Source organism: Mercenaria mercenaria, chromosome 15 (genome assembly GCF_021730395.1).
Source record: "Mercenaria mercenaria strain notata chromosome 15, MADL_Memer_1, whole genome shotgun sequence".
Lineage (NCBI taxonomy): Eukaryota > Metazoa > Mollusca > Bivalvia > Venerida > Veneridae > Mercenaria > Mercenaria mercenaria.
The window spans coordinates 17,303,338-17,447,516 of record NC_069375.1 but is presented as its reverse complement, the minus strand read 5'-3'; the positions used below and the strand labels follow the sequence as shown (position 1 = coordinate 17,447,516).

The following is a 144,179-nucleotide window of genomic DNA, read 5'->3' as shown; positions in this document are numbered from 1 at the left end:
TGGTTTATTTTTAGAAAAATTTTGAAAATTTTCCTATAGATGTAAAATCAAGTGACCCCTGGGGCGGGGTCAATTTTAACCCCAGGGTCATGATTTGAACAACTTTAGTAGAGGTCCACTAGGCAATGCTACATGTCAAATATCTAAGCTCTAGGCCTTCTGGTTTATTTTTAGAAAAATTTTGAAAATTTTCCTATAGATGTAAAATCAAGTGACACCTGGGGCGGGGTCAATTTTAACCCCAGGGTCATGATTTGAACAACTTTAGTAGAGGTCCACTAGGCAATGCTACATGTCAAATATCTAAGATCTAGGCCTTCTGGTTTATTTTTAGAAGAGTTTTTAAGATTTTCCTATGTAAAATCAAGTGACCCCTGGGGCGGGGTCAATTTTGACCCCGGGGTCATGATTTGAACAAACTTGGTAGAGGTCCACTAGGCAATGCATCACACCAAACATCTAAGCTCTAGGGCTTCTAGTTTTTGAGAAGAAGATTTTTAAAGTTTTTCCTTTCGGTTGCCATGGCAACCAGAGTTCTGCATGGAATTCAATTCTTTGAAAAAATTTTAAAGAAGACCATCCAAGGAACATCCCTGTGAAGTTTCATCAAAATTGGCCTGCTGGTTTAGGAGGAGATGTTGTTTAAAGGAAAGTGTGGACGGCCCGACGGACGGACGCCGGACGGTGAGCGATCACAATAGCTCACCCCGAGCACTTTGTGCTCAGGTGAGCTAAAAATACATTATTTTTATAGCTCTTTGAGCCTAGGTAGGTCCATGGAGGTAATATAGGGATGGAGTGCAGACGAAGGCACTTCAAAGGTACACTGTGCGGCACCGCGGCTTTGTTATCCTCTGATAAGTATCTGTCAATCAGTAGCACCTAGGTGTTATCGCATATCATGTTGTTCCTTACGGAGTTTATCGAGTGAGACCCGATGAACAGCCGGAATAGTCTGATAATGGGATCGGGATATTCCGATATTTTCCATTTAGTAACTACCTGACACTTTCAAGTCGTTTTGGAAATATTGACATCTTGGCAATTAAAGTTGACGAAATACACACATTTTCATGTCATCCACGGTCATGCAATTATAACTGATTTACATGGAATTTGTTCTTTTTGGAGGACTTTATTGTAAGTGTTACTTATGGCAAATAATGATTACGAAAACTAAGATTTTGAAAGGATTTTCTTTTCCAATGAATTAATTCAAGTAACAGGGCTGTGGAGTGATTCTGACAATGACTGGCCATATTGTAGAGAATGATGATACCTAAAAAATCAAACTGCATCTGATATTTCTTTCTGTTGAAAACTTAATACCGGAGTACCTCAATTATATAATGGTTTCACTTTCATACTTCATTTTTCATGCTGAAAGGCAATATTTAATCCAAAAAATTTGGTCCTACTTGGAAAAGTGAAACCAGTGACAGATAACTTTTCTAGGACTATTTAGTTATGTGAACAAAGTATGCATAGTTTCGGATGTGTTTCCCAAAAATATAGTTTACTTCAAGATCTATGAACAATCATTCAAACAGAAAAATTGAGCGTTATCTTTCATTTTCAAACGAATTTATTCAAAGACAATTTATTTTATTTATTACTGCCGATAATTTATAGGTGTGGTATGATCATATGAAAGAAAACATTATTCGTGAGAAAAAATATAAACAGACTATATGAATTTTATGACATCGAATCCCTCAACATTTTACAAAATTTGTTTGCCAAGAATAATCAAGGCCTTAAAATGTACGAGTTAAAACAGAGCGATATAAAAATGTATATTCTATCTGATGGTCACACCAAAACCATACCAAAAACTGTGCCAAAAAAGTTATTTCACTTTTTATGACACGCACCTTGTGTTTACAAATGTACCTAATTTGCATATTGACCGAGGCGTGCAGAACAGCATTTACCTTGCGGAATCTACCGTTACAGAAACTTCTGTTAATATAATGCACACGTTCTTTAGTATAAATAAAATGGTTGTGTTAGTTAAAAAGAAATGACAATAACCTTTCTTTAGCCAATCCACAAAAACAACGAAGCCGATGTCGCTGTCAAAAGTTCCCGCATTTACTGTGCGGTGCTATGTTAAAATATTGCTAGTGTGAGAAAAGCGATATGCGTTTCAGTTTTGCACTTGATTTGTTGTTGCTGTCATTGAATACGTAGCCTTAGGTACCATCTCCACGTGAACACCCGAATGATAGAGGGAAATGATTAATTGCGAACATGTAAAATGCGAATTTGAATGGTGGCACTATTCGTTTGCCAATATGAAAGCTGAAACTTTACCGGAGGGTCCCTGGATATGTCCAGAATGTAAAGACAAGAAAGATATGAATACGAACTTTCACTTTATAATAAAAGAGATTATAACATAATTTTACTGACCTACAAATCCAATTTTAGCTGTACTGAGCGTATATGGATGTTAAAACATGTCTTGTCAATATGCTTGTACATTCTAGGCGAATAAATGAAATGCAAGGCACATATTTACAAAAAAAAAAAAAATCATGTGCATCTTTACAGGCACTGACCTCCAGATCATGCGACAAAATTGTAGAAAAATGTTCCACTTTAACAGTGAGATTTTACACCAGCTTCAAATCTGCGAAATAAATTAAATAATCGAATAAATAAACAAGAGATCACAGAGTGATCTTGGTGCCCACCAATGTGCCATTTTTGAGTGTTCCAAATTTTAAGACTTACTGACTACCTCAAGGTCAAATTTCATTTCCATACACAACACTGTGCATGTGGTCCAAATTCGAAAGCTGTAGCTTGAGAAATGTGAAAGTAGGTCACTAGATCAATTTCAAAGACAAAGTTCTTTGTACACAAAACTATGCATGTGCATCAAGTTTGAAGGCTGTAGTTTGAGAAATTTGAAAGTAGGTCACTAGGTCAATCTTTAGGTCAAAGTTTTTTTTGGTACACAAAACTACGCAAGTGGTCCAAATTTGAAGGCTGTAGCTTGAGAAATGTGAAAGTAGGTCACTAGGTCAAAATAAGGTCAAATTACACTTCAGAACACAAATCTATGCATGTGGTCCAAATTTAAAGCATGTACCTTCAAAAATGTGAAAGTAGGTCACTTGTTGTTATACTCAAGGTGAAAGTTTGTTTCGGTACACAATCCTATGCATGTGGTCTAAATTTGAAGCCTGTAGCTACAGAAATGTGAAAGTAGGTCACTAGGTTAATCTTAAGGTCGAAGTTCATTTCGGTATGTACACAAAACTATGCAAGTGGTCCAAATTTGAAGGCTGTAGCTCGAGAAATGTGAAAGTAGGTCACTAGGTCAAAATCAAGGTCAAATTTTATTTTGGAACACAGAACTATGCATGTGGTCCAAATCTGAAGCCTGTACCTTCAAAAATGTGAAAGTAGGTCAATGTAAAGGTCAAAGTTTGTTTCGGTACACAAAACTATGCATGTGTCCAAATTTGAAGGCTGTAGCTTGAGAAATGTGAATGTAGGTCACTAGGTCAAAATCAAGGTCAAATTTCATTTCGGAACACGAAACTATGCATGTGGTCCAAATTTGAAGCCTGTACCTTCAAAAATGTAAAAGCAGGTCACTAGGTCAATGTCAAGGTTAAAGTTTTTTTCAGTGCACAAAACTATGCATGTGGTCCAAATTTGAAGGCTGTGGCTACAGAAATGTGAAAGTAGGTCACTAGGTCAAAATCAAGGTCAACTCATGTCAAGGTTCATCTTGCCACTCAAAACCATACATGTGGTCCAAATTTGAATGTTGTAGGTTATTGACAAGAAGATTTTAAAAGCTTTTCCCTATATAAGTCTATATGAACCATGTGACCACCAGGGCGGGGCCATATTTTACCCTAGGGGGATAATTTGAACAAACTTGGTAGAGAACCACTAGATGATGCTACATCACAAATGCCAAAGCCCTAGGCTTTGTGGTTTGGACAAGAAGATTTTCAAAGTTTTTCCCTATATAAGCAGTCAGGGGTGTAACTGTTTTAAGTTATGTAACCTATTCCAGTTACTTTTTCAAGCATTTTATAACCTGTAATAGTTATAAAATATAAGTTAACTCTGGTAAGTTATTCAAAAAAAGTCTTTTTGCTGTTCTCACAAAGTGACCTATACAGTGAAATAAGTAGCAATCTGTGGTTAATCAAATTCTCTTTTAGTCTGATCATGACCTGATAAGCATAATGGGATGCTAAGAGTTTTATAGCTTTAAAGCTTTGCGTAAAACTTTATCAGCCTTGCGTAATTTTTTTTACTGCACAGCTGGAAAGATAAGAGTTCAAGGATTCAGGAAATAATTACATTAGTCACATTCAAAATAAGGAATTGGCACAGGAGGGCTTTATAATATTTCATGATAACTGAAACAAGTTATGAGAATATAAGCAATAACTCAAATGGGTTATAAACTACGATAACTTGAAACAGTTACACCCCTGACTGATAAGTCTATGTAAACCATGTGACCCCCCGGGACGGGGCCATATTTGACCATAGGGGGGATAATTTGAACAATCTTAATAGAAGACCACTAGATGATGTCACATACAAAATATCAAAGCCCTAGGCCCTGTGGTTTTGAACAAGAGGTTTTTAAAAGTTTTTCCCTATATAAGTCTATATAAACCATGTGACCCCTGGGGTGGGGCCATATTAGACCCCAGGGAAATAATTTGAATCATCTTGGTAGAGGACCACTAGATGATGCTTCATACCAAATAACAAAGCCCTAGGCTCTGTGGTTTTGGACAAGAAGATTTTCAAACTTTTTCCCTATATAAATCTATGTAAATTATAGAAATAAACAAAGGGCCATTATAACTCACTAAAAAATTGTTGAACCAGTCTGGTTTTCAGGGGGACACAACTAGGGTATCAATACATCATTCTGACAAAGTTTGGTCAAAATCCCCCTGGTAGTTTCTGAGGAGATGCGATAACGAGAAATTGTTAACGGACGGACGGACGGACCACGGACGCAGAGTGATTTGAATAGCCCACCATCTGATGATGGTGGGCTAATAAATATATCGATAAATACACGAAGAAGGCGTTTGGTAACTGAATAACTACTTAAATAAATAAAATTTAAGTTATATGAACGACTTACATAACTTGTAATCAAGACCAATTATATAAAATATGCAGTCTAAAACATGGTCATTATTTAAAAAAGCTTACAACTGCTCACGTTTTTAATACCCAATAAATGAAAATTTGATACCTTAACTTTAATTTAGCATATCTACATTTTTTAGGAAATTTTAGGAAATCTTAAAGAATTTAGTTTAAAATGACTACATAGAAAACTGTAAATGCTTATAATGAGTCACTGTTATCTGAAGAGTTACAATATCACAGAAATGCATGCTTTAACTTAAGAAGTAGTACATTTACTCTACAGATGATAAAGTGTATCAAAACACTATTTAGGTATAGTTCTACACAAAAAGGGGACATAATTCAGGAAATATTAGTGTAAGAGTTATGAATCTTGTGTCACATGATGTGGGTGATGATGTGGAACAACTACTTTAAGTTTGAAACAAATGCATTTCGTAACAACTGAGATATAGTGAAAATGCATCAAAATTAACCTTGAATTCTAAGTAAAAGGGGGCATAATTCATGAAAAATTGGTGTAAGAGTTAGGCACCTTGTGTCACATGATGTGGGTGATAAGGTGGAACATCTATTTTAAGTTTGAATCAAATCCATTTGGTAATGTCTAAGATATAGATTTTGTGACGGGATGGGATGGGACAAAACTGACTCCTATATAGCCCCCCTCCCCAAAACATGTTTGGTGAGGGTATAATAAATGCTTCTGTTATGAACAATGTGAATTAAACATATTATTTTCTGTTTAATCCTTCATTACACCCCCCTAGCTGATTCAGACTAAGTTATGAATGTGTCTATTGCATACTTACATTATCTATCCAAGACTGACGTTTCATACGATTTCTTCGTTGCAGAGTTTTATTTGCAGAGTCGACGTCTGGAAACTTTGCCGTGGCTTCCTGTCAATGTATCAAATTTTATTATATACCTTCATAAATTCTGTAAAAAAGATCAGCTTATATTTCACAATTAAATATGAACACACAGAAAAAAAATTCTGTATTGTACCTTTTAAATTCCATATTGAACCTATTAATTTTGTATGCTGCCAAACTACTTTCATTAATATACATAACCTGACACAGTTCTAAACAGTGCATATAAAAACTTCGCTTAGTTTCATTTTAATATCGATAAATATTGAAGATTTCATTCAATTTTTTAAAGCTTTTTTTCAAAGTTTTTAACAAAACAACAAGCAAAATTGTAGAGGTATATAATAAAAGGGTTATTATAACAGTAGCTAGATCTGTGATTTTGTATTCTGCTCTCATTTATTATTTTGCAAGGTCAGATCACACTCTGTGCTTGCACACCTTGTGAGAGCCGATCTGGCAAAAATCCAATCGAGCCAAATACATCATCCTTATTGAGCTACTGTTATAATAGCCCAATTATAAATACAGTCTTAAAGGTGTATGCTAGAATTCAGGCGAAATTTTTCCCAATAATAGAATTTCTTCAAACTTTGGATATTGAAGAACAATCATCTAAGAAGTAAAAATATGCAATAAAAATCAGAAGTCAACGGTACTGTGAAAGAGTTATCTGCCTTTCAAAACCGGAGTTTGGGGAAAATGCTTTCAGCATTCTGAACAACGCTCATAAAAGGAAATATCAAAGGCATAAATGTGGTAGCAAATCTAAAATAATATAAAAACAGAATGGTACATATCTGACTATTCTTATTTATCCTCAAATATGAAAGGACTTGTTTTTAGGCCAGTATTAGAGAGCACAGAAAATAGATTCACTTCCAACAGAGACTAGGTATTCCAACGACACTATGAAATATTTAATCTGAATAAGTGTGGCTACAGAATTAGTGTATAATATTTGTGCAAGCATTTCCATAAAGTGTAGAAATGAAATCAACATGTGCAATATTACTAATGGCACATCTCGAAGTTTTGAGTATGGAATATGGAAAATGATATTCAAAAATATCACTGTCCAAGTAATTAGTGTTTATAGACGACCTCAAGCTTTATATACCAGTGGTCAAGTTGTTACAGACATCTCAGACTTTCTCCAGTGAAAACTTCCATAAAAGTCTAATCTTATGTTTATAGGGCACTTCAATTTACATATCCGAGACAACACCAATGCAATATCACATTTTAAGAATTGTCTCTATGTCATGGATTTGGAGCAACATCTTAATTTCAGCACACACATTAGGAAAAACAGTTCAGATTTAATTATAACAAAGGTAATCAATAACACAGGTCCATGTGTCTCTGATCATAACATTGTTGAAATACACTGTAGTTCTAAATGTGAAAAAAAAATCATTAGTACAGGGGTGTTCAAAAATAATTGGAAAAGTGCTCTTACATCTTTATTTCTGGTGTTAATTTTGCTAAAATTTGAACATATGATGGATATGAACATATTAAATGTGTACACATTTAAATCACAGATTTCAGAACATACATATTATATTTCTATCCTCTCTAAATCAACTTCACTTCATCTAAAGTGGGTGGTTATATGACACTGCCATATTATACACAATCAACACAACTTGTGATTACCCGTGGTGCAATGTTTCTGGCCATAAAATGCATTTCTACACTAAGTCTTTCCTACAAACAAATAAATACTGTTCATATGATATTCCTGTCGTACTGATGACATGGGGCACTGAACTGCGATACTGTATCATGGGACCATTTAATTTTTAAAACGTGTCTGAATGTTTTTGTTTTCGGAAATATGAACCACGAGTCGTTAGCAATATTCTCCTGGCCACACTAAAACCTCCCATACCACTTACAAAATGTTGTTTCCTACAGATTGTTTTATTCAAAACACTAAATGTTATCTCATGTCTGTTCAACACTGATTTTCAAGTGATGACCAACACAATATGCCTGCAAATCATTTCAGTGTTGCCACATTTACAATTTCACGTTATTGACGTAACGCTTACATTTCACATTGATATTCATACTTTAAGAAAAAGGCAGCTGAAAAATAAGTGAGTGGCAAGTAATGTTTGAGAGCATGCAAAAAAAGAAAACTATATAAAATTTGGTCGGACAAAGTTACAAGACATTGCCATGGGAATTAACATGATGTTGCCATAGGGACTAGTATTTTGTTCAAAGAAAATATAGTTTTTGACACATCAACTTAGTATTTCCTAATCCACAGTATGTAACAGTTTCACTGATTTTTGATGATACATGAAGAAATGAGAGCACTTTTCTAGTTATTAATAGAAAACACCCCTTGTAAAACATTGACCTAAGGCTAAGTGATTAGTCCTTACCACAGCAAAGTGACAGTAGCTAAGTGATTAATCCACACAAGATCACAATGAGAGAAGCCAAGTGATTAACTGATATAAAATCAGTGAGATAGGATAGATGATAAATCAATACAAGACTGCAACGAGAGCTGCTAAGTGATTAATAAATACCTTCATAAGGAGATTCCTGGAAGCAAGCTGATTGTTTTCATTGGAGAATATCTCAGACAGTTCTTCAAACACAGCCAAACTCTCTCTGTAACAAATAATTATAATACTTTTTTCACTCCTACTGTAATGCCTTCTTAACAATCAAACTGTCTTTGTAAAATGTTATTATAAACTATTTCATACTTCATTTCAAGATGAAATCAATGAGCTCAGAAAGTTAAAAATGGAAGATGCAATGTACTAGACATAACATCTCATTTTTTCTTCTTCCGTGCATGGAAAGATAGCTGTAGATACATAAATATTAAAAATATACTAATGTTGCCTGGCATGAGTTTTCAACTATCTTAAGCATAAAATGACAACCATAAATAATTCTAAATCCTAATCACAGGATGTCAATTTTTCTTTGACGATGTATAAGACACTTACTTCGGTAAAGCTCCCCATGTTTTCCGTAATCTATACACAGAGTTGGTCTGCAGACCCGAAATAATGGCCTTTAATGACGAAAAATTCTTCAAATGTCGCATTTCCTGTAAGAAAGTAAAATTCATAATAACTAGATCTATTTCACATACTGTTTTCATTCTCTTAAAAATTTGTGATGATTTGATATCAATACTCTTTCACGAAAATTTCTAAAAAATTCTTCTGTAACACAAGTACATTGTCAAGACAGAACTAAATTTAAAGAACAAAACCTCTTTGACAAACATATTACTTAGAGTAAAGGAATTCTTAAGAAAAGACACACTTAAAAGTTTACTGAAATTTGGAAGAAAAAAGTTTAAAGGAGGATATCATCTTCAAATCAATCATTCACTTCTTCAAAACAAATAAACATGAGACTTTTAATAGCTAAGGAAAAGCTGTAGATAAAATAACAGCTGCTAATTGATGCTATCTTGCTGAAAACAAACCTGAGCAATTTCTATCCATTTCTGCAGTATTTTTACTCGCTGGGAAGTTTTGAGATCTGCATTCTTCAGTATAGTTGCTATCACCCTCAGTGAGACTCTGTTAAACTGGTCTATGGTTGCTAGGACACTACCCGCCACAGTACCGCCCTTGCCTTGTTTCCGGGCTCTCCGCGCCCATACTGCTCCCAAACACTGGTGTGGCACAACTCGCTTAAATAACTCCTGTAAACAGTGCCGAATAATTTTATCAGAAAAACAAAATATACAGATTGTAAGACAGAGTAGTTTTATGGGTGTTTAAACAGTCTTAAAGTTTTCTAAGAGTTTGAGAACTACAACAGCACTATCAATCATGTTTCTTTACATTATACTGTTAACTACTGATAACGGAAAGTTTTCACTGTTTACATTTAATGTAGGTTAATTTAAAACATATATTTTATCTCTTTTCTCAACCATTACCCACTGGCATGAATAACAAATACATGTGAGTATAATTGCATAGGAGTCTCACTGAGGGTGATAGCAACTATACTGAAGAATTGCATGGTACACTTGAACAAAAACCTCCATTATATTAATTTTGACAATGTATCCCAACATTTTTAACCTCTTTTTCTGTCTAAGAACTTAATGTAGATTGTCGGGGTCTCCGTTACCAAAGTGGTTAAGTGGTTAAGATACTTGGAAACATTTTCCCCACACTGCAATTGTTTCCAAACCTCACTAGAGATGAAGAATTCCCTCATGTGATGATGATGAGCCGGATTACAGAAGGCTGGCCACAGTCAGAGGAACATACTGGATCATTCTCCACACAGAAAGTTGTGAAGATACCATAGGATCAACCTATTCTGTGCTAGCATCACTTAAAACCCTTCAATAAATAATTAAAACATACTACAGTGGTGTATTCATTTTACAGAAAGTGCCCCTACTTTAACAAAGATTTTCAAACAGATCAAGTATAAGAAGACACATATAGTGAGTACATACAGCATCCCTGAAGGTGAGTTGTTCAGCCACAGTTTGGTTTGGTATATCACAGAAATTCAATGGTTTGTGGTACTCCGCCACAATAAGGTGATCAACCTCCTCAACAAGGTTAAAATGAAACTCGATACTCGAATCTGAAACACAAAACACAATAATATAAAGAAAAAAAAATTTGGATCTTAGTGGGGTTTGAACTGTAACCCATCTGTTCCACAGCAAGATAGAACCTAATGCTCAATTCAAATCTATTTTTCATAGACTGATACATACTAGAATAAATCGAAGGCTCGACGCGAAACTAGTCTAAGTGTATATAGAAATAGAAGCAGATAAGACTAGTTTCGCATTGAGTCATCGAGATGTGTAGCACTAACAACTTTCCCCTTTTCACAATAATATTATCCTGACTTCTGTGCCAAACTGTAAGTCAAGATCTAAGTAAGAAAAGAAAGTAGAGAAAATGCTACAGGATAATTGATATATCTTGCAACAAAAAACATTTTGCAAACAACTGAATATTGATATAGTGCAGAAAAGCACATGCTGATTTGAAAATTTTAAGAAATTACAAGAAAACTATTGACTTTCTGATCCGAAAACTGCAAAAGTGACAGCTTGCATTTGATGTGCAATTATCCTTACCAGATTTGTTATTGTCTTCCTTTTTAAATTTGTCAATTTTATGTTTCACCCGTATGCAGAGGTCTGATTCTGGTATATGTTGTCGAGCAAATTTCTCCAGTTTATTAAGGCAGGGATAGGTCGGTGGGTCTCGAAAATCTTCTGGGTAGGTATCTATCCACACGGACAGTACAGACTTGATAGTTCTGAAATAAAGAGTTCATGAATTTTACCTTCTTCAAAGTTTACTACCAGTGGTAAATGACCGAAATAGTTTCAATTCAAACTGATGTCTTTTCATAAATACTCAATCTTGTCTAGGGGTTGCTAAATCAACTGTCTGACTTGCCCAGCTTGTCTCAGAGCCCATATGTACAAATAGAATTTCACCATATTTAACTAAATAACCATTATATGGACAAGTAGAAAATAGCTATTGGCCAAATGGACAAGAAAGTCAAAATCAGATTTCCCCACCCTTGTTGTCCAACAAATGCATCACTATAACCAGGGCATTCGGTTGACCCGAGTACCCGGGTTTTGACCCGTTAAAACTGAGAAAAACTCGTATTTGACCAACACAGAATATGCCCCGTGTGTCGGTTTGACCCGCACAAATTTACCTTGATGCGTCTCATGTTCGAAAGTTCTGCCCCTTGTCAAGCAAAATCCCAGTGAATTTCAATACTGTTCACCAGCACAAGTGGAAGTATGGCAGTAGGCAGAGCATTGTATGTTAATTAGTTACTGACAGATGTGTTTATTGTGATCAATGTGTAAAAGTTGATTGATAAACAATGTTTAGATTATCGTGTTTGTACCACTTGTTAATTATTTTGTGTGTTTGATACGATTATATGAGCTGGTCGGCTGTTACGGTCTATAAGCAAATTTATTATCATTGCCTAGGCTTTGTTTGTAATTACTAATGTACTTGTTTTAGATAAAGTATGTGGGAGTTTCATTAATACCAATACAGCTTGACCCCTGAAAAGCTGGTTTTGACTCTTGAAAATCTGATTTTGACCCTTGAAAATTTAGACAAGAGTCAATGACTCTTGAGTTTCAGAGCCTACTGAACGCCTTGTATAACCTTCCCTGAATTTAAACAAAGTAATCTAACAATCCTTTCAGGAGTAAAAGATACTGACTGAACAAGAAATGCTACTTATTTAACCTTTTATCTTTCCACAAGCCCTTGATCTTGAATATACAGGACTGAAAATTCTGCACATCACCTCACTATGGAGAACATTTAGGAAAATTTACCTGAAAATCCATAAGACGGTTAAAAGACACAAAGGCTGCAATTTTGTGACAGACGTCTGTTTCTGCTGCTCAGAACAATATAGGGGTCCTATTAAAAGCACTGAAAGTTGCAAAGGGCCATTGGAAAGGGGCACATGGCCCACTACCTATTATTTTAAATGTCTCATGAGGCTCAAGGGAGGTTACAAAACATTTCAGGCTCAGGATTCAGTCCAAAACAAAAAGCCTTAAAATCTACATCCTCAAGCCTGAAATCTCCTTTTTCAAAGCAAAAAAAAGAATACATGAAAATTTTGACATACAAAAGCCTGAAATCAGGACCTGTCTGAGGCCTGTCAATGTTGCAAATGGCCCTCTGAACTTGCCTGTTTGAATGGAATGGACCAAGTAAGAGCCTAAATGTACCTGGAGGGGCTCTCCAAATCCCTTATTTTTTTCACCTAGAAGACAAATCAAAAATGAATCATTACATTTAAAGAAGGTCCACTTACTTCAGCTGAATATCTTGAAGTTCATTTTTTGTTTCCTTGTTGGCTTTGATGTTGATGTATCGTTCAACAAGTATGTCAATCACTTCCTCTGTAGTACTGAATGTTCTGTAGGTGGCTAGGAAGACGTTTGTGTATGTCGAGTCCATCTCTCCCTTGATGTACAGGTATTCCACCAGTTTTTCAAGGGTACCTGCTTTGATGACACGGAATTTCTGTGTCTCCCACATGAGGTGCGAAAACTCATTACTCCCCTTGTGCTCATTCTGAAGAAAAAAATGATTAAATTTTTTTTAAATTTTACAAGAAAAGAATACTGGTAAATAATGTTTGGCAAGAGAAGCCTTTTAAAACTCTACATATTTCAAAATTTTACTATTATTTTCTATCCTGCAAGCAGGGCTTCAATGGCCATGTTGTTAATCTTCCTAGCTACCATTCATTTGCAATCAAAGTGAGACTGAAACCTTTATTAAGCTGCAGAAATCTTTTTGGCAGAATAACATCCAGCTAGCTTACAGAAGGCCTGTGGCTCTAACCAGGTACCAGCCAATGCCAAAATTTATGCAAGGACAGGCATCTAGGGTATTTCTCCACCATCAGAAGCTGGGAAGTTACCTATAGCCTTTGATGTTAGTGCGACTAAAAATCCAACAAAACACTTTAACTTCAAGAATAAGGCCAAACTATCTATGTTCAATATTAAGGATACCTCCTTATATAGTCACAACTTGTTTGGACAGCAGTGCTGACAAAGTTACAAGTATTAACAATATTTTCTAAAAAAATACTGCCTCCAAGAAGCTTGTAAGCCTGTAATAGATACCTTTTAAAAGAAATATATGGTACTGAGTTCCTTTATTATATCTAAAGGTTAAATAGTTTACCTCTGAGAGAGTATGATATGTGACTTTCTTCAAGTAGGCAAGATAGATGGCGCCTTCTTCCCGTTCTTCACGCCAAAATCGTGTCACATCATCCTGAAAATATACATTTACATAAATTAACAAGTTGAAAGGTATAAGAACCAAAGGCTATAATAAAGCAGGCTGGTTCCTAATATTTTGTTTGTAAGTGGATAGACAGAGCTAGAAATTAAGGTCAAGATTTTTACTTGTTCTCAATTATCTGATCCTAGTGATCTTGATATTTAAGGGTACCTGTACCTTTACCAAAAGATGTTTGTCCCTTACCCAGATGAATCTGTATGTGAAATTAGAAGATAATAGGGGTAGCAGTTAAGAAAATACAGTGAAATAATTATTGAGAACCATCACTTTTCAAACAAGTGTGCAAAATGGCGACTTTCTGTTTACCAGAAAAGAGACATATGATATTGTTAACTGGCAGTAAACACTTGTTTCATTCAGTTTTAAGAACAGAGATAGAGTCTGATGATTGGAAGGGTTATTGTTTAGTTCAACCGGGTAGAAATTTTGTAAACGTTTACCAGTCAAACACAACACAGACTCGTTTAAACGTGTAAACGTGCAATTATACACACTTCATAAAGGATGAAGAGACAATTTCAGTGAAGATCTGTATCTGAAACTGTTTGAAGTAATTAACTGCACATCAAGTTTAGTGATGGGACATTAACACTTAAAACAAACTGCCTTAATATCTCTGCTTTTTTTTATTTTCCAGCTTAAAAGGGAGTAGCTTGTTGTAACATGATACTGCATTAAAATATCATTTACAACGAAATGGTATAAAATATAACTTTGAAAAACTGCAAAAGTAAATGAAAGTCTTTTTGCAAAAACCTGCAGAGAAATTCTAAGAATGTTGTTTTTGTTTATCATTTCAAAAGCATCTAAGATGTTTATTCACTTTGATGTTTTGTGATACCCACAAATTTGGAAGAACTTCAATTTTACACATAAAATGTGTTAACAAACTGAAAACCAAACTTATTTTAACTGCTGAACAAAAACCATATCAGATTTATTTCCAAGCTTTTTCCATTGCTTCTCATACTGGCATGTTCATTAAGTGCAAACCAATCGTTTGTATATATAATTGATTGAAGGGTTTGATAAACAGCATGTATATAGTGCTGGTGGTTTAATAGCCTGTAATTAAGCAGCATGGTAAGTAAGTATGAGCCACACCATGAGAAAACCAACATAGTGCCTTTGTGACCAGCATGGATCCAGACCAGTCTGCGCATCTGTGCAGTCTGGTCTGGATCAACGCTGTTTGCTAATGGTTTCTCTAATTGCAATAGGCTTTCAAAGCGAACAGTATGGATCCTGACTAGACTGTGCAGATGTGCAGGCTGGTCTGGATCCATGCTGGTTGCAAAGGCACTATGTTGGTTTTCCCATGGTGCGGCTCATATCACAAATTAAAAGACTGATGCTGTGAATGCTACAGTTCCAAGCTATCATACTAATGTTTATGTAATGATCTGCGGATTTCAAATTTACTGGGTTGAACACTATCATTTAATTGAAATTTTGCTTTAAGTTATGGCTAATCACAAACATCTGGCTAGGTGAGCAGCTCTGGACTCTGTGAAACATCTTATCCATCATTCTTTTCATTAAAATCATACTATGTATAGAGCTTTAATACAAGCATCGAGATTAATCAGTATAGGACAACATTTGAAATACCGGTATGTCAAAATATACCATCAAAGCATTAGTAAGTAAATAACTATGTGATATCAAACCCTTTTCCACTTGCCAATATTTGACATTGTGTAGCTAATTACCAGTCAAAAATGCAAGAAAACAATTAAGATACTAAGGTGAACACATATTTGAAATAATTCATTTCATATTATTTGAATCTGCCAGTCAAAATTCAACCAGACAAAAGTCAATGATTTTTATGTGATTAGTTACCTCCCCTGAGGGGTTAGGGATAACAGCATTTTGGAGTTCCAATATGTGACTAGTTACCTCCCCTTAAGGGTAAGGGATAACAGCATTTTAGAGTTCAATGACTAGTTACATGATGTACCTCCCCTGAACAGTTACTTGCATACTAGTAACAAAGGGGAGTAACTCAGACTATCAGAACCTCGTCAGTTCTGTCACAACAATGTCTTTAGGCTAAATGTCACTGTCAGGGATGAAACCAGTGTGCTCTTGTTGTCCATGTCATGCAGCTAGTGATTTAAGACTTAAAGACTTGTAGGAATTTTAGCATGCACTTACAATGGATCCTATGTAGTAGATCTAGTATGAAATCTTTCTACCCTTATTATTATTTATGCTTTCCATAACCTTGTACCAATTCCAGAAAAAAATCCTATTGACCGCCCTTCCCTTGTACTCTCCTAACTGTAGACTTTAGAGCAAAATATAAATCTATTAAAGCTTACATAAGTTTGAACCATCCTATCTTTATGGTTTCTTCTCATTAACACTTTTGTAACTAAATATTTTAAGTCCATTATACCCACATTGTCACTTTCCTTCATCAATGCCACATTTTTATTTAAAATATCAATATTTTAAAACAAAACAAAAAATATTCCAAATATACACAATGAACAAAAATAATCCAGAACATATAGTAAGCACTGTCTGACTAATCTATATTTGATTCTACATATTCCAGAATATTTCATTCAATCTGTTATTTATGATGCAGTAATAAATATAAAAAGGAGTGCATGATTCAGTATGTTTAGCCAAACAGCCAGCAGCAACTTGTACAGTATATATACTGATCACTCCCCTCCTACATCTCTTACTTATGCATTCACCTTTCAATCTTACAACTGAGGCAAAATTTAATTCATAAATCTTAACATTTAAGGCAAAGTAAACAAAAACAACCAACAGTCTTGATTTATTTACCTGTGAAATATGAGTTACCTCATACGCATAGTATTACTTAGTGAAAGGCTTGCTGGTCAATAGTCTAAACTATCTGCCTGAGGTCTCAACTGGACAACAAATGTTTTATTACATGACATTAGAAATAAATTTTCATATTTTTTTAAAAGTTTTGACATTAGCCAAGCAAACATACTGGTCATATAGCATAAAAATATAGACTATACAAGTATTTTTATCAAACTATATTCAACACCATCATTTCAGATTGCTGGTCTTGTCAAACTTGAAAAGAAAACTCTGGAAATTGTTTTTTTTTTTTAATTTATTTCTAATGTTCTGTAATAAAACATATGCTCAATACATTTCTATTTTAAAACGCTGAAAATTTAAACACAAGAAAAAAATTCAAAGGACTATTCTGATGAAAAATACTGCACCAACATTACCTAAACTCAAAACCCACTAAATACATGAAGTGTCTCAGGAACTACCTAATTAGCCATACAGTAATACATGCACCAGAAAAATAAGTGAGAGAACTTACAGAGCCGAAAAACAAACTAGTAAACAATTTTAATATTACTTTTGGCCTCTGCGGCTTCAGTAACTTTCAAGTATCAAATTATGCAAAAACACTTCATTATACTGCATTTATCTTTTGGGCTATGAAATTAATAGCCCTTTAATGATTAATATCTGCCTACACACTCATTTCACAATAGCTTTATTCTACACCATCAACATTAACAAATTGCAGAAGCCCATTAACATCAGGGTATTTAGTATATAAACACATTTTCTCCTTCATACACATTTTCATTGGGCTTGGCTATTCAGCTTCTAACTAAACCGTCTGTTTGAGACTGGCTAATTGTTATTTAACTTGTACATTTAAATTCTATATTTAAATACATTGCAATTATATGTTGAAAATTTTGGACAAAAGATTCATAAGAAATCTTCTGAGTTGCTTGAATTTCGTTTCTAGACCTAAACACTTCCACAAAATTTAGCTTTTTTTTCTTTATAGGAAATAATCATTCTATTTAATATCCAACCTGAGATTATGATGTGGGTATGACAAGTTTTAAGGAGGATATAAAAATGAAGTTTCAATTATATTTGCACAATAACTATACAGAAATATGCATATATTTGGAAGGGCTTGCAAAATTTGTGGTGTAGTCTTTATATGAAATGTTCAATTTTTTTCTTAATGCATTTCATTAAAAAAGTTTATAACACTATCCTGCTATATGGAAACCACAAAATTAACAAAATATCAATCACTATGAGATTTTAGGAAGATGAAAAATGAACCAAAGGTTTGTAGACTTAAGTAGATAACTCCTGCTGCTAATGATTTTTTCATAGTCGTGTCCCTTCAACCTTTTCCAGGGGCTTAACAGCTTTAAATATAAGGTTTTATGAAAATGTTTTTAAAAATCAGAAGAGATAATCATTCCAGCGGATAGCCAGACTAATTAAAGGTTAGAGATTCAGATACTAACTGACCTAGATTTGAACTTGACTTAAAGATCATCAAGATTGACATTCTGACCAAGTTTCATTGAGATACTACCATAACTGTGGCCTCTGGAGTGTTAACAAGTTTTACATTTGATTTGACCTGATGACCTAGCCTTTGACCCCCACCTGACTCAGATTTAATCTTGAACTAAAGAAAGATCATCAAGGTTAACATTCTGACAAAGTTTCATTACGGTATGGTCATAAATGTGGCCTCTAAAGTGTTAACTAGCTTTTCCTCTGATTTGACCTAGTGACCCAGGTTTGACCTTGACATAAAGATCATCAAGGTTAACATTCTGACCAAGTTTCATTAAGATATAGTCATAAATGTGGCCTCTAGAGTGTTAACAAGCCTTACCTTTGATTTGACCTGGTGACCTAGTTTCTGATTCCACTTGACCTAGATTTGAACTTGACCTGAAGATCATCAAGATTAACATTCTGACCATGTTTTATGAAGATACAGTCATAAATGTGGCCTCTAGAGTGTTAACAAGCTTTTCCTTTGATTTGACCTGGTGACCTAGTTTTTGACCCCAGATGACCCAATATCGAACTCATCCAAGATTTTATTGAGAGTAACATTCTGACCAAGTTTCATTAAGATTGGGCCAAAATTGTGACCTGTAGAGTGTTAACAGCCAAATTGTTGACGACCCCAACAATGACAATGGACGAACGACAGCGGACACTGGGCGATCACAAAAGCTCACCTTTGAGCACTTTGTAGTCAGGTGAGCTAACAAAAAAAATCACAATTTTTTTTCTCTATATCAAAGAACTTTTAGAAGGCCTTATCAGGCTCCTCTGATTAAACTAAATGCTGAAATCTTCTTGCCTTTGGAGTTAATACAAATCCCACATGGGTGATTTATTATGTTTTAAGATTAATTGATAAGAAAACGCTCCGGGAACAACCTTGAAACTAAGAAACATGTACACCTGTATAACAATTTATTTTGCATTTATAGTCAAGATTCTGTTGCAAACTTTGGAGATTACTGTATACTCATTCATTCTTCAATATATAATAATATTAATAAATGCTTGCAGGTCAGTAGACAGAACTATTACCCAAGATCCAAAGAAACCATGTAACTCACTCAAGATAGTATTAATTTCTAGTCATTATTCTTAGTGGTGACTGGTCTTCATTTTTTAAACAGAACAATCATATCTGTGGCATGCAAGCATATATTCAATGATGCATAATCTTGTAACTATTTATTCATAGGCATACACCATTAACATTAAACACGTAAGAATAATTTAAGAAAAACAAACATACTTCAACGCATTTCTCGTTGTTATAGGACCAACATAAACATGCCTATATTCTAGCAAGCAACATATAACAACACAGAAAAACTTCTGCACATTCAACAGCATCAGATTCTATACACATGAAAATTTCAGAAATAACAAGAGCTGTCAATATTAGTGACAAAAGTCCACGAAGCATGCCAAAACGCAATGCTAAAGTTGTCTGTGCAAAATATGCCAAAATAGTTTTAGATTTTTTAATCAGACAAAAAAAAGCTTTCCAAAAATAATCTTGACCTTAGAGCTAGGGGACTGGGTCATGCGCATGACACAAATTCAACTCATTACAGGGAACATTTGCGCCAAGTAATTTTAAAATCCCTTGATGAATGGCAGAGTTATTGACCGGACAAGAAACCTTGACCTTGGAGCAAGGGGTCTGGGTATTGGGCATGACATGTCATCTCAATATAGGGAACATTTATGCCAAGTAATTTTAAAATCCTTTCATCAATGGCAGTTATGGACCAGACAAGAAACAGACCTGTTAACCTTTAACCTCTTACTGTGACCTTGACCTTAGAGTTAGGGGTCTGGGTCTTGTGCATGACACATCTCATTATGGAGAACATTTATGCAAAGTTATTTCAAAATCCATTAATGGACGGCAGAGTTACAGCCTGGACAAGAATTTGCATGGATGCACGCATGCAGGATGGAGGGACAGCGCGATTTTAATATGCCAATCTCCAGGAGCATAAAAACTTCAATGCAATGGGACAAAGTCTGTATTTCTTCTCTCATAATTATCTTATATTCACCATCTTAATAAGTTTATATTAAAACATTTTCTTGTACAAAGTATTCATATCTGTGATGCTGAATATATCATAGATTGTAAGGCTAATAATATAATGTTATTAACTAAATGATTTCATATTGGCCATGTTATGTGTCTGAGGTTGGTCGTATTGGCCCTAGGCTAGATCAGTAGGAATGGACTGAAACTTCATAAACTTATTTTCTTTGTGATAATCTGAAATGCACTGCAACAACTGCGTAATTCTATTTGCTTCTTGATGAAGATATACCCCTTTTTTACTTTTCCTATTCATATATTACTTTATTTTAGTGATGAGACTTTTGAACCGCCAAGTCTTGTTGTTCTCAGACAGTTCTTGGGTTAAACACTGCACTGGCCCCCTCAATTTCACCAATCAAAATGCTTGAATTCAGTGTAAGCCCTGTTTTTCTTTTCATACTGGCCATGTTTTTTATAATTGGCTCTGATTTTCTCATATTGGCTCAATCTAGTGTCATATGATAGACACATTTTACTAGCTTACATTGTATTTCATATGACTGAGCTGATTATTAAAGTAATAAATTATAATGCTGATTAACAAATTTTACATAATGATAGCAACCATTAACAGACAAATATCTCCATATATCCATTTACAATGCCAATACCATCCCCACACCTCCCACCCCACAAAGTCCCTAACACACATACACACAGATTCAAACATCTTGCTCTGTTCCCATCTTAACATTCAACATATAAAGATCATTAATCATTCCCTCACACATTCTGTAAATATATCTATTTCAAATTGTCCAAATAAATGAAGAAATATAGTTACTATATATACTGACCATCTGCACCTTCATTTCAAGACCGGTCACATCTTAAAGTACCATGTCACACTGTATTACAGTCAATTCCACATTTAAGTTAGCAACCATACCACAATGTATTACTGTCAATCCAAGAATGTTCATGTAATTACACATATAAAAACTCTTCAAACAAGTGTTATCTTTATTTATTCTTCATAAAATTTAACATTCATAGAAACTTTGCTACTCTATATAAATTGTACTATTCCCCTGTACACAATATTATATATTGAATATTTCCGCTTTAACTTTTCACAAAATGTTTAATCACACTGAACTCTGTTAACCTCCATTACTTTATACACCATTAAATCTGCTGGTGAAAGAGCAAAATGCACCAAATATCCAAATAAATATCACCTTAATCTATACTTTGAAGAAAAAAATTGTGAATGATAAATTTCACTCCTATTTTTATATCAAATAAATACTTTTTTATCTGGCACCACCACAGGAAACGAGAATTTTTATGCCAGTGTTAAAATCTAAAAACAGGAGTTATTTCTCAATCCTCACTGCCAGTTATATCCAGGCTCAGGTATCTACTGATATATCCCAAATTTATCTCAGTCTTATCTCTTTCAGAATACTAAAATATCCTCAATTTATTTTTTTTTCAGTCTACAGACTGTGTTTAAAATTACTCCAAAACTACTGAAATTTTGACTGGTTCATTAAACTGTATAAATTGAAAAAAAAAAAAGATAAAAATATTCACAATAAGATGTTTCTCTTAATCTAATCTTAGATAACTGCATTGTTTAAATGCACTCACTTATCCCCTGGTCAAGAATTTTAATAAAGCAATTTATTATCTCTGTTTGTGAGATAAATATTAACATTTCAACAATGATAATAAGCATGATTATTTTCATTTGCAAAAAAAAGATCTTTTTTTTTCAGTAACAAAGGAAAAGAGAATTTTGTTTAAAGACTTGACCATGATGAGCGTAATGAGTACTGACATCTCTATTTCCTTCAAGATTATATCATATGTAATCATGATATTGACAGGTGATCAACCCTGTACCCTGTACCTGTCAAACAGCTGTTTGGATATATACTGGGATGGTACTTCAAATTTAAAGAGGCTTTCCCAAAGATGTATTTTAAAAGAATTTTTCAAAATGAATTATGTTTAATATGACTGAAGTGAGTGTGTGAATCAGCTTCATGCAAAACTATTTCTGGACATATTCCTATAGAACTACATTTTGTATTATTTGATCCACCAAAATGGGTAACAAGGATTTCCAGGAATTTCGGTTTGAATAATTGTAAAGCTCTCTAATGAGCCAAGTTGGGGATAGTGTTATTCAAGAACACTTTTGAATTATTAATTTTTAAGATATCTTCAATGGTGTCAATTTTAGGGCCAAAAAAAGGTAGAAGTTCCCAAAAGACGTTAAATTCAGTCTAAAATACGTATGTACCCCTAAATACCAAAGAACAACATCAGAAGAATGTATTATTCTTCGCTTTAAAATCAAAACATTTTCAATTTTTTTTCTACCAAAGAATGAAACCCTAAAAACAATCTATACATAGCACTGCCACTTTTTTTTATTCTTTAGATGCATTATGATAATAAATATTCAATACACAGGAAGAGAGATGTGTATCTCAATAAAATCATGTATATTACAGGTAAATAATACATGCTGTATCTTTGTTAGAGCTTCACCAGATGTTTATTAATATTCTTGTTAAGTGCACCATTACTTTCCCTTCTTCATTTCGAATCAAGAAGCATCTCAACACATTTACAATTTTGAGTTTGATATAAAATGCATGCAAAACATAACATTTAATTTTATTCAGGATGAGCTTACTGGTTGTCAATGATCTGTGAAGATAGTGAAGAAAAGCAACATTATACCCCACTCCTCAATTCTAGGGTACATGTATTAAACCCCCACCCTCCAACTTGGGGAAAAAAGTCGCCTTAGGAGTAGGACTTCCCATTTTTTGCTCAAATTTCACAATTTTTATGCATCTGTGATAATTTCTATGGTTGGTTATCATAACGCTCTATATCATAATATTTGAATCTGTACTGCAGTACATACTGCGATATTTTTTCGATCTTGGCGGACACTGCATCTTACTATAATAACCTTCTTTCCAAGTTGTTACCAGGTGAAAGTATAGTGTGGTTTTTAAATTGCTCTTTTTCTCTTATACTTATATTCTGACTTCATCAGTCTTGGCTCTGATTATCTAATGTCTTGAGAAGAAAGGAGTTATAATTATACAAAATTTGATAACAAAACGTAGGGTCTGAACACAGACTAGCGAAAGTTATCTTGCTACTTTTCAATAATGTTAGAAAAAGAAACATAAAATCAGCAAATTATCATTATCCAGCTATTATAGAATGATGTCAACATTTCTATATTTTGTTGAAATAACATACTTCTTAATTTTATCATATTCTCACAATAATGTCCAAAATAAAGAGGCAAAGATGACTAGCATAATGTTATGTACTGGAATCAATCTATACTGGTAAAAAATACCATGCATTACTGCTACCATTAATTACATATGAGCCGTGCCATGGGAAAACCAACATAGTGGCTTTGCGACCAGCATGGATCCAGACCAGCCTGCGCATCCGCGCAGTCTGGTCAGGATCCATGCTGTTCGCTAACAGTTTCTCCAATTCCAATAGGCTTTAAAAGCGAACAGCATGGAGCCTGACCAGACTGCACGGATGCGCAGGCTGGTCTGGATCCATGCTGGTCGCAAAACCATTATGTTGGTTTTCTCATGGCACGGCTCATATGTGTATGTATAATCAGACTGCTGATGCATAACTAGAACAATTTTTAATGCTTGTAAAGAAATGCTTAAAAAGAGAGTACAAATGGGTTTATACTAGTGCACTTATTATGGTCAGTACATTAGAAGAGAGCAAGGTCAGTGATCGTTGAAACACTCATCAGCAATCTTATCTGGCATTTTCAACAATGATACAAATATATTCCATGAATGAAAATAAATTTATATCAAAACAATGTCAGATATCATCCAGTAGGGCGTTCACATCAGTGCAACTATTCTATACAGGTACTGGACAATCAATAACAAACTATAATAATTCTTATCCTTTCAAGTTTGTACTTTTCATTTAATTCACATATGACCAGTTTTTTATGAATATAACAAGGATTTCATTTATACCTTTGAAAACTATGTACATAAACAAAATTTTGAACTGGCCATTTTTACTGCAGCTATGGTCTTTTTTTATGTTTTTCACAATGAGCTTAGTACTGTGCATGAAATCTAGACTAACTCCTTGACTAAATGATATATTTTTCAGTTAAAATATAATCATTCACCTGAATGGAGGCAGTCTATATACATTTCCATATGAATTCTCTGAACAGACTGGTTTCTAACTCCTATGAAATTACATTCAAGAATTTTTTTGGCAAAATGTTTTTATTATCAGCCTAGTGGCTAGTCTACTATCATGAAGTCTTCACATTCCCATTCTACTATTCAGACTTTTACTGCAGTTATGGCCTTTTCTATTATCTTCATAATTATACTGTATTAGGTTAGCGCCTAATACAGTGCCTAAATAATTAAGATAAGTTTATACAGTATTCAAAATAATGAAGCTACGGGTACTGTCCACCTTTTAATTGCCTAACAACATGTCGTCTGCTTGGCGCAAAAAGTAGTCTAACTGACATTTTGAAAAACGTTCAGGAGAAGCAAAAAACTGATTTTTTCTTTTGTCGATAATCTTTTAAATATCTACCTATTTAATTAAAAAAGGGTATAATATGCTCATACTTTTAATATTTTTTGGCAATTGTCATAACATAGAGCATAAATAATAAATTAAAGTATAATGCAGTTACACTCGTTATGTGCTGAAATTTTTTAACGCAAAAACTCAGTTAAGTGCACTTAACCAAGTTTATGCATTCAACATTTTTGATTTGGGAGCAATATTCTGTATTAAGTTCTGGAAATACAATTTTTAATATTTTCCTGATGGCATTGTTATAATTTAATTTTGACAATTTTTAAAGTTCAAACCTTACTTTTGTACTTGTTTCTTTTGCAATGTTTGCTTGAATGTGTACTAGAATAGCAATACTATTGCAATAATTTAATTTAAGTTTTATTTACAATACAACAGCAATGAAAATGTAGTGAAAATGATATTTTATACATGTGAATAAACAATTTTTAATAACAAATTTTATATTAATTTGTAAGCAGTTTCAGAATTAATAAATATTAAAACACAAGAAAAAAGTTAAGACAGTCACACAATAATACAGACTGTCCTTTTTACACATGATTGTTTTCATTCTCTTAACTAATTACGGTGATTAATTCATTACCAACTTTAACAACTTATTCCATTGTTGAATTCTATGTCATATGAAGCAGAATTAAGTGAAGCAAGTCAGCAAATTCACATATTCCTTTTTATTTACCCATCACCAAGTAAATCTGATCAACCAAGACCGCCTGCACTCACATAAGCGCAAACAACTTTAGTGTGAAATCGACATGGTCATAGAACAACCAAATGTGATTCTCGAAAATGTAGTACAGTATAGTTTATTCATGGGGTAACATTTTGCAGAAGCCCTGGTAGGGCGGTGAATAATATTCCTCTTACAGAGCCCCAACAAATCTTTATACTTGTCGGGTAATAACTTTGGGTGAAATTCTTCATTACACAAGTACTTCGGTTTAGGCAGTTTAGCTTTTGTTTGTGGTTTAACGCCGTTTTTCAACAGTATTTCAGTTATGTAATGGCGGGCAGTTAACCTAACCAGTATTCCTGGATTCTGTACCAGTACAAACCTGTTCTCTGCAAGTAACTGCCAACTCCCCCACATGAAAAATCAGAGGTGGAAGACGAATGTTTCCAGACAAAATGTCTTTTATCAAATCGACACGGAGAACATACGCCCCCGCAAGGATCGAACTTGCAACCCCGCGATCCTTAGACCAACGCCATCCCTACTGAGCTAAGCAGGCGGGCTGTTTAGCTTTTGTACTTGGATACGACTTGACCACATGTTCATCACCATCAAAGTCATATTTTATTACACAACACTGTCTGGCTTTCCAAAATCTAGGTCTATCAATGTATATGCATCCATTTTATTTTTTCCTCATTTGTGTCTATATCAAGATTTTTAATTTTGGAAGCAATCTGTTTAAAGTCCAGGAAATCATTTAATGTCATTGCAGTAACATATAGTATGTTTTCCTTCTACGAGCCATTTGAACAGTGGTTGCAAATTGAGAAGTAGTGTATAGAGAAATAGTTTTGTTGAATGAACTGAGTCATTCAGTTTTGGATGTGGCCACGTTCTAAAATTTTGTGTGTAAGCTTTAGAAATCTAACATGTTTCAGACTGTACCACAACATAGCAAATAAAATCTGTTTCAGCTCTGGCCAGTGCATATCACCTATACTGTAAACAGTCAAATTGTAATTGTTTAATTTTCTTGACTGAAATGATTTCAGAAGGGGAACTACCTGTTGTAGGTCAAAGCAAGCTGTAATATGTTCAGTATTAGATTCCGACAGTAATTTTGTCACAATTTTTATGTTCTCTGGCTAAAACGTTATTTTTTTAAATGAAGTTCATACTGCTCTTTATCCCTACCTCTTTTCTGTGAAAAACAAATGTCACACTGGTCTTTAAAGGTTTTTTTAAAATGATATATTAAATTTTGTATTAAAGATATACCTGTATGTACAGATAGACTTGGGAACAAGGTTCTTATCCTGGCATTTTTTAGCATAAACATACATTTTTGTGAGGTTTAAATTAGTCTCAAGATATTCTTTTGTTGATGTTTTTAATCAGTAATGTGACTAAACCCTAGGAAAACTGTTTATACCCTCGAATATCAGTTAAAATTACTCGGGGCATTTTATTTGGCCATTTTGCATGCTTGCCACATGAATCTGCCCTGATAATTCCACCAGTACATTTTTTTTCTAATGCTGAGGATATTACGACTCATGTAATATCAGGTGTATCTAAGTAAAATTGTTTGCAATCTTGCTCTTATATTTTCTTTTGTACTGAAAATATACCCCCTTGAATGTTTTCACTTACTATATATTACTTTTATTAATAATCTTTTTTCTATGGATTTTATTGAGTGTGTGCAATGAATTCTTTCTGTTTCTCATAACTCCACGTTCCACAAAAAATTTGAAAATTGTTTTCTCTTTCTGTGTGGGAAATGTTTGTGTGGCATATGGGTTTTACACCCAGCTCCACAACCCCTCTTCAAAATTTTACTTCATTTCATTTTCCCAATTGTGGTAAAATAGTTTTTATCAGAGTTTTCTTTCAACTTAATTTTATTGCTTTTAATGACAATTTGTTTCCATGAATTTTCATCACATTTGTGCTTATGTGATTTTCGAGGTTTATCATTTTTGTCCTGTTCATTATGATTAGGGGAAGAATATGAATTTGCTGGACTGTTTTCAATGTCACTAAATTGTTCCTAAATAATTATTGTAAATGTATTTTCTGCATATAGTACACTTATTACACCAACTATTTAAAAAAAGAATATTTATTTAAATGCAAAAAGTAGACTATGACATTGTGCACTTAGTCTATTTTTTGCATTAACAACTTTCAATAACTATATCAAGAAATAAAAGCAAAAACTATACTATGTACAGTATAGTTTTTGCACTTATCAAAATGGTATATGTAGTTAGCGATCTTTCTTATTTTTCAAAAAGAATACTTTAAGACGTGAAATTTACGACAAAACTTATTCAGAATAATGAAATGGGATATTTATTAGTCAAAATTGCCAAAAAGTCAATTTCGATAAAAATGTCAGTTAGGTGACTTTTTGCGCCAAGCAGACGATGTGTTTGCCTAACCAACACTATTTGTCACTGAATTATTTAACAATGATTCTCTTACTGATTCCAACAAGAGTCCAATATGGGCATAAGTTGCTCATCTGAGGTGGGCATTGACATTTAATCTTGCTTCTGACCAAGTCTGGTGAACACACTTTAAGCAGTTAAATAAAAATTATTAAAAGGTTTTTATTTGCCATGAGAGCCCCACAATGCATAACCTTTAAAACAAACTTGAGAGATGGTCCAAAAGCAGATCCATTTGAATAAATGTGTGCAATGATCCTTTGTAATCATGCAGTTCAGGTTTTCCCTTGCAATCCCTACTATTCTTGTTTAACAAACATGCATTCAAACACTGAGATACCTAAATCCTCTGCAACAATGTAACTATGCTCAGATACCTGATATCTCTATCAGCAAGTCTGATGTTGTAAAACTTCCAACAAAGCTGCAGGGCCAGATCAGATCTTACCTTGCGTGCTAAAGGAGATACAGCATGAAACTGCAGACAACACAATAGACATGGGTATTGGCATACGGATCATAATTTTTGGCGTATTTTACGCTGGGATGCCACTTAATGGAAGCCCTGGAGCTAATTATATATATATATAAAGTATTTACAAGAAAACGTAATATAACCAGGGGTTCCACTAGACCTGTAAACCCAAGAGTCCCAGGACCCTTGGGTCCAAAATACAGGTGTCCTGCCCCATATGTTGATATTATTGTCTAAATTTTTTTATATAGTAATACACAGCTGGTTATACAATAATATTAACCAAAAGTTGTTTTTATTAATATTTATTTCATAATAAACATTATAGGGCTTTTCCAGTTTTAAGTAATAAACTATTACAAGAATGGTGGGTGGGGTTTGATGTCTTTGCAAGTTTTATTATCAAAAATGCTTCAAAATATAAGCTGCTTTTGCAACAGTTGTCATATTTTTCTTAACTGCAAACTATTTATTGACTATTTATTAAGATTGCACAAGAAAATATCGCTTGAAAGGACAGATATGTCCGAATACCACGGTCGCAAAAACAGGTGATAAATATGGAAAACGAAAGTTAAGACTTAAATTCCTGATAAAATATGTGTTTTAATTTATTTTCTTTCATCGTAACTATTCAAAACTTAAAATATCTACTTTTTAAAGCATTTTCACCTCAAAACTAAGACTCGTAACAATAAAAAAATGCTATATATCATAACGGCCGACTGCGTTTATAAAATCGTATCAAGCACAAAAATAATGATTATAATTATCCAGTTTGTTACTGAGTAATCTAATTACTGTCAATTGACTGCCTAAATTGTTGCAAATTGGCTCCCCTCCTTTCAAAAACAGACGTTGTTTATATTTACACAGATTATCGATATTTCACAACTTTTTGTCCAAAGACATAGCTTTGGGTCATTTTCGCCAATTAGAAACTGGAAAGTTACTGCTGTCAATAGACAAATCCTGCCTTGCGATCGCCTTAACTCCGCCTTCCATTACCTTATTGCTTACGTAACGCATATCATTATTAGTATATGTGTGCTTTCAGTGACTGCGAGTGTTTTTTTAGAATACACAAGTTAATTGCGGACAAAGTTTTATTGTAGGAAATGAATGACAAGAAAAAAAGGATTATCAAAGGAAATGCCCCCAGGTCCCGAGAGACTTGGTTACCTGCCCCTAGTGACTTCTATATTAATATAAATCATACCAGCTTTACAAAGCACCCTTTTCATGATAAACATGTTCAAAGTGCTTTACATAGCGCAAAGGCTGCCATTCAGGGCACCAAATTTATTGGCTTCAAAATATTGGCCTGGGCATACTATTTCAGTGCTTCAGCTTTGGGTTTCTTTTATAAAAAGTTGTGCAAGATTGAAGTATTGTATTGAAACTCTCGGGTCCGCGACTTTGTGATATTTACCTTACTTTTTATAAGTTGCTTTTTGTCAAACTTCAATTCTTAATAACTTTTTTATTTTTAAAGATATTTTGAAAACTTAAACAGTGAAAATTGAAAAAACAGCTGTGGTTGCTATTTTATTTGTTCTGCAATTGGTAATTTACGACCCTTTTTCCACTTTTACCGGAAGCGGTACCATCCCTCAAGTCAGAAAAATATCCCTGACTGGAAAATGGTTTTGTTAATTGATACCAAACACAGGGGGAAAAATGCCAGCCCTGCTTGTACTCAATATAGTCAAAATAATTTGACAAAACTTCAAAGAACCAAAATAATGGAGGATAAATCACAGTAGCCTAAATGTACATGATTGTACAGTTATTGGTTTGATCACTAACGCATACTGGCTTGTAGACCTAGTAAACTGAATTTATGGCTAATTCGTGACATAATCGACATCTAAACCTATAGTCATGTAAAAGCATCAGCAGCAATGAAAATCATCAGAAATTTCCTCCACTATTTTGGTCTTTCAAGTGTTTGACTCAAGCGAGGATATTGCCCATATAATGAAAAAATTATCTTAATAATACTTAGGATTGTGCCAAATTTGTTGGACTAAGATGAAATATAAAACAGACTCTTTAACTACTGATGGAAAACATTTCAGGTTTCCCTGAATAGAGAAAACTTAAATGTATGTTATGCACTGAAGAATATATATGAAATACAGGGCTGTGGAAATCCCAATATTTTTCACTTGACTTAAGTATCAAGATATAAAAATCCACTTGCCAGCACTCAAAATTCACCTGTCTGGATTTTCAACATTAAAACCTGCATCAAACTGCCAATAATTCTTCATTTCGGACAAGTGTTTTTATGATCTACAGGTAGAAACAAAAGTAAACTTAATAACAGTGTATAATTTACTGTAACTGTGACAAAAACAACACTTCTTTTGCCTAAATACAAGGCTGAAGTCGCATCCGTGAGGCCTGGGAGCCTTCAACAGATTCAGTTTAACAAAAACGCCATGCCCAGACATTGTCCTTATGAAGTCAGCTTTATTCCGAAAATCAAGACTCTTGAAACGATCCAACTCGTTTTGAATTGTACTCGCAATCTCTGTGGTTTTGATTTTTGTTTTTACCTGACTACTGACTCCCGTTTTTATCGGCAACCAAAGTTCTAACAATGTATTTGTCCAAAAGTTTGCGAGAATTGTTAACTAGTGTTTTATCTAGCACTATTGAGCCTGGCGTGTTAAGCCCCACCCACTTGCCATAAATGTGCCATAACCACCACCCGAAACCCTAAAAATGCCATTTTTTCTCTCCGCCCACCGGTTAATTGCCGACATTAGCATTATTATACTGATAAAATTGTTATTGAAAGATGTTGTGAAAATGGTCCAAAATGTAGGAAATCGCGCGATCGATTTTAAAATTTTCTGGTGGAGCATGCCCACATACGCCCCCGGCCAGGGTTTTCCTTGACGCATATTTTTGTGCATTTTTCCACACTGATTTTCAAAATGACCCTCAAAATAATTATGAACGCGTCATTGGTGGCGTAACTCAACTACCGGCTGAAATTACGACGATGCGAATTTTCGTACCAAATAATGTCGGTAAGTACCGATTCGCGCGGAAGTACGAAATAAAAAAGGTAGACTGCGTTCTAGGTTTAATTTTCGACTAGACATTGACATCTCTGTATACGGTAAACCATTCAACAAAAATGGCGCATCAACAAACGATGACGTTTTTCTTATCATCTGCACACGAGGAAAACCCTGTTGAAACTGCCTGGTATCAACACATGTCAAAACGATCCTTTCGTACTGGGCTGCGAAAATTTTCGCAACACTACTTACTCGTCATCAAAGTTCCCTCAGTCACAATGCACTCAGAGTTGAAATTAAAACAGTGTGAAAAGTTTAATTTGTAGATGTACATGTATTTTTTTTTGTTCTCAACAGTGCACTGCAAGTTAACTTACAAAAACACAGTGTCTTCTATTGGATTTTTGTATACAGATTTCACTACCATTTTATTCATTTTTTTGTAACTTAAAAAAATGACCTCTTGAAATTGAAAATGACCCCCAAAGTCAAACATGAAGGGTCATAATGACCCCCTATCAAAATTTCCAAGGGAAAACCGTGCCTAGCCCAGGCCCTCAATCTTCAGCATCCAGCCCTTTTTCAAGTCTAGATACAACACTAGTTAACGTTTCCGATTTCTATTGGTAGAGTTACCATGTGCAAAAGCACGCAAGACCAAGTGCCAATTAGATCGGGGAAAAAGATGCTAAATCAGATATGATTATTTTATCACCTTCGTAAACTTAAGGCAACAGCGTTACTATTATTCTCCCATTGCTGCCGGCGACTAAAGTTCTAACAACATATTTGTGCAAAAGTTTGCGAGAATTGTTAACGTTTCTGATTTCTATCTGTAGAGATACTGTGTGCAAAAGCACGTACGCAAGATCAAGACCAAGAGCCAATCAGAACACATAGGAATTCCACACCCCTAAAATACATTTAGATTTGCATAGTATAAACATAAAAATTTTACTGGAAAATAATTTTTATGGCATATTGATCACCGAACTGTTTATCCAAGAAACTAAAAGGTTTGGCAAGTACCTGGCTCTCTTGTCTGTTTAGTTCCATAATTTCAACATTATTTAAAATGTTGGTTTGTCTAACAGACAAAACTCAACGAAACTGAGCGAAATTTGCATCTTTTCATGAAAAATAAGTATTCAGCCTACTTCCGGTTAGCCATTTTTTATTCGTCTAACTCCGTTTCTGTCCGTGATTTTCCGTACAAGGTCAGAAGCAACTAAAACAACCGAGGATCTCTGTGTGATTAGTGCTATTGACCGATATAATAGTTTAACACTAAATTTTGCCATACTAAAGTCAAACGTTCAAGAAACAATCTAGTGTCAAGAAAAAATAGAGGATACAACATGAGTATCTTGTTAAATATGACGTTAAACAAAGATTATATTGTGTATTAAACGACTTGAATAAAGTAATAATTTCGAGGCTCTGAATACACTGCTATGATAAAGTTTATTTATTGCATTAGCCGTACACATGAAATCAGGCATGTGCTTTCAACTGATGAGATACAGAAGTCGAGAAATGTATTTCAGACTGTGAGAGAGTCAATCCGAACATTTGTTTTAATTTCTGCATGGCTCCTCCCACTAATTTAAATAACTAAAATTCGGATAAGAGTCCCGTGTATGGTCAATTAAGATAAGCTATCAGAGAACCTTCTGGAATTGAACCGTCTTCTGCACCTAAAATTAGTAACAGTCTTCCCCATAAACTTTCATAAAATACGTGATATTGTTTTATTTTGTTTTTGTTTTCGTTTTGTTGTTTTTTTAACAAGGAGACTGTATATATACACTCCTTTGGATTATGGTTTACGACAGTACCCCTTTCTGCATTGTCAATGGAGTCGATGTGCCTTCCAAGATGAGATCCCCCACATTTTAACCAACAACGGTGTAATCGTCAAATGTATCGTCTGACATAGAAGAAAGACGTCTTGCAGCGAGAAATATTTTATAAGCTTATATTACATAGACTTATATAGGAAAAACTTCTTTTCTGAAATAATACTGCCCTGAACTAAGATATTTTGTATTTAGAATAGTGTTCCTCCACCAAGTATGTTCAAGTCATGCCCGCAGGGTCAAAATTGGCACCGCCGTGGAGTTCACTTGTTTTACATTATTACAAGACTTATGTAGAAGTATGTTTTTAAACTCTTCTTTTCTAAAACCATAATGCCCAGCGTTTAGACCCTTGACGTGTAGCATTGTGTAGTCGTCCTCTACCAATTTTGTTTAAACTTTGTCCCTGTGGTCAAAACTGGCCAGTCATGGGGTTGACTTATTTTACATAGACTTATTGAAAATCTTTTCTAAAACCGTAGTGTTCTGAGCTTAGATATTTGGCATGTATCATTATATGGTTAATCTGGGTTTTGGCTAAGATATGTTTTGAATTTTGTGACTATTTCCAAAAGATAACAGGTAAGGGTAGATTTCTCGGAAGCACAGAGCACCACAAACAGAGTCTCAGAGCCACGCATTTGGAAAGTAAGCCCACAACAAAAAGGAGTTGTAACGGAAAAATATTACAGACGGGTTGCTTCAAAACTCCAACAAGTACATTTCAATGCAAAGTATAGACAGAGGGGAAGGAAGGGGTAAGGGGTGGAAAGGGGGAGAGGATTGAAGGGGAAAGTAGAATAAGGATGAATATACAAAGGGAATGCTACGTTCCTTAATCACAGTTACACTAGAACGTAAACCACAGTAGCGCAGACATTCATGTACCAAAAACAAACACACACACATACACGCACGCTCAACTAACTAACACAGATTAACAGACAAGTAAGATATAACAACACTGTAGGGCACCGCCTAAGACACACAGACGCACAGGTACTCAAAAGCACACATATAAGCAGGAAAAAAAACAACAATCGGGCACCGCCTTAGGATTCCGGCAGCCAAAATTAAGGTGGGCACGAGAACTTACTCATAGTAAAGGGGCATGTTTTCTTTTTGTCTTTTTTTTCTCTATTCTCCAAAACATGTTTGCCTAATAGGTAGTCGTACACTAAACATCGCAAGACAAACTTTCAAGGAGCTGTATTAATATAAGCCTCTATAGGCTTGTTATCAGGGCTGTTATCAGGCTGTTATATCAGGGCTGTTATATTTCGATCTTCTTAGATCGTTCAGCACGACTTTTATGTCGTGTTATTGGTACTATTTGGTTTCTCAGCATGAACATTTCGGCCTGGGTGGTTCCAATACCCCCGCTTTCATAGCCTTGGGTACTGTATAATCACCCCTTGGATATGGTGCCTGCTTTTTAATTTTGTCTTTTGACAGTTCCTGTGATATGCAGGTTCCATAACCTCAGATCTCCTTTCTAAATTCCAATCTGTTTAGTTCTCCCCATTGTTTTCTCGTTTGGGGCAAACCCATTATTTTATCTGGGGACCAAACGCCGCTTTTCATGGAACTACACGCCGCAACACGTGTATAATTGAAGGTTCCATGTGCACCGCCGTTTCAAAACATCTGCGGATGTTTTTAAATTGCTTTTTGTACTTTTAGCATGTGTAAATGTTGAGTTCTGCTCAACCGGCGGCTAGAGGGCGTGGACGGTAGCGTGCATTTCCACTACCGTCCAAGAACAGGCTCAATCAATCCGAGCCTGCAACATTTTCGTTTTTATCGTGTTGAGCGATCTGTGAAGTTTCCATGTTTTCTATTTTGTTTACATATCCTTAAGACTAGAAACCTATGTTCATGGTATTATTTATTGCTATACAAAACTGTTTGACTTTGTGTATAATTTATAATGAAAATAAATATTGTTTAAACTAAAGGGGGAGGAGATGCCAAAACAAGGGAGCGAAATTGCAAGGTGAAAGGATGGGGGCGATAGGGGGAGTGAGGAGTAAGAGGAAAGAAATGCTAACAACAAACTAGACAACATACGTAACACAGAATATAAAACAGACAAAAAACAAATTGAAAATAGTAGCACCGCCTTGGAACGGTCAGTAACCTATAAAAGAAACTGGGGGTTTAAACGCGTTTAAGGCATGCCAACCTCGCACTTACCCTATTTTCAACAAGTTAGACAACACAATGTACATAAAATCCCTACTGAGAAAGGCTCTAATAGTAGCGAAAAAAATACCAGATTATATTAAGTAAAACATAAAGTTAAGGTAAATCTAAGGTATAATTTCACCAATGTACTCAACAACTTGTCTGAAGTCAGAGCACCAAGAGCCTAACTTTTAAGTCTTAACTGTTTTGCACTGTTTTGAGGACAGCGGATAAGAGGTCACCTTATTACGCAACCTTTTGTGTAAGTTTCAAGTTGACTGGATTGACATTGATGTGCAAAAACATATTACATATTTTCCCCCGACTCAGAACATTGTCGTAATATTTTTAACTTCAGTATGTTGTAAATATATATACAGTTTGAGCATATGACATAGGGTAGTTTTAGAGTACTCTTGAAAAATGTCTATTTGTTAACTAGATCTGAACAATGGAAATGATTAATTCAAAAAGATTTTCAGATATTTTTTCAGGATAGAAATTTCACAGTCATGCCAAGGATATGTTTTTACTTCTATTGAATTTTGTACATGTTTAGAAGTCTTTTTCTCTTGTAATCCTTTAAAATAGCACTTAGACGACCTGATTTTGTCGGCGATATTTGATTGTTTTGGTAGATATTGTATCATTTCTTTGTCAATTCTTTGATACTTTAAATTTGAAATATACTGATGTAGTTTTTCCTCTAGTTTTTGTTAATGTAATTGGTTTTTATGACATTTTTGCATTTGTTGAGAAAAGTCTTGCGTATTTGGGAAAATGTCAAAATGACTAAACAGATTACAGCATTTTTGTGCTTTTCTATAAATATGGGCTTATCAGTTGTTTATTTATTTATAATATTTGTTTTTTGCTTTTCTAGGTTACACTTTGGACTTTTTTTCTAGTTTACACCTTGGACTTAACACGTGTTTGTGGAATGAAAATTATGTTCTAAACTTTGGACGTGTGTGCGTGTGTGTGTATGTGCGTGCGTGCGTGCGTGCGTACGTGTGTTTGTGTGTGTGTGTGTTTTTTATGCTAAACTTTAATTGGAAGAGTCATATGCAGATTGTGGAATTTACTGACAAATACTGACACATATTTTTAGGTAAAGGAAATTTCATTATTTATTTTTTATTGTAGTTTATTGATACATATTAGGACTTAGTATATATAAAAGCGTGTATATGAGTGAACTTTAGATTTTAATATATTTCTAAAACTGGACTTATTCTTGTGTCTTAACTTAACATGTGTTGACTTTTCTTATAATGAAAGTGGTGTGGTACTAATTAAATTTATTATTGCAGCACTTAGCATGATAAGAACTTTGAAATAACCCAGAAAGTGGTTTTGTGTGGAATCCTGTACTTTTTTCTTTGAAATGAAAAGCCAATGGTGTCGGTCATCCTGAGCATTTAACACAGGCACCAGAGCGAATAAGATACTTGCGAGAGAAAAAAACAAAAGACAAATATCAAACAGGGAATGCCACGCACCAAAATCGCAGCCTCCTCAAAACGAAACCCACAGCACGCAGACGCGTGCACCACACACACACACACACACACACACACACAGCCAACACATTAGGACAAAACGAACAAACAAAGGAACACACACACACACACACACACACACACACACACACACACACACAAAGCCAACACATCAGGACAAAACGAACAAACAAAGGAACACAGTGGGGCACCGCCTTGGAACGGTCAGTGGCAAAAACACCACTGGGGAGCTTAAACCGGTTTATGGTGCGCACCCAACCTCACTCTTACCCCCACCATGTTCCAAAGACACGAGACAGTGTAAATAAAAGTAATCCCCTCCAGGTGAATCTCTTACACACGTAATGGAAACAAAAAGGCATGGCATGTAAAACACAAAAATGCTCGTGTATAAATATATAAAAAGCAAACCTTAAGAACCAAAAACGTATGTACTCAATGCCTTTTCAGAAGACAGAGCAACAAGAGAAACACCCTTAAGGGCCCGACGAAACAGGCCAGAAGACAAATATCAAAACAGTTCAGTCAAAGTTTCATGAAGATACAGTCATAAATGTGGCCTCAAAAGTGTTAACAAGCTTTTCATTTGATTTGATCTAGTGACCTAGTTTTTGACCCCATCTGACCCAGATTTTAATGTGACTATAGATCACCAAGATTAACATTCTGACGAAATTTCATTAAGATATGGTCATAAATGTGGCCTCTACAGTGTTAACTAGCTTTTCTTTTGATTTGACCTGGTGAACTAGTTTTTAATCCTACATGACCCAGATTCAAACTAGATCTTGAAATTATCAAGATTAATATTCTGACCATGATACAGTCATAAATGTGGCCTCTACAGTGTTAACAAGCTTTTCCTCTATTTTGACCTGGTGACCTAGTTTTTGACCCCGGATGAACCAATATCGAACTCGTCCAAGATTTTATCGAGGGTAACATTCTGACCAAGTTTCATGAAGATTGGGCCAAACTTGTGACCTGTAGAGTGTTAACAAGCATTTCCTTTGATTTGACCTGGTGACCTAGTTTTTGATCCTACATGACCCAGATTCAAACTAGACCTTGAAATTATCAAGATTAATATTCTGACCACGTTTCATGAAGATACATTATAAATGTGGCCTCTACTGTGTTAACAAGCTTTTCCTCTGATTTGACCTGGTGACCTAGTTTTTCACCCCAGATGACCCAATATCGAACTCATCCAAGATTTTATTGAGAGTAACATTCTGACTAAATTATATTTAAGCTACTCGTTGACACGTTTTTCTGTTAAGCCCGCGGTAAACTGAATTCTTCCAATGAGACTTGAGAGCAGCTGGGTTTACGGCATTCGAATAGTGGTGGTATTTGTGGCAACAGTTGATTAAAATATGAACATTGTGTAGTGTTCCTCTACCAAGTTTATTCATGCCCGTAGGGTCAGAATTGCACTCCATCCTCTAGGATTGACTTGTTTTACAAAGTCCTATATAGAAACTGTTTTATAAATCTTCTTTTCTAAACCCGTAATACCATGAGCTTAGATATTTGACATGTAGCATAGTACAGTGGTCCTCTACCAAGGTTAACCGGAAATACAGGCTTGTTTGCTTGGTAATTGATAAAGAAACAAGTCGTTTATATGTTTTTGTTTTCAATACGACTTACTATTAACACTCTAAGTACATGTTTAATGTATTGCTTTCAGAGTGAACTTTGAACACAGTTACTTCGATTTATCGGATTCAAACAATTAACATATACATGTACTCATTTGCAATGGCTTTTTATCCACGGTCATGAGTATCAGATGATCTGGAAAGAAAAATGATATGGTCAGATTAATACAACAAAACCGTCTCATCAAAATCAAACAAAAAAGAAAACAAGAGAGCCCTGAAGGCCCTGTATCGCTCACTTGACCTAGTTCATACCCCAGATAACCTAGAAAATCATTTGCACTTTTTTACCAAGTTTTTCGATACATGACATAGTGGCCTATCTTTTTACCCAAGCGACACTGATACAAATTTATATTTTTATTTTAAATCAACATTAGGACAATTTATGAAGATTATGTTGAAAATATGACTTCTAGAATGTTAACAAGGCTTTTCTTTGATTTGACCTCGTGATCTTGTTTTAAACACCATGTAACCAAGTTTTGAAGCTGAATACGAAAATATGGCCTCTGCATTGTTCACAATTTTTAAAATGATTTGACCTGGTGACATAACATAAGCCTCAAATAACCCAGGTTCAAACTTAACCTAGATAGTATAAAAGATAAAAGATAAGAATAGATTTCCTCCAAAAAAAAACATAACCATAGAGCCATATGCATCGCAAAGAAGACCTACAACAAAAGAAGCTGTAACGGAAAAATATTATCGACGGGTTGCGTCAAAAATCCAACAAGTACATTATAAATATATGCAAAATACAGAAAATAGGTGTTATGTGGTAGAGGTAGATAAAAGGGTCGGATGTTGGGGGAAGGTGGAGCAAGGATGAATATTAAACAGGAAAAGCCACGTTCCTTAAACGTAGTATTCCTAAATCTTTACAGACACGCACGTACAAAGAACAAACACACACACACATACAACTAACAGACAAGTAAGAAAAACACCACTGTGGGCACCGCATAGGAACACACACACACACACACACACACAAACACGCGCGCGCGCGCGCACACACACACACACACACACAAGCAGGGGAAAAAAAGTCGGGCACCGCGGCCGGCGGAGAAAATTATGGTGGGCACGATAACTTACTCATGGTAAAAGGAGAGAGGAAGCAAATGCAAAGAAGCGTAAATGCAAGGGAAAGGGATTTGATTGGGCGATGGGGGTAAAAGGGGTAGTGAGGGGAAAGCGGAAGGAACCGCAAACGCCAAACCTACACAACACAAAGTGCGAGACGGACAGAAAACAAGTTGAAAGTAGGGGAACCGCCTTGGAACGGTCAGTAATCTACAGAGGAAACTGGGAGTTTAAATGCGTTTAGGGCATGTCAACCTCGTCCTTACCCTATTTTTAACAAGTTAGACACGGTGTAAATAAAATCACTCCCCGCTTAGAAAGGCTCTAACATTAATGACAAAATACTGTGTCACACACTTTATAGCTCCTCTCTGATTTAGCTCCTAGGGGAGATATATTCGGGGCATCTTTTCGTATATAGATCCTGCGGAGCTATATTCGCCGTATATACCGTATATAGCTCCCTTGCTAAAACTGGAGCTATAAACGGAACACCTGTAGCTTTGTTCCGTATATAGCTTTTCGGTGTTTTATGCAACATGGACCACGTGGCTTATTTAGGACATTTCGTTATGTCGCGTTTTTAAAGACCAGATAGTGTAAAAATATTTCACATATTATGCCTTAATTCTAATGCAAGGGCCATAACTAGTACTTAACCAACATTTCTGGACAGTTTTGGGACTTTGGGGCAACTTCCTTATTTCGTCAAGTCCGACAAAATACTATATTCTTCTGATACACCTTATTAACTACCATGTAATTTCTTATACACCAACCAGATGATGTGTCCAGCATACGCTGTAAATCATTTTCATTTGATGCTAATAAAACAATCATCAGCATAAATAAGTATATAGAGACAACCTCGAATACAGCGTGTCAAACTTTGCTAAATTATATATGTATGTTATTATTATTGTATGTTTGCTATTGTTATTCAATGTCGTGTCATTCATATTCTAAAATTTGCTCTTGTTATAGTATATGTCGTAAATCTTATTGTATGTTAGATCTTCTTATGGTAAACGTCATTATTGTTATTCTATATTTCGTCATTTTTATTGTATCTCTGATAACCATGTAACCATTTCGTTTATCAACCAGTTTTTCATTACTTCTAACTCTTTGGTTTAACACTGAACAATATAATTTATACATTGTAGATGCCAAGTAAATACCACGATAGCATGCATTTCTAGGGTCAGTTGTAGAGGATTAAAGGAATCGGGTTTATAATACCTTTACCCCAATCAGCTGGGACTTTGCCGGTAGTAAAACAAACATTAAAAAGAATATGTAAAACTGAAATTGCGGCACCATTCTTAAAAACTTCATATGACAGCTCATCGATTCCACTAGCTTTGTTTCTCCCTGAATTTGAGGCAGTTTTCTTCACTTCGAGAATACAGATTGTGTCATTAAATTCTGGAACAAAAATAAGCTTTCATTTATTATGTATTTAATACTATATCTGTGTCAGATACAGTTAAGCCCTCCTCAAAAACTACTTCTATTGGTATTTGTTTTGTCATTAACTCTCACTTTCCCAATTGTTTTCCAGAACTTAGTTTGATCTTTTTCAACATAATCTTCCAGCATTTCTGATTGCATGTGATCTCAGTATTTTCTTTTAGATTTTCTTTATCAAAAAATTACGTCACTGCACAAACTTTGACTTCAAATATTGTTTCAGATTTCTTTTTTGACATTTCAACCATTCTTTCTCAGCTATATACACATCATTCCATAAAGTTGTTAAAGTTAAGGCACGGGCGGTACCTGGATAGAACAACCGGCATGCCATAAGTCACTCCAGTAAACCTTACCGACGTCAGGTTTTGAACCCACATTGGCGAGGAGCAAGTTATTAGTAGTCGGCAACTCGGCCATGAATGCTTGGTTCTCTTTTTATATATCATTTGGAAGAGACTTATGCATGTGACTTTAACTGCAGTATGTTTGTGTCAAAAAGATTAAATAAACACATCAGAACATTGTTTTATAAATAGGCCTGATCAAACATAAATTCTCAATTTAGATGTGTATTAAAGCATAATCATAATATACTGAGATATGTCTCAGAATGGTCTGACTGAATGAAGACTTACGACTAGAAACCGATCCTTTAATCCATGAATAAAGTGTAGTTTTTTTAGCTACAATTTATTCGTAGATTAAAAGGATCGTGTTTTTTTTTGTCGAATTTATTTGGAATATTTCAAAATTAGCTGTGTTTTAAATGCAGTTAATCAATGTCTCTAATCAGAAAACGCAAATTATTGTATATATTTACATAACATATCAACAAAATTCTATTATGACAAGTGGAAAAAATACAACATACTGAATACGGTAAGTTACGGTCTCTGAGCTGCATTTGTCTGTTAGCTGTGACAATTAAAAGAAATTGATTAATTGTACACATGACAGAACAGAGAGATAAAATCGTTATAGACACCGACATGCCCAACTAACTTAGCATAGCTCTTTGCGAATAGACAGTCTGGTTCTTAAAAGTGCCCGGTGTATAGCACTGATACACGCGAAGACGTCTTTCCTTGGAACAACAAGTAATGGCCTCTTGGGCATGACGGTAGTAATGCGCCGGTATTCCTCCGTGGTCCACTCGAATGTAGTCCCTGACACTATGTAGTTCAAAATTATTTTTGGGGTAAAAAGGGCATTTTCATGCTAGGTATTGCTTTTATTTTCAATTTAATCAGTAATAATATCCTTCTAGAGTATTTTAGAAGAGGTCAGATATATGGAAGATGGTTATTATAGTTTTGTGATGTTGCTTGGTGACAGCTGAGGATGCTGGGCAAGTTTGCGGAAGAATGCATTGTTTATAATAGTGATGTCATTCGACGTTAGCCGGTGCTCTTGCATTATGGTCGACATACTGTTTTATTCTGTGTTTTCAATGGGATTTGAATTATTTTATACAAGGAACAAGGTCTGGTAACAAGTGAAAGAAAGGAAAAGTAAAATAAAACACTGTAGACTTTGACAATTTAATATGACTCAAAGAAGAAATGTTTTTAATACCGTCATACCTCTTAGTTAGATATGAGGCATTCAAGAGCATCTCAGAATTCACCAAAGCTTGGACCGGGATTCGATTTCCGGACCTCAAAATTGACAATCAAGCGTGTTACCACTAGACCACAAGTTCACTTATATAACTACAGCTGTATAATAAATGCGGGTTAGTTACATAGACCTATTTTCCCTGTATCGACAGATAATTACATACTCTTAGTGCTTAAGAGGATACAACAATCATTTTATTGTACACTTTGAAGAATGTTTTCTGTCATCATTGATTCAAAAATGTTGTAGTTATAAAAATATCTGTTGTCCCTAGACTTTACATATTTCCATAATTACGTGCATAACCCATACCTTAACTAATTTTCACACAGCTACAGCCATTTTCAGGTGGAGAGGGGCGAGGACGTGAAATGATTGCACTCTTACTTTAAGTGAGCAAAATGGTTGAAACTTACAAAATGGCGAATATTTGCTAAAATATCGCACGTTCGCTGTTTTTATCATCGGGCAAATGGGTGTCTATGGTATTTTGAGCTCTACGGATAATCATCGTACTTTGGCCCCAAAATATTGTTTGGAAAGAAGTAAATAACAGTGAAGATGTCTATTTGCAAAACTTTCTTACGCCATTATTTTGGCGGTCATCTTTATTTCAAAATGGCCGCCCCAAATTATGCTAATTTTCCATTTCTTATCTATTGAATTGCTCTAAAACGTAATATATGCATTATGTAGGTCGCATAAATGCTAAGATTTGTTAGACAAGTTCAAATGGAACATTAAATTTTATCTTGTGTTTTTGAGACGGAATTATTTGTGCTCAAAGAGAGACAGATTTCTTGTAGTAATTTACAAATTATGTACAAATTTGCTAGGTCTTATAAAAACGTAGACATGGCATGAACAAAATACAATCATTCAAATAAGATATGTCTGAATTAACCATTCTGTATGTCTTGTCAGGTATCATTAATATTAAGTGATAAAGACAAAATAAAGGGAAGTAAAAAAAAAAAAAAAAAACGAAAATATGCCTTTGCTTCTTGGAGTCATATACTATTACAATTGTGAATTGATTGAATATGTCATATAAAATAAGTTGAGGTAACCTTTGTGAGGTATTATCAGTATTTATATTTTAAATTTGATTAAAGGGAAAAAATTATACAATGTATGAAAGATTTTCAGATATTTCAGAATGAACTTCACACAGCACCCTTTTTCTCCATTGTTGTGCTAAATAAACCAACTGCAGTTGTGTCATACACAATTCTTAAACTTTATCTTGAGTAAGAAAGAAAAGTAATTTAAGATAGTTAAACAGTTGTAACCGTTGTCAAATTATTGTGCATTTGGTGATGTTATACTATTATTCGAAGGAGACAGTCTAACTGCAATACCCGTACATGACTGAGTGACTTTCGAATCAGTTTCCCTTCACTTTGTTGGGTTTAAAGCCTTGAAGTGACATAGAACACTTTATGTGAAGACAATGTAGCTGGTTTTCCGAATATTATTTTTTCCGCCATGGCACCTGCCCATGTCTATAGCAATGACCGGAGGGGCATTTTGGGCCTTCCTTTATCATTTTAAAACTGGAAAGCGATATTTTAAAATTGTTTCGGTCAACAAAACAGAACTTCATAGCCCAGTTCTTGAAGACAGTCTAATATTGCACATATATGTTTAAAATTTCACTTCACATCGACACAGTTCAGGACATATGGCAAACGTTCTAGCTTTAATTGTTGAGGAAGACTCAATATATCCCTCCTGGAATTATTTCAGGCATGGGTGGGCGCCTGGTAGAATACTGATCTGATCTGATGCCAACAACCTTATAAACCACTTGGCCGCGGACGTACCTTGTAAAGTGTGCAAGAAGTATTACGTTCGCTCATAATCTATAAATATATTGTATAAATATATAAATAGTTGATACGATATTCTGTAAAAGATGAATGTCTTAAGCATGTTTTCAAATAAATGTACCACTTCTTTTAAAGAATGGCTGCATTTTGGCTGTATATAGAAAAAAGATTTTCTACCTAAACTTGCATTTGACAATGATGTTTTTCATGTTTTAAAATCAATACTTAACTAAAACGTCATGTACATATTATAAATACAAGCGTATATTGTCCGTAAGTATTGACCTTGCACTCATTAATCTTCGCCAACATTTTCGGGTGTTTTCGTTAATTTACGCAATATTTGTATCCTGATATAATCTATATAACTAAAGTAACATATGTAGAGTTAACCAATGACACGGTGGCGTAGAGGTAAGCTGTCTGACTTCCACGCACGTTACCAGGGGTTCGAAATCACTTATATCATATTTTTTTTTTTAATTTAATGTATTGTAATGTTTTAGATACCAGCTTTATTTTTACATTATTTTATGTGTCATATTTCATGAATTTTAATTGTTTTGTCTGATAGTATTTTTTTTCTGGAATGCTGGTGACAGGTAATTTGTCTTTTATCTCAGATTGAACAATTTTATTACACTTTTTTACAACGGGTAAATATGATTACTGTTAATAAATGAACCATAAATATCACGATACCATTGCTCAAATAAGTAGTAAGTCTGCTTATAAAATTTGGGGACAAAAAAAAGATATGGTTAGACGTAGGACTCGAACCCACAACACTGGTATTGGCAGATAAACGCTTTGTCCACACAGCTACCTGCACATGCGACAGTATATCAATTAAGAATTGTATATGTAATAGTTATATCGCTATTTATGTTCGGAAACCGAAAATTAATTTACGGAAATATACGGAATGTTCAAGAGTGCCAGGTCAATACTTACGGACAATACCTTTTAGCAATATAAATTTGTGTGTTCTAGTAAGAAATATATGTATATTTGAAGGTTAGATTGAATATACATGTATAACGGTAAACATATTGAAATTCGGCAGCTATTTCGAAATTCAAGATGGCCACCATGCTGATGACTGTAAAAATGTTACCAATGGAATTCTCAATAGTAAACATATACGTTTTCATAAAAACATAACTTTCAAAATATAGGACAAAAATCCACAGGATTACAATTCTACACAGACAATATAGCAGTACTGATACGTTTTCTAAAATCACATGCAAATGAATTTGGTCAATGTACATATACAATTCTTAGATGGAAACTGTTTAGTCATTCAACACAATAACAAAGCGGCCTTAGTTTATCATCATTTACACAATGAGATTGGTTATTGTACCTATTTATCCGTTCTATATTATCTAGCACATATCGTTTTCCGTCAGAATCTGTTTTCGATGTCGCAAAAAATTTGGCATTTCCTGGAAGTGTCTCGATAACAATTTTATAATCAGCATAATCGTTTTCTGAAACAACTTTACTGAACTTGTTAAACAACCCTTGCTGTCTCTGCTCCGTTTGCTTTCCCTGTACCAAAACATGAGCTTCTAGCATGTTTTTCACGCGGAGATGAGCACAGCCCTTTTCATTCGACAACATCTGGTTCAGTTTGTCTACTACATATTGAGCAATTTCTTGTATCACTTGATTGTTTGTTATGTTTAACTTCTGAGATCTATAACACATACAATATTGTTCAGGTATACTTGATTCTGAAAATATAGAAACGAAAGAATAAGTGTTTAATGCCGATTTGAAAAATACATTTATTTACTAGTCAATAGTTGAAGATACTGAACTTAATAAACCTTATACAGCCTGCCACATTTTAACATGATGTCACATACCTAAAATAAAATGGAAATATGACTTTTCCTCTCTCAATGTAAAACGATAGAGACAGTATACTTTCAAATATATTTCTATAACATCAATGGTTGATGACATCTAAGATATCAACAAGCATATTCCGTCAACTACTCTTTATACAATTACTTTAAAACACTGTGTCCCAGATAAATCTAATGTACATGAATTTACATGTTATTCTTATACGGACATCCACCAAAGTGTCACTTGAAATTAGTGCATTACATAATTTACCATGAGCTCAATATAAAGTTCGTGCAAGTAACTCCTACTGTCATATTGTCTTCTAATTATGGCAATAAATGGCACACGATTCCTTCAATATTGTGACATCCCATTAGCACCCAATATGATTATGAGAAACGCGCATTTAATGGTTTTATGTAACAAAACACTTGTCTTGGAAACATGCATAAGTTCGTATTGAATATTACCTGAACAAGATCTCTGTTTGTGAATATACCGGAAGAGACTGATCCCGCGTGGCTTCTTATGGACATTGACCACAGAGGGCGCTTTAAATTGTCGATGCAGAATGTCTCCTAAAGTGGCAAACAAATCAAAATGTGTTGTCAAAACATTGGCGTTTTTCTTCATATTATTTATAACATCTGGATATGTCTTCCGAAAATGGTAAGGTGGCACGATGCTAAGAAAAGGTAAATTCGTTTCCAGTAACGACTGATGGGTTTGACTTTGACCACGTGGTCCATGGTCACTGTAAACAACAAGAAATGTGTTGTTGAGATGTCCGCCTCGTTTGAACCATTTAAAAAATTCTATGAGATCGTCTTCAGCAAGATGAAGGTCATTCACATTTTGATGTGATAATTCATTCAAATGTGAAATTCCAAATTTTCTTACATCTTTATATGTATTTATGAACTGTTTGAGATAATTCATTTGCACGAGATATTTTGGGATGTTGCCTAAACATTTACGCTTATTATAACTGCTTATGTTTTCCTTCCAGAACAAAAGTTTCGTCGGCCGTGATTCATAATCTGCGATCCAAAATGGTCGCATGTAATGGTCTGTTGGCTGAACTTTAAAACCTTCTTTTTTAAAGTTGAATGTGTGAAATTGTAAATTGTCTTCTGCGTAAAAAGTTGCATAGTGATTTCTAGAAAAGTTTTTCCAGATCAATGGGAACATCTCAAAGCGAGTTCCAACATTGTCTAAATATGGAATATCTTTGACATTGGCTAGAAGACCAGTAAGCATTGGAATGATGTTATCAAAGGTATGTCCTCCAATCCTGTTATACATCATCATATCGATAGATGAAAGTTCCTCTTGCAAATACCGAACTACTCTTGGAATTTGTCTAACTGCATCATTTCTCGACACCGAATCCATTCCAAATAGTATTACACTGTAATGTTCCTCTGTATGTCTTTTGAATGCTCTTTCTGATCGAAATATGTTTGTGAGCAGTGTATTGATAAGTTCTGCCTCACCAGAAACACAGCGTATCTTAAAAAAGTCAGACTGTATATTGTAAGGAGGGGTACATAAGAATGTATCAGAATATACCACTTTATCATCAGTATTAACCTCTCTTTGAATAATTTGGCAGGTACATGCTATAGAATCGGGATTTATGTGCAAAAGTTCCACAGCAGTTTGGTTGAATTGTAGCAAGTTTTCGCCGTCAACATAAACCGGTGAATGCAATAAGTCACATTTAAATGGTTTCGATATTTTCATATTTTTCATTTGATTAGAGTCGTATGGATCCAGTACAGGCATTTCGCACGGTAGAGAATATGTATCCACTTTGTACAAATATCGCTGGTGTTTTATTCTGAAGAAATAGATCATTTGACAAATCATTCCAATAAGTAGAACGACTACACATTTTCTTCTCCAACTTAAAGATAGCCATTTATTACACGTGTCGAATTGTAGGCATAAGGACAGACGGAATGGTTTAAATTCGCTGCTGTGAGAATCTCTGCAATCAATGATCGCCAAGTGTCTGCTTTCATCGTTTGGCATACCACTATCTGTGCCAGCCTGAAAATATATGCAAACGCTAGACTATAATCCACAAGATTTGGAATTATCGCACTTAGGAGTGTTCATTTTGAGACCATTCGTGAAAACCAGCAACAATAATAATACATTACGGATGTCAACCATGAACTTGAAATTGACATATTTTTTTTTACACAGATGCGGAAGTTCAAAAGACATAATTAAAATTATAGAAATGATGCTGAACATCATCCAATAATTTTATCCTAGTGGTATTGAAACGGGCGTATTTGCGGTATTTTGACGTCATAATGTTGTCTTACCAGTCCGCATGTCACCTCTTGCTTATAACAGTCTGAGTACAACGGTTCAGATTTCAGAATGTCGTAAGCCCGAGTGGTTTCATTGCCAAGTATCTAAATATTGAACCGTGGTAAATTAGATGATAGACCACAATAATGCCTTGATTTTTACATCTTTACATTATTTTTGTCATGATATTCTAAATAAGATGTCCGGTTTATTTAAAATCTTAAAGGCCTAGATTCACTACTATATAAGTGTCCCCCCCCCCCCCGCCCCCAAATCCAATATACAACTCCCATCTTATCTGCTGCTTATCAGCGATTATGTAACCGTAACTGATTAGAGGGCAATTAGCACAGCAGGGACCCCAACTAGACCATGAAGATGTGTGCAGTGGAGTTGAAAGAAATTAATTTTTCTTCAGTGAATGTGGAATGATAATAATATTAATTATTATTTTGATATTATATAGATGATAATAACTATTACTTTGATGTTATAATAATGATAATAATAATAATAAAAATAATCATAATTATTATTATTATTGTTATTATTATTATTATTATTATTATTATTATTGTTATTATTATTATATTACATAAAGGATGATTAAAGATACAGTAATAATACTGAAAATAATAATGATAATAAAACACAAGTATAGTGAAAACTTCATGAGTTCTTTGTGCTGACAAACAATGTTTTTCTAATTGGAAACTGGGTTTCTTGTATTCATGTAATCAACATTATTTGAACTTAAAATTATTGTGTTCCATCTATACCGAATTTTCATTTTCAGTATGTTGCCAAAAGTGACTTTTTACATGCTTTGCTTTGTAACTTTGAAACGCACATACTGTTTTCAATTTTTAGACAAATGTTATTTACAGTATTCTGCAAGCTTTAGATGAGTGAAAGTCATATTTTTCTGAAATATCATAATTCTCCAGACAGACTTTGAAAAAATAAAAACTTGCATATTTCTTTAAGTAAGTTTATCATTATTTCATTATTGTGAAAATAAGTTTCTGATTATCTTATTATTGTGTTTGATCAATAAATATTTTTCTTTACATAGAAATGCCAAAAAAAATCTAGTATAACTTTAAAAGTTATCAGTTATATATCAATTTAAAATAAATTACATTGTTTCCCCTTCTCACTAATTGATACACTTGTAAGGTAGACTGACTCTCCAATAAACATTGACCCTTGTTTATTGGAACCATACTGTGATGGTCATTAGCCCCCAACTGTGCTGGTGAATCCCTTGGCCCACTGCCAAAATCTAGGCCTTTAATCTATACTGCTACTGGTACAGTTACATTTCATAAACATTCAATTAAAATAATAAAATTTGAACTATGTAAAGCGCCTTTGAACGTGAAATTGATCATGAAAAGGGCGCTATATAAATCTGGTATAATAATAATAATAAATTACCATTACCATTTACATGGATTTTTTCAATGTAATAAATGAAAATTCCATTGCATTCGGAATGTTATTAATTAAATTGCAAATTACATCAAAATCCTAATTCTATTTTCAACACTATGTACAGCATGTTGGTAGAGTGTTGGAAAAAAAAACTTTTTTTTAATAAGGCTTATTTTCAATTATCCCATGGTCAGCTGCTGCTGCAGCAGCTTCTGTTAATGATGATGATGATGATGATGATGAATAGCATCATCGGAAGCATCAGTATTATAATGACAGCTAATGTTTGAGTATGTTGCTGTTGTTCCAGACTTTGTTGCTGTATAAATTGCTGTTGTTGTTGTTCCGGCCGCTTACCAGTTTTAGCGATCGTCTGAGACAAATACGTGATTGATTACACGAAAATGTAACTTTTATCGATGCAGACAATAATAAAGAGAACTGGGAAATACAACAAATTCACAGTTTTAGCAGACCGATTTGTTTTCTTCTGTGGAGATAAATATATAAACGGCAAAATATTTTGATTAAATACAGCAGTACAAAACCAAATGGTAATCGATTAAAGGATTTAAAATGCAGTTGCTGCATTTAATAAATGCATGAGTTGGCTCAAAAACTGGGATCAAATTACTTTCAATCATCAAAAAAAAAAAAAAAAAAAAAAAAAAAAAAAAAAGAATGAGAGAGAGAAAGCAGATGAGCCTTAATAAGCTGCCGTCAAAAGTACAAAGATGTTTAGACAAATAGCAACATTTTCATGAAGCCAATATCTGAGTATGTCTTTTTACATAGGACTTCGTTATATACTAGCGCGCTAATCGATAATTTCTGGCACTTTCTGGAGCGGAAGGTCGTACATATGCTTCTTTGCTGTGTAAATGAACAAGCTGTGTAGAGCTTTTAAATATGTGTTTGTTTATAACATATAATCATATAATCATTATCTCACACTAAGCGCATGTGTTATGTATTGCCTTGAGCTTCACAACTTTCGAATTATCGAACGTTTGCACATCTCAAAACAAAATAAGACAAATAAAAATCTATCGAATTCCTATCGCTCTACCTTTTAACAGTTTTATCTATAGGCATGAGTATCTGCCCTGGGAAAGATAATATATAATCGAATTGATAGAAAACCCCTCTTTAACCCCAAAATAAATAAATAAATATATATAATATAAATTGCAATACCAGTTTATTTAAAATGATAGATAGGGGTATTTTTGGTAGAATTCGTATTTCATCTTATCATATAAGCTCTCAAAGTGGATTTTGTCTTAGTAAAAGTTGATTCATTCAACAAATTACAAAAATACACCATTTCATATCATCTGGAACAACTGATACGTATTAGACCTTCCTGATATCATCGACATTGTACATGATTTAAAGTTACTTAACTGTCAAAACGTTAACGCAAAACAGATATAGTGCTAGCTGACACACTTTTAAGACGGTTCAAATTAATTATATGAATGCTGCAGACTTGTTTTATGTCTGTGATGAAAGTTAGCCAAATTTCTTCAATAACATAGCGGTATATTAATGACCTCTCTTGATTTTTTCCCCAAAACATAATATCCAACTGGCATCTTCGTGAAACATTCACCTAAGGACAGCAACAGTCTATTGACTTATTCGTGACATAAAGTTATTTGCTGATGTTGTTTGATAAACACAGCTACTGCTGTATACTTCATGTGGGATAGTTACACAGACCCATTTTGTTTCTGTTTCTACACATAATAACTATTATAATATACAGATGCTCAGTGATACGCCGGTCCGCATAGTGGGCTTGACATAAAAGATCAGTTTATGTATTTCAACTTATAAATTAACACTTAGAACTGTAATTATCATTTACTTAAAACGTAATAAGTTTAGTTATAAATAAAAACTATTTTCTTACGTGCGCATTTCGTTCTAACAGACGTTTTAGATTCTAAATATTACTCTAAAACTAAACACAAAATAATTTAGGGATGGCAACGAATAGCAATTTTGGTATTCGAATATTCGGTCAACCTTCCGAACGAATATTCGAATATTCGGTCATCAAATGATCAACAAATAAACTCAAAATCTTATGAATTTATCGTACCCTAATTAGCAGCGATCTGCATTAATTCTACTTTCGTTTACACCGGAAGTAAGTCAGACATTGGCGAATTAAGACTGACTAATCGTTCTCATCTCTTGTTCATCTTTTTTAATATAAAATATTTGTTAATTTACTTCATTTAATATAATTTATATAGGTTTTACTTATTTTTACATGGATGTAGCCCTCCTGTAAGTAAGGTTCTCTCCACAGATATTACACGTAGCCGACTTCCTATCGGATGATCGCGTGATATATTAAAAAGACAGGCATTGCATGCATTTTGACAGTAGATTCACGTAATAGCATGAACAATATTTTCAATTAAACGAAGGGTAAAATTAAGACTGTGGGGGTGTCTAATAAAAGATATATTTTGCTTAACTTTACCCTTTGTCTGAATATTGAGTAGATTCTACTATTTGTTTTTCCATACGAAATGCATTTATTTATATCAAGAGGATGATCCGTTTTCATTAAAATAATAAAAACGTTTCAAAAGCTTAAACTTTTTTTATTAAAATAATATTCATCACATTTGACTTGTTTTCAACACTTTTCGGCACTTTTCTTTACTCAAATACATCTTAAATTGACTTTGATTGAAAACCGAGTCATTAGTTCAAGTGCTTTCTAATGATTTTTAATTATATGCGGTTTGCACCTACCGAAAACAAGGCGATTTGTAACGGATTTACATCAATTAGGGACCAGTAAAATTTCTAAAGGTAAGCAATTAGCTGTACTTACTGCAGGTTACAATGTCATCACCATAGCGATGTACAATCTCGGCACGCTAATATACAAAGTGACACGTCTGACAGCAACAGAAGCCATTTTCGCGCGTATCTACTATGAAAGCGAAGATTGGTAAATTAGATAAACGAACATATTGGTTCTTTCATTTGGTTTTTATTTATTTCTTCTGATCTTATATTTTTTCCGAATATTCGAATAGTGAAACAGTATTCGAATATTCGTGTCATGAACGAATATTAGTTGCCATCCCTACAAAATATGTGCTGATAAAATACGTTTCACTGTAAGATGGATCATTGTGGATGGAATATCAAAGTCTTGTTCAACAGTAAAGCTATTGATAGATTGATAACATGAAACATACAGTTCTGATTATTCTTTCTAACTTGACGGATAGTGGGAAAACAACATCGTTACCATTTAACTATCCTGGGAAATTACATGATTACCGCAAAGATAATGATATTATACTAATACATAGAAAATGCCAGACGATGTACTTTTATACTCTGCAAAATCAAGTAAATGATAGACAAGTATTCGTTTTAGAAAAATAGATTTGTATAATAATTGCTCCAGCTTAGCTGTAAGTGTCATTCAAATATGTACCATGGGTTAGATGGGTGACTAGTTTTATTTTATTCCATCTTTCTGTAGTCATAACCTTTCTGATGAGTTTGTTTTATCAGTTTAGAAATATTAAATGGCAGTAAATTATTTCGATCCTGTCATATTTTAAAGTTACTTAACTAAAATGAATAACTCCTGAAAGCCAATGATAATATTTGCAAAAGGAGAAAATGTTCAAAATTTAATACTGCATTATTCTAATATCAGTATATGAGCCGCGCCATGAGAAAATCAACATAGCGGCTTTGCGACCAGCATGGATCCAGACCAGCCTGCGCATCCGCGCAGTCTGGTCAGGATCCGTGCTGTTCGCTTTCAAAGTCTATGAAAATTACAGATACTGTTAGCGAACAGCATGGACCCTAACCAGACTGCGCGGATGCGCAGGCTGGTCTGGATCCATGCTGGTCGCAAAGCCACTCTGTTGGTTTTCTCATGGCGCGGCTCATATTTTAAACATATTTCATATCTGCCTTACTTTGCCAACGTTCTCGACAACACAGCAACATCTCACTTGTGTATTCGTTAATATCTTCCAAAAATTTATGATTAATTTTTGCATTGGCATATTATTGGCCTATTATTCACTGAAATTGAATTTTCTGGAATGTAAACAACGTTTTATTGGCCTATTCGTGAAAGCGTTCTCAAAACATAACAATTTTATTTCCCTTGTACATGTGTTAGCCTATTAGTGAATAATCTCTGTGTAATTTGATCATGCGCTTTTTTGATACTGATAGGCATATGGTACACATTCTACATGCGGGATAATTACATAGACCAAAACCACACTTTAAAGTATGCATGTAGCATGTTAATTGGATCGAGTAAAAAAAATTCGTCGTGATATAACATACAATATCTTGAATAAATTAACACCAATCTTCTAAAACGATAAGATAAACGTGATTGGCATTAAATTATACAAAAGTAGGTGTATTGTACATGTATATATAGTATCATATACACCTTGATGCAGTTGTTAGCTCAAATAACTTACAGAACAGAAATATATCTTGAACTGTAAGAGTAGTGAGGAACTAGTCATCATGCATGCTTGACATAAAAAGGTCATAATAACTCCCCTCTTCATACAAGCACACCGGAAAGTTCATGTGAGTTCATATAAATAAGAAAAAATAGCATGTAAGTAGAGAACAATTTTCTTACCGTGTGCATTTCGTTCAGCTAGAAGACCTAGATGCTAAGAACTATGTACATAATCCGTCACTAGATACCATTTCACATGTACAAATCTTATTTTATCCCAAAGCATTCACAGACGCTATCAAAATATATCTCTCTACAAAGAATATTTCGGGAAGATGTTTTTTCTCACTAGGTCGCGCGCATAAGAAGCGCTCAGCAGCCGACATTCTGATATAAAGTCAATATCACTTGCAGCCTAAATTACGTTGTTAAATCATTGGGGACGGGAGAAAGGATGCCAAATTCTTGTGTAGCAGTTCTCTCTTGTCTGTGACAGATCAATAACTTAAAAACGTATAGTCCGTTATTTAGAAATATTTTCTAACATGGAATGGATGATAGCGGGAACAATTTAATAGCCGTTGGAAAAGTAATTGCTGTTTGGGTGGTCGGTGTAGATTTCTGCCGCAGGTTTACTAGTATCATGCATTGGAAATGTGAGGAAATAGACAAAAAATTGTATATAATTACCCTGCTTTAAATTACATTTATGTAGCACAGAAATAAATATTGATGTACTACATGAGTCTACTGTGTTAAATATTTTTACTATATGAATGTAATACTTCAGATGCTGTTAATAGGCTCACTTCTTTACTATAATAAACTTCTCTGTAAATCACTATTATTTTATGTAATATCAAATGCTTTGTTTATGAGCATATTGAGACTAATAAATAAAATACTGTTTCTTGTTCAGTAGGCATAATAATGTTGTTATTATTATTGTTACTGCTGTCTATAATCTATCTTTGTGATGATATGTCAAGTATAGATTCACTGTCTTGTTTTTCTTAAAATTTCAAACACTGTATATTATATGATCAGTATACCGTCTTGGCATATAAGGAAAGCTATATTAACAGAAATTCAATTAATTGAAGCTCGCTTACTTTGGAATAATTAATGCTCACTCAGCATGAATTTTTGCGCACATTAATTGATTTTGCACATCTCTGCTAATGAAATCATGTGTGCGTTCATTTATATCTTTATATCATTTGCATCATGCATTAAAATATTGAAAGACTGAAAGACAAAAAAAAAAAAAAAAAAAAAAACAGGTAAAGATATGAAGAGAGAATTTTCGCGCGGATTGATTGATTTGCACTTATTTCATTTGTACCAAACATTAAAACTTGAAGAGAGATTTTAACCATTTGCAGGTTACTCTTATTGCACTATTTTCTATCTTACATGTAAACAAACATATTTTGTTTTTATTTCACGTTTTGACTAAATTTACCCATTTTTAGTTTTTTTACCAGTAAATTTATAAAATAATTGATACTTTTCACTGTGAAAATTCTAGATATATTTCACTCTAACATTTCGATAATTCACTGAAAAGCATGTAATGAATTGAAATCGAACAGATGTATACATAACACCTTCAATCTGAGTTTAATAATTTGCTTATTAATAAGCGAACTACGCCGTATGTATATTTGTTGGGTTATAGGTTATTACATTTGTGTCGTGAAATATGCACAAGTTATTGCGCTACTTTAAGAGTGCAACATTACTCCACGAAAGAACAAGTGCATATTTTTCGATGCAAATCTAATAATCTTTTTATTATATACTTGTATTACACTTATAGTTATTAAATAAATGATTTAGATTTGTTATTTAGTCTGAATAAAACTGAAAAAATCGGCGTTAAAGAACATCTAAACGCGACGACACGCATGGAACTGACGTCACAAGTGACATTACGCACCGGAAATGAAAGTTGAACGTCAACAAGGAAAATTACATCATACTCGTTTAAAAACTCCGTTACGTTTCAATGGAACCTGAAACGTCAATATTTTTTCATATTGAGCCGGGTGAGTGACGTCATTTGTGACGTCAGTTTCATGTATGTCGTCGCGTTTAAAATTTCTTTAAATTAGATTTGCATCGAGAAATATGCACTCGTTCTTTCGCGGAATAGTATTGCGCTCATAAAGTCGCGCAGTATTTCAGCTGCAGAGCTCATGCATATTTCACAGTACAAATCTAATAACCTATAAATATTGACGTTTCAGGTTCCATTGTAACTTAACGGAGTTTAAAATTAGCCTAAGTATGTAATAAAAGCTATTACAGCTTTTTTTTTTTTTTTTTTTTTTTGGGGGGGGGGGGGGGGGGGGTTTAATTACACTTAGCCGTTCCGTATGGACGGACTTAACAAAAAACGAAAGTACAAGCCAGAATACAATGGAATGGCTAGCAAGAGTCTAACAATATGCACTGATCTTGAGGCACATTTAACCAGTTAAATAATGCATCATATAGAAGTCTGTGTAGAAAAATTTACGTAATTAATCAACACTATTCAATTATGTCTTGTGTCAACATGGAATAAACTGAATAATTTACGAAGACCAAGATTATATATCTTTTTTTTTCTTTATTAGCAGTAAATAATTAATTCCACAAATGAAAAATGGCAATAGAATATTCCATGCCATAATTAAAGTTACTTAAAAAACGAATAATTCTCAAAAGTCAATATCAATATTGAATTGAAACGGATATTCAATTTGTTAGCAGTGCAAAACAACATATCAGGGAGACAAAATGCTCAAAACGGAATACTTAATTTGCTAAATATTATTAAACATACTTCATACATGTCTTATTTCTGCCAAGAAAGTTTTGCAAAATTCATGTACTGAACATTTAGTTATTATTGTACGTCTTGGCTGTATGGGTAGGAGAAAAGTAACCAGAAAGGGGACCTCCCTCGACATCGAGAATCGTAGAAAAACATGATCCCCTAGTCAAAATCATACTCTAGACAAGTTGTTGAGTACATTGGTGTAATTATACATTAGATTTACCTTAATTTTATGTTTTACTTTATTAATTTGTTATTTTTGCGCTAATGTTAGAGCCTTTCTCAGCGGGGATTTTATATAAATTGTGTTGTCCAACTGTTTGAATTTAGGGCAAGTGCGAGGTTGGCATGCCCTAAACGCGTTTTTTCTTTATATAGGTTACTGACCGTTCCAAGGCGGTACCCCTATTTTCAACTGGGTTTCTGTCTTTCTTGTATTGTCTGTTGCGTATATTTGTTGTATGCGTTTTTTCCTCCTCCTTACTCCCCCTATTGCCCCCCCCCCCCCCACCTCCTTTCCCCTTGCATTTGCGCTACTGTTTGCACCCCTTCCCCTTTGCTTTGAGTTAGTTTTCGTGGCTCCTCTTTATTCGGGCTGACGGAATCCTAAGGGGGTACACAATTGTTTTTTCCTGCTTATATGGGTGCGTTTGTGTGATTGGGAGTCTAAGACGGTGCCCTACTGTTTTCTATGTTATTTAGTTGGGTATGATTGTGTGTTTGATTGTGGTACACGTGTGTCTGCGCTGACGTTGTAGTGTGATTGTTATTAAGGAACGTAGCATTTCCTTTGTATTTTCATCCTTGTTTTTCTTTCATCTTTAAATCCCACACCCTCCACACCCACAATTTTACCAGTTCCTCACCCTCTATCTATATTTCACATAAAGTAATATGTACTTGTTAGATGTTTGAAGTAACCCGTCTGTAATATTTTTCCATTTAATACAGCTTCTTTTTGTTGTGAGCCTACCTTTCTAATGCGTGGCTCTGAGGCTGTGTTTTAGGTGCTCTGTGCTTCCGAGAAAACTACCCTTACCTATTATCTTTTATTAGTCAAACAATAGTTGAAAATATCGAACCTAATAAACATTTAACTGTCTGCCACGTTTAAACATAATGTCACATACCTATAATAAACACTGGAAATAAGACGTTTCCTCTCTCATTGTAAATTGATAGTGACTGAATTTCAAATTTATTTCTATAAAATCAATGGTTGATTACATTTAAGAAAAATAAGTTGTAATTTGCTTTTCATTACTAGGTCTTGCTGCCAATAAAGGTACTTAGTAGAATTTGAACTGAGTTGATTGTAGACATTTGCCTTTCATTTTGCCACATTCTATTGCTTTCATTTTACCACATACGGTTTGCCTATGAACGAAAAGGTTTGTATGGAGTAAGGAGTATTTTCAGTAATAAGAATGAAAATAATCAGGTTAGAGTAACAAACTGTAAAAGAATTTCACAAACAGTTGTAGATTATTTAAAGACTTCAAAAGACATCAAAACTGGTCTGTAGAATCAGGTCCTCTCTCAAATTTGTTCGAATGAGGACACACGTCCATTATAGTGGCCTCTTAAGTTAAAATAAGAGAAGCCATTAAACTGCTTCTAATGAACCACTTTTTGATTTTCATGAAACTTGTTATGATGCATTATTGTAAGATCTTCTTCCATGTTTTAAATGTGGGCACTCGGTCCTTTTTAGGGTCCGCTATAGCTCAGGTTAGAAATCTTTTCAACAACTTCTTCTTATGAATGTCTTGATAGATTTACATCAAACATAGTCTGTAGCGTCATTGTAAGGTTCTTTCTTAAATGTATTCAATATATAACCATAATAATATGGAGGTGTTTGACACCCTGTAGGGACCACTAGAGCTGAAAATAGGAATTACATGTATATATTAAAAAATTCTTATCACGAGCAGATTTATCGATCTTTATCGAACTGCCTGAAACAATTGTCAGCATTTTTACTAAAACATATTCTCCTCTGAAACCACTGGTCAGATTTACACCAAACTTGGTCATTAGCATTCTAGCATAGATTTTTATCAAACGCATTTTTATGGTTAGCACTGGCCCCTTATAATGGGCTACCAGAGCTAGAAATAGAAAGACCTTTAATAAAACTTGTTCGTATGACCACCTTGATGAATCGTTATCAAAAATTGGACCCTTTTAGGCGCCGCTAAGGCTCAAAATAAAAATTATTATACCCACAAAAACGAAGTTTTGGGATATATAGGAGTGAACTTGTCGGTCGGTCGATCGGTCTGTCGGCCCGTTGGTTTTCATGGTTTCCGGACAATAACTCATGAAAGGCTTGACAGATTTAAATAATTTTTGGTATACAGGTCAAGTTCGACTTTTGCTACAAACCACATTTTTGACGTAATTATGGCCCCTTTTCAACTTCAAATTTGCCAAACCTATGGTTTCAGGACAATAACGCATGAAAGGCTTAACAGATTCAATATCAATTAATGTTCCTTACATACTTCCTACATATCAGGAGTAATTATTCCATGAGAGCACAGCCGGAGTTGATTGCTATTCATTGTGTGTAACCTATTAAGAATGTTTATTAGTCCCCTACTGGTTGAAAATCACTTTCGGGGACTATATGATTGCACTTTTCCGTCCGTCCGTCATTCCGTCCGTCCGACCGTTCGTCCACAGTTTAGTGTCAGGACCATAACTCTGTCATTCATCAAGGGATTTTAATATTACTTGGCAAATATGTTACTCATGATGGGACAACGCGTCAAGCGCAAAATTCGGACCCCTATATAAAAGATCAAGGTCACACTCGGAGTTCAAAAGTCAACAGGGCTTTTTTCCTGTCTGGTCTGTAACTCAAAAATCCATGAAGAGACTAGGCATTAATATATCCCTTAAAAGACGATGCGTCATGCACACCTTTCAGACAGCTAGCTAAAAGGTCATTGCATGGCATGATCAGAGTCTGTTTCGTGTCCAGTTCGACACTAACGCCCGAACCCTAGTTCAAATGTCATGGTCACACTTGGAGATTAAATGTTAATAGGGCTTTTTCTTGTCCGATCCATGACTTATAGATAAGATGTCATGCGCACGAGATAAGATGTCGAGCGCTCGAGATAAGATGTCGTGCGCTCGAGATAAGATGTCGTGCGCACGAGATAATTTAATCTTAAAAAATAATTGCATGTCCTAAAAATACCACCGTACATAAATTGTCTATATTGAGCAATGACAGACATCAGATCATTATGCTATACTACAGTAAAGCATGGCGACGCTTCCTTCACTTGTTTGTTAAATGAGTTGATTCATATGTGTAACAGAAACCACTAACATGATTGTAATTACTATAGTGCTTTATGTAAAAAATTGTTATTATGTGAAGTAGCCGCCCATTACTTGTTTAACGATTAAGAATGTTTATTAGTCCCCTACTGGTTGAAAATCACTTTCGGGGACTATATGATTGCGGTTTTCCGTCCGTCCGTCATTCCGTCTGTCCGACCGTTCGTCCACAGTTTAGTGTCGGGACCATAACTCTGTCATTCATCAAGGGATTTTAATATTACTTGGCAAATATGTTACTCATGACGGGGCAACGCGTCAAGCGCAAAATTCGGACCCCTATATTAAAGATCAAGGTCACACTCAGAGTTCAAAAGTCAACATGGCTTTTTTCCTGTCTGGTCTGTAACTCAACAATCCATGAAGAGACTAGGCATTAATATATCCCTTAAAAGACGATGCGTCATGCACAACTTTCAGACAGCTAGCTTAAAGGTCATTGCATGGCATGATCAGAGTCTGTTTCGTGTCCGGTTCGACTCTAACGCCCGAACCCTAGTTCAAATGTCATGGTCACACTTGGAGATTAAATGTTAATAGGGTTTTTTCTTGTCCGATCCATGACTTATAGATAAGATGTCATGCGCACGAGATAAGATGTCGAGCGCTCGAGATAAGATGTCGTGCGCACGAGATAATTTAATTTTAAAAAATAATTGCATGTCCTAAAAATACCACCGTACATAAATTGTCTATATTGAGCAATGACAGACATCAGATCATTATGCTATACTACAGTAAAGCATGGCGACGCTTCCTTCACTTGTTTGTTAAATGAGTTGATTCATATGTGTAACAGAAACCACTAACATGATTGTAATTACTATAGTGCTTTATGTAAAAAATTGTTATTATGTGAAGTAGCCGCCCATTACTTGTTTAACGATAGAGTTGCTGAATGATGATAGCTAAAATATTCAAACCTTGCATTGAGAGTTACGTAATTGCTAAAAATATAAAAGCCTATGCCGTCCTTTGAAGTTGAAATGAAACAATTTTGGTCTATTCTGTTAAATTACTTGAGAACGTGTTGCCTACATTGGTCAGACTTCATAGGATGAATGCATGTGGTCATCAGTTATACCATATAATTTTGGGGTCAGTAGGTTGAAGATCAAGTCTACATTAACACTGAGACTGACGTGGTTTATGATAAAAACAAATGGTGCGGCCAGCCAAAATTGAACAAACAAACCAAACAAGTTTTTTCTAACCTGTAGTAGCCCCGTGGTGTCTTTCAAATGGTCTTTCTAAGCTAACCATCGACCCTAAAAGGCTCAGAATTATTGGCTTAGACTCGGCGGTGCACCTTTCTGGAATCCTCTGCTTGATAAATCCTTGTGGTCCGTGGTATTTTTGTTTCGTATTTGCAGGTGCAAGCTGTATTTTAAGACATTGGGAGTAACATACGTGTAACCCGCGGGTATCACTTTCACGGTTAGATAATTCCTTTTGCACACAGATTGATGGAAACAGGCTGGAACGACTGTCAGCTTGGCATTTTTAATGGACATGTACCCGAAACTAATGCCATGTCGCGGGCTCAATGTGCATCTCGTGGCCGTCTACTACTTTGGATTCATTCCAGGAACAATATCATTAGGAGGTTTGTTTTGAACTACATAGCAAAAGATATTTTTAAATTGTACAAATCAGTTTTATCAACGAAATTTAGGTTACTTAATCATCATATGACACGCGCATTATCGTTTGTTTTAAGGAATTGTTAGGCTGAAATATCTGCCAAAGATGTTTATTGCAAAATTACAGTAATATTTTTACTGTGAAATAAATAAAAAATGCACTTTTCTCAAATTATTCACAATAAACAATATAGTAACAGTATGTCAAATATCTTTAAAACAAGCAAACGGCCATATGATAATGATCGAAAACACAACTTACTACAATTCTGTGAAGTTTCTTTAAAATCAACAGTGTGCAAAAAATATAATAAAGTAATAAGTAAATGCATATATATAGGAAAATCTATTTTCCCCTAGACCCCCATTGCAAAGACATGATTTTTTCAAATAAGTATAGCAAAAAATTAAGTAAACGGACCTATCATTTTTTGCGCTTATTTTTTTATATCATATGTACTTGTACGGAAAAAAGGTCTTAAAAGTTCAAATAGTATATTTTTTGTTCAAACATGCATAACTACCATAAAGAATTAACTTTGAATAGACGTTCATAAGACAACCGAGGTCAATGGTCATGAATACACAACGTCTGCACAGGTAAGCTCTTGACAAGTATTCAGCAAGCAGTAGTCTCGTTTCCGGCGTGTACTAATAGTACTGTTTAGCAGATAGGGGCAGACTAATCTAAACTAATGTAGCGACCGGTACTTTCTAGTCTTAAGGTTATAACACACTAGATAGTTGTTGTTCTTTATCCTATATAAAACTGACCTATTTCCAATGACTGCAGCACACATCAGGACCCATTTTAAATGTCTGTAACTTACATTTTCTTGAAGAATATTGTCAGTGCTAACTAAAAATCAAAAGAAAAGTGGGGGTCATGTTTGATGCAAAAAAAAATAATTTCAGTCAAACACACAAACTGCAAAATCAGCTAAAAAATGAGACCCCAAATTATACTGGTGGTGTATGATCTACGTTTCCACGAAATATTTTGTCATGTTGTTATTTCATTATGCAAATGCTACCTACATGTCAAGCATAGATCTGTCATGTGATTTTAGCAAAAAAAATTGCAAAGAAAATAAGGAAAATAGCTCTACAGAGCAAAAAAATCTGAGAACTATTTGTATCCGCCATTTTGCGACTACCATTTGTTTTCGCGCCATTTTTCTATTTAGTGTGTGTATGCCTTAAGGGGCAGATACCAGTTTCTTATTGCGGACAGGGTACGTTTTTTTATATGAAATAGATTTATTTTAAAGGCATTTAAGTTAAACTGGTTATTTATGGCGTTTATAGAACTAAGGATTCCTGCGGACGAGCAAAAAAAAAAAAAAAAAAAAAATAAAAAATAAATAAAATGAATGCTTGAATCGATTTTCCTAGCTCCGTGTAGACGACCGGGTCTTAAATCTTACCGGAGGTAACGGAAGTCGGACGAAATGGAAACGGTCATTCATCTCAAATTTGCGGAAGATCTGAATTATCTGATCCATGCTTTAAAAAAATTATACGTTTTCTGTCAGTCATTTGCAGATAATACGGTACAGTTCGTGTAAGGTGTGCATTTTTGCCTCAAAATTTTGTTTCCTGAGTTATAACCGTTTTTTATGATAAAACACGTTGAAAATGTCACATGATAAGTTGCAATGTATATGCAATACGTCCGCTCTATACTTCCCTGGAATTTCTCAAAATTGGATTTTTATGACTTTTTTTGCAGTGGTATCAACCCAGATTTGTGGAATTTTCAAATTTACTGTCCCTTTTCCCCATAAGATGCGGATTGGCAAGGTAAATTACCACACCTAAATTGACCAAGTACTGACCTTTCGTGTTTTGTCAGATTGATTGTTACAGATAGATAGACAGATAGATAGATAACTTTATTACTTTCATATAGGCTACAAAATCCATGATGACTTACAATTTACATAATACAAGATATAGCGAAACAGTGGTGAACATTTTACAATGTAAAATATCTTTTTAGAATGGAATTAAACATACTGTTACGGAAAAGGTCAGAAGTAACTATGAGAAAATTCTGTCCTCTGACATTTTCACTAATGATAATATGCGTGACTCTATTTAAATATCAAAATGTTGCAAACGTTGTTGTTGTTATGGTTTTCACTAAATACTAGACTAGTTTCCAGCATGTACTGCAAAATAGTAATGCATAAATTTACTCGATTGTAACTTGTTAAAAATGATTTGACACTCGTGGCAATAAACACTCCCAGATATTTCTGACATTATCAAAGTTCTGTAATACTTTCTTGAGAAATAGAAATTTGTTATCGGTATATAATGTACACATTTACATGGAAAACAAAACTACCACATATTACACCTGTCTATACCGTTATATCTGTGACACATATCAATATATATTACATTCTAACATGGCTCGATTTGATTTCCAGTTAAGCAAAGAAGAAAATCAAGCTCTATATATTCTGCGATAAACAACGGTTGACGCACGAACCGGTAAGAGAGCATTATGACGTCAATTATGACGTCATATTGCAACATGACGTTCGATACATTACTCCTCGCGTAAACGAAGTCCAGTATAATATCTATTAAAATATATCAATGAGCATGTCAGAATGAAAACAATCAAGGCCTTCTTGTTATTTATCGTCTAATTTACCACGGTTCATCGGTCAGATGCTTCAGTATTTCAATTCCTACGAACCGTGGTAAATCAGACGATAAACAACTCGAAGGCCTTGATTATTTGTTAAGTATATAATTAAAAATAATATGTAGAAAATAACATTCAAAATTCTACATATGTCTATACATATAATTATGTCACATATATAATATAATAAAATATGTTATGCAACTAGAAACAGAACGGAACGAAACAAAACAGAAAATTTAACCTTGCACGAAAGCAGACAAAAGACGAAGGTTAACTGAGTGAGTTTCATTCCTACGAGATAGTACAATTCCAAGTGTGTGTTGTTTTTGTTTTTTTCAGAATTTTTGGTAACTCTTACTGCAAACCGAAAACGTAAGAGTTTCCTTATTATATAACAAAAATAGATACTTAAAACAAAAGTCATTTTAGATGCTTCTTTGAAGATGAAAGCAAAAATGTTTTAATTAAAAGTTCTATGAATTTGAAGATATTCGGTCTGTGCCAGTATTTTTTGGTATGAATTGTTTTCTTAAGTCCTTATATATTTGACACTCTATTATAAAATGGTATTCGTCTTCAATTGTTTGACATACAAAACATTTTCTCTCATGTATAGATGTCTAGACCATCTTCCGGCCTCAATCTGTAGCCTATGAGAAGAAACTCGTAATCGCGTAATTGACTGACAAAATTTGTAAGTATTGAAACAACTAATACATAATCCTCACATCTTAGCACTTGTTTAAATGTTATATACGTTCTTATTTTTGGTACTGTTATATTGCACTTTGAATTGTGTGCTTAAAAAGATTGAATTCAAATAGCGTGCTCCATTAGTTGATCGTATAGTGTATTTTCATAACATAAAGCAGAAGGTACATTGTTCTCTAAACGTAATTTATTCATTTCAAAGCCTGAAAGAATCAGGAATCAATTAATTCCTAAAATCTCTCTGTAGATGCACAGTTTAGAAGAATAGTTCATTTTTCTTAAATTAATTCATTTCTCAATTCTGCTCCATGCTTCAAAGCTAGTCTTTAAAGATCAAAAATAAAACAGCATAAAACATGGAGTATGAATGTGTCATCATGTGTCAACTGCTTACCATTCCTCATGTCATTACATGAGTGGTATCAGTATAGTAATTGTCTTCTAATAATGTCGAATTTCGTAAATCAAAGTAAAGATCCAGTAATATTTTATAATTGTGGTCGGTAGTACATATACCCTTTTCAAATAACTTTCTTGACTTTCCAATTTTTAGCAAGCTTCAATATATAATATAGCCAATCTCAATTATACAAATTCTCAACGAAATCACTATATCGATGATTTACTGTAGATACTAACAGGTAACTAGATTATATCGATAAATATGCACGGGTTCTGCAGTTGATATTTTGTGAGACAAATTTGTATTTTGTGTATTTCTTGATATATTTTTTTCTTACATACGAATCTGAACTTATCATAAAAGTGATACAAATGTGTTCTATAGACAAAGTAAAATAACTAAAACATTACCATTAACAATTTTAATTTTAAGACGACAACATACATTAAAGTTACGTCACAAGTGACGTTATGCACCGAAATGAAATATGCACGTAAATTAATATTGAAAATAGCTGCTTCTTAAAAATAGGTATCTTCTAAATATAACTAAAGCTGGTGTGTTCTATCACGACAGTCAACATCCTTGTCACACTAGTATGCTGGTATTGAAATACACTGGTTCCCACTTATACACTGGAACTCAACTCCACCAGGCATCTGAAATATCAACACTACTTATTAAGGATAAATGAATGTGTTTTCATCAAACGAGTTAAAGAAGTTTAAGAAAGATAAAATGTAAGAGTAAGAAGTTCAATGTACAAGGACACACTATAATATTCTTTTTATCACATCTATGCTTTTCCTGCTGAAATATCACATTTTTTCATTCTTTACCTATTAAGGTGGAATGCGCCCCAAATTTTTTTTCCGAATTTCGTCCTGAAATTTATACTGTAAAAAAATCAGGATATATGCGATTGAGTACCGATTTTATTTTGATGCCATTTTGTACGAGGTTTTTCCTATTGTGTCACAAACATGGCCCCTGACGTCGCTTTTCGTGCAACGCCCAGCTCCGGGTGCTCACGGCATTTTTCCTTTCCTGTGCTCTGATTGTCACTTAAATGAAAAATACAAAATAGTTGTCACTTTGCATGCAGAAAATGCCACTCAATGGTATAAAATTTAGCGAAAAAAGATTGACGCTTACGACGTCAGAGACGAAATGGTCACGTCAAAACGGAAAAACTCGCATCGAGTTTTGCTGCAAATTTTGCCTTAAAATCCAATTTGTGAAAAATTGGCTCGATAAAAAAAACGTATAACTTTGGTATGTTGTTTAACGGTATTTGTACTTTTAGCCGACACAAAGATAATTAGGGGTCACCGACTTACATTTTTCAATATTTTGCGTTATTTTACCCCTACCCCTACATGGTTTGAGGCTATGCGACGTTAGCGTTTAAAATTATGTTTTCAGCTTACACAAGTCACGTTCGTTAATCTTAGAGACAGTATTTTTAGTTAAGACTGTGACTCAATGCAGACTTGGAGCACCGGTATAAACTACAGACTCCGGTATATACCGGATTAACTAAATTTAACGAAAAATATCTTAAATGTATATATTTTGTAACCATGGTGATACTAACCCTAACCTTTAGTCAGTATTTTATGGTTATTATACACTAAATGCGTGCGGACATGCAAAAATATGCATAATTTTGCCGTGCGCTACAATTGATGATCACTTTCGGGCATGCGCAGAAGACCGCTCCAACTCTGCAATGAGTTATACATCGTTTAGTTAAAAACAATATGTTTTTATTATTAGAAATTTTCACGATACAGTCGATCTGAACTGCAGATACCATTAATGGTGAAAGGAAAACACTTTTGACACAATATATGTTTTGTATTACCCACTATTTATTTCCTATTGATGTTTTCAAAATGCAGATTCAAAGCTCGAATAATAGTTGTCTTTTCGGTTACTCTCGCTTTACCGTTAACCTTTTCTCCTAATACATACCGCAAGCCATTCACACAGTCCCTTGCAAATGCTAGCTGTAAATGATCATAGGAAAGTCCGGTGACAGCTATTTTCCTTGCTAAATACTTGGAAATTATTTTGTTCTCCACACAGAGTTTACGCTCAATTTGGTTGCGATTTCTTTTAACAACACTTACATTTTTTAAATATTTCAAAGCAAGATCAAATTTTATGAAAGAAGATGATGCTCTTTGTTCGAGATTTTTGTGATAGAACAAATGCATAAGTGCTTGTGTATCTTCACATGAGTCATGTGCGTTGTATTTACAGCCGAACTCCCTCTGATATATATTTACTAGCGATGCTGAAACTCCCTTTTCTGTTATAGATCTAAACAGTGGTAAAGTGTCAACAAATCCATAAATCTGTTCAGATAGCTCGTCCAGACATCCGGCTTTAATACAACTTTTTACCAAGATTCTCATGTCGAATTGTTTTCCATTATGGGCAACTAAAATGTTATGTTTTTCATCCAACAACCGAATCCATTCAATAAAACTTTTCAACACATCACAAATGGTGCGCCCGGGGAGCGGTTTTCCTTCTTTGTATAAAACCTTTTTATCGTTTATTACAGAAATCGTAATTCCGGTAACTGCCGACGCTTGTTTAGTGATGTACCCGTCGGGAACGACATACTGGTTGAATTTTGTGCCGATCCTGGACATCGCAGAAAGTTGCACAATTTCAGCTTCGTTCCCTAGTGACGTAGTTTCAATGTCGTAAAATATGAAATTTCCGCCAATGTTTCCTGCATTTTCGTTTGCTTGGCAAAAGTCTGTGGCATCCGGGATTCTTACAGTATCGATATCTTCCGTTTCGAATGTACACTCTGATGCATATGTTGTGCCTTCCTTAATTTCGGAAGAGGTATTCACAAACAATCTTTTCTTCTTCAATTCGTAACGCCTTTGCTTGACTTTTTTTTCGGTTTTATAAGATTTAAAATAATTCCTCTGTCTGTCTTTTGAACAAGTGTATTTACTAGTAATTTTTTGTGGAGAAAGACCTGAATTTTCTATAACTTTGTTCACATATCCAATTCCATCATTAAACTGCGCGACTCCAGCCGAACACCGAATGTCAAAACTTTCGCTGGCATTGTAGTTTCGTATTTTAGGAGCTTTGCTCCAAGCAACATTATTCAGTGATTCATTTGACTGGGTTGTACCAGATGTCATGAGTTTTCCCGGGTTAGAAATAAAAGGCGCCAACAAATTCTCCATTTCGAGTCTCAATGACTGGTCAGTCAGATCTTTGCCTTTAGGTAAATTAGCATGTTTTTCATTTTTGCCAGTCGTGATGGAACACCAATGACCACACATACTGTGATTTCCATACATATGAGGTACTATTGCCATTATAGACTTGCTCATGTCATCCTCTGTCCCTGTTCTGTTTTGTTTGACAGCATATGAGAAGTTTTTTAGGAAGCTGTCTGTAACTTTCCTGGTGAGACTTTTATTTTCTTTCTGTAGTGTCTCAAGTTTCCGTCTCAAATTTCTTTTTATATGTCCGAAATCTGAAAATTTCTTGATATTTGGATTCACTTTCTCTCGTATGTGTTTTATAGCTGATGAATCTTCGTCACCAATTACACCTACAAATTTCATACCAGAATCCATCGCTTTTTCGTGCAGACTCGTTACGATATCCGGTTCCATACTTTTAGCACTTCCGGTCCAGTTTTTACGACAATCATGCTGCTGTACCTTTTTTCCCGTTTTGCTGTTAAAGTTACACTTTGCGCAGTTCTTGACTCGTGTAGAATAGTTCAAACACTTTTTAGTCTTCACTCCTATAACATGTCCCCAACCTGCCGAAGAGTGAATTCCTCAATCAGTTAAATGGTTAAAAGTAGGCGAGAAAAAAGTGTGTTCTATCTTACAAATCTTACAAGGGACAAAATAAACAATAGCAGATGATGACTAAAAAGAAATATTTCTAATTTCAAGTCATTACCTTTTAAAATACCAAAGATATGTCTTTAAACGAAGCTTTCAAAAACAAAATCAACATGAAAATAATTCCAAGTATAACAAATTTGTGACCTTGACCTTGGGTATAATGGTTCAGCCCCTACACATACTTTGTTTGTATGCTGGACAATATATATGTAAAGTTACAGTAAGATATAAGTAATATTAACAAAGATATGACAGAAAAACAAAGGTTGCCGAAAAACTTTAACCTTAGAAATAACCTAAGTGAAACACCTTGGTGACCTTGATCTTAGGTATAATGGGCTCACCCCCTACACATACTTTGTTTGTATACTGGACAATGTTTACAGAAGTTACAGTAAGATATAAGCAACATTTACGACAGTTACTGTAAAACTTTAACCAAGAAAGGTCACGCCGACGCCGACACCGACGCCGACTCCGGGGCGAGTAGAATAACCCCTCTATTCTCCGAATAGGCTAGTGGAGCTAAAAAGGAAAGTACTGCATTGAAAGTTGAAGTTCAAGCGTATCAGCAACCTTGATTTTTCCATCAGTGCATTGTCAGGGAAATATAATGATACACAAACTTCAACAATACATTAAAGTGGAATAATTTATCAATTCATTCATCTTGATAATCGTTCTTGTACTAACCTGATAAACTGTTCATTCCGCGGCCACGTTTTGACCATGCTGCGTCTTGGCTAACAACAACTTCAACTTGGTCTGTAACAAAATTATACAGGATAAAACCAATAAACTAGTAATATAGAATTACGATAATAAGAAAGGGTATATACTAATAGATTTGCTGTTTCTTCTTGGAGACATCAGTCAAGAAGAAATTATAGAAATTCTGTGTTTTTTTCTGTTTTTCTTCCTTTTTCATGCAGTCTTGTTGTCAATATTGTACAAATGTAACAAGAAATTATAGCTAAACTCCTCAATTAACCCTTATCATGCTGGACACGACTGATTCTGCCTTTGGGACCAGTGCAGATCATGATCAGCCAGCACATCTATGCAGTCTGATCAAGATCTGCACTGTTTGCTGTTCAGTCAGTATCATTTTGGTAAGCCACCCTTTTAACAGTTAATGGTACTGTCCAAATTGAAAGATGGACACGTTCATTATAGAAATTTAGCAGGATAAGGGTTAAAGTGATTCTAATAAAATAAAGATCAGCGCAAAACCTTGAATAAACACTGTATGATAATACCTTTCTGCAAAGTCTCCATTTCTACCATATTTTGTGATGTATCTTCGTTTAATGCAGAGATGTGAAAGGATGACTGTCCCTCTGCTTGGTCTGTAGTCTGAATCTCATTTGATGCGCTAGCTCTGTCTAAAAGAAAGATAGATGAAAATTTCGTTTTAGCCTGCACATTCTGATTATATCTTAAGAAAACATTTTAATCTAATTATTAAATCATTATCCCGTTTGTCGAAACAGATGTTTAACCAAAGCTTGCTGGCGGCAAGTGGTTCTACCTTTGCGACCAGTGCAGTCTGATCATGACCTGCACTGTTCGCTATTTAGTGCGTAATTTTCAATGAACACCCCTCAAATAATAAATGGTCCTGCCCAAATTGAATGAAAGACCGATCCATTTAAGAAATTTAGCAAGGTAAGGGATAAACAGGAGACAGGGAAGTTTCCGCACGTACGCGCTATAACTCGCTTAACTAGTGCACGTGATTATAGCACGTGGTCGATAACCATACAGCTGATATATTGATTTCGGTGATGCTTTAAGTTAAACTATTGTTTGCGTGTTTTCATTTTTAATCTTAAGCATTTGCATAGCATCTGGTATATTAGGAACAAGGTCAGTAATTCGGTCAAAAATGTGCTTCCTCGATGTAGTCGAAAGAAGTCAATAATAAATAAATCCTAGTTTTCCCAACGTTTGCGCAAAGTCGTGTAGAATGAGTGCTTTAATCACACTTTCCAGTACTAGAATACATTCTGCATGAAATGAGACGGTGTAGGCGAATCGTACACTAGCTCCTAGACTATGATGTACTTTTTTACACTTTTTATGATTGAATGAATTGGACAGAGCCAGTCTATATCACATGTCTAATATCATAGTCTGAAATTTTAACATCACGGTGAAAATATCTAACATAGACTGGCTCTTGTCTCTATGAAATGGAATAAGAAAAATAAAAAGGAGAAAATGTAGGAAATATGTTAACTGTCAGTCTAGGGGCTAGTGTAGGCAATTCGTAGACATTCGTCTCATATAACAGAGATAATAATGATTTATTACCATATTCTTCTAACATAGCCATTGCCTCATCAAAAGTTATTTGATCAGTGTCGGTGTCATCTGCTGCGTACATCTCTTTGTCGTCTGCTGCAACCCGATCAGTATTTGGTTCATGCAGGAACGTGTCTCTTATGTTATCGCCATCACCTCGTTCTGTGACAGTCGCTGGTAACATACAAGCTCGTGATGCCGTCTTTTCCTCTTCGCACGCACGGGCACATGAATCTCGTGCATTTTCCTCCATAACTTTTCCAACTTTCCGTTCATGTTTTTTCAATGTTTTATGGTGTATTGGTGGTATCCCTAATGTCACAAGAAAGCCATTCATGTGTGTTTCTCCTATACCAGCGTGGATCATCCCTGTTCAAATTAATTACAATAATTTTGAATTAACGTACTCTTTGTGTACCTACGGAAAGATCGGGAACTGTCAATTTCAATAAATACTATTTTTAATTTTCTTAATTTCATATGTTTAACATAATCAAATTTGCTCCAAAAATCATGAATTTAACTAAAACTTCCTACACAAAAATCTAAAACATTTTGGGAGGCGCAGTGGTGTAGAGATAGAGCTTCTGACTCCTAAATCGAAGGTTGCGGATTTATATCCTGTCAGCGGAATTTGACCGTAATTTCCACATTTCCTTCTCTCGGTGCGAATCCTGGTCAGTATGTCATTATTGGTTATTCAGGGTTTACTTCATGGTAAGTCAGGGTTTTCTTTATAGCCATACGATTCAAAGTAGTCAACTATCAGAGCCCTTGGGTGAGACAGGAAGTACAATTACAAAGATGTACAAATTATAGGTAAATAACTATTAATGAAGTCATAAATATTAGAAAAGATGTTATAAAACTCTCACCAATTGCAGCTTTCAGATTAACTGAGTACGGAGATTTTGTCAAAGTCTTATCAGTTTCTCCGGAAGCCCTCGATGTAGAAATTGTAGTTTCCTGTCGACATTTTGAACACTTAAATTTCACTAATGAACAAAGTCCATAAATGTTTTCTGCGATGATATCCTTGAATAAGAAATGTCGTTTACATGATTTACACCCTTTATCAAATATCTCGCCAAAATATTTCATGTCTACAATTCTTCTTTCCGGAACATGTCCGTAATCACCTGAATGCTTCAGTTTATTACTTGTTTTTAAAAAATCTGACTTTTTCTTCAACACTTTCTTAACAAATCTCCCCTTATGTCTCTCAATACTTCCATGTGGATCCATTTTATTAATCCGTTAAATGTTTACGTGTGAAGGAACTTTGACGTCAAATGACGTAAGATGGAGAAAATGACGACATATGCAGTTTCGCGGATTTTTTTAGATTAATTTGTCAGATAAAACAAGATTTAGCGCGTCATTTCTTAATGGGGGTAGGGGTAAAACATTGTCAAATATTGAAAAATGTAAGTCGGTGACCCCTAATTATCTTTGTGTCGGCTAAAAGTACAAATACTGTTAAACAACATACCAAAGTTATACGTTTTTTTATCGAGCCAATTTTTCACAAATTGGATTTTAAGGCAAAATTTGCAGCAAAACTCGATGCGAGTTTTTCCGTTTTGACGTGACCATTTCGTCTCTGACGTCTTAAGCGTCAATCTTTTTTCGCTAAATTTTATACCATCGAGTGGCATTTTCTGCATGCAAAGTGACAACTATTTTGTATTTTTCATTTAAGTGACAATCAGAGCACAGGAAAGGAAAAATGCCGTGAGCACCCGGAGCTGGGCGTTGCACGAAAAGCGACGTCAGGGGCCATGTTTGTGACACAATAGGAAAAACCTCGTACAAAATGGCATCAAAATAAAATCGGTACTCAATCGCATATATCCTGAATTTTTTACAGTATAAATTTCAGGACGAAATTCGCAAAAAAAATTTGGGGCGCATTCCACCTTAAAGATCAAATCAATTCGATCAACGTTTCCTATACTTAAAACGACGTCAACGTCAAAGCTTTATTACATTTAGTGTATAACCAAAATTATGTAATACCAAGACGTCAAGCATGTCATAAATGACTAATTTCAATTTCGGTTTTACCGTTTGCTTATATCATGTGGACTTTTAGTGAAAATGTTTTAAGTCTTAACCGCATAATGCAAAAAACAACAACAACACAAACTGCAAGTAGCAAACGATAGTGTTGAAGATTTCTATCAGCTTCGGAAGTAGCAACATCAAAATACCAAGAAGTATACTCTTTTGTGGCTTCCTGGTTTTATTCGTTTTAACAGTATTTCAGTTATATGTGGCCTTAATGTTGCGATCTTTTCAAATAACTGATCACATTCTGCGCTTGAATATAATGTCAATAACACATACCATATACCTAATTATATATCTTTATTTCAATTTTAGCTTTCAGAGGAAAAACGCTTTAAAAATCTTAACTACCTGGTGCAGAAAACACAAACTGCAAGTGGGAAAAGATAATGTTGAAGATTTTTTCATCAGCCTCAGAAGTAGCAATATCAAAGAACCATGTTGTATAAAATTTCGTGCATTGACTGTTTTATTCATTTCATCAGTATTTCAGTTACATGTGACCTAAATTCTTATTAAGGGGACAGAAACGAGAAAGGGGTGGATTTTAAAGAAATTGTTGTTGGGTTGGTGAAATATTTATTCCTAAATTTATTCCTAATCATGAAAACCTGTAATATTCAGTAGTTTGTGGATTAGGATGTGGTACCATGAATGTAATAAGAAAACAGAAGTCTTCATGTAGGTATATCAACGTAAAATATTCAGCTTTTGCCTGAATGATAAAATGTGTTTTGTACAATACTAGTATAACCAAATATGTCGAACTGTCGAGTTTTTCTTTTTTTAGTAGGTTTGCATAAACATGCTTTCATTTGTGAGGCACTTATATCATTGTTTTGGACAATAATAAAAATACATATTGAATTAATAAATTAAAAGTATAAAGTGATTGCTACACAGTCAGAGTAAGTGTTGTTGTTGTACATACAACATTCTACTTGTTTGTTACATTTCCTTGAACTGCATTATCAATAAAGTACGTTTTGATGTTATTGCATTTACAACTTGTCTGACAACGATTTTTACATGAATGACAATAGTCTCGTGCAACACATGGAAACAAATTAATGAAAAGTACGGTGAAAAATTCAGATGGCATACAGCTGAGGATAAGCGTGTATTTACTTGAGTTTTGATCCTTGATGTTTCTCTTGTGTATTCATTAGTACGTTTTATGACATAAGATAGGAAAGTGCAAAGCAACAATAGAATTCTTTTCGGAAATACAGGATGAAATAACACAAGTGAATATTTAAATGCGTCAGTAAGCAGCAAGGTGGGCTCGTAACAATTGTTATTGAATATTTAGCGTAAACCAACCTAGAATAAATATCAATTACTTTATACGTACTCACATTGATTTGACACTTTAACCTAGTTCATTTACCCTATGCTAAGATTTTTAACAGATTACGTATTCTGAAGTTTGTTTTATGTGTTTTGATATTTAAATGTGTTGTCTTTCATAAATGTAAGGGTTCAAAATTGATATTTGATTATTTACAGGCTCTTATTGCAAGCAACCCAACCGCTGTAACCATTAACGTTTAATGTATTAAGGAGAATTTCATTTACTTTTTTTAACATTACCTATCTTGACCGCCATGTCTTTTCATATACATTTCTTTAAAAACAAACGAAATACTTTGTTTTAGTTTACAGTACGCAAAGTGAAAATAAAAAAAAACATGACTTTATTTCACTTTTTCTTTAAATTAGCATTTGAAGGATATTGATAAATGTTTTGCCAAGTGCATATTATTTAAACAAGAGGGCCAAGATGGCCCTATATCGCTCACCTGAGTGAAAATTTGTGTCAGTGGAAGTATATCATATTACATACATATAAACAAACGGACTGGGAATAGATATGCCTTTGTACTGCATTTTTACCATTTGCAGAGTGGGGAAATCCCAGTACTCATTAAATATGAAGGCAGTGGTGTCGAGTTCAAAATTATCTTCTACTTTCCATCTTTGGTGTCTATGTTGTTCATAAGAACTGTGTGATAAATTTTGGCAAGATGAAAAGTATGTGTCACAGTTTGAATTTTAAGTCTTTTTTCTGGGCTGTGCAGCACAGTCACAATAAAGAGTAAAGCGTTCAGTGCCAATGTCAAAGATCTTTTTATGTATTGCGGTCATTGCTAATGTCAAAGACATATCTGCATTGTCAAATTGTCTTTTAATTTACCATATTATGCCTAAATACAGTGAATTTCAGGAATGTCTGAAAATACATGTTTATTAGCTATTTTTAATATAGCATACTGGTTTCCAAGTCTATAATTTTTGTTAAGAGTTATGTTTGTTGGAGTATAGACGTGCACATGCATTTTTCAAGTAGGAAAACAAATAACTGAAACAAGTGAATGCCATTTGTAATTTTATATAAAATGTGTACAACACAAGTGATATTTCAAATAGCTCCAATAGCTGCTGTCAAAACATAAAACGGGGACCTTTTTAGGAAAATGCTTGACAAAGTTATAGGTCTTGTTGTAGTGACACTGTTTATTTACCCCGAAGACCATGTGTGATGTTTCAATCCAATACCTGCTACTGTATTGGAGATATAAACTCGCAAACAAAAATTTCTTAGTAAAAAAGGGGTGTAAATCTGTCAAAAATGAAAAAATAGTTATGAGGATTGACGTCCTTGGTGTAGGTGTTGATAGTAATGAAGTATTCCAAGTTTCAAGCCAATACCTTTGATAGTATCCGAAATATTGTACTTTAAATAAAATTTCAAACAAAATTTTTAAGTTAAAAATGTGATCTATGGTGAATATGGTGTTATCAAGGTTTTACAACAGTCATGAGCTAAAAACAAGAGGGCCAAGATGGCCCTAGGCCGCTCACCTGAGAAACACACCATAACAGTGTAAACGTGTTTGACCTAGTGATTTCATGAAAAAAAATATTCTGACCAATTATCATTAAAATTGGAGAAACATCTAGAGTATAAACAAGTATATTTTTTGATTTGACCTAGTGACCTATTTTTTGACCCCAGATGACCCATATTCGGACATGAACTAGATTCCATCAAGGCTATCATTCTGACCAAATTTCATGAAGATCAACTGAAAAATACGGCTTCCATCGCATACACAAGGCATTTCTTGATTTGACCTAGTGACCTAGTTTTTAACCCCACACTACCCATTTTCGAACTTGACCTAGATTTCATCAAGGCAACCATTCTGACCAAATTTATGAAAATCCAGCGTAAAATGCAGCCCATATTGCATACTCAAGGTATTTCCTTGATTTGACCTAGTGACCTAGTTTTTGATCCCAGATGACCCATACTCGAACTTGACCTAGATTTCATCAGACTATCATTTTGACAAAATTTCATGAAGATCAGTTGAAAAATACAACCTTTATCGCATACAGGAGGTTTTTCTTTGATTTAATCTAGTGGCCTACTTTTTGACCCTAGATGACCCATATCCAAATTCGACCTAGATTTCATCAAGGCAATCATTCTGACTTAATGTCAGGAAGATCAATTGAAAAATACAGTCTCTATCGCATGCACAAAATTTTCCTTTAATTTTACCTAGTGACCTACTTTTTGACCCAAGACGATCCATATTCGAACTTGACTTAGATTTTATCAAGGCAATCATTCTGACAAAATTTCATGAAGATCAATTGCACACACAAGGTCTTTCTTTAATTTGACCTAGTGACCCAAGATAACCCATATTCAAACTTAACATAGGTTTCATCGAGGCAATCATTCTGACTTAATTTCAGAAAGATCAATTGAAAAATATAGCTTCTTCCGCATACACAATGTTTTTTCTTTGATTTAACCTAGTGACCTAGTTTTTGATCCCAGATGACCCATATTCAAATTCGACCTACATTTCATCAAGGCAATCATTCTGACTTAATGTCAGGAAGATCAATTGAAAAATACAGCCTCTATCGCATGCACAAGATTTTCCTTTAATTTGACCTAGTGACCTACTTTTGACCCAAGACGATCCATATTCGAACTTGACTTAGATTTTATCAAGGCAATCATTCTGACAAAATTTCATGAAGATCAATTGCACACACAAGGTCTTTCTTTAATTTGACCTAGTGACCCAAGATAACCCATATTCAAACTTAACATAGGTTTCATCAAGGCAATCATTCTGACTTAATTTCAGAAAGATCAATTGAAAAATATAGCTTCTACCGCATACACAATGTTTTTTCTTTGATTTAACCTAGTGACCTAGTTTTTGATCCCAGATGACCCATATTCAAACTTAACCAAGATTTTATCAATGCAATTATTCTGACCAGATTTCATGGAGATCAATTGAAGAATACAGCTTCTATCGCATACAAAAGGTTTTGATTTGATTTGACCTAGTGACCTACTTGTTGTCCGCAGATGACCCATTTTCAAACTCAGCCTAGATTTCATTAAGGTTATCATTCTGACTTAATTTTAGTGAGATAAATTGAAAAATTTGACCTAGTGACCTACTTTTTGACCCCAGATAACCCATTTTCAGGCTTGACCTAGGTTTTATCAAGGCAATTATTCTGACCAAAATTCATGCAGATTAATTGAAAAATACAGTCTCTATCGCATACATAAGGTGTTTTTTTTTTTATTTTACTTAGTGACTTACTTTTTGATCCCAGACAACCCATTTTCAAACTGGGCCTAGATTTCATCAAGGTAATCATTTTGACCAAAATTCATGAAGACTAATTGAAAAATACAGCCTCTATCGCATACACAAGGTTTTCCTTTGATTTGACCTAGTGACCTAGTTTTTGACCCAGATAACCCATTTTCGAACTCGGCCTAGATTTCATTAAGGTTATCATTCTGACCAAAATTCATGAAGATTAATTGAAAAATACAGCCTCTATCGCATACACAAGGTTTTATTTGATTTGACCCCAGATAACCCATTTTCGAACTCGGCCTATATTTGATCAAGGTTATTATTCTGACCAAACTGCATGAAAATCAGTTGAAAAATACAGCCTCTATCGCATACACAAGCTAAATGTTGACAGACGACAGACGACGGACGCCGGACATCGAGCGATCAGAAAAACTCACCTGAGCATATCTGACATAAATCAGTCCAGAGGTTTCTAACTTGATCATCTGAGTACCCTGCCGACACTGATGAAATTTCAAATCAGTCTTGTCAGAAGTTACTGAGAAATATCCATTCAAATTAAAATAGAGGGATGTTATTTGTCGAAAATTCAATCCGCAGTTGTCTGCCCTGATTGCCTGGGTCCACTTGACCACATAAAAGAAAATTTGGAACCAATCATGCAAGTAGTTACCAAACAAGGAATCGGTAAAACCGAATGATGCTGCCCGATGCATGTGCTTGTCCCAATATGGGAAATAACGTATTAGAAACCAAAAAAGAAATGGAGATGATAAAAAGAAGAAAATTGAATAAAGGGAGATAATTCAAAAACTAGGTATGGTAGAGTTATGTTTTTTTGACACTGCACTTTCCGCCAATGGCTTCTATCATTTTGTGAAGTTTTAATGAAATGACGTTAACACTTTTCAAGTAACGCTCCGGACAAACCTTATTTTGTATATTAAAGGGGGATAATTCAAAACCTAGGTAAAACAGACTTATGGTTCTTTGACACTGCACTTTCCGTTAATGGCCTCTATCATTTTGTGAAGTTTCAATGAAATGCCATTAATACTCTTCAAGTAATGTTCCTGACAAGCCTTATTTTGTATAAGAAAAGGAGATAATTCAAAACCTAGGTAAGGTAGAGTCAAGATTCTTTGACACAGCACTTTGTCACAATGGCCTTTATGAATATGTGAAATTTCAATCAATTAATATTTCATTATTGCCATTGCCATTAATACTTTTCAACTTATACTCTTGACAAAAGTGTGACGGACGGACAGCCGGACGAACGGAAGGACGGACAAAGCGGCAACTATATGCTCGCCTTTCGGGGAGCATAAATATGTTCATTTTAATTACAGACAAAGGGAGGTAATTTGAAGTCCTGAGTTATCTACCCTTATAATCTGAGAAAATCTGAGAAAATCTGAAGACATACTTTTAAATCAATCACATAATTTACATGTTAAGGACTGGTGAAGAGAGAAAAATGCGAAACAATGTGAAATATAGCATTTTTTAATCAAGAGCGCATAGCTCTTGGAACTCATCTAAGATCTTTTAATCATATACATTCTGTGTAAATATTATTTGGATTGGTGAAGTTGCTTGAGTGTAAACAAGGGAAAATATAGAACTTTCTGTAAAATCAAGAGCGAGTAATTCTAGTTCTAATGGTCAGATTTCACTCATAATCGAACTCATCTGAGATCTTATGCTCATACACATTCCTTATAAATATGAGTTGGATTGCTGAAGGAATGAAGGTGTTATAGTGTAAACAAGGTAAAATATAGGGATTTTTTGCAAAATCAAGGGCCAATAACTCTAGTTCTACTTGTCTGATTTTTGTTCAAAACTGAGCTCATCCAAGACCTTATGGCAATACATATACTTTGTAAATAGGTTATGGATTGGTGAAATGAAGGTGCTAGAGTGTAAACAACGTAAATGATAGAAATTTTTGTAAATCAAGGGCACATAACTCTAGTTCTACTGGTCGGATTTTGCTAATAACCAAACTCATTCAAGATCTCGAGGTCATACACATTCTATATAAATATGATTAGGATTGGTGAAAAAATGAATATGCTAGTGTGTATAATGTGAAATAGGGCAAATTTTGCCAATCAAGGGCACATAACTCTTGTCCTACTTGCCATATATGATCTTGAAGTCGTACACATGCTTTGTAGATATGATTAGGATTGGTGAAGAAATAAAGATGCTAGAGTGTAAACAATGTGAAGTATAGCAAATTTTGTCAATCAAGGGCACATAACTCTATTCACACTGATCCGATCTAGCCCATAATCAAACTCATCCGAGGTTTTGTAACCAAAAACACTGTGACCAAGTTTGATTAAGATTGCTTTAAAATTGTGGATGCTAGAGTGTAAACAAACTGAATGTGAACGGACGGACGGACGGACGGACGACGGACATTCATCGATCCTAAAAGCTCACCATGAGCCTTCGGCTCAGGTGAGCTTAAAAGATAGTTAGTCATTGTTGAATTTAGATGTTCGCAACTAGTCATATTAACATCAACAATACAACAACAACTTTCTATTTGAGCCTTCTAACATTTCTTTAGGTGAGCATTCCTTTGTCAACTAATTAGAGTTAAAATGGTATCCATTTCATTTACTGAAACCTTGTACTCTTTTTAAGTTAGACTGAAATCAGGCCTCAGACCCACTATTTTTCTAAGTACAAAGTCCCCTTAAATTACTCTTTGCAAATAACTGACCACTTTCCCTCATTTGATTATCATGTGGACGACAGTGACTTTAGACATATTACTGTAAAGACATCAAACAAAATCATTTTCATCTTGCACAAAGATCAACCTCTGGATTAAAGCTTCTTGCCCACAGTTTGGGTGAAATTTTTCAACATGTTCATATCCAACAAGTTTTACATAGAACGTATATAATGTGGGTGAAAATGAAAGTTAGATATTGGTAAAAATGCAAAAAGAATGTAATTTTTCTGCATTATTTCAAAGGCGTTGCAACCATTTTCTTCCTTCTGTACATTTTTTGTTGTTATTCATAAGAATATGTTGCAAAAATCTTATGTCAGTACGTTTGTACCACTAGTCACTTTCAGAGTAGATGTTTGAGAGAAATTAATTTTCGCCTAAAATGTGTGGGTCAGTCCCTTTAAAAGTGTTATGATGTTGAGCAAGTCTTGTTTAGTGCATGATGAATTTCACATTAAAGAAGGTAACTGTAAAAGTAAACCAATTATGTTTCGTGTCCATTTTTTAGTGACACGAATTCTTGTGAGTTCAAAGTTAAGTTATAGAAATTTTATCAAGTAAACATATAAACATAATGTTACAGATCGTTTTGCAGCAATATTCATAACGATCGGGCACCGTATGATTTTAACATGCCCAGTATCATATAGGTACCATGAATCAGTCGACCAGAAAATTAGTAATATTGCGACATAGAACCACATTAGAACCACTATTGACTTATTCTCATTTAAGCATTTTAAAAGCAAACAATATGTTATCATCCTGTACATGTAATAGCTCTAGATATAAATGAAATTATTTTTTCTCTCGTTCAAGGAAAATGATTTGATCAAAAGTAATCATCATGCATGTATGGCCAAAATTTTGTATGGATTTTATTCCTTTATAATATGCCATTTTACTTAGAAACACATTTCATCCACCACCACATCGTATCATAACTTATCACTTTTGACTACTATTACATTAGATTATACCTATCAGATAACGTAATCATATAAACATGTTGAAACAGATCATCTTGCAGCAACATTTATAACGATCGGGTACAATTTGATTTAAACATGCCCAGTATTGTACTTGTGTATTCATATAAGCACAATGAATCAGACGATCAGAAAATTAGTAATACTGCTACTTAAACGACAAGCGATTAAATTCGCTCGCCATGAATAACACCTCGTTAATTTACTTTTAAGATAATAAAAGCAATATATAGTTTTGACTCAGTTGATCTATCTGAATTAACAATATAAATGACAAATCTTACGGCAGTTGGATTCGTCAGAGCCGTCGCCACAATCGTTGTCACCGTCACATCTCCAGTACTCAGGTATACACTTGTCGGAAGAACACTTCCATGCATTCGATTGACACAGATCTGGAAATATTAAAACATCACTGACTCATTCTGATTTAAGATTTTTAAGACCAGACACTATATTACATCCTGTGCATGTAAGAGCCCTAAATTTGAATGAAATTAACTTTTCTCTCTTTCAAGGGAGGATTTTAACGAATAATCATCATGCATGTATTGCCAATTTTTTATGGATTTTATTCCTATATATCATGCCATTCTTACATAGAAACACAGTCATCCATCACTGCATCTTATTATATCCTTTCACTCCTATTACATTAGATTATACCTATCAGATTAAGAAATCATATAAACATGTTGTAACAGATTATTTTGCAGCAACATTTATAACAATTGGGTACAATTTGATTTAAACATGCCCAGTATTGTACTTGTGTATTCATATAAGCACAATAAATCAGACGACCAGAAAATTAGTAATACTGCTACTTAAACGACAAGCGATTAAATTCGCTCGCCATGAATAATACCTCGTGAATTTACTTTTAAGATAATAAAAGGAATATATAGTTTTGACTCAGTTGATCTATCTGAATTAACAATATAAATGACAATTCTTACGGCAGTTGGATTCGTCAGAGCCGTCGCCACAATTGTTGTCACCGTCACATCTCAATGACTTATATATACACTTGTTGGAAGAACACTTCAATCTATTCGATCCACAATCATACAAATCTGGAAACATTAAAACCAGCATTAACTTATTCTCATTTATGCATTTTAAGCGCATACAATATGTTATCATCCTGTACATGTAATAGCTCTAGATATAAATGAAATTATTTTTTCTCTCTTTCAAGGGAAATGATCTCAACAAAAGTAATCATCATGCATGTATGGCCAATTTTGTATGGATTTTGTTCCTTTATAACATGTGATTTTACTTAGAAACACATTCATCCATCACCACATCCTATCATGAATTTATAACAACCGGTACAATTTGATTCAAACATGCCCAGTATTGTATTTGTGAAATCATATAAGCACAATGAATCAGACGACCAGAAAACTAGTTATATTGCTATTTAACGACAAGTGGTTAAATTTGCTTGTCATGAATACTACCTCTTGAATGTAATTTTGAAATAATGCAAATAATATACAGTTTTGACTCAGTAGAATTATCTAATGACAAATCTTACGGCAGTTGGATTCTAGCACTAGATATAAATGAAATGATTTTTTCTCTCGTTTAAGGAAAATAATTTTAACAAAAGGTAATCATCATGTATGTATGGCTAATTTTGTATGGATTTTATTCCTTTAAAACATGCCATTTTACTTAGAAACACTTTTATCCATTACCACATTGTATCATAACTTATCAATTTTGACTCCTATTACATTAGAATATACATATCAGATTAAGTAATCGTATATAACATATTGTCACAGATCATTTTGCAGCAACATTTATAACAATCGGGTACAATTCGATTTAAACATGCCCAGTACAGTGCTTGTGTAATCATATAAGCACAATTAATCAGATGATTAGAACATTAGTAATATTGCTACTTGAACGACAAGCGATTAAATTCACTTGCCTTGAATAATATCTCATGAATTTACTTTTAAAAGTAATGAATACAATATATAGTTTGTAATAGAGAAATGTACTCCCTGCCTTCCTCATCAGCACAAATCTGAAGGCTGTTGCGGTTCAACTGTGGGTGAAATTCAAGATACCTGCATTACCGGAATCAAACATTTTTTTCTACGCCTCATTTGTATTTGGAGTTTAAATCGGAGTTTTTGAGGTTGCTAGGCTGGAATTTGTGGCTTAACATCTGTAACTTTTATCAAAGATATTCTATTTTTATGAATATAACGTTCAAGAAATTCATTCGAAAGGATGGTTGGAGAAAACACGTGTCAGAGTCGGTCAGTCAGACACTGACAGCTGGAATTTGGAAATTCTATTTTTGGAAACTGGAGCAAGGAAAAATTTGAATCGATGATAGCGATAGGTAAGGAATTTAATTCATTATATGTCTGTTTATTGCAATAAAAAGTATCTACATTTCACAAATCAATAAACGTGGAAAAACTCCACAAATTGAACATTTTTTTGGCAAATTTTGCATGGCCTTAAATTAAATTTAATTACTAAATTAATTCATCTGTTCACATGTGTTTATTAAACTTTATATCAATTTATTTCTGTCAACAAGTATTATGTACCCGTGTTCTGTGAATTAGATCAGGTATGGAAAATTTAGCACTGGGACAATGAATTGTTACAAGATAACAAAGTGAACATAATTCTGAATCTGTTTTCCAAATTGAAATTGTGTTTTCAGTTTTAATAACTGAAAAATCTGAGCTTTATTTTGAGTATTTAGGGTACTTTGCAGAGTGAATGTGCAGTTGTTAAATGTGCATGAAGACGGATAAACATTCCCATTCCGGAATCTTGTCGGCACATGGTGTTTTTTATCTTCATAGGTTGGATTTGGACTTTCCGAGATGGGAACCGGAACTGCATTTGAATTTAGCTGAGAATTTTCCTTGGTGCCAGTTGATAATCCGATGAGGATTTTTGACATTCATTTTCTGCTCTGTTGTCGTTTCTCTGCTGTATGACCAAACAGATGCTTCGTTTAAAAATCGTTACGATATCCGGTCATAAGCATTATACGCCGGAGCTCACATCCGGCATCATCTAGCCCCTTGGTTGCACTAGCACGAAGGCAGTGTGCGGTGTATCAGAAAATGCAATAGTACCGTACAATAACGAACAGTCTTCGATGTTTATGTCAATTAGTCGTAAACTTCTTGACAGTTTATACATAATGGACTGCAGAAAAGTAACATTCAATTCTTATATCTGTGTGAAATGTTTAGTATTGATTTTTTTTTTTATTAGAAGCTAATTTTGTTTAAAAAATGGAATTGAAATTATTTGAAAACAAAGTTACCGTGTGTCAAGACGTGCATTTCTAGAAATATCGCCCATAAAACTGGCGAATTTTTTGATGCTGACTGGTTTAGTGTTGTACCAAATCTTACAAACATGTTTACATGGCAAAATAGCTTTTAAGCATTTGGGTCACAGTGAGCATACAAGCCTTCAAGTTCTGAAAGGACAATTTTCACTGTCACCTTCTATAGCATAAATTTTCTTTTCATTTGCGACGTCACTTTGATTTTCTTTTTCTTTCACTTCATGGGTCAGAGAAATGTACTCCCTGCCTTCCTCATCAGCACAAATCTGAAGGCTGTTGCGGTTCAACTGTGGGTGAAATTCAAGATACCTGCATTACCGGAATCAAACATTTTTTTCTACGCCTAATTTGTATTTGTTTATGACCATGCTTGTTAAAAATTAAAATAGGATTTTATGTAATATTTTTGTGAGAATTTAAGTGGGCTAATTAGAAAAAGATGGTAAATCAGCTTTAATGCATAGTTGATTTAGTAGAATAATTACTGAAAATCCCATTACCAATTTCTTTTCCCATCTTAACGTTCCGTTTTAGCTGTATAAACCAGAAATCGAAAAATAATCTTATGTTTTTGCTAGCATATTGCAGTTCCACTGGCCAGATAGCTCAATTTGCAGAGCAACCCAACACTGTGGAAATTACATATGGTAATTTGTGTTTTGGGGAGGTTCCAGGTTCGAATCCTGGTCTGGCTGTGCAAACTGTCATGTTGTCAAGACAAAGTATACACTTGTCGGAAGAACACTTGAATGCATGCGATCCACACAGATCTGAAACATGAAAACACCATTGACTCATTCTCTTCAAGTATTTTAATACCAGACACTATATCATCCTTCTGTGCATGTAAGAGCACTATATTTAAATTCCATCCGCACCTTCAGTTATAGAAATTTTATCAAATAATCATATAAACATGTTGTAACAGATCGTTTGGCAGCAATAATCATAACAATCGGGTACAGTTTGATTTTTACATGCCCAATATTGTACTTGTGTAATCATATAAGCTTTTTTACATGCCCAGTATTGTACTTGTGTAATCATATAAGCACCGTGAATCAGCGGACTAGAAAATTAGAAATATTACTGTTTAACGACAAGCGATTAAATTACCTCGTGAATGTATCTTTAAAATAATGAAAACAATAAATAGTTTTGACTACTTGAACGACAAGCGATTAAATTCTCTTGCCATGAATAATGCCTCGTGAATTTACTTTTCATATAATGAAAACAATATATAGGTTTGACTAAATTGATCTATCTGAATTAACAATATTAATGACAAATCTTACGGCAGTTGGATTCGTCAGAGCCGTCGCCACAATCGTTGTCACCGTCACATCTCCAGGACTTATTTATACACTTGTCGGAAGAGCACTTGAATTTATCCGATCCACAAAGATCTGGGAACATTAAAATCACCATTGACTCATTCTCCTCATTTAAACATTTTAAGAGGAAACTATATGTTATCGTCCTGTGCATGTAATTGTTCTATATTTAAATGAAATTATTTTTTCTCTCTTTCAAGGAAAATGCTTTTAACAAAAGTAATCATCATGAATGTATGACCAATTTTGTATAGATTTTATTCCTTTATAACATCCCATTTTACTTAGAAACACAGCCATCCGTCACCACATTTTATCAGATATTGTCACATTCTACTACTATTCATTAGATTACACCTATCAGATTAAGTATCCTCCGAATGCATTCTTGGAAAATGTTGCATCTTTTACCCACCCCACTACGGATAAAATAAACAATCATGCACTCGGTTAAAGATCTGGTCTATAGTCACACATTTCTTATCAACAACGCATTTCAACCCATCATCTTTACAGCACAAAACTGTAAACACAGTATATTATCCTGTGGTTTCAACAAGTATATTTTTATTATATATGAACAACTAGAATCAGTGTATTCGAGGTATTCAATGTCCAGCTGTCTTTGCACATATATACGTGAAATGATCATAAAATCTATAATATTCATGTTGAAAGGCGTGCTGGAAGAAAGTCCTTTTTTCTTATCATTTTAAAATGGAAAACCTATATACAAAACAAAACATTTAAGATATTTCAACAGAAGAAAACTGTTTCACTTAATTTCAACTTGAAAGTATGTTATACATTTACAGTACAATACTGCTCGACCGAGGTCTTAAAAGGAGGAGAAAACATACTCTTTATTCCTACTCTGCTACTTATTGTCAACTATGCCCCGACAGACATGCGTTCACATTATTAAAGTTTAACTTGAAAGACTACCAAAATGATAAGAAAAATACACTGAAATTAATTCAGGAACTACTGGTTCTATACACAGAAAACATTCAGCATAAAAAGTAACCTAGAAACATGTTTTCGCTGATGTTTTAGAATGTCTTAATTAATTTACTGACCATTCTGACTGAAGAAGATAATTTGTTCCACAGGCTACCGCCAAGGAAACCAAATGACTTTATAGCTTTACATTTATGGATAGAGAAAGATCTATTGTAACCGAATCTGGTCTTTAAGGGTTGAACGGAATCCAGAGGTATAAAATGTTTACCCATATAAGCAGGGGCTACTCCAATTCTTTTTTTTTTTTTGAAAATATGACAAAGTTATCTTATCAACTCTTTTTTAAACAAGAGGACCACGCTGACCCTATTTCGCTTGCTCAAACAATTATAACAAGAAATCTTTTTAACTAGCATGCAGATTCAGAGGAGAAGATATTCAAAGTTTTCCATAGAGCCTTATAAGGAAAATTAGACAAACACCTGATAGCTGTGTTTTATTGAAAACAGCTGTTGGTAAAACACATATGACCCTCCCCGCATGATAGCCTGTTGGACCTCAATGATAATAGAGGTCATCTACTCCCGCAGGTAATCATCTTATAAATTTCAAGGTAACATGCCAAGCGTTTTCCAGATATTGACCCGAAACGTTTTCAAGTCTCAAAATCACTGTGACCTTGCCCTTTGACCTACTGACTCCAAAATGATAGGGTTGTCTACTGACCATTGGTAATCACAAGCTGTAATCAAAATGTTCTTTATTTACTGAGCGGAAACGGTTTTTATGATCAGAGATACTGTGACCTTGACCTTTGACCGACTGACGTCCAAAGAGATTGATTTCATCAAGTGACCACTAGGAAGTCTTTTTTATTAAGTTTGAAGACAGTGGGCTTATGGGTTTTCAAGATATTGAGTGGAAACTATTTCAAGATTCTAGGTCTCTGTGACCTACTGACCCTAATATAAGTTATAATATTTCTACGATATGATTTTGAAATGTATACACAATTGCCAAATGATTTATCTTCTGTCTTATTATGACCAAGTTCAAGAGTTCAATGTCCCAATTCAGTTGTTGTGAGAAAATGAATGTTAAGAGTATGACTACTCAATGTCCCATTCCAGTGGTTGCGAGAAAATGTTGTTTAAAAAAGAGTAAAAACACTGTTCATTTCCTTATTCATTGGTAGCAAGATAGGCAGTTTAAGAGTTTGACTGTTCAATATGCCAATTTAAAAGTCGCGAGAAAATGCAGTTTTACAGTATGCCTATACAATGTCCGAATTCAGTATTTGCGAGGAAAATACGTTTAAAGGACGTGCACACGACTAACATACACATTCGCGCGTACTCACACGTACATACAGAGAAAAAGAAAACATGAGAGGACAAGTGACACAAATAAAGAAACGCTGCCTACGAATGGCAGTGTCAAAAGGTAGATTATCAGGATAATATAAGAACCTTTCGCTGATTGAAGGTGCGGCTCGAGGGTGACTGTTTAGGCGGTAACGAGGCTCTGCCGAGTTACCGTAAAAGGATTATCCGAAAGTCAGATATTTTCATCCGCACCTTCAATCAGTGATAGATTCTTTTTCTTGCATACCCCATTCCTCAAATAATACAAAAAAAATAACGGCACGCTTTTCTTTTAAGCACTATTTTATAACAGTAGCGTAAGAATTTACGCATTCATTCATAAATTACAGCAGTGAGTCATCTTACACCGCGGAATGTATGATTAGTTTTACTAGCTCCAGCAAAAACGCGGGAAATCCTGTCTAAAATGCAAGAATTAACAAGTCTATGCGCACCTAACCTCACTCTTAAAGATCCATCACAACCTAGTGACCTACTTTTAAAAAACAAGAGGACCATGATGGTCCTGAATCGCTCACCTCTTCCCACATGACCCAGTTTTGAGTATGACGTCGTTTTTCTATTATTTGACATAGTGACCTAGTTTTTGAGCTCATGTGACCCAGTTTTAAACTTGACCTAGATATTATCAAGATAAAAATTCTGACCAATTTTCATGAAGATCCATTGAAAAATATGGTCTCTAGAGAGGTCACAAGGTTTTTCTATTATTTGACCTATTGACCTAGATTTCGAAGGTACGTGACCCTGTTTTGAACTTTACCTAGATATCATCAATGTGAACATTCTCACTAATTTTCATGAAGATCTCATGAAAAATATGGTCTCTAGAGAGGTCACAAGGTTTTTCTATTATTTGACCTATTGACCTAGTTTTCGAAGGTACGTGACCCTGTTTTGAACTTTATCTAGATATCATCAATGTGAACATTCTCACTAATTTTCATGAAGATCTCATGAAAAATATGGCCTCTAGAGAGGTCACAAGGTTTTTCTATTTTTATACCTACTGGCCTAGTTTTTGATCGCACGTGACCCAGTTTCAAAACTGACCTAGATATCATCAAGATGAACATTCAGATCAATTTTCATGAAGATCCATTGAAAAATATGGCCTCTAGAGAGGTCAAAAGATTTTTCTAATTTTAGACATACCGACCTAGTCTTTGATCGCAGTTGACCCAGTTTCAAACTTAACCTAGATATCATCAAGATGAACATTCAAACCAACTTTCATACAGATCCCATAAAAAGTATGGCCTCTAGAGAGGTCACAATGTTTTTATATTATTTGACCTACTGACCTAGTTTTTTAAAGCACGTGACTCAGTTTCAAACTTGATCTAGATATCATCAAGGTGAACATTCTGACCAATTTTCATGAAGATCAATTCAAGGGTATGGTCTCTAGAGAGGTCACAAGGTTTTTCTATTTCAAGACCTACTGACCTAGTTTTTGATTGCAGTTGACCCAGTTTCAAACTTGACCTATATATCATCAAGATAAACATTCAGAGCAACTTTCATACAGATCCCATGAAAAATATGGCCTCTAGAGAGGTCACAACGTTTTCTCATTATTTGACCTACTGACCTACTTTTTGATGGCACGTGACCCACTTTCGAACTTGACCTAGATCTCATCAAGATGAACATTCTGACCAATTTTTATGGAGATCCATTCACAAGTATGGCCTCTAGAGAGGTCACAAGGTTTTTCTATTATTTGACCTATTGACCTAGTTTTGGACTGCACGTGACCCAGTTACAAATTTAACTTAGATATCACCAAGATGAACATTCTGACCAATTTTCATGAAGATCCATTGAAAAATATGGCCTCTAGGGAGGTCACAAAGATTTTCTATTTTTAGACCTACTGACCTAGTTTTGGACTGCAGTTGACCCAGTTTCGAACTTGACCTAGATATCATTAAGATGAACATTCAAACCAACTTTCATACAGATCCCATGAAAAATATGGCCTGTAGAGAGGTCACAATGTTTTTCTATTATTTGACCTACTGACCTAGTTTTTGATGGCACGTGACCCAGTTTCAAACTTGCCTAGATATCATCAAGGTGAACGTTCTGACTAATTTTCATGAAGATCTTGTGAAATATATGGCCTCTAGAGAGCTCACAAGGTGTTTCTATTTTTAGACCTACTGACCTAGTTTTTGACGGCACGTGACCCAGTTTCAAACTTGACCTAGAATTTACCAAGATGAACATTCTGACCCATTTTCATAAAGATCCCATGAAAACTGTGACCTCTTGAGATATCACAAGGAAAAGTTTACGGACGGACGCACGGACGGACGCACGGACGACGGACGACGGACGCTGCGCGATCACAAAAGCTCACCTTGTCATTTCGTGACAGGTGAGCTAAAATCATTCTTATAGTATTGGTATAATACAGCTATACTATCAGATGACAGGTGGACAATTCAGTCCCTTCCAAATTATTTTGTTTTCACAATTTTATCTGCAAACAGAATGAGTCAATCTCTTTTCAGTATAGTTTTAAAACATAGATAAAACTCTTACCCTGTCAAAACAAAATGTGGACGAAACTCCGATAAATACATTAGATACTGTGCATACAGCTATATTCATTAAATAAAATGTTTACACGTTAAACACATTAGTTTGGCCTAGTATATGTGCCTGTCAATTTAAAATATAAAATATAAAATATTAAATAAAAAATATCTTGAAAACTGTATTTAATTTTTTTTCAATACGATTCAACGCAAACAACAAAAGTCTGTTAATCTAGTTCTAACTTGTTCACTAACTTATATTTGTCATTGTCAACACGTAATCATGTTTAAATAAGCGTCATCTTTAATGTTTTAGGCTTTCGTGAATAAATTAGAAATCAGAGAAAAACAAACTTACACAATGTATATAAATTAAATGCAAAATTAATAAATGACGGATGCAAGGTTCGAACCATCAGAACTATTACTACAAAATGATTACATGTCTATCCACTCAAACAACTGCGCCATCAAGCCGACTATACTTTCAATAGTTTTCCTTTTAAAAGAGACTGCTTAGGACTGATTGTTTATTTACCTGTTGCTAAAAATAAAAACGCCATAATACTATGCGGTACTTATAGTAATCTTATTTATCCTTTGAGTTTCAGTTGAATGCAATTAATAATTCGGATACTGCTGCATTTTAGTATTAATGCTTGAATAATGCTTTGCTTCGCCTGATGATCTGCCTTTTGCAAAAGCATTGAATACATCCGAATGTTGTCCGTAATACTATCTTTTTCTTTTTGTCACTTGAAGGTTTTTCTTCCTTGTTTTTTGGTTAACTTTTGGTTTAAACTTATGCACGAAGTTTTCATGAGTTAACGCGGGCTTTAGTTCATTCGAGGTTTACTACACACTGCGATAACACGTAGGTTCACCAAATTCTGATATAGTATTTACAGAAGTATGAGGAGATGGTCTTAAAGTCAGTTTTTTTCTGTAAAATAAATAACTGTTTCTTTAAGAAATTCATAGATTTATAATCGGATGACAGTTCACGGACATTACCCAGTTTTTCGTATTGTTATTGTTTTTGATTGGCAACGTTTACTTTATTTTGTAGAGACACTGATATGACGTAAGTAAATACTCAGAAAGCAGGGTTGAGAGAGCCTTTTCGCTGGTCAGAGCCTCGGATTCTTCCTACCTCCCCCTACCTCCCCCCTCATTTAAAATAATAATAATAATAACAATAAGAAAGAGTAAGGGTTGGGGCAGCCGGCTCGCAGCATACGATTAACCTGTCTTTCTTGGTTGTTTCAGAATAAATTAAAAAGAAAATTAAAACGACTGTTTTTTAACAGTTTAAGAAATTAGGAGAAAATGCCATAGAATTAAGATTTTTTGACACGTAATTGTCGTATTGCATAAGAACTATTTATTTCTTTATGTAATGTGTTGGTAAGGTTTTGCTTAGTTACAAAAGTTCATAAATCTTCAAGTGTATGTACAACTGAATACTAAGTATACAATTTGTTAAATATTATTTAAGAAATTTGAAATTTAACTACATATGGTCCACTTCTATACACAGCTATAACGAAATACCTACTCAATACAAATTTATGAATTTCTGAAATTTATTATTGTTTTTATTAAGGGCATGATATTAGATTTAATGATTGTTTTTCTGATGTCTTTACGTTTTGTTTCGACATATTAATTGCGTTAGCACATGTATGTTTAGAAAGAATTGTGGTATTGTTACCAGATTAATTTTGAGTATATATATACAATTTTAAGGTTGACAGCATTTGTCATATGCTTTTTATAAATTTAGAAAAACTTACATTCCTCACAGTTAGTTCCGTTTCTGTTTTCTGGACATTCACATTTGCCAGGAACTACGCATTTCCCTCCGTTAACGTAGCATTTGTCGTCACAAAAAACTGAAAATTTCAAAATAAAAACTAGTATTAATATTTCCCGAGCTATGGGATCGAAATGGTAAGTATTGATTCACTAAGGCCAAAGGTTTGACTTTTGGAGTTCCGTTGTACTCAATTGAAGAAGTGTCCCGTTTTTGTGTCATTATTAGAGTTTTCTTATTATAACGAACATTTTATTTATGTGAAAAATATCACACATATGTAATCTTTTATCTGGTAAAAATCTTAAATTGAATAGCATATATCAAAAGTAACTAAAAGAGCGTGCAAACATCGACAAGAATGTCATTTGGAAGTATAGTATGTAAAGAAATTTTAAGGCCACAAATACAGTTCCTTAAGACCTGTTGAGGGCTCACCAAAACACTTAACTTCTCAAACGGGAGATTTTAAGGGAATAAATTTAAAAGAACACTATAAAAATGTCATAACAAAATCTGTTTCTTTTATCTACTAGTTTCTGACCTATATATCATTTACCTGAACGTAAAAACCTACCAGGTTCAACAAAACAGACGTTGGAGACGTTACCGTAACCAAACATTTTTAAGGTCTTTGGAAACTTGTGAAACTCAAATTCCAAGGCTGACAGCATTTGTCATTTGCTTTTTATACATTTAGAAAAACTTACATTGCCCACAGCTAGTTCCGTTTCTGTATTCTGGACATTCACATTTTCCAGGACCTAGGCATTTTCCTCCGTTCTCGTAGCATTTGTCTTCACAAAAAACTGAAAATTTCAAAATAAAAACTAGTATTAATATTTCCCGAGCTATGGGATCGAAAAGGTAAGTATTGATTTACTAAGGCCAAAGGTTTGACTTTTGGAGTTCCGTTGGACTCGGTTGAAGAAATGTCCAGTTTTTGTGTCATTATTAGATTTTCTTATTATAACGAACATTTTCTTTATGTGAAAAATATCACACATATGTAATCTTTTATATAGTAAAAATCTTAAATTGAATAGCATATATCAAAAATAACTAAAAGAGCGAGCAAACATCGACAAGAATGTCATTTGGAAGTATATATAAGTATGTAAAGAAATTTTTAGGCCACAAATATAGTGCCTTAAGACTGTTGAGGGCTCACCAAAACACTTAACTTCTCAAACGGGAGATTGTAAGGGAATAAATTTAAAAGAACACTATAAAAATGTCATAACAAAATCTGTTTAAATTTTTCTACTAGTTTCTGACCTATATATCATTTACCTGAACGAAAAACCTACCAGGTTCAACAAAACAGACGTTGGAGACGTTACCGTAACCAAACATTTTTAAGGTCTTTGGAAATTCCAAGGCTGACAGCATTTGTCATTTGCTTTTTATACATTTAGAAAAACTTACATTGCCCACAGCTAGTTCCGTTTCTGTATTCTGGACATTCACATTTTCCAGGACCTAGGCATTTTCCTCCGTTCTCGTAGCATTTGTCTTCACAAAAAACTGAAAATTTCAAAATAAAAACTAGTATTAATATTTCCCGAGCTATGGGATCGAAAAGGTAAGTATTGATTTACTAAGGCCAAAGGTTTGACTTTTGGAGTTCCGTTGGACTCGGTTGAAGAAATGTCCAGTTTTTGTGTCATTATTAGATTTTCTTATTATAACGAACATTTTCTTTATGTGAAAAATATCACACATATGTAATCTTTTATATAGTAAAAATCTTAAATTGAATAGCATATATCAAAAATAACTAAAAGAGCGAGCAAACATCGACAAGAATGTCATTTGGAAGTATATATATAGTATGTAAAGAAATTTTTAGGTCACAAATATAGTGCCTTAAGACCTGTTGAGGGCTCACCAAAACACTTAACTTCTCAAACGGGAGATTGTAAGGGAATAAATTTAAAAGAACACTATAAAAATGTCATAACAAAATCTGTTTATTTATCTACTAGTTTCTGACCTATATATCATTTACCTGAACGAAAAACCTACCAGGTTCAACAAAACAGACGTTGGAGACGTTACCGTAACCAAACATTTTTAAGGTCTTTGGAAATTCCAAGGCTGACAGCATTTGTCATTTGCTTTTTATACATTTAGAAAAACTTACATTGCCCACAGCTAGTTCCGTTTCTGTATTCTGGACATTCACATTTTCCAGGACCTACGCATTTTCCTCCGTTCTCGTAGCATTTGTCTTCACAAAAAACTGAAAATTTCAAAATAAAAACTAGTATTAATATTTCCCGAGCTATGGGATCGAAAAGGTAAGTATTGATTTACTAAGGCCAAAGGTTTGACTTTTGGAGTTCCGTTGTACTCAATTGAAGAAATGTCCAGTTTTTGTGTCATTATTAGAGTTTTCTTATTATAACGAACATTTTATTTATGTGAAAAATATCACACAGATGTAATCTTTTATCTGGTAAAAATCTTAAATTGAATAGCATATATCAAAAATAACTAAAAGAGCGAGCAAACATCGACAAGAATGTCATTTGGAAGTATATATATAGTATGTAAAGAAATTTTAAGGCCACAAATACAGTGCCTTAAGACCTGTTGAGGGCTCACCAAAACACTTAACTTCTCAAACGGGAGATTTTAAGGGAATAAATTTAAAAGAACACTATAAAAATGTCATAACAAAATCTGTTGATTTATTTACTAGTTTCTGACCTATATATCATTTACCTGAACGAAAAACCTACCAGGTTCAACAAAACAGACGTTGGAGACGTTACCGTAACCAAACATTTTTAAGGTCTTTGGAAACTTGTGAAACTCAAATTCCAAGGCTGACAGCATTTGTCATTTGCTTTTTATACATTTCGAAAAACTTACATTGCCCACAGCTAGTTCCGTTTCTGTATTCTGGACATTCACATTTTCCAGGACCTAGGCATTTTCCTCCGTTCTCGTAGCATTTGTCTTCACAAAAAACTGAAAATTTCAAAATAAAAACTAGTATTAATATTTCCCGAGCTATTGGATCGAAATGGTAAGTATTGATTTACTAAGGCCAAAGGTTTGACTTTTGGAGTTCCGTTGGACTCGGTTGAAGAAATGTCCAGTTTTTGTGTCATTATTAGAGTTTTCTTATTATAACGAACATTTTCATTATGTGAAAAATATCACACATATGTAATCTTTTATCTGGTAAAAATCTTAAATTGAATAGCATATATCAAAAATAACTAAAAGAGCGAGCAAACATCGACAAGAATGTCATTTGGAAGTAAATATATAGTATGTAAAGAAATTTTAAGGCCACAAATATAGTGCCTTAAGACCTGTTGAGGGCTCACCAAAACACTTAACTTCTCAAACGGGAGATTTTAAGGGAATAAATTTAAAAGAACACTATAAAAATGTCATAACAAAATCTGTTTTTTTATCTACTAGTTTCTGACCTATATATCATTTACCTGAACGAAAAACCTACCAGGTTCAACAAAACAGACGTTGGAGACGTTACCGTAACCAAACATTTTTAAGGTCTTTGGAAACTTGTGAAACTCAAATTCCAAGGCTGACAGCATTTGTCATTTGCTTTTTATACATTTCGAAAAACTTACATTGCCCACAGCTAGTTCCGTTTCTGTATTCTGGACATTCACATTTTCCAGGACCTACGCATTTTCCTCCGTTCTCGTAGCATTTGTTGTCACAAAAAACTGAAAATTTCAAAATAAAAACTTGTATTAATATTTCCCGAGCTATGGGATCGAAATGGTAAGTATTAATTTACTAAGGCCAAAGGTTTGACTTTTAGAGTTCCGTTGGACTCGGTTGAAGGAATGTCCAGTTTTTCTGTCATTATTAGAGTTTTCTTATTATAACGAACATTTTCTTTATGTGAAAGATATCACACATATGTAATCTTTTATCTGGTAAAAATCTTAAATTGAATAGCATATATCAAAAATAACTAAAAGAGCGAGCAAACATCGACAAGAATGTCATTTGGAAGTATATATATAGTATGTAAAGAAATTTTAAGGCCACAAATATAGTGCCTTAAGACCTGTTGAGGGCTCACCAAAACACTTAACTTCTCAAACGGGAGATTGTAAGGGAATAAATTTAAAAGAACACTATAAAAATGTCATAACAAAATCTGTTTATTTATCTACTAGTTTCTGACCTATATATCATTTACCTGAACGAAAAACCTACCAGGTTCAACAAAACAGACGTTGGAGACGTTACCGTAACCAAACATTTTTAAGGTCTTTGGAAACTTGTGAAACTCAAATTCCAAGGCTGACAGCGTTTGTCATTTGCTTTTTATACATTTCGAAAAACTTACATTGCCCACAGCTAGTTCCGTTTCTGTATTCTGGACATTCACATTTTCCAGGACCTACGCATTTTCCTCCGTTCTCGTAGCATTTGTCTTCACAAAAAACTGAAAATTTCAAAATAAAAACTAGTATTGATATTTCCCGAGCTATGGGATCGAAATAGTAAGTATTGATTTACTAAGGCAAAAGGTTTGACTTTTGGAGTTCCGTTGTACTCAACTGAAGAAATGTCCAGTTTTTGTGTCATCATTAGAGTTTTTTTATTATAACGAACCTTTTATTTATGTGAAAAATATCACACATATGTAATCTTTTATCTGGTAAAAATCTTAAACTGAAAAGCATATATCAAAATTAATCACAAAATCATCAAAGTATAAATGCGGTATTTAGAATGTATACAGTTTAAATTCAACAATGTAACCTACATATTTCACAGTTTGGCCCCTCTGTGAAAGGCTTACACCTACATGTGTTGTCTTTGAAGCACACGCCTCCGTTAGTGCAGGTTGGTTCGCATTCCGCTGAAAAAAATATAGGCCCATCTATAAATATCAAGAAACGCTTTTACATTCATCTACATTATTCCGTTTTTTTTTCCCTGGTTGGATTTGATGAAAATTTTGGAGGGATATGTAGAGTTCTGGATCAGCTTTCCGCTGAGATCACGGTATCCACTAAAGTCCCCCGAACCCCGAATTTTCTCAGTTGGTCAAATTTTTAAAGGGAATAACCGGGATCCTGAAACATTTTAGGTAAAGCCCCGGCAGCGTTTTACCGAGACCCGAAAAAAAACCCAACAAATGCCAAATTTTTTTTTTTTAAAATTATAGGGTTGTCGACCAAGTGTAATTTTTCAAAGTCGAAAAAAATATCATGTTTTTTAAATGCTTGCATGAAGTTAAAAATTGATTAATTTTTATTGTGAAATTCTACATGAAATTCCCTAGGGAATTTTATCTATAGGAGTATCCAAAATAATAGTATGATAAAAATTACCTTTTTTGATCTGAAGAAAAAACTATAATGGTTTTAAGTCAGCCCCCCATCTGTGAAACTTTGTTTTTCAGGGCTAAATGAAATGTCGTTTGTTTTTTTTTTTTCTCCATTAAAAAATTTGTATGATTTCCCAGTTTTGCTGCTTTATTACTGAGGGCCCTTTTACTTCATTTTTGACAACTGAAATGTTCTGTGACAACCCCGTTTTAACAAACTATAAACTGTTTAAATCAGCACTATCTTTGAAACGTCGTGTTTCGGGGCATCAATGGAATCTCTTTTGTTGTTATTTTATTCCCCTTTAATGAATTTGTATGATTTCCCAGCTTTGCTGCATTATTACTGACGGCCTTTATTTCATTTCTAAAAACTGAAATGTTCTGTGCCCATCGTTTTAAAATATTAAACACTGTTAAATCGCACTATCTTTGCGGTGTTTGGGGCATCAATGGACTTCAATTTTTTGTTTTTTATTCCCCTTTAAATAATTTTGTAGATTTACCAGCTTTGCTGTTTTAAATACGCGGCCGTTATTGTTTTGAAACTAAAATTTTCTGTGACAATCCGTTTTAACAATATCTAAAACCTTTTTAAAATCAGCCCCCCACTTTAAAACGTCGTTTTTGGGCACAAGAACTCGATTTTTTTCATTTTATTTTTAATTAAAGAATTTTTTTCCCATTTGCAAATTTTGGCTGACGATTACTAAACGCTGTATTTCATTTTGACAACAGAAAGTTTTTTGACCCCCCGTTCAAGTCCAGAAACATCTGGATATTGCAATTTTTGTGATGCGAAAACGGTTTCTGTTTGAATTTTAAACGCCTTCGGCGTTTTTAAATTTTTCTTCAGCCTGCGTATTTTCAATTTAGTTTTAGTCGTTCTTTTTCCTGACGCAGCGCTTTAGACGGGGTTTTTTGCAGTTAAAGGGTTCCGCGAAACTTTCGTATTTTCTAGAATTTTAGATTCGATAGCATTGTTTTTCTTGTTTCTATCCTCTGAATCCAACCCGGTCTGAAATATACGCATGTAACGTAAAAAATTAGATAAAAAATAAAGAAAATATCACGGAAAACATGTTTTATAAAGTTTAATTTTACCCGCTCCCGAAAAAGCGGTTTCCCTAGCAAGAAGACCAAGTTTCCCCCCGTGCAGGCTGTTTTGGGGTCTTACTGTTCGCCATTCAGTCAGAAAAACTTTCGAAAATGTCCGTCAAATAAAAAAATAGTTTTGTTCAAATTGAGTGAGAAAGCCATTTTGAATATTTAGCAAGTAAAGTTAAAAGCGGATAATTCATTGGATATAAATTTTGGTATTTTTTTTACTAAGCCAAACGCGGAAAATCAAATGTTAAAAAATTGGTTAAAGTATTAAAAAATGCCGATTTTAAACGGGGCAAGTGAATTAGTTCATGCAATTGAAACCTTTTATTTTTAATTTACATGGCTGCATTCATGCATGTAAAAGTGAAAGGTACAGCAAAAAAAACAAAAAGAAAACGAGGCACAAAAACAAAGGGCCCAAGTTTTTTTGGGGGCGTTATTTAACCTGTTTTACATTAGTTCTTTGGTATGAAATAAAGCCCTAAAGGGTTTAAAGAAACCACCCTACCATTCTAATACCCCCCCTATCTCGCATCATTTTAAAATTTGAAATTTTGCGAAAGCAAGACACTATAAAATTCAAAAAACCCAAAAAACCGTTTAAACATAATAGCGACACTAAGACCAGTTTGGATTTTTTACGTTTTTTTAAAAAAATGGAATGTTGTCCGGGTCATAGCCTTATTGGGGAATCAAGTGATCCCGTATTTATGACTTTTTACCTAGAATCCCAAATAGAATTATGTCAGTATGGTGTGTTCCACTCTTTCTCTCTCTTCTCTTTTCCCCCTCTCTCTTCTCTTTCTCTATCTCTTTTCCTCTCTGAGACAGAGGCAGACCCTTAGAAAGTCGTGACAAAACGCTACACACTTTTTAAATTCAAAACCCCAGTAAAGTTATACTCCTAAACCCTCGCTTAATCCTACATTTCGGATGTCGGCGAAATTACAAGCTTTTTTCCCAAACATTGGTCCCAGCCCCTTATCTATCAAACCACTTTTAAATTGACTTCTTCTATATTGTTTTATTATTCCGTGGCCTAGTGGTCGCTTACTTCGAATGACTTTCCCCATAACGGATGTCTGTTGGAAACCTCGCTTGGAGTGTAGAAGCTACAGTAAGAATTAAGATTTTTCCCCTGGTTTAAAAGGGTGAAAATGAAATTTTTGCACATCGGATGGCGTTTCGGTGATTTTACCCGCCGAAAAAACCCATCGGCACCCCCAGCCAGATGACTTCGGCTGAAAGACAATAGTGGCTGCACTGATAATATATTGTTTATGTAAAAATACGAAAAAAAAAGGGATTTGTATTCTCTCTTTCCTAAGCTATTTTTCGTTAAAATACGTTGTTTTCCGTAAAAACATAACGTTTCGCTCAAACGATAAATAAATGGAAAATTTGTTAGAGGTAACGCAAAACACATGACGTCATTTGCTTGGACGTTAATTTCCCGCGCTCTACTTAAAAAAGAGCACAAAGAAAATATTTCTACCGTTATTGTAAAATAATCTGCCAAATAAAATGCAAAATGTTACGATATCAAGAAAAAGCCTTTTACCCCCAATGCCAGGTTCCCCAGGACGGTTTCTACCGAATGTAAACACATGAAAGATATTATTTTTCCGGGCCCCGGGGGAACTGTTTTGGGGTAACGAGGGGCCCGCAAGTTCCCCCTAAACGTTTCCCCAGCCCCGGGAATTCCCCTCTGCACCTATAAATGGGAAAAACCCCTTTTTTTTGCATACGATATCAAAAAAAAAAAAAAAATAAAATCAAACGAATGGCTTCCCTTTTTTAAACTATTTCCCTTTTAAACAGCGTATTTAAAAAAGCGCGGGAAAGCAAGCCCCCTAAACAGAAAAAAAACTCTGAGTTTTTAAAGACAATAACAAAATTTAGTTCCCGGGTTTTGTTTTATCAGTTTTCAGCGAACGAATGAATTTTTTATAAAAAAATTGTTTTGAATCGAGAAATAAGTATCGGAACAAAGAGGAAAATGTCAAGGATTTGATTTTTTCCCTTTTTTTAAATAAACTATAAATAACAAAAATTTTCAAAGCCGAGATCATCTTACACCCGGGGGTAAAATGGGGTTTTTCCGCCCGGTAAAAAAAACCGGAAATCCCCGTCTGGTATGCCCGAAAACCAAAGGGGTTTTCGGAAGATCGGTGGGTTTACCATGCCCGCCCTCCCTAAATAATGCCCCGGGCGGGCACCCCGCGTTACTTCCATCAAAACCCTTGCTTAACCCGAATTGTTTTGGTGTGACTCTTAACCCAAAAAATGATATAAAGGATCTTGTTGGTGGTAATATAACAGCATTTTTTCTGTTAACCTACTGCTACAACCAAATTGTGGGGGGGGGTTTATGTACGTGCATGACTTTTCCCGGTTTTATGCCACATTTACCCTGCGTGATGTTGATGCAAGTTAAGGTTGTTAACGTAAATGGGAATTTTAAAAAAAATAATACTTTATCGCTTCTTTGAAAGGATGAAGTGCTTTAATTTTTTATTTTAATAAATGGAAAAACTGATAAGAAGAATATTCCTTTCCCAATTTTTTTCTTTTAAATTTTTGTTTTTTTTGAACACGGTTACTGACACCCCTAATTTACCAATTTATATATTTTTCCTTTTTTCGGTGGGGATTTTTTTTCAGACTTACTTTTTCCCAAAATTTTTTTGTCCGTTTGTGCATTTTTTATATATCGGGGGTGTTACTTCCCTTCACTTCCCCCCCCCCTTTTTTATGTTCCCCCCACTTTTTGCCCCCATTTTCACTTTCTATTTTTTCTTCTTGCATCCCCTTTTCCCCATCCCCATTTTTTATACTTCCCTGGATTAAAATAGATTTTTTTGATAGAATTTTAGCAATGTTTTTATCTTTCCAACAGTTTTTTTTTTGTTATTTGGGCCCACTTTGAGATGTGTGGTTTTGATTTGGTTACTGGTTCAAGCTTTTGGGAGTCTATTTACCTTTTAATTTTTTTAATCATATCTTGTACAGGGGATAAAATAGATGACAGGAGAGTCTCTTTACGACAGACAACCACATTCTGTTTTTAAAAACAATATGCTACGGATTAATTGTAAAAAAAATTTCCCTGCTTTTTATGAAAATTTCAAAATTCAAAATGTTTTTTTTTCTGTAAAAGCTAAAAACTGGTCAAAGGACCTTTTTTTTAGAAATAATCCGGTAAAAAAGTTTTTTTTTAAGTAAAGCAAACATACATACAAATTAGATTTAAACCCTAAAAATATCTTTTTGCTCCTTGCAAATAAGGTTGGAATAGATCAAAATAATTTTTTAACAGTACTATGCTATGCTATACTATACTGTATTTTCAAGCGTGATAGGTCCAATTTTTAAAATTTACGTGGTTTATTTTTTTTTCTGATAAAATTTTTTTACAGTTTGGGTTAGCCATGACGGATAATATTTTTCAAAAAAACGGTTGTTTATCCAGATGGCTTTGCTTTTCGTGGGAAAGGGAAAGTAGATTTATTATCTCCCCTTTAAACCTAACCCTAAAAAACTCCTCAAAAATTAATAATGATCCTCGATTTTCACTGCATTTTCTCCTTTTTCGTCCGACGACAAATTCGGGGGTTGAAGTGGAATTCCACCCTTAATCAGAGAGAAAAATATTCTGTATTTCCACCCAAAGCAAATTTTAATTCTTAGTGGGAAATTTACTATTGGAGTTTATATAAACTTAAAGAGTTTTTTAACCTGGGATAAAGTACTTGTTGAGTGTTTCCCCGATACAATATGAAATTACAGCGTGTAATTTTGGGGGGAGTTGTAAAGGAATGTTGCCATGGAAAAGAAGGGCGGCGGGTTTAATTTTTTTGGTCCCCCAAAGCCCCTAACGACAAAACCCCTTGGTAAATATCGAGGACAAAATTTATTTTTTCAACCGCGAAATTTTTTTCGGGAAGACGGGGGCATTTTCAGAAGGGGGATGGAAAAGTTTTTTTATTCTCTAAAAGCGGGTTAAATTTAATTTTATAGGCTAGAATTTTGGGGGAAATTTTAGAGTAAATTTATTGTGGCTGAAATTCTAGCGGTCGGGGGTTTTGGGCCTTCATTACTGCATTTCACTACGAAGTCCTGAGTTTCACCTGGGGAAGGGTCTTATTATATATCAGAATCGCCTTATTTTTTTAAATGAATGCATATGCATACATTGGTTTCAATCAGATTGAAAAAGTGGTAACATTACATTTACAAAAAAGTTAATAAAAAATTGGTGCTTTTCAAAATTAAAATTTACTAAAAAAAGCAAATTTTGGGGCTGGGAAATTTTGCTGGCATAGCATGTACTTGGGGTACCCGTGTACCCCCTAAATTTTTTGGCTACATGATTGCATTTTTGGGGTTTTTGTTTTTTTTCAAGTAGTTGTTGAAAAACAGTGTTTGTTGCGAAGGGTCGAAAGCAGTGCCGATCAGTAGTGGCGAATTCCGGTCATATGCAGAGTGGTTTTAAATGCACGGTCAAAGAGTAGTGGTTTAAATGCACGTGTCCCAGCATTTTTCTGAAACCGTTAAATGGGGTGCGATGGTTTTTTTTGGTTTGTAGTGGCGCACATTGCTAACAAAATATAATGCTGACTGCTTTATAATGATAACGTTAATATATTATAGCACCAGAATTAGGCAGGTACTTCTATTTATGACAGGCTGGTCCGAACTTGCAGACCGGTAGAATTTTTAAATCGGTATTCAACTGTAGCCTCCGTTGGGAACTCAGAGGACTATATAGCGGTCATATATCTCCACACTTTTACGATAATTATCATTTGATATTAAATATGTTGCAAGTGCTTCTTGGTAAAAAATGTATGAACTGTTTTCATTGTTGCTTAATTTAGTGAGTCAAGAAATAATAATTCATTTTCTTTGTGTTTCACTGACATTACATCATTGTCAAAAAAGTCTTATCACGATCTGCACTGTTCGCCATTACGTCGGTATCTTTTTGGTAAGCACCCCTTTTAACAGTTAACGGTACTGTCTAAATTGAAAAATGGACAAGTTTACATTAGAAATTTAGGCGGAAAAGCCTTCTCTTGACTTTTAAAATTACACATTGACAAAAAAGCAATTTCCTCTGTAAAAGTTTCATTTCATTGAATAGATTCTGCGTCTATGTTAGATAAGAAAAGCTTATCGTAATGTACATTTAGGATTTTTATTTCCAGATACATATTTGCCTTCAAAATGTGATAATTTTCTTCCTCCGAAATAGATTTCCTTATATAATTATGTTCCTCGTGTCTGGTTCAAAAATATTGTCTATCAGAATTATCTACATTTCATGTCTTTTCTTAAGGTTAAAATAAAATATACTTACCTTTTTCGGCTGCTTGGTACGATCCTAAAGTCTTTGTCTGCATCATCAATTCCATCTTTTCAATTCTAGACTCGAGTTGTTTATTTTCAGCCTTTAGATCAAACATTTCATCGGTCAGTATATCCTTAACCATCTCACAATCACAAGTATTACCGCAAACACATTTTGTGTCTAAGAGTAAAAGTGCCAGAAAACTTACAGCAAGAAATATGCTCGCCATCTTGCTTAGTGGCGTCTGTATGCGACAAACTGTGATGTATGCATATTATATATCTTAAGTGGAAAACACTTGAAACACATGTGGACCGGACATACATGCTTAATGTTGGTTATAAAAAAACAATCAAAATTATAGTTGTTTCTCAAACGCCGGACATGGTTCATTTTTTAAAGTCCTTATACATGTTCAGCGTTTTTCAAACCATCATACATGTAAATTTGGTAAGTATGCTTTGCATAAGGAATGATAGAATATGATAGCAATTTTATTACATTTGTCAAATATTTGCATTGATTAGTAAATGTTCAGCAGAAATCGTGCGCAAACCAAATGAATAAATTATTAAGATCAGCGACAAGCTTTGTGGCTCGGTTTGTTGAAATGTCCCAGTGTGATTATATCAAATGTAAATGGAAAACTGGAATATCTATTAGTATCATGTATATCATATCGTATTACACAGGTCTTCAGATAGTTTAACCTTAACTGTGTTATTGTTTTTAAAAGACAATGGTCTACATTTCTTAAAGGGGGATAATTCTTTTCAAGGCAAAAATAAATATGTGTGTTTCCGGTCTCTGCCAAAACAATCAGGTTCGAAGGTAGGCCAGGTTCTTTTTTCTTCTTCTGTTTTGCTTGCCAGAAAGGAAGTGATTTACTTTTTTGTTTGTTATTAAAATTGTACATGAATTATAAGTAATATATCACGATTCAATACGTATTTAACGCAGTGCATGTATTGTGTATTTAAGTTTTGATAGACTTTTAATAAAGTACTTTTATATGACGGTATGGTGTAAGATCAGTAAGGCACGGGGTGGAGTGGTGTTACAGCCGCAAATAACAAAACATGAAAGATAGTTATTATCCAAAGCCCTATTCAATAATTAAATTATGCCCGGTGAATGAAATCCCACTGGACTATTCTGATAGGATAAATTCTTTCCAGGAACTAGAAAATGTATATGAATTAAATTGAGGAAAAGAGAAAAAAGCCGAAAATTGTATTTTGCATTGTTCTCTCACGCAAGCTATATTTAAACTGATATACCAATATCAAAAGTTTTATAACCATGCTAGTTTAGATCTAGCTTTCACAAACATTTTACTAGCCCGACTTTGTATTTAGAATCACAAATTTTGCTACCCCAAAAGTGACATTCTCATCCTAGGCTGTCAGGTTAGTGTGAGTTTAAATGATGTTCCGTACAAACTTCAACTGCCCAGTGGGCTGCTGCTTTTAAATGATTGTCATTCATCAGAGGTACGATGGTAGACGTCTAGTATGCAAAATAAATGGCTTTAAAACGCTATCACCTGCCCTCGTAACGATTTTCTTATCATAATATAGAATTAAACTTTGTTTACAGGGTGTCTGTCGCAGCTCGGAATTGTTTTGGACGAGTTGTTTATGCTGCTTGCGTTCATGGCCCTAAATATGCTGGAACCACTGTGGTGTGTCTTTCGGCTAATTCTTTTTCACTAGGGCATAGGTCGGTCCAGCTGAAAATAGGTACCAGCAATTTACAATATGTAAAAGTATGGACTGAACACGTTTATAAATACGAAGGACTTTTAATTTTCGTTTTCCAAATATAAATTTTGTCTGTTCAATGTTAGATCTGATTTATGCAATGAAAAATTACTATAAAACATGATAAACTGGCCTTGGCTCCAAGCAACCTGTGCTTGTAAGTCAAATTTCGTAGTACCGAATAAGCTGCGTGGTTTGAAATCCACTTAAATCTTTCATTTACAAGATCATTTTAGTGATAATATTTTGAAATCGAGGGCTTTTCCAAGATTTTTTTGTTTGGTTGGACTTTTTTTTTTTTTTTGTATTTTAGTGGTGGGGTGGGGAGAGAATTTGATTTCCTTTAGCCAACTGCTGATTGTAGAAATGAATTTGTAGAATACCCCATAGTTAACCTGATATAGACTATAATAATAATTCTTAACAGACCTTGCAGAAACAATTAGACTTTTTACTCTTGATAAGCTATTTCATGATTGTTGTCACCACAACTTCAATCGTCCAAAAAGAAACAAAATTGGATCACAAAAAATACGTGATTTTCGATTTTAATCATTTCAATAAATCGCATTTGCGCACGTGCACGCGTGGAAACGTCACACAAAACTCAATATTTCGTTATGGCGTGTTTGCATGAGTGTAAGGACAACACAACAAAGCCACAACTACGCCAACGCGTTTTAACGAAATGTCCAAAATCAGCCAACATACTTGTGATAAACATGATCAATTTGCATTTTATGTAGAACTGGTGCTTTAAACCTAAAATGCACTCCGTACGGTTTTCAACAAAATCAGTTTTTGTTTTGCAGACTGGAACCCAAAGTAAGAGTATATTGTGCAGACAAGAGCAAACTTGTGTCATTTTTATAGTAGCAGATCGACAACCACTGACTGGCATTTTATTAAGATTTACACAACCCTTAGTTTTCTTTCTAGTTTGTACCAATTTATATAGAAAATAAGAATAGGAAAAAGGTTATGTTCTTTAAAGATACTTAAAACATATCTTAACTGCTCGCTTTTTGTAAGGATTTAAATGAGTGGTCTATAACCTCTCCTGTCCTGCTTTGACGGTCCCTATTGGCGCTTTGTATTCTGCAAAGTCAATGAGAAAAATAAACGTTTATGATTTCTCGGCGTTTCAATTTATATATTCCAACATCAGCATGTCTATATGGTCTATGGTACACTGTGTTCCAGCAGCTTTGTAACATTGAAACACGGTTAGAGACTCAATGTTACAAGGTTTTTCTACTGTAATACAACTAGGTCTAAAATCTCAAATTTGAGCCGTGCCATGAGAAAACCAACATAGCATCCGCGCAGTCTGGTCAGGATCCATGCTGTTCGCTTTCAAAGACTATTAGAGAAACCATTAGCGACCAGCATGGATCCTGACCAGACTGCGCGGATGCGCAGGATGGTCTGGATCCATGCTGGTCGCAAACCCACTATGTTGGTTTTCTCATGGCACGGCTCATTTGTTTTGTAGTATTCCAAATACTGGTAGTAAGTTTTTAAGATCAATTCTCCGTAAGCAACACAAAAATAAAGAATGGGCAATAGTCTCAGAATTATTTCATATTTTCACCCATTTTAATTTTCAACTCATATGTGAAGAATTTAGTAATCGCGGCTCTGGTTTCCTTTTTGCTTCAACTAGCCATTTCTGAGAGTTATTTTTTCCTAAAATGTGACAATTTTCTTCACATATTGTGTTCTTTGTGTCTGAAATAGAGCTTTAATTTCCACATTTGCCTGGAATATATACCTTAATTAAATACTTTAAAGAAATATTTTCTTGTAACAAATTCATAGTTTTAGAAGCAACAACTCTTTAGAAGTTTACATGATCAATAAACGATAGTCTGCATGTATATTTACAGTTGGAAGATAGTGGAAGATACAGAGTACGCTGAAATTTCAGAAGTTTCTCTGGTTCTTCATACATGGGACTTTTTTTGTCAGTGCTAGTAAGTTTAGTTTGAGTTACGAAGACCTCTCGTAGGAATAATCTGGATATCTTCGGACAACAAACAGCACATGAGTAACGTCAGGTACCAATCAACAGTATGCCAAGGTGTTCTTTGTTTGTCAAAAATATTTCCTAATTATGAAACATAATCACAATAGCTCATTCTATTCAGTTATGAACTACCAGATCAGTTTTATGTAATAGTTTCGATTCGTGACATTTTTACTTGCGCAAGTATGTCCCGTTAATAAACTGTATGCCTTGAATTTTGCTTAAATACACGAAATATATTATTTACTTTGAAGAAGCAGAGGTATATTGCTTTGCACCTGTTGGTCCCGCCAGCCGGTAAGTCTGTCCCACTTGTTTTTTAGGGTCAGTAGATTGAAGCCCAATGTCAGAGAAGCCAAATATTTTGTGAACCACTTGACCTAGAACATTTAGACTTGATAGCATAATTGGACATATGAAGTAGATGACCCATTTTCCTTTATGGTCAGTAAGTCAAAAAATAAGATCACATAGGCCCGAACCTTGAAAATGATTTCAGGGTAATAACTCCAGAACCATTTGACTGGAAACCTTCAAACTAACTTTGTAGTATGATTTGGTTTATAAAGTAAATGACCCCTATTGTTTTTGAGGTCAGTAGCTTCAGCTTCATAATTTCAATGAAGAGACGATAGTGACATCCAATTCTTAAAAAATATTTCACCTTTCTTGTGGACAGAAAATGGAGCGTAAACTCGTTCTGTGGGAGAAAACAGTTTACTTTTTTTTTGTTTATTAATGTTACTATTCTTCGGTGATATATCTCTAAAAGTACCAGCGAAATTAAATGTTTACTAAAACAACTATGCGGCGATGAAAAAAAAACACTACTACCTTTGCAACAATAGTTTGCCTTTATTTATCTATACGAATTGATATTATACATGTACATCCTTTTAAAGAACTCCTGCGGATGCGCAGGATGGTCTGGATCCATGCTGGTCGCAAACCCACTATGTTGGTTTTCTCATGGCACGGCTCATTTGTTTTGTAGTATTCCAAATACTGGTAGTAAGTTTTTAAGATCAATTCTCCGTAAGCAACACAAAAATAAAGAATGGGCAATAGTCTCAGAATTATTTCATATTTTCACCCATTTTAATTTTCAACTCATATGTGAAGAATTTAGTAATCGCGGCTCTGGTTTCCTTTTTGCTTCAACTAGCCATTTCTGAGAGTTATTTTTTCCTAAAATGTGACAATTTTCTTCACATATTGTGTTCTTTGTGTCTGAAATAGAGCTTTAATTTCCACATTTGCCTGAAATATATACCTAAGTCCTTAATTAAATACTTTAAAGAAATATTTTCTTGTAACAAATTCATAGTTTTAGAAGCAACAACTCTTTAGAAGTTTACATGATCAATAAACGATAGTCTGCATGTATATTTACAGTTGGAAGATAGTGGAAGATACAGAGTACGCTGAAATTTCAGAAGTTTCTCTGGTTCTTCATACATGGGACTTTTTTCGTCAGTGCTAGTAAGTTTAGTTTGAGTTACGAAGACCTCACGTAGGAATAATCTGGATATCTTCGGACAACAAACAGAGTAACGTCAAGGTACCAATCAACAGTATGCCAAGGTGTTCTTTGTTTGTCAAAAATATTTCCTAATTATGAAACATAATCACAATAGCTCATTCTATTCAGTTATGAACTACCAGATCAGTTTTATGTAATAGTTTCGATTCGTGACATTTTTACTTGCGCAAGTGTGTCCCGTTAATAAACTGTATGCCTTGAATTTTGCTTAAATACACGAAATATATTATTTACTTTGAAGAAGCAGAGGTATATTGCTTTGCACCTGTTGGTCCCGCCAGCCGGTAAGTCTGTCCCACTTGTTTTTTAGGGTCAGTAGATTGAAGCCCAATGTCAGAGAAGCCAAATATTTTGTGAACCACTTGACCTAGAACATTTAGACTTGATAGCATAATTGGACATATGAAGTAGATGACCCATTTTCCTTTATGGTCAGTAAGTCAAAAAATAAGATCACATAGGCCCGAACCTTGAAAATGATTTCAGGGTAATAACTCCAGAACCATTTGACTGGAAACCTTCAAACTAACTTTGTAGTATGATTTGGTTTATAAAGTAAATGACCCCTATTGTTTTTGAGGTCAGTAGCTTCAGCTTCATAATTTCAATGAAGAGACGATAGTGACATCCAATTCTTAAAAAATATTTCACCTTTCTTGTGGACAGAAAATGGAGCGTAAACTCGTTCTGTGGGAGAAAACAGTTTACTTTTTTTTGTTTATTAATGTTACTATTCTTCGGTGATATATCTCTAAAAGTACCAGCGAAATTAAATGTTTACTAAAACAACTATGCGGCGATGGAAAAAAACACTACTACCTTTGCAACAATATTTTGCCTTTATTTATCTATACGAATTGATATTATACATGTACATCCTTTTAAAGAACTCCAAGGACTTTTTTGGTGAATATATTGTGGGATATCTAAGTAAATATAAATGCAACGTTTCCATGTAAAAATGAAGAATTTCAATTTTTGCTTTTCCCCCAAATTGTGATTTTCACCGATTTTACACACGAAGAAAATGCAATATTGCCATAAATGACATTATTATAGCTATCTTAAAAATTCAATTTGATCATACTACTACCCCCGAAAACTTTTATATAATTAAATAGTTGATATCTTGATCTTGATGAATAAATTCGAAATTCACGAAAAACCTTTACACGGATAACACAAATCCAACAGTACTTGGCGATATGTTGAACCATTCTATAGATGTATTATTTGTCATCTCATTGTATTAGTGACAGACGAACTTTATGAGAAATACTCGAAAGATTGTGGTCAATAAAACACCCGAAATAGAAACACATCGTACTGGAACAAATCAGAATGCTGAACATTTGTCTCATTTTCACATGCTATGCTCGGTAAACATTTGTCAACTTAAATAATTCGGCTATCCCCAGTACAGTAAGGCAAATATTCTTTACCAGTTTAACAATTCAATTCAATTCAAATTCAATTTATTTTATTATTTGTAACGTAAACAGATACTGTTTCTAGTTACATACAGGAAAACATATAAACATAATTATAGTGACAAGTTTACACATAGAACATCATAAATATCGTAAACCTTCAAAAATATGCTGAAGCTAACAATACGTGAGGTTGAAACTCAAAATATTTAATTATATATTGATGTAAGTAATTAAGCATTTCTTGAATTGGAATAACATAACATGGAACAAGATATATGATTGACAATATTGTGAACTAAGAAATAATCATTGTATAGGTATCCTTATTGGTTATTGTAATATTATATAAAGACAATATCGTACATAATACTAAGAAACTATGCAACAGCTAGTACATTCGACTGACGTAATAAGAAGGCATGATATACAAACTTTCCAAGTTTCAAGAGCGCTGAATGTTGTGTAGTGCTCATAAGTTCAGTAAATTTCAAAACACTTGGTCTTACATAGAAATATGGTTTGATATACATCTTTCTGATATCTCTGTAAAAAGGACAAATTATTATAAAATGATATTCATCTTCAATATCACCAGTATGACAAAAGTTACAAATACGTAAATTGCGGTCTATTATATCAGCACCATAACGTCCAGATTCAATACGTAATTGATGGGAAGATAATCTCAATCTTGACATAGCAATTCTATATTTATTAGGTAATAGATCTAAATATTTTTCAAACTCAAAAACACATTTAAAAGTTCTATATGCAAACAAAGAACGACTGTTGGAAAGGCTATTGTTCCAATTTTGAACAAAAACGTCGATTATGCGTTGTTTAAACTGTAAGTGGAAAGATTTCAAGTTATAATATAATGGATTATTCCAAATATATGAAAAACCATAGGTATCTAACAGCATCTTAACATTACTAGCCCAATTTTTAACTCCTCTATTACAACCATCCAACATTGCTTCATATAAATACTTAACAATAATGTTTTTAGAATGAATAATTTTGCACCAATATTTAATTATGCGTATATATCTATTAATAAATAGCGGATACCTTCCCAGTCCCCCATATACACCCATATTGCAAGATGATGTTTTAACATGTAACAATAGTTTGCAAAACTTAAGATGTATTCGTTCAATCTCTTTAGATTTACCAAAACCCCAGACTTCGCATGCATAGTTAAGTGTAGAGCCAACAAAGGCGTCAAATAACTGACATAGAGTTTTAGGTTTTAAGGAAAATTTACTTGTATTCGCTAACAAAACATTTAAAGCTTTTAATCCTTTCCCTGCTAGCGTTTCTTGATTTAATAAAAACGTACCAGTGTAATTAAATACGGTCCCCAAATAATTGAAGTTATCGACAGTTTCTAAGGGCATATTATTATACGTCCATTTTTCGGTTAATTTCAATGGACCCCTCTTCCTAAATACAACAATCTTACTTTTGTCTGGATTGACTTGTAGATTCCAATTTTTACAATACACATTTAAAAGATCTAAACTTCGTTGGAGATCAGATGGAGTTTTACCAAGGATAACCATATCGTCAGCAAACAGCATCAAAATAAATGATATGTCATCCAAGCTTAAACCACTGTTAACACCCTCAAGTAAATATAACTCTAAATCCTCAAGGAAGAGTGAAAATAATAGAGGAGAAATTACCTCCCCTTGTTTAAGGCCCATTGAACATTCAAAAAAATCTGAGTATGACTTACAACCTCTTATACAAGCTTTCACCTTGGAATACATATCACGGATAATTCTTAAAGTGTTACCAGTAATACCTAACTGATGTAGTTTGTACCATAAACCATTGCGATAGATACTGTCAAACGCCTTACTAAAATCAATAAATGCACATGCTAAACGTCAATTTTCACTAAGAACTTTAATAATTATAGCATTCAATACAAAAATTGCGTCAACAGTTGAACACCCTTTTCTGAAACCAAACTGCGCATCACTAATTATATTATTACTTTCAATCCAATTGCTTATTCTTTTGTTTAAAACACCTGTGAATATTTTAGAGAAACAACTAACTAAGGTAATACCCCTATAATTATTAACATCTGAAGGATCATTCTTCTTAAATAATGGCACAATAATACCTTCCATCCAACTGTCTGGGAAAAAGCCACTGCCTAAAATACCGTTAAATATGTCAACAAGATGAGACAGTTACTTAGTCAGTTTTTTATACTAAAATAGTTTGGACACTGTTTGTTTAGTCGTGCGATTCAGCATTCGGGGGTAGGGGGAGGGGAGGGGTGTAATAGGACAAAGGAAAAAGGTAAAGGCCATAGGACTTGAACTTAGAAAATTGTCTCCTCTTTTAGATTTGCGTGTGTGTTGGGGGGGGGGGGGGTTTGGGATAAGACTAAGGTAAAACGTGTCACCTAAATTCTTTAAATTTTATTGTCAAACTGGTATTTGTCAGTTGAAAAACCCTATAGATTAAGGGAAGGGCTGGTGAAAAGTCAGGGTCACAGGATCATGAGCCTCAAAAATAGCTTCCAAAAAGTAACTTCAGAACCAGATGAACCTGTCAACTACATAGGCGCATTGGTCTTGGTCAGCATGCAGATGACCCCTGTTTAATTTAGATCAGTAGATCGTAGGTCAAGGTCATAGGCCTGAGTTCGGAAGTTCAAAGCCAAGTGGTTTTCAAGTTACTGAACGGAAATTGTTTTCAAAGTTTATGCTCCTGTGCTAGTGACTTTTGGAATAATGGCCTTGATATTGGTTGGGATCATCTTCGGACAAAGACTAATGTGTCACTGAATATTGGAGATTTTACATCGTTAGGTTCTTAAGTATATTAATCGGAAACCGTTTTCAATGTTCAAATCCTTCCCTTGTTTTCTCCTAGTAATAAAACTATTCTCGTAATTCTCGTAATTGCGAGATAGTTATTTCGTAATTACAGTATCTTTTCTCGTAATAATGAGATATTCTCTTGCAATGACGAAATAAAGAAAGACATGTCATACACTACTTCTGCTTGTACTAAAAAGAATATCAGTTGCTTGAAAGGAGCGTTTGTGAAATGCTTGTTATTTGAACTTTAATCCCACCACATTACCTTGACATTTTGATATTGAAGATGCATGACCCTAAGTAGTCATAGGATATCACCGTGCGAAACTCCGTTCTGTTCGTTGTCATATTATGGCAACCATTAAAGCTATATGAACAGAAAGAAACGTGTAAGGACAGACGGACTGAAAATCAAAAAGAAAAAACCATGTACACTTAAAACAAATATGTATTGAATATCATGAATTATTGTAAAGAGATAATATATGTATTTCTTTCCAAATACTCTGTGAAATACAAGTAGTGCTTTATCAAAGCCTCATGATACATAAACGTTGCAATGTCTTTGAATTCTTTGTAATCTAAGAATATTGTGGACATTGGAATACTCAAAACTAAAACAGTCCATTCGCTATCCGACTGGTACAGTAACAGTGTTATATAGACAAATTACTGACATTATATACCTGCGGTCATTTTCATTCTTTTTCATCAAAGTAGAACCACGCATTTTAACAAGTATGTATTCTCTAATATTTTTCGAAGACAATTCCAGAGAATCTAAAATTGCCAGTAGTCCTATGAAAACTTTACGATACGTTTCAACTACACTTTTTACTGAAACCTGCTGGTTTTCTAAAACAGTATCAAACAACTGTCTTTCACACGACAGTATTGTCTTGAATTTCTTGACAAATTTAGCAGCTCTCTCTCTCTCTCTCTCTCTCTCTCTCTCTCTCTCTATCTCTGATGTAAATATATAGGAATTCAGTGCTACCTTACTCTTAGCTCTGCCATACTAATATCCAACTCTTCACATCAAAGTCACATAGCAAGAGTCAATATTTAAAAGTCATTGTACTGTACAGTTATTGACTTATGTGGAGGACAATATGTGTTTTAACGGACCTGTAAAAATGATATTGACCGAGGACGCAGTCCGAGGTCTATATCATTTTTATAGGTCCATAAAAACACATATTGACCGAAACATAAGTCTATAATTGTTATTTTATATGCCCTTCTCAAATGCATATATTTGACTGGCCCATATATCATACATACAAGAAAATGTGATATGACAAAAGTCAATATCATTTTTGCAAGTCAATATCGCTTTTTGCGGACCCGCGCCTGCATTTATTTCGACCAATCAAATGAGCACATTTGAGAAGGTTATATGGTATTTACTTTTATGTGCTTAATAATTCGGACACTTTTGAAAAACGCTTTACGATTATGAGTTTTTACTGGAATGAACATGATCGAAGCAGACGAACGCTTTGATGACCAGTTGTCAACAACAGTGTCAGAATGTAAGTATTTCCAGAGAAAATTACCTTCAAATATCCGCACCGCTAAAAGTAAAAATTGTGTGTCGTGAGGGACACTTAAATTTGAGGTGCAGCGAGGTACTGATTTAATGAGAAAACAATTCTGCCTGCTTCAGACGACTCTTTTTCTTAGTTGATCAAAACATGTTTTACAATTCTGTACTACCCTCAGTATTTATTTAAGAAATTTTACCGATTTCTGTTGTATAATAATTAATTCAATAGAGAAGAAAGTGCCAGCATTTTGCAGACAAGGGAAACAATTCATAAGATATAAAATCGGCGCGGCGTCATAATAATGCATAGTTGCGTCAAAAAGTGTAACAACAGCAACAGAATCTGCATGTGGGTGAGAAAAGTTGTAAACATTAATTTGCGCTAAGATAGATTTTATTGCCATTACCAACTTTTAGTAACATCGATCTATTGGAAAATCGATAAATTTGCCTATATAAACAAAGAAGGAAAAAAATACTTAAACTTAAATAGAAAAAGTTCTATTTGGAAATCAAAAATTCGATACCCCACAAATTAAAGTTTAATTTATTCCGGATATTATAAATATTTTTTTAAAAAAATATTTTAATATTTGGTTGGTCCTTTTTGACTTTAAATAGACCCACCTCAGTTCATATAGACTCTGTAGGAAACGGATCAAAAAAATTGACTTTTTCAAATATAGCAGATAAAATGAGATATTTTCCGCAAAAAATCAAAAATTCGATACCCCTAAAAATGTAGAAAAATTATTCAGTTTTCATTATGTGTAATTTGTTTTAAATTTTATAATGGTTTGTTTGGTCCTTTTTGCATTTTAGTGTGTACAGTGAACATTTCTTAAAAAATTCCGGCATTTTCCGCCGTTATCCGTAAGTACTCGGGAGCTATTACGGAAAATATTGTCGTCTGCTAGTCTGACTTTGTCGGTACAAATTGTTATAGCTCAAAGCCTATAAATTGTAGGCAACTTCACATTGACAAAACGAAAAAAAAAAGATTATAATTAGACAATTTAAAACAAATTAATTGTTGAACTCAGAAACGCCGAAACCTAGATCCGCTATTGTTTAATATAACGCTATGGAGGATTTAGTGTTCAATTCGCATTAAATATACAAATGCTTTTAATTTTCACCGCAAAATATACTTAAAGCAACTAATTCTCATGTTTTTCCGTAATATATAGTCTGTCAGTAATTGAGTTTCAAAGCATTCTTAAGAAATATAACGATGATTAATTTATTAATTTCCAGATACCTATATTATTTTTTGCCGAACAATCAAGAGACTTTTTTATTGCCGCGGCGGTCCGGGTCCGATCTCCGACGCGGTCATTTTTTTTTCTTCATATGGGATTTGTTAATATTTTTTAAAAAAGAAAAAAAATCATTTTATATTATTCATAATATGACCAAACTTTAATTTGAAAGATAGCCTTGATGAACTGATAATTCTGCTTCTTTCCGAACCTTCTTTGTATATATTATTCTGTATTCTTAAATTTATGCATGTTTTTGGTACATTCTTTAATCATTCGTTTTAAAAAATTGCGATATCTATTATTTGATTTAATTGTAACAAATATCTTAAAATTACCCTTTGACTTTTATTGTGTATTACAATATTGCCTAGGGGTAAACAATATCCGGTCAGTGTTGTTTCAAGGCGGGTCATAAAAGATATGTTACCACTCTTACTATAAGTGATACGTATTTTTATGGTTTTATGGTTTTTGCGGTGTAATATATGTTTTTCACTTTCTTCTGTCTTTATATAGTCTTTTCCCTTTCTTTCATGAAATTTGTTTTTACGATTTTTACCCTTATTTCATTAATCGTATGACAGTAAGAAGAATCAGTACAAATTTAGAATTCACATCGTTAACAGAGTTGTTCCGTAAATATCTACTGAGTAAAGAACCTGGCCCAAATTTCACGAAAAATCTTAAGTTATTACTTAGTTAAGTCTGCTATTCTAAAATTGAGATATTGATGAAGTTAATGTTGTTAAATGTTGTTGTTTTTTCTGTAACAATATATTTATAGTTAAAGTATACTATGGTAGCAGTATTTGTCAGCAGTACTTATTCAAGTCACGCAAATATGATATTTCTATTTAGGCACGATATAAGAAACTAAATCCTTACCATGCTAAATTACAATAATGAACTTGTCTATCTTTCAATTTGGACAGTACTATTAATTATGAAAAGGGTGCATACCAAAAAGTTACTGGCTGAATGGCAGATAGTGCATATCATGATCAGTCTGCACGGATGTGCATGCTGATCATGATCTATGTTGAGCGCAAATAACCAATCTGCGCTATTTACCAAACGCGCAGCGCATATAACAAATTTTTGTACGTTGGTTATATGCGCAATGATTTACCAATCGTTGCGCAGGATAAATTTAACCTGCCCGATTTACCAAATGCGCAGCGCAAATAACAAATGTAACTTTATATATCAGAAATTTGCATTTCGTGTTTGATAAATCATGCAGTTGGTCAATTCATTAATAAATATAGATGTCAAATTCTGAATATCTCGGTACTTAAATTAGGTGTCATAAATTTGTTTCTACATCAGTAAATTCACGGCAGTCGGTCACCAGGTTTCAATACCTCCAATCTTATACAAGATGCAATAAAACCCAAACATGCGTGAAGGTGTGATTTCCTCCAGCTTGCACACGTCGTCCCCTGGTATGTTTTGGGCTATTTTAATAATTTTCTACTTCACCCGAGCACACACTTAGCAAAATATCGTTTTTATTATATTGAAATATCTTGAAATTTCCCAATAATATTCTTTCTACCAACGGGAGCATATCTCTCAACATGTCTAAGATAAAAGATGAAATAAAAAAGTCACAGAATTAAAAGAAAATTCTTACAGATCTTATCTATATTATTATTATTATCATTATTATTATTATTATTATTATTTTATAGTACAAAATCGATTGAATAAAGAGTAGACCTTTGATTACAGACTAAAACTATAGAGTTTTTTTACAAATCTAAATGGATCTATAATGTTACACCTGTAACTTACATGGGAGGTCGGTCCTGCGCTAATAGCAAAGTTTGAAATTACACTGTATTTCAGATATATTTCATTCATAAAACATACTATTTATGTAACTTTCAAATGAATACTGTAGAAAAATGAATAGAAAAAGAGTGATTTCTGTCAAAACGAGAACGAAATATTACATTTTTTATCCGCGCAAGATGTGTGTCTGCGCTAATAATAAATCTGGAAATTACTCTGATAACTTGAATATCTTTTATAACTCATATTAACTTTTACTTTGATTAACGATTACAGACTAAAACTATAGAGTTTTTTTACAAATCAAAATGGATCTATAATGTTACCCCTGTAACTTGCTTGGCAGGCCGGTCCTGCGCTAATAGCAAAGTTTGAAATTACACTGTATTCAAACATATTTCATTCATAAAACATACTATTTATGTAACTTTCAAATGAATACTGTAGAAAAATGAATAGAAAAAAGAGTGATTTCTGTCATAACGAGAACGGAATATTACATTTTTTATCTGCGCAAGATGTGTGTCTGCGCTAATAATAAATCTGGAAATTACTCTGATAACTTGAATATCTTTTAAAAATCATATTAACTTTTACCTTGATTTACGATTACAGACTAAAACTATAGGGTTTTTTTTACAAATCTAAATGGATCTATAATGTTACACCTGTAACTTGCGTGGAAGGTCGGTCCAGCGCTAATAGCAAAGTTTGAAATTACACTGTATTTCAGACATATTTCATTCATAAAACATACTATTTATGTAACTTTTAAATGAATACTGTAGAAAAATGAATAGAAAAAGAGTGATTTCTGTCATATTACATTTTTATCCGCGCAAGATGTGTGTCTGCGCTAATAATAAATCTGGAAATTACTCTGATAACTTGAATGTTTCTCATAAACTATGTTAACTTAAACTCTTGCGCAGATAACAAATGTAATATTTCGTTCTCGTTATGACGAAAACCCCTTTTCTTTCTAATTATTTTCTACTCTGAAAACATTTTTTTAGAAGTTACATAAATGGTATCTTTTAGAATTGAAATATGTTTGAAATATCGACGTCATTTCAGGATTTGCTATCAGCGCAGGACCGACATCCCGCGCAGGATACAGATGTAACAAAATATTCATTTGGCAAAAGCTACAATTTCAGCCTGTAATCATAAAACAATGATAAAGTTAGCATGGTTTATGAAAGATATCATAGTTATCAGGATTATTTCCAGATTTTTTATTAGCGCAGGGCAAACACATCTTGCACAGATAACAAATGTAATATTTCGTTCTCGTTTTGACGGAAATCACACTTCTTTCTATTTTTTTTCTACCCCGAAAACATTTTTATGAAGTTACATAAATAGTATCTTTTATAATTGAAATATGTTGCAAGTATCAACGTCAGTTCAGAAATTGCTATTAGCACAGGAACAACATCCCGCGCAGGCTACGGATAAAACATTATAGTCAGATTTTCAAAAGCTACATTTTTAGATTGTAATCGAAAAACGAAGTAAAAGTTAAAATGGTTTATAAAAGATATTCAAGTTATTGGAGTAATTTTCAGACTTCTATTAGCGCAGGACACACATCTTGCACACCTACAAAATGTAAAATTTCGTTCACATTTTGAGGAATTTTATTAGTTATTCATTATATTTATCTCACTATAAAACATTTAACAATTATATAAGTATAAAAGATCTGTAAGTTCGTCTTTTAATTCTGCTTATTTTTGTTTTATTTTTAATCTTGGTCATGTCAAGAGATATGCTCACGTCGGTAAAAAGAATTGCGCTTTTTCAATATGATGAAAAGAAAAGCGATATGGTGAAATGTGGTAAGTGTGTGGCAGTTCAGTCTGTTATGTAAGTCTCCTTTATGTTCTATATTCGGTATAAAATGACTGCGTGTGATCGAATGAAGTAAAATACTTTAGTTATAAAAAGAATAGAGAGGACGATGTGGCTATCCGAAGGAAATCACACCTTCACGCATGTTTGAGTTTTATTGCATATTGTATCATATTGCAGGTATTGAAACCAGGTGACCGACTCCCATGAATTTAATGATGTTGAAATAAATTTATGACATATTTTTAAAACCAAGATTTGCAATATCAGTCTGTAATTGTTAAACAATGTAAAAGTTAGCATGGTTTATGGCAGATATGCATATTATCAGAGTAATTTCCAGATTTTCTATTAGCGCAGGATCGACATCCCGCACAGGCTACGGCGTTTAAAAGTTAAAAAAAGTATAAAAATAAATAAAAAAAAATACTTGTGTTATTAAATATACCTGGGATATTTTGTATCATTTTAACGTTTTTAACACCTATGACAAATGACTCTTAATACTGTCGTCAACAGAAATTTATAGGCCATAAACTACCAGGGACGTGAGAAATTACCGCATAAATACGCTCATTTACTTTAAAAAATGTTTTTCTTTTTCTTTACAAATTCACACCTTTACGCGTGCCTGATCACCGTCAGTTTTACAATTTTATGTAGGCCTATAAGTCTAACACTCTAATGATATTCAATTTTATCGGGAGATATCATCCATATGTTAAAAGCGCAGACTCATTTACCAAACGCGCAAGACAGTTGCCCTGCGCATATAAGAAATATATAAGGTTGCCCGATTTACAAATCGTTGCGCAGATAGCAAATTGGTTATTTGCGCTGCGCGATTTACCAAATGCGCAGATTGGCTATATGCGCGTAACATCTACACTGATTGCAAAGGAAGAACCAATCGTGTTCAGCATGGCAAGGGTTAAGTATTTCCTTTTAACAGTATAAGTCTTATTTCTATATTTCTTTTTCTTTAAAGCGACCGGCCTCCAGATCGTTCGACAACAAAAATACTTTTTAGAGATCTTGAAAAACAAAATGCTATATTTCTTATGAAGGCTTCAAAACTTAATTACTGACAAACTTTATGTTATGGAAATACATGAGAATTTGCTGTTTTTACTACCTTTTACGATGAAAATCGAAAAACGTTAGTGGTTTAGAATTTTGAAAATATTTTAGAATCAAAAGCTCATATTCTAATGTTCATAATATATGAAAGAAAGCGCGTATAGAGGAAGTATATACGCTTTCTAAATATTTTAGATAACATATTCATATTCTTGAATATTTATTTTATTTACAGACAGTTTCTTGTGCGTAAATATTTCTTTTCTGTACATAGATATACGTTAGCATGATGTTTCATGTATTAAAAAGAAAGTAAATCTATGTGTTCGATGTATAAAATGTAACGATTTCTAAATATTTTCGATAACATATTCATATTCTTAAATATTACTTTTATTTGACAATTAATAAAGTATTATATAATTTTTCGACTTGTTCCGATTTTCACTTTAATAATTACGAAAACTTCATTTAATTCAAGTATATCGTTTAGCAAACCGCCCGCCTGTAAATGCATCAGATAATGACCAAAGATGTTAATTATCGATTTTTCCCCAGTGTTACTACAACAACAACAATTAGTACGGAAATCAACGAATCCGTCCGGTAGCGATGATATTGGATTATTGGTTTTATTGATTTTTATGATAGGTAGATCTGTCCCGCTTTATCGGTTTCGAGATGTTACTAAAAGTTGGTAATGTATTATATTATTGTTATATTTGGCAGTTACACATTAAATTAGAAACTAGACTCTAGTCCACATGATCACGTGATTAACACGTAATAATACTTCAGTCGAACGGAGAGGCCTGTATACATTTACAGGATTGAATCTGACTGCTTTGTTTCAAACAAAGTCGTGTTAATTGTTAGTTTTTAGTGCACAGATTCATTGTATTTCATACCGAAATAGTGTCCGAATATTTAAGCACTCTGGAGGTCGATTTTGACAGCTTTTACTGGCCCACTTCGGACGACTTTTTCTATGAAAAAAAATCCGCAATTATACGACTTTCTTGTTTTGCATAGAGATTTATAAAGAACCTAAAATTATACATGTGAAATGTGATGCAAGTTCAGTTTCAGAATGCAAAGTTATCATCATAAAACCACCAAAAGTGTCCGGATTTAGGCACTGGACCAGTATTTACTTTTTTATAATTTGGCTGCCACATTTGTTGTTATTAACATAAAGTCAATTTCCTCTTAAATCTTATTTTCGATAATTCATTAATAATATATTTTTCAAAGGTTTAAATATTTCATTCGCATAGTAGAAAGTCTAACTGAATCCTTTTTAGCTCGACTATTCAAAGAATAGCAGAACTATTGGACTCACCCATGCGTCGGCGTCGGCGTCCCGATTTGGTTAAGGTTTTGTATGTAAGCTGGTATCTCAGTAACCACTTGTGGGAATGGATTGAAACTTCACATACTTATTCACTGTGATAAACTTACCTACATTGCACAGGTTCCATAACTCTATTGTGCTCTTTTACAAAATTATGCCCCTTTCTCGACTTAGAAATTCTTGGTTAAGGTTTTGTACGTAAGCTGGTATCTCAGTACCGACTAATGGGAATGGATTGAAACTTCACACACTTGTTCACTGTCATGATCTGACATGCACTGTGTAGGTCCCATAACTCTGCTTTGCATTTTTTTTCCAAAATTATGCCCCTTTTTCAACTACGCAGTTTTTGGTTAAGTTTTTGTATGTAAGCTGGTATTTCAGTATCCACCTATGGGAAAGGATTAAAACTTCACGCACTTGTTCACTTTATGAGCTGATAAGCACTGTGAAGGTTCCATAACCCTTTTTCCCATTTTTTCCCAAAATTATGCCCCTTTTTCCACTCGTATTAATTCAATTGACAAGGCTGTTGAATAGTCGAGCGTTGCTGTCCTCCGACAGCTCTTGTTTTATTACCTCCCGTTATTGTTCTGATCGAATAAATTCATGTGATGTATTAAAAGAAGTGCTTATTGGACCATTTAATAAGTACTACATTTTCTCTTTGTGGGGACTTGCTTCATCGGGTTTTAACCTTATTGAATTTTAACGAAGTGAAGTTGACATAAACAAACATGATCAGATATCCTGTTAGTATATACTTTAGGCATGTTGAACAAAACTGTTCAGAAAGGATGGTGCATGTGAGCGTTTTCTTAAACTCTAGCCACAATCATTTGCGATACCAAACTACAACACAGTGTTACTTCCCCTTATCGGTACAGTAGACAATATTCCTGTGCGAAGGTTGGTGCGATACCATTTACTTAATGTCTTGTACAGAAAGCACCATTTGCATTTACTGCTTACCTATATCATCTAAAATAAATCTATCATCTGATAGCAAAGTTTTCAACGGTGTGATTGCCTTTATAATCTTTTATCTATGCACCGACGGGTCTTTTGCATACTAGGGAGTAGTGGAGGACGGCACCACTCTAGATCACTTTTTCCCTTCTTTGTTTATATGAAGCCGCCATCTTGGATTGGGTGTAGTCAATTTTCGGGATGGGACTCATTTGAACGAAATGACGTATGATTGGCCTCCATTTTTAGGAACTGGAAATAATGAAAAGATAGCAAACAATGCTGCTCTGTTCATCTTTTATTTTGTGCAAATAACATTTCAAAATACATTACAATATATATACTCAATCTCCATACGGGTAAGATATATGCCCATCTCGCACTCTTTAACACAATCCTATGTTTTTTTGTTTGCGTCATCGTTAAAAGTCTAGCTTCATCACGGTCTCGGCATATTTTTCGAGAATCTTTCACCGGTACCACTTGGTTTGATGGGCCAATCATGTCCTTGTTTCAAAATAGATTGACATTTGATTTTTAAAATTCAGAGTGATATCTTTTATTTTACAGTGAGTTTGTTTCCCAACCTCTTCAGGATTTTGTAACTGATACGCACAACTTTTTGGTCCACTAGGCACAAAGGTCTTGATATGAATTCCTTGTATTTCGTCTGTACGATCATCTAAATAATCGCCAAATGAGGGCATCCAATATCCAGCTTTTAATGTAAATACAACAGAATCGGCATTGGCGTGCAACGCGCAGAGTCCTAGCTTTTCTAAGTAAGGGTATAATTTGTGTCTAGCTTGAGTATATGCGTAGTATATATGCGGCATGACCACGTTGGTTTTCCAAGTAGGCTCTACAAATTCACCCCTGTACATCCAGCTCCTCCTCCTCCTCCTCCTCCTCATCCACTTCCTCCTCCTCCCTCCTCTTCCCCCCTCATTCTTCTTCGTCACCCACCTCCCTCCTCTTCCACCTCACCTCCACCTCCCACCTCCTCCACCACCCAGAATCTCCTCTCTTCTCCTCCGTCTCCTTCCTCCTCCCACTCTCTCCTCCTCCCTCCTCTTCTTCCTCCCTCCTCCTCCACCATCTCCTTCCTCCACCTCCCTCCTCCTCCGCCTCTACCTCCTCCACCACCATCCTCCTCTGTCTCCTTCCTCCTCCACCTCCCGCCTTCTCATCCCTCCTCCACCTTCCTTCTCCTCCACCTCCCTAATTCACCTCCTCCTCCACCTCCCTCCTCCTCCTCCACCTCCCTCGTCTTCTACCTCTCCCTCCACCTCCCTCCTCCTCCTCCTTCACCTACTAGCCCGCCCGCTTAGCTCAGTACAGCGTTGGTCTACGGATCGCGGGGCCGTGAGTTCGGTCCTCTGGCGAGGCGTATGTTCTCCGTGTCTATCTGATAAACGACATTGTGTCTGAAATCATTAGTCCTCCACCTCTGATTCATGTGAGGAAGTTGGCAGTTGCTTGCGGAGAACAGATTTGTACTGGTACAGAATCCAGGAACACTGGATAGGTTAACTGCCCGCCGTTACCTGACTGAAATACTGTTGAAAAACGGCGTTAAACACAAAACAAACAAACAAACCGTCACATTCCTCCTCCTTGGCAGTTATTCGCCATCATTACAAATATCGGATACTTTAAAAGAGATGGCGTTTTAACTTACAAAATCTTATCCCCGGGGAATGTTCTATTGACCACGTGACGTGAAAATTTATCATATTACGCCATCACTTGCTTTTAATTTCACATGCAGAACTACCTTAATGCACGTTTTACTGTTTTATAATGATAGTAACGATCGTGCATTTATTTATTATCAATTGAATTTACTCTCAATATTTTGTAATCTATTTGAGTTTTCAAACATGTTTAAGCCTTCAAAGGCCATTTGTCAATGTCGTTTTGACAGATATCAAAGTTGGTCGGCATATTTATTATTTTGTAAAAAGGGAAGAAAGAATTTAGTGCAGAAAATATGTCTATATGTATTTAAGTTATATTTTTGCGATTTATTAAAATAACAAAGTCAGAACTAAACGAGACTAAAGTGGGGACACCATATGAAACTGGAGTTGAGCTGAAGGAGTCCAGTGAAGCCACATGTGAAGTTACTCCTAGATTTTCATAAGCAAGAATGTCTTGCAGTACATATTTTAGGTTAAGAGTTTTCATATAAACCTCACAATTCTGTGGCTGATGTCTGCGTTTTTCAACAAATGTTAATTAAAGCAATGTCTAGGTTCATAACAGGGAAGTTCTAGATCTTTGTTTTCTATGCACTTTATACAAAACATTTACGCTTACAAAGAAAGAATAAGTTGTAATTTGCTTTCATTACTAGGTCTTGCTGCCAAAAAAGGGTACTTAGTAGAAGTTGAGCTGAGTTGATTGCAGACATTTGCCTTTCATTTTGCCACATTCTATTGCTCTCATTTTGCCACATACTAATGAAAACAATCAGATTAGAGTAACAAACTGTAAAATAATTTCACAAACAGTTGTAGATTATTTAAAGACTTCAAAAGATATCAAAATTGGTCTGTAGAATCAGGGCAAGGATCTCTCTCAAAGGGGTACGTAGGATTTGGGCCTATTTTGGCCCCCACCAAAATGATGATAAAATATGTGTCATTTTTTACCAAAATGCATGTATTTTCCAAAAATAAACATGAATATCTGCAAATGTTTACGGAAAATTTAATGTTTGCACTATGTGCTGCCGTAAAAGAAAACATTAGCGAAAATTGGGGGTATACTTAAATAAATTGGAAAAGCAAAATGATTACTGTTACAAATGCTTGATTAAAATATCTATTTAAACATATCAGACTATTCAAACATACATCAGCCGGTAACAGAATTGTCATAGAAACGGTCCTAACTAAGGGAAATAACTCTTTGGAAATTCATTAAAAACAAATGTTTTATTGTTTGTTGTTGTTGTTTTGTTGTTGTTGTTCTTTGTTTTGTTTTTTGTAAACGTTTCAAAGCCCGATTTAAAATCATGTATAGAGGAAGAACTCTTGGCATATTTGTAAATATGAAACGTGTACTTTTACTGTTAGTTGCCATGGTGCCAGCGGGGCTAAAATTTAGCATTTTTTTGACACCAAGCACCTAGCTAAAAGGGAAGCTACTCCTATACGTTAGAAAGGCCATACAAAGATTATCATTTTTTCCAAAATTCTTTTATTAGCAACCCTTGCTTTGATTTCTGGTTAGGAAAATATTAAGTGGAATTAACAAATGTTATAGCTGTTATAAATTGTTAATCAAAGCAAGGGTTGCTAATAATCGAATTTTGAGCCTGAGATGGCCGAATTCAGCATTTTAGCACCAAATGTCCGTGCCGTTGGTACTTTGAACTACTTTTACATTATTACTGAGAATGTGTTAATACTAATCAAAGGCCTGAAGGGCCTGAGGGTCAGCTAATGATTGATGTACTGGTAGTATAGTCTACCAGTTTTAGTTTGTTTTTAGTTTTTTTTCCAACTGAACAGAGATTTTCTTACAATAAATATCAATGAAATGAACAATATATAGTGTCATAAATGTTTACACTGACAGGAAAATTGCGCATTTGAAACTAAGGGAAGTTACTCGGACTAGCTACCAATTTCGGAAAAGATAACCGATATTAATAAATGCAATTCTTTTTTAGTTTCAGACCTGTTAACCCCATTCAAAACCATGTCAGTAGTCCCCAAGTCCATGCACTTTCAATTATCCATTTTGATTCATGTAGAAAGACATGCCCAGACGGACTGAAAATGGTCTGAGCATTTTACGTGGTCGGTAGCAGGGTGTGGGAGGGGTGTTCCTTCCGCTTTGATGCAGTCAGATTTTGAAGGGCATTGTGGCAGCTGGTAAATGCAATGTTCAACGTAAGTGCAATTGCGGGAGGTGTGGAGGATACCCCCTGTAGTAGGGTTTAGAGTATCACACAAGAAAATTGAAAATGTAGACCTGTACAGCCTTGTGCGTTTTCATGGAATATGTTCCATTCTAATATTACTAGATTCTTTTATTATTACAATATCAAAGTATGAATGACTGTCACTTATTTTTATTGAGGCATTGTGGTCAGTCTGTAAATAATGATAGCATATTATGTATCAAAACTGTAAATTGCAATATGCGGGGAGGTTGTGGAGGATACCCAACCTCAACTTACATGTACTGGTTATTGAGTATCACCAATAATAACACATTTGATAATTGTAGATCCATTAGATTAAGCCTTGGATGCGATTCATTTCTAAGATGGAATCAGTCAATGAATTCCATTTCTAACATATTTTACCTAGAATTCTATTTTATCAAATCAGTATTTTACAGAATATGCCAAAGTATTATGAAATGACTGCATTCATATTTTTACTTTCAGGTACATTATCAGTACTAGAAAATAAGTCTGATATCAGATTTATGTATGTGTTATAAAATAATTCTAGAATCATTTCTGTTACAATATATCTAAGTCTGTTACTGAATTACATTATACAGTCATTCAATATCGATGTACATTTTTAGATACGATCTCGTTAAAAGTAATGTGATGATCGACATTTAGCGCATTGGCATTGCATTGTTACGGTTACTTTTTTCATATAAAAAAAGTTTCGTTTCGTCAAGCAGTCTAACATAGACGATCTACTTTCGATTTCAAAAACGACAAGAAAATACAATTTAATGTTTCGCCGATTTGTTTACTTCTCGAAAAATAAGAAATAAAATCATTTTTAAAATCAGTAGTAATTAAACAAACCAGTAAGAGCTTCTTCTCCCGATAATTTATCCGCTTACTGACTGCAAAATTCAACCCATGTACCATCATCAACGCAGAATGGGTGACGGTTTCATTTTTTTTTTTGCGACCTGAATCGTAAGCAAATTATCTAAACTAGTCAAAATTCCAGAAAGGTTACGATTTAGAACGAAGTTGTATGTAGACTTTTGCATTTTCGCCACTCGCGATTTTGCATCATTTTGATCTTTTCGATCTTCGTAGTATTTTTTCGGTAAATCGAAGTCCGTATTTTCAAACGCAAAGTCGTAGAGGCGTTGTTATAAACATTTCACGTGTGTTCGTCGACAAGTGTCCAGAAAGTAATTAGGAGTTGATTTCTATTTATGGTGTGTAACTTATTAAGAATGTTTATTGGTCCATTACTGGTTGAAACCCACTTTCGGGGACTGTACTGATTGAGCTTTTACGTCCGTCCGTCATTCCGTCCACAGTTTCGTGTCAGGGCCATAACTCTGTCATTCATCAAGGGATTTTAATATTACTTGGTAAAAATGTTACCCATGATGGGACGACGCGTCAAGCGCAAAACCCGGAACCCTATCTAAAAGGTCAAGGTAAAAATTAGAAGGGCTTTTTTCCTGTCTGGTCTGTAACTCACCAATCCATGAAGGGACTATAGGCGTTAATATACCCCTAATAAGACGATGTGTCATGCACATTTTTCAGACCGCTAGCTAAAAGGTCATTACATGGCATGATCAGGATCTGTTTCGTGTCCGATCCAACACTGTCATTCATCAAGGGGTTACAATATTGCTTGGCATAAATGTTAAACGCCCGAACCCTAGCTCAAAGGCCATTGTCACAATTGCAGATCTAGATAAAATGTTAATAGTTAAATCTTAAAAGATAACTACATGTCCTAAAAATACCACTGTACATATTTAACATATCGTGCAATGACAGGTCATGAATATGTTATTCTACAGTAGAGGAAAGTAGGGAACATTTTATTGCATGGCAAAGGTTCATTCACTTGTTTATTATACGACTATATTAATGTGTGCAATAGAAATCAGTAACATTATAATGATATGTAAAAAATGTTATTATGTGAAGTAGCCACCCATTACTTGTTAAACGATAGAGTTGCTGAATGATAACTGAAATATACAAACCTTGCATTGAGAGTTACGTAATTGCTAAAAATATAAAGTTCTATGCATTCCTTTGAATGGTCGGCATTAAATATAAAAATGTACTCTACTGGTACTGATGATAAACCCGAACAGAAAATGAGGGTTTTTACATGTAACTTTTTTTTTGATTTCTGCAAATTGTAATCAATGGTAGGTATCAAAATAAAGCTTAACATTTGCTGAAAACTTTACATAATTCAAATTTATTTTCCGTTTACAAACTCACACGAAGTAAGGCCCTGAAAGGGGTTTGTAAAATGTGGACTGTATGAGCGTTGACTGATGATAAATTAGAATACTTTGTCACACACACACGCACGCACGCACGCACACACACAGGGAAACGTTCTCGTTTTCTTATTATCGTCTGCATGTTCGTCATTCTATTGTGGGACCTAACTATTTCCTGCTCTGGTTCCTTTGTTATTTCAGTGGCCTGTGCAGCTGTTTCCTTGTTTCTTTCTTCTAATGAAAAACGAGGTAAATTAGAAAAAATGTGTTGTAGATGCGTTTTTTTTTTCACTGTGTCTGAACAAATTCAGCTGAAAGGCAGACCAACCATCTTCATTTATTATTAATTTTTTGATATTTTGCTTGCAAAACACCAACTTCATTTCTTTACACTGCTCTTCTTTCTAAAGCAGCAAAACACATACGAATCATGCTTCAAGATAATTTTGATATTTCATCATTTCACGAAAAATTGATTTGAGGCTCTCGGTAATTCTGTGCTATTTCAATATTCCTAGAAAAGATTATCCTATCCCTACCGGTCAATAAAATTATTTGAGCCGCGCCATGAGAAAACCAACATAGTTGCTTTGCGACCAGCATGTATCCAGACCAGCCTGCACATCCGCGCAGTCTGGTCAGGATCCATGCTGTTCGCTTTCAAAGCCTATTGCAATTAGAGAAACCGTTAGCGAACAGCTGGTCTGGATCCATGCTGGTTGCAAAGCCTCTATGTTGGTTTTCCCATGGCGCGGCTCATTTATTCTTTTTTGATGTCCTATGACAATTAGGAAATGACGTATCCTCCATATGCTATTTCGGTATTTTCCGTCTTTTTACGGAAATCAATATTCTCGTGCAGGCATATCACAACCAAATCAAATGTATAGTCACAAGTAGTCCAAATATGAATAGAGCTTATCTTTTTTTCCCTTTCCTAGTGCCTTTTCTCAATAGCAACGTTTTTACTTTTACTCTACCGCGTTTCAGTATGTATATGTAGAATTCTGCCGAAATCGGCATGTTCCTACCGCGTGCTAGGTAGAAATGGCGGCTTAAGAACTTAAGTCTCTGAAAGTGATATTGGAAGAAGCGAAAAGGAGTAAATTCAGCGAGTTGTATTTAACGTAGCTTTTCTATTGTAGCGATATAGTTCTTCGTGGGAATATAAGTCTCTGAAAATCTGATATGCTAGAAAATGTCAAAAACCCGTTATCGTTTATAAAGTAAATGGATTTTAAATGAAATAAAGAACGGCAAGATTTAGTGGTGTTCAGCCTTCAAATATATTTACGTCGGAAGATTGTCGTATTGCAAAATGAGAGTACGTAATCATACGGAAATTGCCGAGTGAGCGTAATTTGTAGAGAAAGGCAAGAACTATATATCAGATGGACATAGTCTTAATTAAGTTTGCTAAAAACTTTACATGTAAATTTGTCTTGTGCGAGGGAGAACATCGTGGGCACTGCACGAGACAACATTGCATGCAGTTAACAGCTAGGTCTCTTTCAAAGACATGCAATTTATAATTGCCAAATTTGTTTGTTTAAATTGTATTGCATCGGAGAGGAAAACTGTCGCACTTGTGATCCAAGCAATTTCCCTGTTATCAAATGAAAATCAAAGCTTGAAACGTAAAATTGCATACAGGGGGATATTTTCATACAAAATATTCAGAACAAACGGAATAAAGCAGTCAAATACACCACTAGCAGAGAGGTTTTCCACTGTGAATGTGCTCTTAAAGTTTTGTTATTTACATAGATATTTCACTAACTGTGTTGAATGTGGGTCATATTTGAGGGCATATAACGACAGGGTTATTAACTAACCTGACAACAGAATAATGCTACAAAGAGAGGGGTAGCCATTTTATTTAATAAAGAATTTGAACATACAGTACATAATATACATAGAGATGATACTGGCAATTTTTCTAGCTATGGATGTAACAGTTGATTCAAAAAGAATTTCACTTGTCAATTTATATGGCCCAAATCAAGATGAGCCATCTTTTTTTGAAAATATTTTCAGTTTAATTGATAAAATAGGTAACGAATCGTACATAATTTGCGGAGATTACAATATGGTTTTGAACCCGTCTGTGGATTATTATAACTATAAACATGTTAACAATAGCAAAGCTAGACTGAAGTTACTAGAATTCATTGAATATCGGCAACTTTTTGACCCATTCAGAGAATTTTATCCAACTAGACAAAGATATACATGGCATCGGTCAAACCCATTACAACAAGCACGCTTAGATTACTTCCTTGTTACGGAAGACTTGTTACCAAGTATTGGAAAATGTGATATTGAATCCAGCTACAAATCAGACCATTCTATTATAACTATGAGTATTAAGTTTACTACAACAGAACGTGGAAAGGGTCTATGGAAACACAACAATTTACATTTACAAGATACAGAATACATTGATTGTATTAAAAGAAAAATAAATGAAGTTAAACAACAATATTGCTTGCCTGTCTACAATTTAGCAAATTTAGATGAGATTCCCCTTGATGAAATTCAATTTGTAATAAGTGATCAGTTATTTTTAGAAACTTTGCTAATGGAACTCAGAGGAGTTGCAATCTCATATGGTGCCTACAAAAACGAATGTCTGATAAGTTAGAAACTGAATTAAACTCAAAAATAAACAAACTGGAAGAAAATTTAAGTGAACATAATATAGAAGAACTTGAGAATTTGAAAACTGAGCTGAAAATTATCAGAGGGACTAAGTTAAAAGGACATATAGTAAGGTCAAAAGCCAAATGGGTAGATGAAGGTGAAAAACCATCCAGTTTTTTCTGCAATTTGGAAAAGCAAAATTATGTAAGCAAGATAATTTCAAAGATTGAAAAAGAAGATGGTACGATAATTAATTCTCAAAGTGAAATCTTGAGAGAAATAGACAACTTTTATAAAACGTTATACTCTAATCGTGACGATAAACTTTTGAATCTCAGCCTTGAACAGATTTTTGAAAATGTGCCAGTTAATAAGTTAACTCCAGATGATAATATTAATATTAAGGGTAAAATAACATACCAAGAGGCAAGTAAAATACTCTTAAATATGAAAAATGATAAATCCCCTGGAAGTGATGCTTTTTCTGCAAACTTCTTTAAAATGTTTTGGAAATATCTTGGTCATTTTGTAGTTCGATCGTTGAACTATTCATTTGAAATAGGTCAGTTATCGGTTACTCAGAGACAAGGCATAATAACTTGTATTCCGAAAGCAGACAAATCAAGACATTTTCTAAAAAATTGGCGACCAATCACCCTTTTAAACACTGTATACAAAATTGCTTCTGGCACTATAGCAGGCAGAATAAAAACAGTCTTAAATAAATTAGTCAGCAATGAACAAACAGGATTTGTAAAAGATAGATATATAGGGGAAAACACAAGACTTATCTATGATATTATGCACTATGCTGAAGAAAAACACATCCCAGGCCTATTATTATTGATTGATTTTGAAAAAGCTTTTGACTCTGTTTCTTGGTCTTTCATAGAAAAAACTCTTCGCTTTTTCCAATTTTCTGAAAGCCTTGTCGAATGGGTGAAATTATTTTATACAGATATACAATCTTGTATATGCCAGTGTGGTTTTTTGACAGAAGTCTTCAGTATTGGCTGCGGCTGCCGACAAGGAGATCCCTTGTCGCCGTATATTTTTATTTCTGAGATTCTCATACAGCTTATGAAAAATAATAAAAACATTAGAGGTCTAAGAGTCAATGGGGTGGAGCATTTATTGTCACTTTTTGCAGATGATACATCACTTATATTAGATGGCTCTAATGAATCACTAAATGAAGCATTGTCAGTGTTAGACTTTTTTGCAAGTGTATCTGGCCTTCAGATCAATTATGAAAAAACTCAGTTGATCTGGATTGGTTCTAGAAAATTTAGCTCATCATCCATCAAAACCAAATTCAAGCTAGATTGGGGAAAAAGTAGTTTTCAACTGTTGGGAATAAAATTTCATGTGGAATTAGAAAAAATGATTGCACTTAATTATACTGATAAATTAAAGAACTTAAAAACTGCAGTTAATTTTTGGAAGAGAAGAAATCTAACTCCAGGTGGAAGAACTACAGTTATAAAAAGTCTCTTATTGCCATCGTTCAACCATTTATTCCTTTCCCTTCCAGATCCAGGTGATAAAATACTGAAAGAACTAAATAATATTTTGTATGACTTCTTATGGAATGAACCAGCTAAAGTTAAAAAATCTGTTATAACTAAAGATTAGGGAGGACTTAGGATGACAAATGTTGAGTGTTTCATTAAAAGTTTAAAGATAACTTGGATTAGAAGAGCAATAAGAACAGAAGGAAAATGGATATCTATGACCAATCATATGTTTGACTTACACAAACTTATAAATTGTGGTAAACATTATGCTGATAAAATGATTCAAAAAACCACCAACATGTTTTGGAAAAATGTTCTACAATTATTTTCAGATTTTATTGAAACTGTCACTGTTGATGACATGCAGGCCTTTTTAAAATGCCCGCACTTTTACAATCATAATATTTTGATTGGAAACAAGAGCCTGTATTTTAGATCATGGTATGAAAAGGGCATAAGGTATATCAATGACTTGTATAAAAATAATAACTTATTAACAAAGGAAGAATTTGAACGTAAAACAAATTTACAAATAAATAGTTTGAATTATCTTGGTATAACAAAAGCTGTACAAACTTTCCACAAAAAACTGAATCTCAATCAAAAGTCACTGAAAGATGAAATGAATATTCATTATCCATTGATACCATTACTAGCAAAGACGCTACTTAAAACTGCAGCTGGGTGTAGGGAAATATACACTTTGCTTAATATAAATAAGGATTATCCGACAAGTCAAACTAAATGGATGGTAGATTTTTCTATTGAAGATGACAAATGGAAGAGTATTTATAGTAATCCTTTTAGAGTAACGAAAGATAGTAATATACAGTGGATGCAGTTTCGAATTTTACATCGTATTCTACCAGTTAATAAGTATTTAAAAACCATAAACCTTAAAGATTCAGATCGTTGTACTTTCTGTAAAACAGACATTGAAACAATAGAACATCTTTTTTGGAGATGTAAAGAGGTTAGAAAGTTCTTTTGATGTTTTATGTACCTCCCTTGAAAGTAAACATGTAGAAGTAATTTTTAATGAGACTAGTGTGTTATTTGGAGTTGATAATGTTCCCAAAAATATAATAATTCTTTATCTTAAGAAATTCATATTCACCTGTAAACTTTTAGACTGTAAACTGTCATTGACTGGATATAAAAGGTTTTTACAACATCATTTTAATATACATAAAGCGATTGCAGTTAAAAATCAAACATTAGATTCTTTTGCCAATACCTGGCAAATAATACAGTCTGTAATAAGCTAAGGAATCTCAGATAACTATGTATTAAAACTGAAAATATTTCAAACTGGGCTTGATTATAGAAGTTAATATATAAGTCTGAAATATGCTCTTTCTGTTAAACTAAACATTATATATAATAAAGGTTCATGTGAACGAAGTTTTAAAGTTAAGTTGTCATTTGTACAGTGTCGTATTGGAATATATTCTTTGAAATATTTGTTTGTATCCTGTATTAAAAGGTATGACATTATGTGAATATTTTGAACTTGGCATATTGTCAGTTCATCAAGACATAACCTTTGACAATTTTTTTCAGATCAGATGTCATCAAAATTTGTTTTATTCTAATGTCAAGGTCATCGACCCGTAATGACATTCGATCATTTCCGTTTGATTACATACTCGGCATTCTATGGGTGTAAATATTATGGTGACATATTTCTGCCAACCACATATCTACATATTTATCTCGAAATTTTTCGTAAAAATGTCACTTATTCAATTATTATCTGGCAAGTGACAAAACTGCTTGTTATCCACTTAAGTATCTTAACAGGACAAAACTGCTTGATAGTGCCCACTACTGCCATCCGCATATTCACTTACGTTAACTATGTATCTTGATGTTTGTCAGTTAGTCAGTTATGATTGGCAAGATCCCGTAATCGTCCCCTATCATAATTGACTATATGAAAATATATAAAGGGCATAACAATTATACAAATTTATCATTCCAAATCCTATCTATAGGCCCAAACCGTTAGGGATGGTGGTAAAGGATGAGATGGATATACACTCATTCATTCTGTCACAGGGTGAGAAAAATGTGAAGCCAGACCGAGACTCGAACCCGGAGCCTCGGAATAGCGTTCCGATAATCTACGGACAGATCTACCCGACCGCCTACACATTTTCTCCCCGTTTCAATATTCAAGTTCTGTACCGTGACATATTTTCCCACCATTTTGTAATTCGTCATCGAATTTCAGCGGGTACTTTATAAATCAGGCAATTACAGACGTCGGAGACTAACCAGTGTAATGCCGTCAAGGCCCCACGTTGGGCGCAAAATGCACCATCCATTCATTCTGTCACAGGATGAGAAAAATGTGCAGCCAGACCGAGACTCGACCACGGGGCCTATGAATACCGTTCCAATGATGTACCGACTGAGCTATGCGGCCGCCTATACATTTCTCCTGTTTTCAATATTAAAGTTTTATACCGTGACAATTCCGTACAAGGAACGAAAAGTCTAACCGTTAATCGCCAATTTGGGTAAGAATATTGACTGGATATCAAGAAAGCTTTCACATTAACCACTTATTTATGTGAATATATAGATGGCAGAAGTGGGCACTAACAGGCAGTTTTGTCCTGTTAAGATAATTATCTGGATAACACGCAATTTTGCCACTTGCCAGATAATAACTGGCCTTTGTTAACGCGGGAAAAAGTCAAATAACGTTACCCTGAATGCCGTCTGCAGATGACCTTAGTGACGGAGCTGAAAATATTTGACGGCATACGCACAAAACAAATCCTAAACAAGATAACTTCAAGACTAGACATGTAGACGATTGGATATTTTGCGAAAAGTTTAGAACGATAAGCGGGTGTATTTGAAAATTATATTAAAATCATATTATCTTATTTTAGATTTGTTTTCATATTTTCATTGTTGCAGGCTAAATGTTCTTGCAAATAATTTTAAATGCTACACACGTTGTTAGAAGTTGGAATAAATTTCAAGAGTCCGTGTCTAGTAATAATGTCACAAAGTAGAAAATTAACGTAGTCTTTCAAATTGGCGATGTATGTACTATTTCAGACATGGATATTTACTTTAACGTGATAGATAATTCACAAATGTAAATATTTATACAATGTTATATTCAAGATAATTTCGAAATTGTACTTTGTAATTAAATATTTAGATATATGATTAGTTTTTCGTTATAATTGAATGTCCAGTGAAAATGTCACAAAACTGATGTAACGTCTTATTTCCTCGACGTTACAGTATTGTATGTAGCGTTTTTTCTATAGTTTATGATTATGTATTCATTCATATACGTAAAATAGTTTTAGGAAACTGATCCCATGTATTTTGTCAAATATTGACATTGCTTTCTTTTCACTTAACTTCTATATTTTATAATAATACACTGCATAATACTGCATTATTTAACTCTTTGCTTTAGGAAAGCTATTATGGCTTCAACAGAAAGTGCCAGAATTTGTATTCATGGCTAGACAGCAATTAAAGACATATATTTTTCTTAATTATCTTAATAAATACTGTCATTTACATTTTTGTTTCTATTACGATCACGTTCTTGCATTACCTTTTAGAACGTCATTTTTGACGTCAGATTTTGACGTTTTCGACGTTACCATTCGGTATACCAACATCGTGCGTAACGTCAAAATGTATATGAATGTATAAGGTCAGGCGCCAAACGGATTCGTGGGCTTGGTTGGAAAGACTTCGATGAACATTTTCGCTATCGCATTTCTATGAACCCTGCTCTTTCATGTATGAGCTTTGGCTATTGTATATGAACAGCTCACAACCGCAATTTAATACTGCATCAGTTCAAGTTTAATCATTAAAGAAATGCTTTGGAATACCATTTCAATGCGGTACCGCGTATACATTTTCTCCCCGTTTCAATATTCAAGTTCTATACCGTGACCGTACCGGACATACAATTCCGTATAGTGTATACGGGACGACAACTCGAACCGTTAATCACCAATTTTGGTACGAATATTAACCGGACATCAAGAAAACTTTCACAATAACCTCTTATTTATGTGAAGATGTGGATGGTAGAAGTGGGCACTAACAAGCAGTTTTGTCCTGTTAACATAATTATCTGGATAACACGCAATTTTTACACTTGCCTGATAACAACTGGATATGTGACATTTTTAGAGAAAACTGTTTACATAAATAAGTGAATATGTGGTTGGCAGAAATATGCCACCATAGCCACCATAAAATATAGCTGAACGCGCACATAACTTCCAGCGAAAAACTAAGAATGCCTGAATCGCACCGTAATTTTCCGATGGTCGTAAATAATAGGTCAACTACATATATATATATATATATATAAAGTGGACGCAACTTGACCCCGATGGTTGACCTTTGTATTATAATGCATAATGAGGCACAGCCTATTATTAAAAGGCGTGTACGTAGAATGCTTCATCTCTTTGCGTTGTAATTACAAGGTGGCTAATTAAACTCCGTGACCTTAGAAATAACCTCTGACGTTAAACTATTCTTTTCTAATTGCGGCGACTCTCTGACTGAACGCGTTCCATTGATTTTAAGATTCTTTCACTAGTTATAGGTGCAGATGGGAATTTCCGGCCTCGAGGGTAACTGTTTAGGCGGTAACGAGGTTCCTACCGAGTTACCGCCTAAACAGTTACCCGAGAGCCGGATATTCCCATCTGCACCTATATCCAATGACAGAATCTTTTTCTTGCATACCGATATCAACATATAATAATAAAAATAAAATCAGTCGAACGGCTTTCTTTTTAGAACTATTTCTTATAGCAGCGTATTCAAACAAAGCGCGGGAAATCAACGTCCGTAAACAGGAAAGACGTCATGACGTTTCAAAGACAAATAACAATGTTTAGTTCCGGTTTTGTTTTATCAGTTCCAGCGTAACGCTATGAATTTTTGATAAAATAACGTGTTTTGAATCGAGAAATATACTATCAGGAACAAAGAGGAACTGTCAAGGTATTGGATTTTTATTCCGTTTTTCGAAATAGAATATAAACAACTACATAAATCTTCTACATATATGTAGTTCGTAATACGTCATTTAAAGCACGAGAGTCATCTTACACCCCGAGGTGTAAGATGGATTTTTCCAGCACCGGTAAAAATACCGGAAATCCCCGTCTGGTATGCAAGAATACATATTCCTAAACCCGAGGATGATTGATTGATTCTTTTATTTCCTTCTTTCTTGAAGAACATAACATATGTACATTCAGTCGACCAGATAGACATATATCATCAAATTTAAATGTAAACAACTAAATATTATAGTTACATTCAAATGCATGGTTAATATGTGAAAACAAACCCCATTGCGACCCTCTTATTATGCGCAACAAATTCACGCATCGAATCGTAATGGATTGACCGGGTCAGTGTCTTATTGCCGTATTTACTCAACTGAAAGTGGTAACAGATTTAATTTGTTGTTTGATTTAACAATTTATGTTAAATAACTAGCGTAAATACTTACCTGACATTTTTGGCAGTATAAAACAGACATTGCAACCAATATTTTACAAGATGATCATTTTATATTTAATATATAGATGTGCCCCAGAAGGAACTTTTGCTATGCTTTAACTTGTCGTTATAGATTGTTGTTGACATAAATAATACAGGTCACAGCGACACCTTGAGATAGCATTATATTTTATTAGATTCTTTCATTCGGATAATGTCACCACGTCTATGAATGGGATTAGGAATTTCAATCCTGATCAAGTACTACAGTTATTTGACAAAGCCTGTGGAAAACAAGAATGTGCACTTACAATATTGATAAACGGTCAATTTGACTTTAAAAACACCCAGAGGTACAGATGTCGTTAATTTTGAACACTTACTGATTTATATATTGCTAACGTTAATCTCTTTTAATTTTGCATTATTTTCTAAACTTTAAAAGTTCATATCAACGAATATTTCTAATTTGTTTGGCTGAAGTACAAGATTAGTGTACGACGACGACGACGTGATGAAGTTTCATGAGAGATGTATTTTATAACTTCATAAGAGGTTTTTGGTATGTACAGCATTTTATAAGCTCACCTGTCACGTAGAGACAAGGTGAGCTTTTGTGGCTGCCCTTCGTCCGTCGTCCGTCCGTCCGTTCGTGGTCCACAATTTCTTTTGAACACGACATCAATCACATTTTGTAATCGATTTAAATCAAATTTGCACACATCTTGTATTGGTATAATATCTCGGTTTCCTTCGAAAACTGGCAAATATCCCACAATCGGTTATGGTTTCTTAAAGGACCAAAATTTGCTATTTTGGCTTGTGAATACGATAGAGACCACATTTTGCAATTGGTTTTAATCAAATTTACGTTCCAGAGTTATGGCCCCAAAAATTTGCTTTTTGTCTTTTGCAGCCATAAAGAGACTTTATTTATAGTTTGATCTGTAACAAACTTGCAAAATATCTTTAACAACAAAAGATCTTGGATTCCATGATGAATCCTTCAGATCCAAGCATAGGTTCCGGAGTCACGGCCCCTGAATGACCCCTGAAACAGCCAAAATTTGTTAATTTTTACCTTATGAATACGATAGAAGTGACTTTTTACATTCGATTTTAACCACACATACACATAGCTAAAGTAACGATAAGATCTCGGTCCTTTTGAAAGCCGGCTAGATTCTATCATAGGTTCTAGAGTTACTACACTTGAAAGAGCAAAGTTTTCTATTTTGGCTCTTTCAGCCACAAAGAGGTTTCATTTATGCTTTGATTTGATATAATTTGCACAGAATGTTTATCTTGATGATATCTAGGCCAAGTTCGAAACTGGGTCATATGGGGTCAAAAATTAGACCATCCGCTCAAATCAAAGGAAAAGATTTTGTTACACCATAGAGGCCATATTTATGACAATATCTTCATGTAACTTGGTACGAATATTTATCTTGATGATTCTTATGCCAAGTTTGAAATTGGGTTATGTGGGGCCGAAAACTAGGTCACCCAGTCAAATCATAAGAAAAGCTAGTGAACACTCTTGAGGCCACATTTATGACCCTATCTTCATGAAATTTAGTCAGAATGTTTATTTTGATGATTTCTAGGCTAAGTTCCAACTGGGTCATAAAAGGTCAAAAACAAGGTCACCACTAAAATCAATGGAAAAGCTTGATTACACTGTAAAGACCACATTTATGACCCTATCTTTTTGAAACTTGGCCAGAATGTTCATCTTGATTTTTCCAATGCCAAGTTTAACAGGAGAGCGATATAGGGTCCTCGTGACCATCTTGTATCTTCATAAGAGGTCTTTGGTAAATTCATCAATTGCATAACTTCATAATAGGTACATGGTATATGTATCATTTTATAATTTCATAAGAGGTGTTGGGTAAATATATCATTTTATAATTTCATAACAGATGTTTTTATTATTTCATCAGAGGTATTTACATTATTTTGTAATTGCATAAGAGGTATATTGTTTTAAAATCTTCCTAAATGTTCATTAGAGGTATTGAGTAAGTACTTAAATGTTCATAACAGGTATGGGATATATACATCATTCTATTTTGCAAGGGAAGGTCGATAAGAACATTATTTTATCTGAAGATGATATAGTATGAGAAGTTTTATTTTGTAAAACGGTTATAACATTAAATTATTACAGCTAATAATAACGTGACTTCGTGTTTTGCATCAATTAAAACCAATCCCAAACATGCACTCGATATTTAAAGATTTTATACTGTAGCAATATAAATACACGCTTACGATAAAATAAATCAACAAACCCAACATCAAAAGCCAAAGTGGGCAATAAATATCGTAATTAAACATTGA

The 144,179-nt window shown here is 34.2% G+C and overlaps 4 protein-coding genes across 4 annotated transcripts; all 4 read right to left on the bottom strand.

Moving 5' to 3' along the window:
• Window positions 1-5,951: 5,951 nt before the first annotated feature.
• LOC123545437 (ral guanine nucleotide dissociation stimulator-like 1) lies at window positions 5,952-32,781 on the bottom strand. The gene is made up of 9 exons (XM_053524088.1): window positions 32,622-32,781; window positions 13,769-13,861; window positions 12,885-13,147; window positions 11,146-11,330; window positions 10,504-10,637; window positions 9,508-9,729; window positions 9,017-9,120; window positions 8,585-8,669; window positions 5,952-6,056 (listed from the first exon to the last, which is right to left on the bottom strand). Exons 1-9 carry the CDS (start codon window positions 32,646-32,648, stop codon window positions 5,952-5,954), a joined length of 1,218 nt encoding a protein of 405 aa, XP_053380063.1. The 5' UTR covers window positions 32,649-32,781.
• A 10,144-nt stretch (window positions 32,782-42,925) lies between these two features.
• On the bottom strand, window positions 42,926-55,753 carry LOC123545446 (uncharacterized). The gene is made up of 3 exons (XM_045331769.2): window positions 55,149-55,753; window positions 47,182-48,766; window positions 42,926-46,590 (listed from the first exon to the last, which is right to left on the bottom strand). The coding sequence occupies exons 1-3, from the start codon at window positions 55,155-55,157 to the stop codon at window positions 46,151-46,153; spliced, it is 2,034 nt and encodes a 677-aa protein (XP_045187704.2). The 5' UTR covers window positions 55,158-55,753; the 3' UTR covers window positions 42,926-46,150.
• Window positions 55,754-64,678: 8,925 nt separating this feature from the next.
• On the bottom strand, window positions 64,679-127,045 carry LOC123545456 (low-density lipoprotein receptor-related protein 2-like). Its single transcript, XM_053524086.1, has 17 exons — window positions 126,913-127,045; window positions 116,762-117,041; window positions 114,971-115,095; window positions 106,471-106,641; window positions 101,831-101,977; window positions 99,477-99,551; window positions 99,012-99,110; window positions 98,278-98,376; window positions 97,544-97,642; window positions 96,810-96,908; window positions 96,092-96,190; window positions 95,374-95,472; window positions 94,644-94,742; window positions 87,912-88,022; window positions 84,221-84,337; window positions 83,546-83,656; window positions 64,679-67,236 (listed from the first exon to the last, which is right to left on the bottom strand). Exons 1-17 carry the CDS (start codon window positions 127,043-127,045, stop codon window positions 67,220-67,222), a joined length of 1,980 nt encoding a protein of 659 aa, XP_053380061.1. The 3' UTR covers window positions 64,679-67,219.
• LOC123548681 (uncharacterized) lies at window positions 68,430-74,707 on the bottom strand. The gene is made up of 5 exons (XM_053524662.1): window positions 73,665-74,707; window positions 72,799-73,158; window positions 71,742-71,867; window positions 71,176-71,247; window positions 68,430-70,391 (listed from the first exon to the last, which is right to left on the bottom strand). The coding sequence occupies exons 1-5, from the start codon at window positions 74,032-74,034 to the stop codon at window positions 68,452-68,454; spliced, it is 2,868 nt and encodes a 955-aa protein (XP_053380637.1). The 5' UTR covers window positions 74,035-74,707; the 3' UTR covers window positions 68,430-68,451.
• Window positions 127,046-144,179: the final 17,134 nt, after the last annotated feature.

Excerpts from the sequence above, each read along its gene's own strand:
- LOC123545437 (XM_053524088.1), bottom strand. The coding sequence starts at position 32,648 with ATGGAACTAAACAGACAAGAGAGCCAG. Across the intron at positions 9,730-10,503 it reads AACTCACCTTCAGGGATGCT|GAGTTATTTAAGCGAGTTGT; the intron begins GTATGTACTCAC and ends CACTGTTTACAG. Across the intron at positions 6,057-8,584 it reads CCAGGAATCTCCTTATGAAG|GAAGCCACGGCAAAGTTTCC; the intron begins GTATTTATTAAT and ends ATACATTGACAG.
- LOC123545446 (XM_045331769.2), bottom strand. Across the intron at positions 46,591-47,181 it reads CAAACAGAGATCTTGTTCAG|AATCAAGTATACCTGAACAA; the intron begins GTAATATTCAAT and ends CTATATTTTCAG.
- LOC123548681 (XM_053524662.1), bottom strand. The coding sequence starts at position 74,034 with ATGGATCCACATGGAAGTATTGAGAGACATAAGGGGAGATTTGTTAAG. Across the intron at positions 73,159-73,664 it reads TAATCTGAAAGCTGCAATTG|GGATGATCCACGCTGGTATA; the intron begins GTGAGAGTTTTA and ends TAATTTGAACAG. Across the intron at positions 71,868-72,798 it reads GGCTATGTTAGAAGAATATG|ACAGAGCTAGCGCATCAAAT; the intron begins GTAATAAATCAT and ends TCTTTCTTTTAG.
- LOC123545456 (XM_053524086.1), bottom strand. The coding sequence starts at position 127,045 with ATGGTGGAGGAGGAGGGAGGAAGAAGAGGAGGGAGGAGGAGAGAGTGG. Across the intron at positions 98,377-99,011 it reads CGGAACTAGCTGTGGGCAAT|TTTTTTGTGACAACAAATGC; the intron begins GTAAGTTTTTCG and ends TGAAATTTTCAG. Across the intron at positions 97,643-98,277 it reads CGGAACTAGCTGTGGGCAAT|TTTTTTGTGAAGACAAATGC; the intron begins GTAAGTTTTTCG and ends TGAAATTTTCAG.